This window comes from Salvelinus fontinalis, chromosome 21 (assembly GCF_029448725.1).
Source record: "Salvelinus fontinalis isolate EN_2023a chromosome 21, ASM2944872v1, whole genome shotgun sequence".
NCBI classification, from domain to species: Eukaryota; Metazoa; Chordata; class Actinopteri; order Salmoniformes; family Salmonidae; genus Salvelinus; species Salvelinus fontinalis.
In genome coordinates this window covers 1,519,254-1,663,432 of record NC_074685.1, presented here as the reverse complement: position 1 = coordinate 1,663,432, position 144,179 = coordinate 1,519,254, and the positions used below count along the sequence as shown (strand labels likewise).

The following is a 144,179-nucleotide window of genomic DNA, read 5'->3' as shown; positions in this document are numbered from 1 at the left end:
GTATCCATTCTAACAGTAACCATTCTAACCGTATCCATTCTAACAGTAACCATTCTAACAGCATCCATTCTAACAGTATCCATTCTAACAGTATCCATTCTAACCGTATCCATTCTAACAGTAACCATTCTAACAGTATCCATTCTAATAGTACCCATTCTAACAGTATCCATTCTAACAGTATCCATTACTACAGTATCCATTCTAACAGTATCCATTCTAACAGTATCCATTCTAACAGTATCCATTCTAACAGTATCCATTCTAACCGTATCCATTCTAACAGTATCCATTCTAACAGTAACCATTCTAACAGTATCCATTCTAACAGTATCCATTCTAACAGTAACCATTTTAACAGTATCCATTCTAACAGCAACCATTCTAACAGTATCTATTCTAACAGTAACCATTCTAACAGTATCCATTCTAACAGTATCCATTCTAACAGCAACCATTCTAACAGTATCCATTCTAACAGAAACCATTCTAACAGTATCCATTCTAACCGTATCCATTCTAACAGTATCCATTCTAACCGTATCCATTCTAACAGTATCCATTCTAACAGTAACCATTCTAACAGTATCCATTCTAACCGTATCCATTCTAACAGTATCCATTCTAACAGTAACCATTCTAACAGTATCCATTCTAACAGTATCCATTCTAACAGTATCCATTCTAACAGTATCCATACTAACAGTATCCATTCTAACAGTAACCATTCTAACAGTATCCATTCTAACAGTATCCATTCTAACAGTAACCATTCTAACAGTAACCATTCTAACAGTATCCATTCTAACAGTATCCATTCTAACAGTATCCGTTCTAACAGTATCCATTCTAACAGTATCCATTCTAACAGTATCCATTCTAACCCTGTCTGTTCTGTTGGTCTGTACTGCAGATACTGGAAGACCAAGCAGCTGTCACCGAAGCGTCTGAGCACGGGGATCCTCATGTACACTCTGGCCTCGTCCATGTGTGAGGAGATCCACCTGTACGGCTTCTGGCCCTTTGGCTGGGACCCCAACACGGGCAAGGAGCTGCCCTATCACTATTACGACAAGAAGGGTACCAAGTTCACCACCAAGTGGCAGGAGTCCCACCAGCTGCCAGCAGAGTTCAAACTGCTCTATAGGATGCACACAGAGGGACTTATCAAACTAACGCTCTCACATTGTGCCTAGACTTGACTGGACTGGACCGAACCAGACTGGACCTGGACTGGACTGGACCGGACCGTCCTGTACCAGACCGTCCTGGACCTGACTGGACTGGACCTGACTGGACTGGATCGAACCAGACTGGACCGGACCGACCTGACTGGACTGGACCGAACCAGACTTGACCGGACCGACCTGACTGGACTGGACCGAACCAGACCGGACCAAACCGACCTGGACTGGACCGAACCAGACCGGACCAGACTGGACCGAACCAGACCGGACCAGACCAACCTAGACTGGACCGAACCAGACCGGACCAGACCAGACTGGACCGAACCAGACCGGACCAGACTAGCATGGACTAGATCAGACTAAAGGTTTTCTGATTGTAAACTGGTTTTCTGGTTAGGAAGGTGCTATATAACCAGATTACAACCCACTGGTGTCTGTTACTGTACAACCAAGTGTAAAGGTAACGTCTGTTTCATGACAACATCAATACATATTTGGGGTTGTTGTCTGGTTAGATAGACTTATTTTCCCGTTGATTAGGGGAAAAAAGGGTTCCCAAAGGGTTCTTCGGCTGTCCCAGTAGGATAACCCTTTTTGGTTCCAGGTACCTGGGTTCTACCTGCAACCCCCAAAAAAAGGGTTTTTAAGTAAGTATTTCACGGTAAGGTCTACAACCTGTTGTATTTGGCGCATGTGACAAATAAAGTTTGATTTGAGTTTTCCTATGGCGGCTGCTGAAGAACCCTTTTGGTTCTAAATAACACCTTTTTTTCCCCCGAAGTGTACGACCTGACCATGACGTCATAAAATATGTCATTGTGATGTCATTGCAACCACTTTTGCCCGCTGCGATCAGTGCGTGAGAGCAATAGGCACTAGCCCCTGTGCTATCTGATCCAAGATGGCTGCCCAAGATGGCTGCCCATGCTGCCATGTTGCTGCCTGCTAGTGCTACGCTTTGATACAGATTAACTACAGCAGATTAACTACAGCAGATAAACTACAAGACAGTAATATCAGCCTATATCTTTATAACCTGAGCTCATCATTCTTTATCAGAGCTATGGTTAAATTATGGCACAATAGAAACAAAAGAAATAGAAACTACAGAAATTCCTGTATTTATGTTATACGTGTGCAGGGGCCAGCTGGTTATATTTATACAAAATGGTTATGGTGATTATTCAGTTTTTTTTATTATTCTGGATATCTATCCTGAAATAGAACTACACAGATATCTATCCTGAAATAGAACTTCCCAGATATATATCCTGACATAGAACTTCCCAGATATATATCCTGACATAGAACTTCCCAGATATCTATCCTGACATAGAACTTCCCAGATATCTATCCTGAAATAGAACTTCCCAGATATCTATCCTGACATAGAACTTCCCAGATATCTATCCTGACATAGAACTTCCCAGATATCTATCCTGACATAGAACTTCCCAGATATCTATCCTGACATAGAACTTCCCAGATATCTATCCTGACATAGAACTTCCCAGATATCTATCCTGACATAGAACTTCCCAGATATCTATCCTGACATAGAACTTCCCTGATATCTATCCTGAAATAGAACTTCTACAAAGGGGATTTCCATTCAAGTCAACGGGTCTGTGATGGGATTTCTATCTTTATCCATGCTCGTTCCAGGGCTCTGTGTATGTAGTGTCTTGGTGGGAAGGATTGGGAATGGGGTCTTCTGTTTTGAGATGGATTGTAGATGGGGTCTTCTGTTTTGAGATGGATTGTAGATGGGGTCTTCTGTTTTCAGATGGATTGTAGATGGGGTCTTCTGTTTTCAGATGGATTGTAGATGGGGTCTTCTGTTTTGAGATGGATTGTAGATGGGGTCTTCTGTTTTCAGATGGATTGTAGATGGGGTCTTCTGTTTTCAGATGGATTGTAGATGGGGTCTTCTGTTTTCAGATGGATTGTAGATGGGGTCTTCTGTTTTGAGATGGATTGGGCTGGTTAATGTGGCATAACCAGGCTGGGATGGTGTGGGGTGAGACTGGTTCTAAGAGGATACTGTGTACTGTTCATTCAAATTCTGAGTTATTATATTATACAAATGAGACAAACTAATTGTTGTTGAACAAACACAACTATTTTTGTAACCTAAACTAATTTCAAAGTGCTATTTTTCTTCTGGTCTTACAGAGTTGACATTTGTTTTGTCCTTGTTGAAAGTTACTTGTTCCTTATCTGTGGATGAATTACTTACATGAATAATCAGATATTGTATGTGTATTTATATACTGTACATATCTATGATACTTGTTTATTTCAATATATCGTTATGTCAACTTGAAATAATGACATAGAAATGAATGATGTAACGAATTTGCCAATTTTATTGGAGGATATTGGGCAGGTTGTTTTTTGTATGTTGTTTCCTCGATGCCAATGATGATTTTTTGTTTTTATCATGTTACCATTTTTTAATTATGACATAATTTACTCTTTGACTTGCTTACAGATCGATCAATTCTTACAGCCTTGGAATAATGCTATTAATATTGCCAGCATGGGAATGTTTTCTGTTAATACTCAAAGCTCCTGCAAAGCTACACAAAATAGCACAAAGCTACAAGACATTTGATATATCCTGAGACACAGAGAGCCATTAACATTTTTTTTAAAACTTTATTTAACTAGGGCAAGTCAGTTAACAACAAATTGTTATTTACAATGACGGCCTACCGGGGAACAGTGGGTTAACTGCTTTGTTCAAGGACAGAACAACAGATTTTTTTACCTTGTCAGCTCGGGGATTTGATCTAGCAAACCTTTCGGTTACTGACCCAACGCTCTAACCACTAGGCCAACTTAAGGCCGAATCGCTGAAGAATTGTAATTTTATAAGGAAAATTGTTAGCATCATCTATAAATTGGATGTATGTCAACAACATGGTTACTGTAATGTCATCTTATTGTGCACCAAAGAGTACATAGATTAGATTTATTGCAAAACAGCCTTAACAAGCTAATGGAAACTCCTCCATCATAGTAGCTTGGGAATTCTTATATAGCTGCAATGCTACAATACAGCTACAATGCTACAATACAGCTACAATGCTACAATACAGCTACAATGCTACAATTCAGCTACAATGCTACAATACAGCTACAATGTTACAATTTAGCTACAATGCTACAATACAGCTACAATGCTACAATTCAGCTACAATGCTACAATACAGCTACAATGCTACAATACAGCCACAATGCTACAATACAGCTACAAAGTCATTTTGTATTTGAACCAACAACAAGAGTTATAGCCTCTGAAATGAATGAAAAAGTAGTATTATGTAAAGTATTTCAAGTATAATAAAGTATAATAAAAGTAGTATTATCTATCTGTAGAACAAGACTACTACAGTACAGTAAAGGTATTGGTCCAGACTAGACAGGCTCAGACAAGGTCAGACAAGGTCAGACAGGCTCAGACAGGCTCAGACAAGGTCAGACAGGCTCAGACAAGGTCAGGCAGGCTCAGACAAGGTCAGACAGGCTCAGACAAGGTCAGACAAGGTCAGACAGGCTCAGACAAGGTCAGACAGGCTCAGACAAGGTCAGGCAGGCTCAGACAGGCTCAGACAGGCTCAGACAGGCTCAGACAAGGTCAGACAGGCTCAGACAAGGTCAGACAGGCTCAGACAAGGTCAGACAGGCTCAGACAAGGTCAGACAGGCTCAGACAGGCTAGACAGGCTCAGACAGGCTCAGACAAGGTCAGACAGGCTCAGACAGGCTCAGACAAGGTCAGACCGGCTCAGACAGGCTAGACAGGCTCAGACAAGGTCAGACAGGCTCAGACAAGGTCAGACAGGCTCAGACAGGCTCAGTATTGTTTTAAATTGACCTCACACATACAATACAGAGCATAACATAAGGCCCCCTCTCTCTCTCTCTCTCTCTCTCTCTCTCTCTCTCTCTCTCTCTCAAAATTCTAATTCAAATTCAAGCTGCTTTATTGGTGTGGAAAACATTGCGTCAATATTGCCAAAGCAACAACATATACAATATACATTGTAATAAATGTATGAATAATAATAATATAAAACTCTCTCTCTCTGTCTCTGTCTGTCTCTCTCCCTCTCTTTCTCTCTCCCTCTCTTTCTCTCTGTCTCTCTCTCTTTCTCTCCCTCTCTATGTCTCTCTCTCCTCTCTCTCTCTCTCTCTCTCTCTCTCTCTCTCTCTCTCTCTCTCTCTCTCTCTCTCCCCCTCTCTCTCCTCTCTCTGTCTCTCTCTGTCTCTCTCTCCTCTCTCCCTCTCTCCCTTTCTCTCTCTTTCTATCTCTCTCTCTGTCTCTCTCTTTCTATCTCTCTCTCCTCTCTCTCTCTCCCTCTCTCTCTCTATGTCTCTCTCTCTCTTTCTCTCTCTTTCTCTCTCCCTCTCTCTCTATGTCTCTCTCTCTCTTTCTCTCTCTCTCCTTTCGATCTCCTCTGTCTTTCTCTCTCTCTCTGTTTCTCTCTCTCTCTGTTTATTCACCCCCTCTGACTCTCACCACATGGCTCCTGTCCACAGTCCAATACACACAATCATTAAAGGCTGCTTCATTGACTTTCTTTTGGAATCAATTATTTTATATTCTGTCTGTCTTCCAGCCCTTGACTGAAGAGCTTTAAGGCTTTCCAAAGCTCACGGGTCATGAAGTCCTTCTTTTCTACTCTCTCATCTTCTTCTATGGTTGTCTGCAATGACCCTTTATTCTCCTCCCTGAAAGGAAATGGATCAGACCTATATCATATAGCAAAAGGCCTCTATGGAAATCCCATATGAGTGCCGTTGGTGTCATTATAACATGTTAGATCAATTAGCTGCTTTTTCTGGTTTATTCTCAAACCCACGTGGCCGGTTTATTTTACAAGAGGGTCATGAACTGTACAAGCCAATGTTTGTGTATTTCTCCCTGTTACTTGAGAATGATAGCACTTGATGACAGTCATAGATTGTAAAATCATGTGTACATTTTGTGTGTGTGTGTGTGTGTGTGTGTGTGTGTGTGTGTGTGTGTGTGTGTGTGTGTGTGTGTGTGCGTGCGTGCGTGCGTGCGTGCGTGCGTGCGTGCGTGTGTGTAAATCATTGAAATGTTTCTCAGTGTCTTACTAAGTACATCTCAGTCACAACATTTCCCCTTTTGTGATCAGTTTCCACGTCTGTTTCAATATTTGATTAAATAAGAGTTCCTTTATTTATTTTTTAACAAAACAATGTGTGCATATCATGTGTGTTTGGATGTTTGAATGAGCATATGACTTGGTGGCGGAGGTATACATGATTTACGTGTATGTTTATGACTCCTTTAACGCTATGGGATACAGAGGAATCACAACCTAGCCTATAGAAACAACTGAATGATCATATACTGAATGTGATTGGTCTGGATGATGTGTCCGTCAGGAGAAGGTATCCTCCTGTCCTCCAGTCTTGTGAATGTAAAAACACACCGTTGTGTCTCACACCAGGAATACTCTGACTATTGTGACAAATACACTTCAAGTTTATCAATAAAAGTGCCGTTTCTTTACATGTACGTGTCTATTAGACGTTTAATAGAAGTTTAATGATGATTTATGATGTTGGACCCCTCAAATAATCATAATATACTGTACATACAAGAGTTATTGTAAATATTATACTTAAAATTACACCAAAAATATACATACAGGAGGTACTGTAAATATTATACTTAAAATCACACCACAAATATACATACAGGAGGTACTGTAAATATTATACTTAAAATTACACCACAAATATACATACAGGAGGTACTGTAAATATTATACTTAAAATTACACCACAAATATACATGCAGGAGGTACTGTAAATATTATATTTAAAATTACACCACAAATATACATACAGGAGGTACTGTAAATATTATATTTAAAAATACACCACAAATATACATACAGGAGGTACTGTAAATATTATACTTAAAATTACACCACAAATATACATACAGGAGGAACTGTAAATATTATACTTAAAATTACACCACAAATATACATACAGGAGGAACTGTAAATATTATACTTAAAATTATACCACAAATATACATACAGGAGGTACTGTAAATATTATACTTAAAATTACACCACAAATATACATACAGGAGGTACTGTAAATATTATACTTAAAATTACACCACAAATATACATGCAGGAGGTACTGTAAATATTATATTTAAAAATACACCACAAATATACATACAGGAGGTACTGTAAATATTATACTTAAAATTACACCACAAATATACATACAGGAGGAACTGTAAATATTATACTTAAAATTACACCACAAATATACATACAGGAGGAACTGTAAATATTATACTTAAAATTATACCACAAATATACATACAGGAAGTACTGTAAATATTATACTTAAAATTATACCACAAATATACATACAGGAGGTACTGTAAATATTATACTTAAAATTACACCACAAATATACATACAGGAGATATTGTAAATACTAGACTTAATCTAATAATTTCACAAATATTAGGCAAATGTAGCAATTCAAATGTTAGTAGAAATTGACTCTCTAATGGAAAGACTTTTTATAATATTATTATAGAGTGTCCTTTTCACAGCTGATCAGTCGTATGTGTTGTGGTGAAACTGGAGCCCCCCTTTATATTGAACCTCTATTTAACTAGGCCTTAAACCCCCCAGCCTGCCATGACACACACACACACATACACACACACCACACATACACGCACACCACACACACACACACACTCCCACCACACATACACTCACTCACACACTCACACCACGCACGCACGCACGCACACACAAACACACACACACTCACACCACGCACACACACACACACGAAGCAAGGCACACTCCCGTTCACATGCTCTGACTCCTCACCTTTGACCCCCCAGAGAGGTGAGGGGTTACAGGGGGACCAGGCTATGACGTAACATGAAGGGTTATTCAGCATTAATAACCAGCTACATAGAAAACAGAGCACACGGCATCTGGACACGCCTTCTCCTGTCTTAACATGACATCTGTAATATAACGTTAGTTCATAACACTCCAAACGTTGTCACGATCATGGTGATCTAATGAAAAGTAATTAGAGAATAAGCATGATTCACTATGAGATAAATAAAAAATAAAAACATTTATTTGACTGCATTGAACCAATTGAGTGAGTATCTCTGCTTGAGTCATTCCCTCCCCAGCAGGAGTCTGCTTGAGTCATTCCCTCCCCGGCAGGAGTCTGCTTGAGTCATTCCCTCCCCAGCAGGAGTCTGCTTGAGTCATTCCCTCCCCGGCAGGAGTCTGCTTGAATCATTCCCTCCCCGGCAGGAGTCTGCTTGAGTCATTCCCTCCCCAGCAGGAGTCTGCTTGAGTCATTCCCTCCCCAGCAGGAGTCTGCTTGAGTCATTCCCTCCCCGGCAGGAGTCTGCTTGAATCATTCCCTCCCCGGCAGGAGTCTGCTTGAGTCATTCCCTCCCCAGCAGGAGTCTGCTTGAGTCATTCCCTCCCCGGCAGGAGTCTGCTTGAGTCATTCCCTCCCCGGCAGGAGTCTGCTTGAGTCATTCCTTCCCCAGCAGGAGTCTGCTTGAGTCATTCCCTCCCCAGCAGGAGTCTGCTTGAGTCATTCCCTCCCCGGCAGGAGTCTGCTTGAATCATTCCCTCCCCAGCAGGAGTCTGCTTGAGTCATTCCCTCCCCGGCAGGAGTCTGCTTGAGTCATTCCCTCCCCGGCAGGAGTCTGCTTGAGTCATTCCTTCCCCAGCAGGAGTCTGCTTGAGTCATTCCCTCCCCAGCAGGAGTCTGCTCGAGTCATTCCCTCCACAGCAGGAGTCTGCTTGAATCATTCCCTCCCCAGCAGGAGTCTGCTTGAGTCATTCCCTCCCCAGCAGGAGTCTGCTTGAGTCATTCCCTCCCCAGCAGGAGTCTGCTTGAGTCAGTCCCTCCCCAGTATGAGTCTGCTTGAGTCATTCCCTCCCCAGCAGGAGTCTGCTTGAGTCATTCCCTCCCCAGCAGGAGTCTGCTTGAGTCATTCCCTCCCCAGCAGGAGTCTGCTTGAGTCATTCCCTCCCCAGCAGGAGTCTACTTGAATCATTCCCTCCCCAGCAGGAGTCTGCTTGAGTCATTCCCTCCCCAGCAGGAGTCTGCTTGAGTCATTCCCTCCCCAGCAGGAGTCTGCTTGAGTCATTCCTACCCCGGCAGGAGTCTGCTTGAGTCATTCCCTCCCCAGCAGGAGTCTGCTTGAGTCATTCCCTCCCCAGCAGGAGTCTGCTTGAGTCATTCCCTCCCCAGCAGGAGTCTGCTTGAATCATTCCCTCCCCAGCATGAGTCTGCTTGAGTCAGTCCCTCCCCAGCAGGAGTCTGCTTGAGTCATTCCCTCCCCAGTAGGAGTCTGCTTGAGTCAGTCCCTCCACAGCAGGAGTCTGCTTGAGTCATTCCCTCCCCAGCAGGAGTCGATTAGGACTCAGTCTCATAACATAAGCTACAAACCCTATTGTAATATGAATGTAACCTCAGTTTATACCCAGAGGCAGGAGAAAACCTGGTGAGTATCTGTTGCTGTTTGATGGAAAACATTATCCATCATTGCATTGTATTATATATTGTGTATATATGACACATATTAAAAAATATTACATACTACAATATTCTACTTTTACACTGGACCAGAATTACATTTTATATTTATATTAAAGTTATTTGCCAGACGCTCTAATCCAGAGCAACTTCCGGGTAGGACATTCATCTTAAGACGGCTCAGACAACCACATTACAGTCAGACAGCCACATTACAGTCAGACAACCACATTACAGTCAGACAACCACATTACAGTCAGACAACCACATTACAGTCAGACGGCTCAGACAACCACATTACAGTCAGACAACCACATTACAGTCAGACAACCACATTACAGTCAGACAACCACATTACAGTCAGATGGCTCAGACAACCACATTACAGTCAGACAACCACATTACAGTCAGACAGCTCAGACAACCACATCACAGTCAGACAACCACATTACAGTCAGACAGCTCAGACAACCACATTACAGTCAGACAACCACATTACAGTCAGATGGCTCAGACAACCACATTACAGTCAGACAGCTAAGACAACCACATTACAGTCAGACAACCACATTACAGTCAGACAACCACATTACAGTCAGACAGCTCAGACAACCACATTACAGTCAGACAACCACATTACAGTCAGATGGCTCAGACAACCACATTACAGTCAGACAGCTAAGACAACCACATTACAGTCAGACAACCACATTACAGTCAGACAACCACATTACAGTCAGACAACCACATTACAGTCAGACAACCACATTACAGTCAGACGGCTCAGACAACCACATTACAGTCAGACAACCACATTACAGTCAGACAGCTCAGACAACCACATTACAGTCAGACGGCTCAGACAACCACATTACAGTCAGACAACCACATTACAGTCAGACAACCACATTACAGTCAGACAACCACATTACAGTCAGACAACCACATTACAGTCAGACGGCTCAGACAACCACTTTACAGTCAGACAACCACATTACAGTCAGACAGCTCAGACAACCACATCACAGTCAGACAACCACATTACAGTCAGACAACCACATTACAGTCAGACAACCACATTACAGTCAGATAACCACATTACAGTCAGACGGCTCAGACAACCACATTACAGTCAGACAACCACATTACAGTCAGACAACCACATTACAGTCAGACGGCTCAGACAACCACATTACAGTCAGACAACCACATTACAGTCAGACAGCTCAGACAACCACATTACAGTCAGACAACCACATTACAGTCAGACAACCACATCACAGTCAGACAACCACATTACAGTCAGACGGCTCAGACAACCACATTACAGTCAGACGGCTCAGACAACCACATTACAGTCAGACGGCTCAGACAACCACATTACAGTCAGACGGCTCAGACAACCACATTACAGTCAGACAGCTCAGACAACCACATTACAGTCAGACAGCTCAGACAACCACATTACAGTCAGACGGCTCAGACAACCACATTACAGTCAGACGGCTCAGACAACCACATTACAGTCAGACAGCTCAGACAACCACATTACAGTCAGACAGCTCAGACAACCACATTACAGTCAGACAACCACATTACAGTCAGACGGCTCAGACAACCACATTACAGTCAGACGGCTCAGACAACCACATTACAGTCAGACAACCACATTACATTTAGACAACCACATTACAGTCAGACAACCACATTACAGTCAGACGGCTCAGACAACCACATTACAGTCAGACAGCTCAGACAACCACATTACAGTCAGACAGCTCAGACAACCACATTACAGTCAGACAGCTCAGACAACCACATTACAGTCAGACAGCTCAGACAACCACATTACAGTCAGACAACCACATTACAGTCAGACGGCTCAGACAACCACATTACAGTCAGACAGCTCAGACAACCACATTACAGTCAGACAGCTCAGACAACCACATTACAGTCAGACAACCACATTACAGTCAGACAACCACATTACAGTCAGACGGCTCAGACAACCACATTACAGTCAGACAGCTCAGACAACCACATTACAGTCAGACAGCTCAGACAACCACATTACAGTCAGACAACCACATTACAGTCAGACAGCTCAGACAACCACATTACAGTCAGACAACCACATCACAGTCAGACAACCACATTACAGTCAGACAACCACATTACAGTCAGACAGCTCAGACAACCACATCACAGTCAGACGGCTCAGACAACCACATCAGAGTCAACACAATAGCAGCTGTCAGAACAATCAGTCTTAGTAAGACAAGTACCAGTCTAACTACAAGAACACCAAGCAAATTATGTCTGTCTTATTTTAAAGGTTATTTTACATTTACATAAGGGTTTGTCAGCACTCTGTTTATAATAAATGATATAAATTCACCCAAAAGACATTCTGGAACAACACAATATAAATCACAATATAAATCTTCCTCTTCAAATCATATTTTTGCAGGAATCTCCTTGCGAATGATTTTGCCGAAGATTGTATTTCCGCCGGGCTGGGCAACCTGAGCTTTTGCTATCTCGATGATCATTTTAACTGTTTTTGTTTCCATTGACTAAAATAGTCAATGTTGCTATTCTTTAGGTGTTAGTTTTCCTTACCGAATACATTCTGGAACAACACAGTATAGAGGATCGACAATACGATGACTGACTTTGATCATCAGTCGGGGAGGAAGTACCCTCTCTCTGTGTTATATCAGAAGGAGACACTGGGTGGGTGGGTGTGTGTGTGTGTGTGTGTGTGTGTGTGTGTGTGTGTGTGTGTGCGTGCGTGCGTGCGTGCGTGCGTGCGTGCGTGCGTGCGTGCGTGCGTGTGTGGTGTGTGTGTGTGTGTGTGTGTGTGTGTGTGCGCACCTCGGTCACTGTCTTTGATTATCAATTGTAAACATCAAACTCACTGTCGTAAAATAAAAGATGACAACGAGGCTGGATGTGTTAGGACCACACACAGAATGGACACAGTTTGTTTCTATTAGATAACAGTCACTGTTGGAGCAGGTCAGACCCTGATGATCCAGTCACTGTTGGAGCAGGTCGGACCCTGATGATCCAGTCACTGTTGGAGCAGGTCGGACCCTGGTGATCCAGTCACTGTTGGAGCAGGTCGGACCCTGATGATCCAGTCACTGTTGGAGCAGGTCGAACCCTGATGATCCAGTCACTGTTGGAGCAGGTCGGACCCTGATGATTCAGTCACTGTTGGAGCAGGTCGGACCCTGATGATCCAGTCACTGTTGGAGCAGGTCGGACCCTGATGATCCAGTCACTGTTGGAGCAGGTCAGACCCTGATGATCCAGTCACTGTTGGAGCAGGTCGGACCCTGATGATCCAGTCACTGTTGGAGCAGGTCGGACCCTGATGATCCAGTCACTGTTGGAGCAGGTCGGACCCTGATGATCCAGTCACAGCGGTTATGTTTCCCAGTCAACAGCGAGGGCTCGATTCAATCAGATCCCCTTCAGACGACATCTACAATAGCGGTTGTTTTACCCGGACATTGTTTTACCGGTTTTACCGGACATTGCCATTGGGTCGCGTTAAGAGAAATCCCATGCAACTTTGTTCCCAAGTTTGAACACTGTAATCGACACCTCAATGAGGCTGATAGAAATCCTCATTATTTTCTTTAATGATTTTCAATTTTGAGCGTCATTATTTCTATAGGCTAGTCCTATAGCCTATACTATCTCTTTCAGAACTTCTAACACAAGTGGTAAGGAAGGATGTGGCTCCTGACAATGATTACAAGAGTAACTGCTCACCGATGTGACAGGTCCCACGCAGATACACCTCAAGACACCAGCCCAAAAACATAAACTATGCATACGTGTGCTATCTCTGGTTCACGCTTAATCTGATTGAATCTAGGCCTAAAACCACGCCCGAAAGCTCTTAGGTTTCTATTCAATCTTCAACGCTGAAGTGTTACAGATTTCCACGATAGAAATGTAAAGGTGATTTCAGACGGAGGACGAAATACGCAACGCTTTCCTTTTTTTTTTACCGTGAATTCGTTAAAAACAGCAAATATTGCGGTTAAATTCCAATCACACTGTGTAAATCTAAACTTCCACTATGCAGATAGTGTTTTCTATAGGTAATATCTTAGTAAAAAATGTAATTGTTCAAATATTTGTAAAAAAAAAAATAAAAAAAATAAAGACATTTATGTTTTTGTGCAAAGCATTAACAAATGGTTGGCTACTAGCTACAATCTGGATTAATACAGAATTCCCTGTTACATGGTAACAGTAGGCAACCTCAAAGGAGCCTATACCATATGGGTATCGATGCTTCACAGGGACACTGTCTCTATTAGCCTATAACAACAACATATCAATTACAAAAATGGTGCATCACATGGAAATAATCTACTACATTCATAGTCTATTTTGTTTATTTATTTATTTAGTAATTCTTTATTTTGAATTAAAAACGGACAATACGGAGGAATCATACTGGTGGGAAGGACATTGAACCCATACTGAATAACATTGAACCCATACTGAAGGATATTGAATCCATAACATTGAACCCATACTGAAGGGCATTGAACCCATACTGAAGGACTTTGAACCCATACTGAAGGACTTTGAACCCATACTGAAGGGCATTGAACCCATACTGAAGGACTTTGAACCCATGCTGAAGGACTTTGAACCCATACTGAAGGACATTGAACCCATACTGGAGGACTTTGAACCCATACTGAAGGACATTGAACCCATACTGAAGGACATTGAACCCATACTGAAGGACATTGAACCCATACTGAAGGACTTTGAACCCATACTGAAGGGCATTGAACCCATACTGAAGGACTTTGAACCCATACTGAAGGACTTTGAACCCATACTGAAGGACATTGAACCCATACTGGAGGACTTTGAACCCACACTGAAGGACATTGAACCCATACTGAAGGACATTGAACCCATACTGAATCACTTTTAACCCATACTGAAGGGCTTTGAACCCATACTGAAGGGCATTGAACCCATACTGAAGGGCATTGAACCCATACTGAAGGGCTTTGAACCCATACTGAAGGGCATTGAACCCATACTGAAGGACTTTGAACCCATACTGAAGGACTTTGAACCCATACTAAAGAACAGTGAACCCATACTGAAGGACTTTGAACCCATACTGAAGGACATTGAACCCATACTGAAGGACATTGAACCCATACTGAAGGACATTGAACCCATACTGAAGGACATTGAACCCATACTGAAGGACATTGAACCCATACTGAAGGACTTTGAACCCATACTGAAGGACTTTGAACCCATACTGAAGGACATTGAACCCATACTGAAGGACATTGAACCCATACTGAAGGACATTGAACCCATACTGAAGGACTTTGAACCCATACTGAATGACATTGAACCCATACTGAATGACATTGAACCCATACTGAAGGGCATTGAACCCATACTGAAGGACTTTGAACCCATACTGAAGGACTTTGAACCCATACTGAATGACATTGAACCCATACTGAATGACATTGAACCCATACTGAAGAACATTGAACCCATACTGAAGGACATTGAACCCATACTGAAGGACATTAAACCCATACTGAAGGACATTGAACCCATACTGAAGTACATTGAACCCATACTGAAGGACATTGAACCCATACTGAAGGACATTGAACCCATACTGAAGTACATTGAACCCATACTGAAGGACATTGAACCCATACTGAAGGACATTGAACCCATACTGAAGGACATTGAACCCATACTGAAGGACATTGAACCCATACTGAAGTACATTGAACCCATACTGAAGGACATTGAACCCATACTGAAGGACATTGAACCCATACTGAAGTACATTGAACCCATACTGAAGGACATTGAACCCATACTGAAGGACATTGAACCCATACTGAAGGACATTGAACCCATACTGAAGTACATTGAACCCATACTGAAGTACATTGAACCCATACTGAAGGACATTGAACCCATACTGAAGTACATTGAACCCATACTGAAGGACATTGAACCCATACTGAAGTACATTGAACCCATACTGAAGGACATTGAACCCATACTGAAGAACATTGAACCCATACTGAAGGACATTGAACCCATACTGAAGGACATTGAACCCATACTGAAGGACATTGAACTCACACTGTATGATAAAATTAGCACACACACTTATTTTAATTTCAAGCCTGAAGATTTGACATTATTTCTGGTTCATACACCAATTCTAAGAGGATCTGGTTTCAAAATGAACATGATATCTGTAGGCTATTTGTAAAACATATGATATTGTCTATAATTCATTCTGTAATTGTCGTCAATGAGAAGTCCACTAAGAGTAAATTAGTAAAATACTGATAATGATATTTTACTGAATAATAATATGACTACAATAACAATCCCCATTTATATAGGTAGGTTTAATACATATAAATGGTATGTAGTTTAATAAACATAACTGTTGATGTGGATGTACTATGTCTTCTATGTTCTATGTCTTCTATGTTCTATGTTCTAATGTATTCTGTCTTCTGTGTTTCATGTTCTATGTCTTCTGTGTTCTATGTTCTATGAATTCTATGTCTTCTATGTGCTATGTATTATATATGTTCTATGTGTTCTATGTTCTATGTTTTCTATGTTCTATGTCTTCTATGTTCTTTGTATTCTATGTTCTATGTCTTCTATGTTCTATATTCTATGTTCTATGTCTTCTATGTTCTTTGTATTCTATGTTCTATGTCTTCTATGTTCTATATTCTATGTTCTATGTATTCTATGTTCTATATTCTATGTTCTATGTCTTCTATGTTCTATATTCTATGTTCTATGTATTCTATGTTCTATGTATTCTATATTCTATGTCTTCTATGTTCTATATTCTATGTTCTATGTCTCCTATGTTCTATGTATTCTATATTCTATGTCTTCTATGTTCTATATTCTATGTTCTATGTATTCTATGTTCTATGTCTTCTATGTTCTATGTCTTCATATGTCTTCTATGTTCTATATTCTATGTTCTATGTATTCTATGTTCTATGTCTTCTATGTTCTATGTCTTCTATGTCTTCTATGTTCTATATTCTATGTTCTATGTTATCTATGTTCTATGTCTCCTATGTTCTATGTATTCTATGTTCTATGTCTTCTATGTTCTATGTCTTCTATGTCTTCTATGTTCTATGTCTTCTATGTTCTATGTCTTCTATGTTCTATATTCTATGTTCTATGTATTCTATGTTCTAATTATTATATGTTCTATGTCTTCTATGTCTTCTATGTTCTATATTCTATGTTCTATGTCTTCTATGTTATATGTATTCTATGTTCTATGTCTTCTATGTTCTATGTGTTACATAAGAGGCCTGAGTGGTCGTCCTGTCCTGTCCTGTTGTGTGGCTATGCCAGGTCAGGAGGCAACTTGGTGGTCTGTGTGATAGACAGGGTTAAATATCAAAGGTCAGGAGTCACGAGGAGAGTGTTTATATTTGCCTGCTGAGACTAGGTGCAACAACCCTGGGAGAAGTTAGGTACAACACTGTGAACCTACAGAGTGAGAGGCCCTTTTGCACACAGCTAGTTTAAAACTTAAAATAAAAGGAAACATTGATGAATAGAGTAGTTGAATAAATAACAAAATGATAGATGTTTCTATACAAGGGAAGCTAAATCTATGTATAGCGTTGTAGAGGAAACACCACAGAATTAAACAGAACTTCAGTATTATACCGTATCGCAATGAAAACACGTCGATGGGGTGTTGAAAAGGCTAGATAACACAATTGTAACTATGTCTATGCAAGGCAAAACAATGTATACAAAATTGAGTGAGAGAGGATTGTCAGAATACACTGCATTCAGAAGAGACACATACATCCGGTGACAACTAGCAGTGGTAATAGTTTACCCAAACTTCTGGACAAAGGCTTCTCCACTCAAAATTGTTTGACTCAAAATTGTAGCTTTAAACTAATGTAGATAGATACACAGTTGTCTTTAAAGCTGTTGAATGGATAACATTTCTATCATATAATAATAATAATAATAATAATAATAATAATAATAATAATAATAATAATAATAATAATAATAATAAGGACTATATTTGTTTTACTTCCCAAAGTGTTTCTTGATTTCTGAAATAAAATAATAATTCATACATTAATGTAAATCATTTTTTAATTCCTAGTCTTTATAAAGTACCACAATAATTTGTTATTTGCTAGTTTATTTTTTATATTAAATCCAATAATGTATTACATTATTCTAGTAGAAATGTCGACTAGATCTAAATATTTACAATTAGAATATTAATTCACTTCGAATGTTTTGTTGCTATATCAAAAAATAAAAAAAATCTTCCTTCGAAAAAGCGAGTCATCTCAACAGGATATAATATGCAAATGAGAGGGGTCAGATGGCTCGAGCTGAGGTCCTGACCTCTGATCTCTGATGACCGCTCATTCTTGTCTCCTAATGTCCCGTGCTTGTAAAGAGGCCCTAAAGACAAAATGCCCTTCAAAAGCATCATGCTAAAAACAACCGGTCATTGAGGATGGAAATTCTAAATGTTGAGGAGAAGATTTTGTAAAGCCAGCATTTTATATATATATATATATAAGCTGTACTTTACTCGTGACCTGTTGGCGGTAAACTAGTATAACTAAGACGCATACATTTAGACGTTAACGTTATTAGTCAGACTTGTATGAAATAGAATAGTTGATCATTACTGAAGTTGACTACAAAGAAGGTGCTGATAGTAAAAAATAATAAAAAACGTATATATTTTTTCCTAAAGTTATTTTACTGGCGCACCTACTTATAGGCTATAGTGTTCTATTCGTTTTATATTAGTTATCATTATAACCTAATTGCATAGGCGTCATGTTGCACACGTTTAGGACAGTCACAGAACCTGAGTGTGAAGGTTAAATGTATAATGGATAATATTACATGCATAATAAGCTCCAACGGGAAGAAGTGTACATATATTGTTCTAATTGTTGCTGTCTTACTACACGTGAATCAATAATTCGATCAAATGTTGTGATTAAAAGACCGCGCGCGCGCCTGAGGACATTAAATAATCATGGCGTTGAGATAGAAGACTCCTTCTTTCATCTCATATAAAAACGACTCCTGTCCTACTGTGTGTATCTGTGTGTATCTGTGTGTATCTATGTCTATCTGTGTGTATCTGTGTGTATCTGTGTCTATCTGTGTCTATCTGTGTCTATCTGTGTCTATCTGTGTTTGTCTGTTGCGTTTCAAGTGCCGGACTTTCCTGTATTAAATTATTCACAATCACCATACCGGGATGTTAATTAAAATCATCGTTTATATTACACGAAAGGGTCAACAACAAAATACCACAATTATGGACATTTCTGAATCGTTAATGTTTTCAATCTGACTCACTGTAAATTGACCAAATGAAAGTATTTCGGCAACTAACAACTAATTACTCCGTGTCCCATGTATTGCCTTTCCTGCCTTAGCAGTCACGTTCTACTTTTAAATATTGGAGTAAATGAATTTGTAATGTGTGTATTGTCAATAAATAAATATATGCAACATGTAAAGTTATTACGACTACGCGTCATAGAAACAAGAGTGATAAACTATAATTCATTAACTATATACCATGTTCGAAAATAAAACGGTCAGAAAAATGTCCGAGTGTAAGATAGTCTGAAACTCTGCTATATAGTATCTCCTCCTTGACAACAGGGATGTGAATGGAGATGGCATGTGGCCGCGCTCTGCGGTCAAAAAAACCTTGAGTTGTGTTCATCTCTCCTTATTGACGAGTAAAACATCTTCTAATACGTCCTTATTAAAACAGCTTTCACGCATAACATAACACGAACAATGAGGCCGCGTGTCAAAGTTTGGACAGAGAGAAAGAGAAGAAGAATGGGGGTGCATTTCCTTTCAGTACCTAGAAACGAATAAAGTGTCGGAAAGTTGTTGTTAGTGTGTAACTATCTAAAATGGCAGATCTGTATGCCGACGTGTAGCCTACAATATATAAAAGATGGGTGAAGGACGAGGCCCATGTGTATCCTGTTGAAAATAGAGGTTATTTGCGTTTTTTAAATTTTTATATTAGCAGTAATAAAGACAATTCAAGAATTTCACTAACCGGATGTAGGCCTATCAGATGTTAGGTGTTATTGGTAGCCTATGCATACCCTAACATGTCTGGTTGATTAACGCAATGTAAATCGTAGGCCTAATAATAATAATAATAATAATAGCAATAAATGCATAATAACAGGCATCGTAATGATAATATTATTATAATGAATTACAATTATAATGGTAAGACTAACATTAAGACATAAATCAAATATTTATCATCTATTTTATGACTTCAAGTAGAATAAATCATAAAGTAGTATTAATGCATATTAATTCATAGTTCAAGCTATGAATGGACACACTTTAAGAGTAGCCTGTTTGTGATTGAATGGACATAACTGTGGATTACTAAAGTTCAACCAAGCCATTCTAATGATTCTCTCATTTTCTTTGGTGTACAATTTACCAAAGACTTTAAATTGAAACAAATATATTTTGAGTATCAACCTGGTTTCTTCACACACATTAGGATACGGCACATATTTCTGCATAGCCCATAGAGGGCTGAGTGTGTGTCTCCCGGCCAGTCAGTCAGCACCATCTGTAGAAAAGATCCCGGCCTACCTATCGCCCTCTCCCCTTCTCTCCCCCCACCCTCTCTCTCTACCCCCCCCCCCCCCCTCCTCTCTCTCTCTCCCGTCACTAGTCTAGTGAAGCTTTCCTTTTCTGAACCCTTTCTTTAAGAGCTGCTCATTAAATGTTTAGTCCACGAATCCAATGACAGCAACAATCATAAGCAACAACCCAGGCTGGTAACAAAGGAATGTGGGCCACTTACCTAACGCCTTCTGAAACAGGGAACAAGGCATGTTGGGCGCTGGGTTATGGACTCACATCGCGGCTAGCTATAGCAGCGTAGGGACAGATGAAAAGAGCCAACTGATTGCCAGTAACGGTATAGATTAGCATGTGCTCTGCAGCACAATGATTCTAATCAATACTAGCCTACTGCACTTGCTAAGCAGATGGCAGGAGAGACCAGGACGAACATAAAAGAAGAAAATAAATAAAAAATGTCGCAATCTCAACCCGGAATTATTTATACTTTCTCTTTGCGTTTTGGTTAAGAAAGTACCATACTTAGAGGGACTTGCACATGATGTTTTATTAGCTGTAGGCCACCGTATCTTCCTGATTTGAGATGTTAACGTTCATTTGTGAGGGGGATTGGATTTTAATTTGTGGCCGACGATATTTGCACATATCTTGTTTTCTGACAGATTTTAGTGTGTCTCTGCATAAGGCATCTAATGTTAGCCTACTTTATAGCCTACTCGTAATCATTATTCGTGTGTTTGGAAACTTGTGACTTTACTACAGATTGCTAAAAAATGTAATCTTTCGCTTCTTAAATTGATATAGACTCAGACTACAAATTAGAAGAAAAAAGTTTTCACAGACAATGTTACAAGACATGTCAGTTAGTTCACTATTGGGATTTGTATATTAGCTATAAATTACTGTACAGAGTAGTCAACACACAACCAATTTTTTTTGTCTCCATACATTGTATGGGGGAAACGTAGGCTACTCGGTCATATAAAATATATATATAGAATAGCTTAGAAATCATGTTGATTCGGTCTCATTTTAGAATAACCTACATTGATTTGTTGACTACTGTAAACAATTTCCAGCAGCAAGTATTTTGACGCATAGTCTAGGTTAGAGTGCCAACATGGAAAACTATACAAAACGCCTCTCAAAAGATGTGAAAGCAAAGCGAGCCTAAACGTTTGTTGATCATTCAATCATAATATCCGCGGAAGGTAATTGTGTCGCTGGAGTGCGCCACGCGCTGTCCAAACGACCAACAAAGGGGGAAAGGCCCCACAGGTACAATACTGTTGTTTCCCCCCAATTTGCGGTCTCGTCTGCTGCTAGCTGGAAGTTTTAGAATAGACCCGTGCTTGAAGGAACCCCCCGCGTCTCCTTTGACAGCTGATCAAAAGAAAAATAGGACACGCTTTTTCAGACTTCTGTCCTTCTTCCTTAATTACAGTGTCTTCAAACCAAAGCAACATCTGCGCGATTTCCAAACAAAATAGTCCACTTCCCAAACCAAAGCAACCGCGGCTTACGATAAATCTGTTACTTTTAAAGATGTTCTGTTCAAACCAAATGTGACCAATGCTGTTTCTCTGTGTCATCTCTCAGTGCTCTCAAAATACGTTTTTGTGTCACCCAATTATAATGGTGAATTTCGACATCATACTGAGTGTACAACTTGCCTGCCTGCCTTGAAAGACCAACGAGACAAAGATGTGGAGAATATATAAGGGTAATCTTGAATAGGGTAAGATGGAGAAGAGAGAACGTATAAAGGTGATATGGTAAACTATCACATGATAGGGTGTATGTGTTTCAAATTTCAAGTTGTATTTGTGTGTGAGTGTGTATGTGAGTGTGTGTGCGTGTGTTTGTGTGAGAGTGGGGAAAAACAGAGAGAGAGAGAGAGAAAGAGAGTAATGTTTACTGTAAAAAAAAAAAATCACATATGTTTATTATCTACTTCACTTGCTTTGGCAACGTTAACATATGTTTTCCATTACAATAAAGCCCTTCAATTGAGTTGAATTGAGAGAGTTTGTTCTAACTGACCTTGGAAATGTGATGAAAAGTAACCAGAAGGTTATCTGCACTTTGTTTTAGCCAGTGGTGTAAAGTACTTAAGTACAAATACATTTAAGTACTACTGAAGTAGTTTTTGAGGGTATCTGTACTTTACTTTACTATTTATATTTTTGACAACTTTTACTTTTACTCCACTACGTTCCGGAAGAAAATAATGTACTTTTTTACTACTTACATCTACCCTGACACCCAAAAGTACATTTAGAATGTAAAGACATTCTAAATACAAGACAGAATTATGGCACCTGTCAGTGTAATGCTGATCTAGCCGACTCACTAAACACAACTACTTTGTTAGTAAATTATGTCTAAGTGTTGGAGTGTGGCCCCTGTCTGTCTGTAATTAAAATTAAAATACCAAAAAGTGCCGTCTAGTTTGCTTAAATATAAGGAATTTGATTTCTTGCATTTACTTTTACTTTGTACTTTTACTTTGTATCACTATTTAGTACTTTTTCAACCACTGTACTTAAGTACACGTAAAACCAGATACTTTTAGACTTTAAAACTCAAGTAGTATTTTACAGGGTAACTTTAACTTGAGTTATTTTCTGTTAAGGTATCTTTACTTTTACTCAAGTATGACAATTTAGTACTTTTTCCCTCACTGGTCCTAGGATGCTACTCTTTATTACGTCATAACATGACCGTTCCCGTGACAGCTCATCATTCTACGTTGTATTTCTCTATATCTTTTGTCAAATTACCAAAGCAGTAGAAATGTGTACATTATGACCATAGCCCAATAAGGTTATGACTTTCTTAACATAACCTAAACTAAATCCCCGATGTAAGCTAGAACTGGTTTATTATTACAACATAAACCATAACATGAATAATGAAAGTGCTATTTATTAATCTAAATATGCACCTACTGGTCATCCTGAGTAGCCGATTCTAAATTATGTTTGTTATTGTAGGCCTATACGCAAAATTATTTCAAATAAACCAATGTTGACCGTATGCCTATTTAACCAATGTTATCAATAAAGTCTCTCACTGTTCATGAGTGACACTAAGAGGAGTTTTTTTATTTTATTTAACCTTTATTTAAATAGGCAAGTCAGTTTTTAATGACGGCCTAGGAACAGTGGGTTAACAGCCTTGTTCAGGGGCAGAACGACAGATTTTTACCTTGTCAGCTAAGGGATTCGATTTTGCAACCTTTCGGTTACTAGTCCAACGCTTTAACCACTAGGCTACCCTGCCGCCCCAGTTACAGAGTGGAGTTACAGAGAGGAGTTACAGAGAGGAGTTACAGAGAGGAGATACAGAGAGGAGTTACAGAGAGGAGTTACAGAGAGGAGGTACAGAGAGGAGTTACAGAGAGGAGGTACAGAGAGGAGTTACAGAGAGGAGATACAGAGAGGAGATACAGAGAGGAGGTACAGAGAGGAGTTACAGAGAGGAGTTACAGAGAGGAGTTACAGAGAGGAGTTACAGAGAGGAGATACAGAGAGGAGTTACAGAGAGGAGATACAGAGAGGAGTTACAGAGAGGAGATAAAGAGAGGAGTTATAGAGAGGAGATACAGAGAGGAGGTACAGAGAGGAGTTACAGAGAGGAGTTACAGAGAGGAGTTACAGAGAGGAGTTACAGAGAGGAGATACAGAGAGGAGTTACAGAGAGGAGTTACAGAGAGGAGTTACAGAGAGGAGTTACAGAGAGGAGATACAGAGAGGAGTTACAGAGAGGAGATACAGAGAGGAGTTACAGAGAGGAGATACAGAGAGGAGATACAGAGAGGAGATACAGAGAGGAGTTACAGAGAGGAGATACAGAGAGGAGGTACAGAGAGGAGGTACAGAGAGGAGTTACAGAGAGGAGTTACAGAGAGGAGTTATAGAGAGGAGATACAGAGAGGAGGTACAGAGAGGAGATACAGAGAGGAGATACAGAGAGGAGGTACAGAGAGGAGTTACAGAGAGGAGTTACAGAGAGGAGTTACAGAGAGGAGATACAGAGAGGAGGTACAGAGAGGAGGTACAGAGAGGAGATACAGAGAGGAGATACATAGAGGAGTTATAGAGAGGAGTTACAGAGAGGAGTTACAGAGAGGAGATACAGAGAGGAGATACAGAGAGGAGATACAGAGAGGAGGTACAGAGAGGAGTTACAGAGAGGAGATACAGAGAGGAGATACAGAGAGGAGTTATAGAGAGGAGTTACAGAGAGGAGATACAGAGAGGAGTTACAGAGAGGTTATACAGAGAGGAGATACAGAGAGGAGTTATAGAGAGGAGTTACAGAGAGGAGATACAGAGAGGAGATACAGAGAGGAGATACAGAGAGGAGATACAGAGAGGAGAGACAGAGAGGAGTTGAGAAGACATTCTGACATTGTGACATTACACTCCAAATGCAAGAGATGCGTCTAAATCTCTAACAACCCTTATTTCTGACGGGCACTCTACCCAGTAAACATGGATATGAGAGAGGCAGCCAATGAAAAGCCTTTGTTTAAACCAAAGAGCGACTGCGGGTGGTCAGATCAGCCGTCCTTAACAAAGAGCCCTCCCCCGCCAGCGTTTTAGGTTGTCCGTTCAGCAAGCCCATCCTGGACAGCTACAGTGTCCTAAACAGAATATGTAGGAGGAGGAGAGGGCTCGGACATGGATCTAGGAAGACTCAGCACTGGCCCGTCTGATAGAGATCGGTCATTTTTTTAAATTTATATTTAAAAAATAAAAAAAACCGAGAGGCCTTAGAGAAAAGAAACCGAAGGAATTAACAAAACCCATCCCGGCACAAAATATTAAATAGATCAATGGACTGAATGAGGGCTGAATGAAGACTGCCTATAACGCCTATCGATGCCTGTCCAAGGATCTGGATGCCTACGCCATGAACCCAGAGATGACAATGGACAGCATTGGCAATCTGCATGGCGGACTGAGCCATGACCAGGACTTGATGAACAGCCACAGCCCCCATCACACCCGGAACCCGGGGGCTTCTTTGCGGTTACATCAGGATCTGGCTGCTGCATCGTCGCGGTCCGCCATGGTGTCCAGCATGGCAACGATTCTGGACGGAGCCGGAGAGTACCGACCAGAATTGTCTCTCCCGCTCCATCACGCTATGAGCATGCCGTGTGATACATCCCCACCGGGGATGGGGATGAACGGCACATACACCACGTTAACTCCACTTCAACCTTTACCCCCAATTTCAACCGTTTCGGACAAATTCCACCATCCGCATCACCATCACCACCACCACCAGCGTCTCTCTGGGAACGTAAGCGGGAGTTTCACGCTGATGCGGGACGAGAGATGTTTACCAGCAGTGAACAACCTCTACAGTCCCTATCATAAGGACATGACCGGGATGGGTCAGAGTTTATCCCCCCTGGCCAGCAGCCCTCTTGGCAATGGCTTGGGTTCTCTTCATAACACACAGCAAAACCTCCATAACTATGGCACTCATGGGCACGACAAGATGCTAAGCTCAAACTTCGATGCCCACACTGCCATGCTGGCCAGGGGGGATCAACACCTCTCACGAGGCCTCGGTGGCCCCACGGCAGGTATGATGCCGCATTTGAACGGGATGCACCACACCGGGCACCCGGGCCACCCTCAATCCCACGGGCCTGTGTTGGCTTCCAACCGGGACAGACCGCCCTCCTCCTCGGGACAACAAGGTAACAACTCGGGGCAGCTTGAAGAGATCAACACGAAAGAAGTGGCACAAAGGATCACAGCCGAACTGAAGCGGTATAGCATCCCCCAGGCTATATTCGCTCAGAGGGTGCTGTGTCGCTCGCAAGGCACCCTTTCAGACCTTTTAAGGAACCCCAAACCTTGGAGTAAACTTAAATCTGGAAGGGAGACCTTTCGAAGGATGTGGAAGTGGCTGCAGGAACCCGAGTTTCAGAGGATGTCAGCCCTACGGCTTGCAGGTAAGACAAGGTATCCTCAAATAAAACCTAAAACCGTCTCTGCTGCTGTTTGTTGCCTGTCCGCCTGCCTGCCTTTCTGCTAGTAGTCAGGCTATAGCCCTGCACTAAAATACAGCTCAGTATCTATCTATCTATCTATCTACCTCACTGCTGACAAGCCTAGATGAATGAATTTCGTCCAAATTACAGTAGTAGTATTGTTATCATTGATTCATAATAACAATCGATATCAATGACAAGGTCAATTTATTTATCTGTCTATAATTATTTCTCTATTTAATAATGAGCTATTTATGGTATTAATATTCTGTGTTTAGTGTAGCCTAAACCTTTTTTTGGGGGGAATTCTATTTTTCGTGACGAGCAAGTTCTTCTGATGAAATATCACTTGTGGTAATAATTTAATGTTGATATTATTATAGATAGATACCAGCGCTTTTCAACATGTGCAACGCTGAGAACAGCACCAGTCCCTTCATTTGAAATACCCCCTGAAAATTGTATTTTGATGTTTGATTTTAATGGGGGAGGCATATTATTTATTTTTTTAAATGTTATTGTATTTTTTATTTGATTAAATAGACATATTTACACCTGAAGTACGCAGCTTAAGGAATATTGTGTAAATGTATTGCTTGGACTTTTTCTGTGGGTGTTCCGTCAAGGAGAGGGAGAGAAAGAGAGAGAAAAGAGACAGGGGACCGTTTCAGACAGAGAATGCCAAAATGCTGTTGAGTGTGATGAGCTTTTTTTTCTCCAATCAAAGCCAGAGATGCGTTGAAAACAGGCCAAATATATCTACGGCTGGTCTATAGTAAGGCTGGTGCTCCCTCTAGCGAGAACGCTTAGAACGACTTAGACCGGTTTTCTTTTGTTCGGGCAATGCGAAAAAAACGAACCGTTGGTTTCCTTTTAGAATTGATTGTGGATTGTATTTACTAAGGTTTCTCGTTTTATTTTAGTTCACTGTTCTCACGATCCTCAAAAAATATCGTTTAAATATGTAGTAGACTATATTGACGCAAACAAACATTTGCTATTATTTCAGTAAATGCTATATATTTATTCTTCACTGATTAATAACTCGATATAGCTACGTAATGCTAAATGTACACTATTACAGGCGTATAGGCTGTATATTGATGTTTACAAGTATAGTGTGGAAAGTTGACTGTTTTGACTAAAACCGAAGGTGATACCGTCTATTTGAGATGAGATTTAGAGAGGAAGACAGACCAGCGGCGAATAGTGGATCAATATTTCAAAAATTGTGTGCATTTTCTAACAAGGCATTATCAGCAACAAAAAATGCAGCCTGCTATACTGTAAGACCAAAACAACCACAACATTAGATGTAATTTATATATACATTCTTAATGTATTGGTGATAATGACATTTGACGAAGCTATAGTGCAATAACAGAGCACATTTGAGTCATTTAAGAGATGCTCTTATCCAGAGCGAATTACACTACTAAGTATATATATTTTCATTCGTGCTTGTCCCCGATGGGAATCGAACCCAAAAGCCTGGCGTCCTAAAAGCCATGCTCTACCATCTGAGCCACACGGGAAAACATACTGTTTAGATGGAAAGATATTAGGTTGCTCCATATGCTATCTGTCATATATATATATATATGTGTCCTTTCTATGAGCAGTAAAATGCCTGGACCGGAATCCGGTGAACATTGAATCAGGCCTTTTAAATATATATATGTATTAGTTATAGAACGATTGTAAAATAATTGGCACCATTAAATTATCACCAAATTATCACCAAATATAACCTATCTCACTGGTAGCCTATTTGACGGAGGAAATGCCTTCCCTTCTTCCCCGCAGCAGAATACTATAGTTTACAGATGGCCGTAACTCTGCGGCCATGCAGCTCAGGGCTTTGGGGGAAGGTATTATGTGATCGGCTCGCGAGGCAGCAGCCAGGGAATTGAATAGAAGAACAGAAGCTGCAGCGCGCGGGGCTCAATGAATTATTGATAGAAATCTCTGCGTGACCAACAGCTTGAGCACCAAAAAAAACCGTCAGCTTGTCGCGGGTTAACCAGCTAGGAAAAATGTGGAGACAGGGCGCACAGGCTTTTTTGTTCGTTGTTCGTTGTGCTGCAGGTGTAATGACGTAAATACATATCACGGATTGAAAATGCTGAATCATAGAATTATGTGAAAGATGTGTTTGTAAATGCAATTGGAAATGTGGCATGTTTTTACTGTCCAATGAATCACCTTATATAAAATAAATGTATATAGTATGCGTACAGGCGTATCAATAGGCATATAAGCATTAACAACCATTACAGTAGCTGTTGGTCGTATACTAATTATTTGATACCACAGTTTCTACTGACTAAATATAAAATCTCCAGGTGTCCTTTTCACTGCAGGGTCTCAGCCCAGGGAAAATGGACTCGTCGCGGCTTTATTAGTCTGGTCAAATCAAACGTGACACTCGACTCAAGCTTATTCCACTCGCACTCACATTGCCGCATGCAATCAGACTGTCCTGGTCCTGCCGGACACCTCGAGGTGCCTGCCACGGACCCGACAACATTCCCTGTTACAGCTAGCCTAGCCTACATCATTGACATGCAACTCACAAGTCCAGCTGAACTAACTTTACCAAATAAAGAATCACACGGGATAGGCGTCATGATATAATTATGGACGGTTGAGATCGACCAGGTGGACCTTATAGCCTACTTAAGAATTAAGGAACGATTGGATATATATAGGCACAATAAACAAATTAATATGCCTATAGAGACATAAGAAAACCAACGTTTTATAATAATTCACCTATAGACTATCGAACGTTTCATTGTTTACATTTATATGGCTAGGCTAAGGCTTTTATTTAGGTGTTTAAAGAAAATGTCAGATTTATGGAGATTTAGTGAACATTAGCTATGTTATAACACTAGAACAATTCTTACAATAGAAAGATGATCAGTAGGTTAATACCTTACCAAACGTCGTGAAATCAAAAGCGCCAGTAGGCTACGTTTCCTAATGTTTCACAATATTCCTCTGGCGTCATTGTGAAATTAGACACAAACTAAAAACAGTTTTTCAAAATCACATGTAACATTAAATTACATAGTTACAGCTTTACTGAAGGAAAATGATGTTAATGTTAAATAATATATATGGACGCAGAAAACAAAATGGAAACATGATTATTAACGAACAAAAACACAAGACCAAGCTCAGAATTAAGACAACACAAATTTCTGTTTATTGTCACTCCTGTCTTTCAGTGAAGTCATGCGGTTATGTCACCTTTTCAAACAAATCTGTTAGCCAGTGGATCAATGGCGATAATCCCCACAAGATTAAAAGGGCATTAATGCTGACAACAATAACATAAACGTGTGGACCCAGATCGCATTGATCTACAGAACCTGATCCGGAGCCGTTCCAGTAATGCTGACGAATCAGGCGGGGTGATACCCTCTCTTCCCATCACTGGAGCTATCTCTGCAGCGTCTCCTCTCATCACACCCACATCAACCTATTCTCAGACCAAAGACTCGTCTTGTTGGCTTGACAGTGCACTTTGAGAAAGACGGCATTTTAAACGTGTGTGTAAAGACTATTATTGCAGCCTAAAATGACATTTTTTAAATGTGTTTTTCCTTGTATTTGATGCATACATTCAGAGTGAGAGTGTGTGGGGGTTTCCAGCTCGGGCCTGTCCAGTTAGGCTTGATGTTTGCATATTTGTATATATTCGTATAAGGTGCTCTCATCCATAAATGGGGACATTATTAATCAATTCATATTCAACATGATCTCTTACTTTATAGATTTTTTAAAAATATTTTAACATCTACATTGAAGAGTGAAGTACAGTATATATGTGTCGTTTCTATCTCATGTACACGGAAGCGGGAAATCCGTAATAATGGCATTTCAAATGCAGTGTAATATTAAATCAATGTGTATTAATCCTAATGTTGTAGTAGGTTAAACATACAGCGGATAGAGAACAGATCACCACACCAAGCCTTTTCCCTGTGTGCCTCCTCCCTTACAGGTACCAGTAGAGAGCACGCCATGATTGGGTCAAATGGGATGCTCTGTCAGACACTGACAACATTGTGCACAGGGACTCAAAACTATGGTATGTCAAAAAAACAATAAAGTAAATATGTAGTAATGCTCAACAGATACACATACACCTACTATTATATACCTCGTATTATATACCTCGTATTATGTGTAGATGGTAGATTGTGTATTTAGAATGAAATCCCACTTGAATTGATTGAATAGGATTATTGGATTCATATTAAAAAAGAATATATCCGGTATTGGAATAAATGTAATGCTGGATTGGAAAGATCCAATTGTGGATAATAGTCTTTAATCTGTGGTTTAAGGCCCTTTTAAGGTAAAGTAGGCCTACTTAGGGTCTTAGTTAGTTACATTGTGATGAAAACACAACCATTAACCCAGACATTTATCAGTTTAAAAATGATGAGGGGGTTGTTTAGAAAAGTAAAGAAATAATTTCGTTTTTTTTGTCAGTAGGTAATGTGTGCATGGGTTCTTTGACAGTGCTACATTATCCAGTGAGTTGATGACTTCACAGCTACTTTGAGATGAGCCAGTTTTATAAACTACAATATAAAGATCTGTTTCCCTGAGCAACATGTGTCCCACTATCACAGATCAGTTTCCCTGAGCAACATGTGTACCACTATCACAGATCAGTTTCCCTGAGCAACATGTGTCCCACTATCACAGATCAGTTTCCCTGAGCAACATGTGTCCCACTATCACAGATCAGTTTCCCTGAGCAACATGTGTCCCACTATCACAGATCAGTTTCACTGAGCAACATGTGTCCCACTATCACAGATCAGTTTCCCTGAGCAACATAAGTCCCACTATCACAGTGTGTTTCACTGAGCAACATGTGTCCCACTATCACAGATCAGTTTCCCTGAGCAACATATGTCCCACTATCACAGTGTGTTTTACTGAGCAATATGTGTCCCACTATCACAGATCCGTTTCCCGGAGCAACATGTGTCCAACTATCACAGATCAGTTTCCCTGAGCAACATGTGTCCCACTATCACAGATCAGTTTCCCTGAGCAACATGTGTCCCACTATCACAGATCAGTTTCCCTGAGCAACATGTGTCCCACTATCACAGATCAGTTTCCCTGAGCAACATGTGTCCCATTATCACAGTGTGCTTCACTGAGCAACATGTGTCCCACTATCACAGATCAGTTTCCCTGAGCAACATGTGTCCCACTATCACAGATCAGTTTCCCTGAGCAACATGTGTCCCACTATCACAGATCAGTTTCACTGAGCAACATGTGTCCCACTATCACAGATCAGTTTCCCTGAGCAACATGTGTCCCACTATCACAGATCAGTTTTACTGAGCAACATGTGTCCCACTATCACAGATCAGTTTCCCTGAGCAACATGTGTCCCACTATCACAGATCAGTTTCCCTGAGCAACATGTGTCCCACTATCACAGATCAGTTTCCCTGAGCAACATGTGTCCCACTATCACAGATCAGTTTCCCTGAGCAACATGTGTCCCACTATCACAGATCAGTTTCCCTGAGCAACATGTGTCCCACTATCACAGTGTGTTTCACTGAGCAACATGTGTCCCACTATCACAATGTGTTTTCCAACCCCAGTCTAGATAACAGCAGGCTGAGTGGCAGTATTTCTCCTCTCCAGTTAAAGCATTAGCTATTAGATAATCTGCTAGCCTGGTCTGACTGACCACACAGTCCAACAGTGACTCTCTGTATCACCTTGTCATCTTCCTGCTGTCAACACACAGCTTGTGCAAAAGGGCAAAGTTGACCCCCCCCCCCCTCCCTGCTCTCTTCTAAAACCAAAAGTACACTGACTCACTCACTCCTGGTCACATGCAACCCCTGTCTGCCTATAGACAAAAGCACTGAACCAAAACCCTGCTTGGATGTGTGAATTATGTAGTAATCAAACAAATTATACTTTTCAGAATCTTACTGGTTTTGTGATTTTTATTAGGATATATTTGTCGGTCGTGTATATAATATAATACACTAATATATGGTTGATACAGGGCTATAATGTGTCTGAAATTGTATTATAATTAGTATTATAAGGAGTATCATGAGATGTATTATAAGGAGTATCACAATGAGTAATGTACAGAGTATTTTAGGCAATATTATAAGGAGTATTACGAGTAGTATTATACGGAGTGGTATAAGGAGTAGTATAATTAGCGCTACACGGAGTATTATAATTAGCATTGTACGTAGTATTGTACGGAGTATTATAAGGGGTATTATACGGAGTATCATGGTAAGTGTTATAAGGAGTATTATGAGGAATAGTATAATGCGCAAAATACAGAGTATTATAATGAGGAATATACAGAGTATTATAATGAGTATTACGAGCAGTATTTTAAGGAGTGTTATAAGGAGTGTTATAAGGAGTGTTGAAAGGAGTATTATAATTAGTGTTATAAGGAGTGTTATGAGGAGTGTTATAAGGAGTGTTATAAGGAGTAGTATAGTTAGTGTTATGAGGAGTGTTATAATTAGTGTTATGAGGAGTGTTATAAGGAGTGTTATAAGGAATGTTATAATTAGTGTTATGAGGAGTGTTATAAGGAGTGTTATAAGGAATGTTATAATTAGTGTTATAAGGAGTGTTATAAGGAGTGTTATGAGGAGTGTTATAATTAGTGTTATAAGGAGTGTTATAAGGAGTGTTATGAGGAGTGTTATAAGGAGTGTTATAAGGAGTGTTATAATGAGTGTTATAATGAGTGTTATAAGGAGTGTTATAAGGAGTGTTATAATTAGTGTTATAAGGAGTGTTATAAGGAGTGTTATGAGGAGTGCTATAAGGAGTGTTATAAGGAGTATTATAATTAGTATTATAATTAGTGTTATAAGGAGTGTTATAAGGAGTATTATAATTAGTGTTATAAGGAGTAGTATAATTAGTATTGTGAGGATTATTTGTCATAGAAAAGCACAAAACACTGTTGCATCTTCTGGGTCTGAGTTTATCCTGATGTGTGTGTGTGTGTGTGTGTGTGTGTGTGTGTGTGTGTGTGTGTGTGTGTGTGTGTGTGCGTGCGTGCGTGCGTGCGTGCGTGCGTGCGTGCGTGTATAAACCCTGACGGTAGATAAGGGGAACAAGATTTTATTCCCCCAAATCCCTCTGAGACTATTTCCTTATCAGTACAGTGACATCACTAAAAGTCAATGAGAGGGAGCTGTGATTGGTTGTTTCACAGAGCTAATAAATAAGTCTGGTTACGAACCTTTGGACTGCTGGCTGTGTGGACACTGTGATTCCTAGATAGGCTGCCGGGCTCCAACCATCATCCTGTTGATTAGAGAAAGAGGAGACACTGTGTGTGTGTGTGTGTGTGTGTGTGTGTGTGTGTGTGTGTGTGTGTGTGTGTGTGTGTGTGTGTGTGTGTGTGTGTGTGTGTGTGTGTGTGTGTGTGTGTGTGTGTGCGAGAGAGAGGTAAGCAACCTCACTATCCATCCTTTGTGCAGTCTTTGATATGGTTGAATGCAGTGAAATGATGTCAGTTAGACTCGCTGCCTGTCTGTTGTTGGCAGGAAGTGTCTGCCTATCTGTTGTTAGCAGGAAGTGTCTGCCTGTCTGTTGTTAGCAGGAAGTGTCTGCCTGTCTGTTGTTAGCAGGAAGTGTCTGCCTGTCTGTTGTTAGCAGGAAGTGTCTGCCTGTCTGTTGTTAGCAGGAAGTGTCTGCCTATCTGTTGTTAGCAGGAAGTGTCTGCCTGTCTGTCGTTAGCAGGAAGTGTCTGCCTGTCTGTTGTTAGCAGGAAGTGTCTGCCTATCTGTTGTTAGCAGGAAGTGTCTGCCTGTCTGTTGTTAGCAGGAAGTGTCTGCCTATCTGTTGTTAGCAGGAAGTGTCTGCCTGTCTGTTGTTAGCAGGAAGTGTCTGCCTGTCTGTTGTTAGCAGGAAGTGTCTGCCTATCTGTTGTTAGCAGGAAGTGTCTGCCTGTCTGTCGTTAGCAGGAAGTGTCTGCCTGTCTGTTGTTAGCAGGAAGTGTCTGCCTGTCTGTTGTTAGCAGGAAGTGTCTGCCTGTCTGTTGTTCGCAGGAAGTGGCTGCCTATCTGTTGTTAGCAGGAAGTCTCTGCCTATCTGTTGTTAGCAGGAAGTGTCTGCCTATCTGTTGTTAGCAGGAAGTGCCTGCCTGTCTGTTATTAGCAGGAAGTGTCTGCCTGTCTGTTGTTAGCAGGAAGTGTCTGCCTGTCTGTTGTTCGCAGGAAGTGTCTGCCTATCTGTTGTTAGCAGGAAGTGTCTGCCTGTCTGTCATTAGCAGGAAGTGTCTGCCTGTCTGTTGTTAGCAGGAAGTGTCTGCCTGTCTGTTGTTAGCAGGAAGTGTCTGCCTGTCTGTTGTTAGCAGGAAGTGTCTGCCTGTCTGTTGTTCGCAGGAAGTGTCTGTCTGTCTGTTGTTAGCAGGAAGTGTCTGCCTGTCTGTTGTTAGCAGGAAGTGTCTGCCTGTCTGTTGTTAGCAGGAAGTGTCTGTCTGTCTGTTGTTAGCAGGAAGTGTCTGCCTATCTGTTGTTAGCAGGAAGTGTCTGTCTGTCTGTCTGTTGTTAGCAGGAAGTGTCTGCCTGTCTGTTGTTAGCAGGAAGTGTCTGCCTGTCTGTTGTTAGCAGGAAGTGTCTGCCTGTCTGTTGTTAGCAGGAAGTGTCTGCCTGTCTGTTGTTAGCAGGAAGTGTCTGCCTGTCTGTTGTTAGCAGGAAGTGTCTGCCTGTCTGTCTGTTGTTAGCAGGAAGTGTCTGCCTGTCTGTTGTTAGCAGGAAGTGTCTGCCTGTCTGTTGTTAGCAGGAAGTGTCTGCCTGTCTGTTGTTAGCAGGAAGTGTCTGCCTGTTCCATAAGGTGTTTTTTTTATCTGTTTTTTTAAATCAAATTTTACTGCTTGTGTCAGTTACTTGATGTGGAATAGAGTTCCATGTAGTCATGGCTCTATGTAGTACTGTGCGCCTCCCATAGTCTGTTCTGGACTTGGGGACTGTGAAGAGACCTCTTGTGGCCTGTCTTGTGGGGTAGTCATGGGTGTCTGAGCTGTGTGTCAGTAGTTTAGACAGACCTCTGGTGGCATGTCTTGTGGGGTAGTCATGGGTCTGAGCTGTGTGCCAGTAGTTTAGACAGACCTCTGGTGGCATGTCTTGTGGGGTTGTCATGGATGTCTGAGCTGTGTGCCAGTAGTTTAGACAGACCTCTGGTGGCATGTCTTGTGGGGTAGTCATGGGTGTCTGAGCTGTGTGCCAGTAGTTTAGACAGACCTCTGGTGGCATGTCTTGTGGGGTAGTCATGGGTGTCTGAGCTGTGTGCCAGTAGTTTAGACAGACCTCTGGTGGCATGTCTTGTGGGGTAGTCATGGGTGTCTGAGCTGTGTGCCAGTAGTTTAGACAGACCTCTGGTGGCATGTCTTGTGGGGTAGTCATGGGTGTCTGAGTTGTGTGCCAGTAGTTTAGACAGACCTCTGGTGGCATGTCTTGTGGGGTAGTCATGGGTGTCTGAGCTGTGTGCTAGTAGTTTAGACAGACCTCTGGTGGCATGTCTTGTGGGGTAGTCATGGGTGTCTGAGCTGTGTGCCAGTAGTTTAGACAGACCTCTGGTGGCATGTCTTGTGGGGTAGTCATGGGTGTCTGAGCTGTGTGCCAGTAGTTTAGACAGACCTCTGGTGGCATGTCTTGTGGGGTAGTCATGGGTGTCTGAGTTGTGTGCCACTAGTTTAGACAGACCTCTGGTGGCATGTCTTGTGGGGTAGTCATGGGTGTCTGAGCTGTGTGCCAGTAGTTTAGACAGACCTCTGGTGGCATGTCTTGTGGGGTATGAAAGGTAGTCTGAGTTGTGTGCCAGTAGTTTAGACAGACCTCTAGTGGCATGTCTTGTGGGGTAGTCATGGGTGTCTGAGCTGTGTGCCAGTAGTTTAGACAGACCTCTGGTGGTATGTCTTGTGGGGTATGAAAGGGTGTCTGAGCTGTGTGCCAGTAGTTTAGACAGACCTCTGGTGGCATGTCTTGTGGGGTAGTCATGGGTGTCTGAGCTGTGTGCCAGTAGTTTAGACAGACCTCTGGTGGCATGTCTTGTGGGGTAGTCATGGGTGTCTGAGCTGTGTGCCAGTAGTTTAGACAGACCTCTGGTGGCATGTCTTGTGGGGTAGTCATGGGTGTCTGAGCCGTGTGCCAGTAGTTTAGACAGACCTCTGGTGGCATGTCTTGTGGGGTATGAAAGGGTGTCTGAGCTGTGTGCCAGTAGTTTAGACAGACCTCTGGTGGCATGTCTTGTGGGGTAGTCATGGGTGTCTGAGCTGTGTGCTAGTAGTTTAGACAGACCTCTGGTGGTATGTCTTGTGGGGTATGAAAGGGTGTCTGAGCTGTGTGCCAGTAGTTTAGACAGACCTCTGGTGGCATGTCTTGTGGGGTAGTCATGGGTGTCTGAGCTGTGTGCTAGTAGTTTAGACAGACCTCTAGTGGCATGTCTTGTGGGGTAGTCATGGGTGTCTGAGCTGTGTGCCAGTAGTTTAGACAGACCTCTGGTGGTATGTCTTGTGGGGTATGAAAGGGTGTCTGAGCTGTGTGCCAGTAGTTTAGACAGACCTCTGGTGGCATGTCTTGTGGGGTAGTCATGGGTGTCTGAGCTGTGTGCTAGTAGTTTAGACAGACCTCTGGTGGCATGTCTTGTGGGGTAGTCATGGGTGTCTGAGCCGTGTGCCAGTAGTTTAGACAGACCTCTGGTGGCATGTCTTGTGGGGTATGAAAGGGTGTCTGAGCTGTGTGCTAGTAGTTTAGACAGACCTCTGGTGGCATGTCTTGTGGGGTAGTCATGGGTGTCTGAGCTGTGTGCCAGTAGTTTAGACAGACCTCTGGTGGTATGTCTTGTGGGGTATGAAAGGGTGTCTGAGCTGTGTGCCAGTAGTTTAGACAGACCTCTGGTGGCATGTCTTGTGGGGTAGTCATGGGTGTCTGAGCTGTGTGCTAGTAGTTTAGACAGACCTCTGGTGGCATGTCTTGTGGGGTAGTCATGGGTGTCTGAGCTGTGTGCCAGTAGTTTAGACAGACCTCTGGTGGCATGTCTTGTGGGGTAGTCATGGGTGTCTGAGCTGTGTGCCAGTAGTTTAGACAGACCTCTGGTGGCATGTCTTGTGGGGTATGTATGGGTGTCTGTGCTGTGTGCCAGTAGTTTAGACAGACCTCTGGTGGCATGTCTTGTGGGGTAGTCATGGGTGTCTGAGCCGTGTGCCAGTAGTTTAGACAGACCTCTGGTGGCATGTCTTGTGGGGTAGTCATGGGTGTCTGAGCCGTGTGCCAGTAGTTTAGACAGACCTCTGGTGGCATGTCTTGTGGGGTAGTCATGGGTGTCTGAGCTGTGTGCCAGTAGTTTAGACAGACCTCTGGTGGCATGTCTTGTGGGGTAGTCATGGGTGTCTGAGCTGTGTGCCAGTAGTTTAGACAGACCTCTGGTGGCATGTCTTGTTGGGTAGTCATGGGTGTCTGAGCTGTGTGCCAGTAGTTTAGACAGACCTCTGGTGGCATGTCTTGTGGGGTAGTCATGGGTGTCTGAGTTGTGTGCTAGTAGTTTAGACAGACCTCTGGTGGCATGTCTTGTGGGGTAGTCATGGGTGTCTGAGCTGTGTGCTAGTAGTTTAGACAGACCTCTGGTGGCATGTCTTGTGGGGTAGTCATGGGTGTCTGAGCTGTGCGCCAGTAGTTTAGACAGACCTCTGGTGGCATGTCTTGTGGGGTAGTCATGGGTGTCTGAGCTGTGTGCCAGTAGTTTAGACAGACAGCTCAGTGCATTCAACTTGTCAATACCTCTCATAAATAAAAATAGTGATGAAGTCAATCTCTCTTCCACTTTCAGCCAGGAGAGATTGACATGCACATTATTAATATTAGCTCTCTATGTACATCCAAGGGCCAGCCGTGCTGCCCTGTTCTGAGCCAATTGCAATTTTCCATTTGTTTTGCAAAAAAAATTGCATAAAGTCCTTTTTTGTGGCACCTGACCACACGACTGAACAGTAGTCAAGGTGCGACAAAACTAGGGCCTGTAGGACCTGCCTTGTTGATAGTGTTGTTAAGAAGGCAGAGCAGCGTTTTATTATGGACAGACTTCTCCCCATCCTAGCTACTGTATCAACATGTTTTGACCATGACAGTTTACAATCTAGTGTTACTCCAAGCAGTTTAGTCATCTCAACTTGCTCAATTTACACATAATTTATTGCAAGATTTAGTTGAGGTTTAGGGTTTAGTGAATGTTTTGTTCCAAATACAATGCTTTTAGTTTTAGAAATATTTAGGGCTAACTTATTCCTTGCCATCAACTCTGAAACTAAGTGCAGCTCTTTGTTGAGTGTTGCAGTCATTTCAGTCGCTGTAGTAGCTGACGTGTATAGTGTTGAGTCATCCGCATACATAGAAACTCTGGCTTTACTCAAAGCCTGTGGCATGTCGTTAGTAAAACATTTAAAAAGTAAGGGGCCTAAACAGCTACCCTGGGGAATACCTGATTCTAACTGGATTATATTTGATAGGCTTCCATTAAAGAACACCCTCTGTGTTCTGTTAGACAAGTAACTCTTTATCCACATTATAGCAGCGGTGTAAAGCCATAAGGGGGTGTAAAGGGGTGTAAAGCCATAAGGGGGTGTAAAGGGGTGTAAAGCCATAAGGGGGTGTAAAGGGGTGTAAAGCCATAACACATTATAGCAGGGGGTGTAAAGCCATAACACATACGTTTCTCCAGCAGCAGACTATGATCGATAATGTCAAAAGCGGCCCTGAAGTCTAACAAGACAGCCCCCCACAATCATTTGATCATCACTTTCTCCTCAGCCAATCATCAGTCATTTTTATAAGTGCTATGATTGTTGAGTATTCTTTCACCCAAATGTATTTCTGGTATTTACACTACAGTAAACAGCCTTTATACAGTATACAGACGTTTTTTTATTTTTAGATAGGCTATGTATTGTATTCTTAAAGCTTTCCTGATGCTTGTATAAACGCTGGTAAACGTGACCCTGCTGTGTTGTGTAACTACGCCTGGTCGGTTTGTGTCTCTGTGTGTCTGTGAACAAGAGCAGACATCATTACTGCTTACGTTTCGTGGTAGAATATTGATCCATCTCCAGGACACCCTCCATCCTCTATGTCACTACTCTAGCTATACTCTCCTTATGAACTTATTGATTGTGTCCTCTAATGGCACCCTATTCCCTATTTTAGTACACTTATTTTGACCAGGGCCAATAGGGCTTAGGGGCTTTGGTCAAAATTAGTGCACCGTATAGACCTAGGTAATAAGATGCCACTTGGGAAATGACCCATACAGCTGATATCAGACCTATTAGCTGACTTTACATTGCTGGATCTTAATTGGAATGTAGTGTGAAGTAAACTCTGACACACTGGTAAAGTAGGCCTACTATAGTTTTATTGTTCTCTTCATCTTACTGAATATGGTTTTAAGGGTCAATGTTGGATTATGTTAATTTTGGGGAGTAATTCTGAAAATACAGGTGTCGTGTTGATGGTCTGAAAACAATAGAGGGATTCTCTCTCTTTTTTTGTGGCTCGGTAGTAAGATAGCCCTTATGATAGGATAGCATATAATCACTTTGCTGACCAGGGCAATGTTAATGCTGGGGGAAAATTCAACCATTTAATGTGGTGAGCCCAACAAACAGTCCTTTCTGTTCTCGTTTGTACATAAACACTCTTACTTAACATATAATAATATGTAAAGTCAGGCTCTAAAACACTTGGTTTACACTACAGTATGTAATGTCAAGCTCTAAAACACTTGGTTTACACTACAGTATGTAATATCAGGCTGTAAAACACTTGGTTTACACTACAGTATGTAATGTCTGGCTCTAAAACACTTGGTTTACACTACAGTATGTAAAGGTAGGCACTAAGACACTTGGTTTACACTACAGTATGTAAAGGTAGGCACAAAGACACGTGGTTTACACTACAGTATGTAAAGGTAGGCACTAAGACACTTGGTTTACACTACAGTATGTAAAGGTAGGCACTAAGACACGTGGTTTACACTACAGTATGTAAAGGTAGGCACTAAGACACGTGGTTTACACTACAGTATGTAAAGGTAGGCACTAAGACACGTGGTTTACACTACAGTATGTAAAGGTAGGCACTAAGACACGTGGTTTACACTACAGTATGTAAAGGTAGGCACTAAGACACGTGGTTTACACTACAGTATGTAAAGGTAGGCACTAAGACACGTGATTTACACTACAGTATGTAAAGGTAGGCACTAAGACACGTGGTTTACACTACAGTAAAGTATGTAATGTCAGGCTCTAAAACATGTCTGGATCAGACCAAAAACCAATGTCCGTGGACATGGAAACCAAGGATGGTTCGGACAAGACCAAAAACCAATGTCCGTGGACATGGAAACCAAGGATGGTTCGGACAAGACCAAAAAAAGACGTCCAAAAGGTGTAGGCGTCGGTCCGTGCTTACTGAGGTGTAGCCTACAGTGTTGCCTAACATTTAACTGTATGAATGCCAGTCTACGTGGAAGGCCTAGCGTTTGTTAAACAGCTACACCTACAGTGTTGCCTAACATTTAACTGTATGAATGCCCGTCTACGTGCTAGGCCTAGTGTTTGTAAAACAGGCCGTTGTATTGACTTTATTAGTCCCGATTCCTGTGACTAATCATTTTGTCTATTTAAGCTCTGAATAGCAGCTAACCGAACTTTATCAGGAGGTATCGTGAGCCTTTTTGCAATGTGTTTACACAGCGGGAAAGGTAGAAGTTGTGGTGGCATATTTCTGCTTTACCGAATGAGGAGAGTTACAAACGACACACCAGTCAGAGTTATACTTAAACTACATCTTTAATAATAAGCAATAACATTTGACTTTCAACAATTCACTATTTCTAATGAACCGTTGAGAAGTGACTACAGAAAAATACAAAAGCTCTTTTATAGCCATGATACACCCCTCTCCACTTATACTGACGAAGCACAGATCTTAGGAACTGTTCACAAAGAAATACTTTTTCTTGAGAGAGAGGAGTATCCCTTAGCCAGATAACATTCGCTATAAATTATCGTTCAGTTTGGTCCCTCAGACGAGGTTCTAATCTCGTTCCTGGTACTTCATAGTACAAAAACACCAACTCATCCAATGGCATATATCAATTGTCAACTCTAGATACTCCCATCTCAAGTAAACCCCCTCTTGACCCCACTCCTGGACAAGCTCACTGAGGGGAGTGAGCCTCTAGGTCATACACTGTCCCAGGATAAGTGTAAGATCAGAGACGACATACAATGTTTCCAGACACTGCCATACACCTCCCCCCAATGGGAAAAGGAGGGAGTGACTGGCGCACAGACATTGTGGAGACAAGTAATTGGTTCCCCATTAATCACGCCATCCCTTCACATGGTTTTAAGAATAGGTAAAGACACATTCACATATGAAGACAATGTTCCATTCTGTTCTCTTCCATTTCTGATATTCTGCATAGCACCAGAGGCATGTAAAAGACAAGTCTGACCTCTCCCCTCTCTGGGCCCCAAGTGACTGAGCCCCAGCTGAGGGAAGAAGTACAACTGCCAACACCAGAGTCCAAAGGGATAAATTCTAATGACAAGTATCTCACATAAGCATATTATGCAGATAAGGCATCTTAATTATCTATGTTACCCAAACTAATTCTGATTCATCCACCACAAAGTATTTTATTTTTTTGCTATGATCAGCTTGTCAAAAAAAGATTTATGGATATAAACTTGAAACCATTGATCATAACAATTTAGAGCACGGGATGAGTTTCCTGGACAGCAGTTGTGAGTAGACTGATTGTCCATTCCATATCGTCCATTTTACTTTTACCTGTCCTGTTTTTAAGATATGTTGTTTGTTAACATAACAGCACATCTTTCTTGCAGGCTTGACTATATTTGATTGGAGAAACCTGCATGATGTAAAAAAACAAAAAAACATTGTCATCCATTTTATCTCCAGCCTGAAGGCTACAGAAAAGGCCACATTCTCTTTCTACCATATCCTGTATCTGCTACATGATTTATGTCAGATGATATTATTTTGAGGGAATGTTAGTGGAGCGCAGCAGCGATGCGTCCCTCCAACAGCACCCTGGAGAGGCATGCTGGGATTGGACAGGATACGTATTTTGTGTCCCTTTGCCTTTGACAAAGTGGGCACTGCTTACCACAGGGCGCCATTAGTGCTCACCTAAAAAGCCCATATGGTTGAGATAAATGATTGTTTTGGGCAGAATTATGTGAGGTTGTGTGTGTTTTTGGAGGTGTGTCTTGGTCAGTTAAGCTCAGAAAATGTCGCCCTCGTCAATCTGCCTAATCCTGACTAATAATGCGTTCCAATTTCAACCGGTGGATCTCCCTTTGTGCTTGGCAGTGCGCCAGTAGAAATGCATCACATCACATCCTGATATACACTGGGTGTACAAAACCTTAGGAACACCTGCTCTGTCCATGACACAGACAGACCAGGTGAATCCAGGTTAAAGCTATGATCCCTTAAGTGATGTCACATGTTAAATCCACTTCAATCCATGTAGGTGAAAGAGAGGAGACAGGTTAAAGAAGGATTTTTAAGCCTTGAGACAATTGAGACATAGATTTTGTGTGTGTGCCATTCAGAGGGTGAATGGGAAAGACAATATATTTAAGTGCCGAGTTTGAGGGTGTCAAGAACTGCAACGCTGCTGGGTTTTTCAACCTCAACAGTTTCCCGTGTGTATCAAGAAAGGGGCCACTACCCAAAGGAAAGGGGTGTTCGGCGACTGTAGCCTAAGCATAATAGAATATTATGAGAGATAATTTCATCATCACACAAAGGGGTTGTGGTTATATCAGGAAGCCTTGTGGATGTTGTTTTGCTCAGTAATCTGAAGGAAACCTAGACGATAGTAGCCTATTGTGACGTCATTTACGGCCATGAAATGTAAATTGTGATTTGTTTGATGCGATAGTTAGAATAGCAATAACCAATGGGCTACGCTCCCATTTCTAGTATTTAAGATGAATTACAAAGGTGAAAGGTTGCATCCACAGTGTGAATAGCCTTTATAAAAAGGAATTGAAAGCCTTGACACTCGTGAGGCAGTTGCGTTTAAAAAAAAAAAATTGCCCCAAGAAAAAAATGTAAATACATAAAATAATTTATCTTTCGAACTGTCTGTGTTTGATAATATTCCTTAAATTCGCAAGAGGCGGAATATATTTCACCGGAGAAAGCATCCGAGCGAGCGCAACAGCGCCCCCCTCTGTCTCAGTATGTGTAGGCCATCTATCTGATGCTGTCTGGTCATAAAGAGTATGACATTGTTGCCAACAGTAGCATTGAAGGCAAGGAAAGCCAGCGAGCATCTGGACTCCCTTGACAAAAAAGTATAGAACATTTGCCAATCAGCGTTGAGCTAAGACTGTCCCTTTCTTGAATTAGCCATGGATGGAGATAGGGGTTTTTGGACTTGGGCTGTACTTAATTCTTCGTACTGGCCAATGATTATAACGGCAACTCTGATCCAACCATTAGTTCATACATTGTTCTGCCCCTGGCCTGAGAGGATTGAAATTCAATATGTAACTAGATGTAAAAGGCTAATGTTAACTAGCTAATGTTGCCCATGAATGGAAGTTAGGCTAACGATAAAGTATTTCAGCCCGGTAGCCTAGGACAACAACAAATAAAAGCATGTACTGTATGACAGAGGGATAAGACTGTTTTCTCAACATGAAAGAAAGGAGGATTGGCGTTTGTCTACATTTAGGGTGAATCAACATGTTTTTTACTTGCCCTAACTTGCACGCGCACGCACACACACACACACACACACACACACACACACACACACACACACACACACACACACACACACACACACACACACACACACACACACACACACACACACACACACACACACACACACACACACACACACACACACACACACAGAAATCAGAACCATGGATAGCCACATCATATTTAGCTTACCTTGATTGGACTAAACCATTTTTGGTGTATTTTAATTGTCACTGTATTAGACTAAGCAGAGGTGAATTGATGATGTTGAAGTTGAAATGGTGCTGGAATAGTGGAGGCAGCTCCTGTATTCTTTGTGACTTGCGGTAACTCTCTGTGGTTCGAAATCAATAGTTGTTTAGTGGATCCGAAAAATGTCAGGAAACAGTAACTTGTTTGACCATGCTGTAGGTCATGTTACTGACTGTTACTGTACATGCAATATGCTTTGTGGACTTCACTGGACAGAGGTTGCTGTGCGGTTGTGTGATAAAACAAAGGTGTGGTTGAATTTATTCTGCCACTGTTTTCCTATTGTCTCGGCTTTTAGGCCTATATATATCACTGTCGAAAGGCATATGAATTAGTAGGTTAAAGAGCAAACCACGCAATTATCACAACACATACAGAATGCTAAGAGTGTGCAAAGCTGTCATCAAGGCAAAGGGTGGATACTTTGAAGAATCTCAAATATAAAATATATTTCGATTTATTTAACACTTTTTTGGTTACTACATGATTCCATATGTGTTATTTCATAGTTTTGATGTTTTCACTATTATTCTACAATGTAGAAAATAGTAAAAATAAAGAAAAACCCTGGAATGAGAAGGTGTTCTGGTACTGTAGACTGTAATATGTCTTGTGTTTTTATTTTGGGGGGGAGGGGGGGGGGGTACCCACGCACCACTACTGTTGTCATGTTATGTGCCGCTTTATACAAATATATATAAACTAAACTGCAAGTCTGCACAAAAAGATATAGGTTGAACACAACAATTAAAGACAACAATCACTGTAACAGGCTTTACACTGTAACAAGCTTAACACTGTAACAAGCTTAACACTGTAACAAGCTTAACACTGTAACAAGCTTAACACTGTAACAAGCTTAACACTGCCACAAGCTTAACACTGCCACAAGCTTAATACTGTAACAAGCTTAACACTGTAACAAGATTAACACTGCAACAAGCTTAACACTGCCACAAGCTTAATACTGTAACAAGCTTAACACTGTAACAAGATTAACACTGCAACAAGCTTAACACTGCAACAAGCTTAACACTGCAACAAGCTTAACACTGTAACAAGCTTAACACTGCAACAAGCTTAACACTGTAACAAGCTTAACACTGTAACAAGCTTAACACTGCAACAAGCTTAACACTGTAACAAGCTTAACACTGTAACAAGCTTAACACTGCAACAAGCTTAACACTGTAACAAGCTTAAAACTTCTTGTCAATATGGGGGTGCTGTTTTCACTTTGTAAAAATTCGTTCCCAAATTAAACTGCCTCATACTCAATTCTTGCTCGTACAATATGCATATTATTATTACTATTGATAGAAAACACTCTCTAGTTTCTAAAACCGTTTGAATTATATCTGTGAGTAAAACAGAACTCAAGTTGGAGCAAACTTCCTGTTAGGAAGTGAGAAATCTGAAATCGGGCACTCTGTTCTAGGATCAGTTTATTAATTTGCATGTATTCTATTGGTCGACATGCACTGCATACGCCTTCCCCTAGATGTCAGCAAGCAGTGAGAATTGGAATGGAGTTGCTAGGCAGATCTGAGGCCATATAAAGGGTCTTGGTACGTGGGGTGCACTCTTTTCAACGTTCGCCATGACGCGAGACAGACCTCAGGATGGCATTCTGGAAAGCTCTCGTTATAGGCCTTAGATATACCCGGCTCTGATTTTATTCGATATAGGTGTTAACTTCTTATGGCTGCAAGGGGCAGTATTGAGTAGCCAGATAAAAGATGCCCATTTCAAACGGCCTCGTACTCAATTCTTGCTCGTACAATATGCATATTATTATTACTATTGGATAGAAAACACTCTCTAGTTTCTAAAACCGTTTGAATTATTTATCTGAGTGAAACAGAACTCATTCTGCAGCACATCTCCTGACCAGGAAGTGGAATGTCAGAAATCGATGCTCTGTTCAACTTCATGCCTATACATGGGCATAAAACGTAAGAGTCTGCGTACACTTCATAGACCTTCCCCTGGTTGTCAAGAGGCTGTGAGAGAAGAAATTTTGTGTTCATCTTGGTCTGAGGTGGAATTAAAGCTCTTTGTATGACGTGACCGTCCCTTTCCTGTTTCTGGAGCGCGCGAAAGGGGACATGGATTTGCCTTCTGTTTAGCTGTCGTTATGGACAACTAACATCTCCGGTTTAGATTTTATTTGATACATGTGACCATATCATCGTAAAGTATGTTTTTTAATGATAGTTTAATCAGATTATTGAATTTTTTTCTGGAGTTTTGCCGTGTTCCGTTCTCTGACTTTGTTGACGTTGGAGTGATCCGTGCCACTTGGCAAGTGCCCATGCTAAATCAAGAGGGAAATTTGCCGTTCCAGATCCAAACAACGACGGTTCTGGACAAAGGACACCTTGTCCAACATTCTGACGGAAGATCACCAAAAGTAAGAAACATTTTATGATGCTATTTCTAATATCTGTCGCGCATGTGAACTGGTCGTCGGCTCCCAAGTGTTTCTGGCTATTGTGGCTACGCTAATATAACGCTACATTTTGTTTTCGCTGTAAAACATTTAATAAATCGGAAATATTGTCTGGAATCACAAGATGCCTGTCTTTCAATTGCTGTACACTATGTATTTTTCAGAAATGTTTTATGATGAGTAATTGGGTATTTGACGTTGGTGTCTGTAAATATTATGGCTGCTTTCGGTGCAATTTCTGATTGTAGCTGAAATGTAAACTATGATTTATACCTGAAATATGCAAATTTTTCGAACAAAACATATGCTATACAATAAATATGTTATCAGACTGTCATCTGATGAAGTTGTTTCTTGGTTAGTGGCTATTTATATCTTTATTTGGTCGAATTTGTGATAGCTACTGATGGAGTAATAAACTGTTATAGTAAAAAAAGTGGTATCTTTTGCTAACGTGGTTAGCTAATAGATTTACATATTTTGTCTTCCCTGTAAAACATTTTAAAAATCGGACATGTTGGCTGGATTCACAAGATCTGTACCTTTCATATGCTGTATTGGACTTGTTAATGTGTGAAAGTTAAATATTTAAAAATATATATATTTTGAATTTCGCGCCCTGCACTTTGAGCTGGCTGTTGTCATAAATGTACCGACGTCGGGCTTGCACGCCAAACAGGTTAAAAACGTCATAATGTAGTTATTTTACACCGAGTTATATCAGTTTATATCAGTATATTGCGATTTTCGGAATTTTCTTAGTGCTGCGTTATAGTGAGTTGGACACGTCTTCGCCACATGGCTAATGTTTACTGCTAATTCCAAAGTTGAAGGCGACAATCTACAACCGAGCAACGATTCTTCTGGACAAAGGACAACTTGCCCAAGATTCTGATGGAAGCTCATCAAAAAGTAAGAACTATTTATGATGTTAATTCGTTGTTCTGTTGAAAAATGTAAAACTACTATTCCGTGACAGGAATACAGTGACAGGGACACAGTGACAGGGACACAGTGCCAGGGATACAGTACCAGCGATACAGTGACAGGGATACAGTGACAGGGATACAGTGCCAGGTATACAGTGCCAGGGATACAGTGCCAGGGATACAGTGACAACGAAACAGTGACAGTACCAGGGATACAGTAACAGGGATACAGTGACAGGGATACAGTGACAGGGATACAGTGACAGGGATACAGTACCAGGGATACAGTGCCAGGGATACAGTCGTAGCGATAGTGCCATGGATACAGTTACAGGGATACAGTAACAGGGATACAGTGCCAGGGATACAGTGCCAGGGATACTTACGTTTTATGCCCATGTATAACCAATATATAACCATTATTATGCATATTGTTTTCTATATAACCATTATTCTGTGTATAACCATTATTCTGTGTATAACCATTATTCTGCTTATTATTCCTGTCATACAGTGCCAGAGATACAGTAACAGGATTACAGTGACAGGGATACAGTACCAGGGATACAGTGCCAGGGATACAGTGCCAGGGATACAGTGACAGGAACACAGTGCCAGGGATACAGTACCAGGGATACAGTGACAGGGATACAGTGCCAGGGATACAGTGACAGGAACACAGTGCCAGGGATACAGTACCAGGGATACAGTGCCAGGGATACAGTGCCAGGGATACAGTGCCAGGGATACAGTGCCAGGGATACAGTGCCAGGGATACAGTGACAGCGATACAGTGACAGTACCAGGGATACAGTAACAGGGTTACAGTGACAGGGATACAGTGACAGGGATACAGTAGCAGGGATACAGTGACAGGGACACAGTGACAGGGATACAGTGACAGGGATACAGTGCCAGGGATACAGTGACAGGGATACAGTACGAGGGATACAGTGACAGGGATACAGTGACAGGGATACAGTGACAGGGATACAGTGCCGGGGATACAGTGCCAGCGATACAGTGACAGGGATACAGTACCAGGGATACAGTGACAGGGATACAGTGACAGGGATACAGTGACAGGAACACAGTGACAGGGATACAGTGACAGCGATACAGTGACAGCGATACAGTGCCAGGGATACAGTACCAGGGATACAGTGACAGGGATACAGTACCAGGAACACGGTACCAGGGATACAGTGACAGGGATACAGTGACAGCGATACAGTGACAGTGATACAGTGACAGCGATACAGTGACAGTGATACAGTGACAGCGATACAGTGACAGCGATACAGTGCCAGAGATACAGTGACAGCGATACAGTGCCAGGGATACAGTGCCAGGGATACAGTGACAGGGATACAGTGACAGGAATACAGTGATAGGGACACAGTGCCAGGGATACAGTACCAGCGATACAGTGACAGGGATACAATGTCATAAGGTGAATGCACCAATTTGTAAGTCGCTCTGGATAAGAGCGTCTGCTAAATGACTTAAATGTAAATGTAAATGTAATACAGTAACAAGAATACAGTGACAGCGATACAGTGCCAGAGACACAGTAACAAGAATACAGTGCCAGGGATACAGTGACATCGATACAGTGCCAGAGATACAGTGACAGGGTTACAGTGACAGGGATACAGTACCAGGGATACAGTGCCAGGGATACAGTGACAGGGATACAGTGACAGGGACACAGTGCCAGGGACACAGTGCCAGGGATACAGTGCCAGGGATACAGTGCCAGGGATACAGTGCCAGGGATACAGTTTCAGACACGTACAGGGTCTCAATACGTTTCTGTCTCCTCTGGGAGATTATATTATATATACAGAATAATAAGCAGAATAATGGTTATATACAGAATAATGGTTATATACAGAATAATAAGCAGAATAATGGTTAAATACAGAATAATAAGCAGAATAATGGTTATATACAGAATAATAAGCAGAATAATGGTTATATACAGAATAATAAGCAGAATAATGGTTATATACAGAATAATAAACAGAATAATGGTTATATACAGAATAAGCAGAATAATGGTTATATACAGAATAATAAGCAGAATAATGGTTATATACAGAATAATAAGCAGAATAATGGTTATATACAGAATAATAAGCAGAATAATGGTTATACACAGAATAATGGTTATACACAGAATAATGGTTATATACAGAATAATGGTTATATACAAAATAATGGTTATATACAGAATAATTAGCAGAATAATGGTTATATACAGAATAATAAGCAGAATAATGGTTATACACAGAATAATGGTTATATACAGAATAATGGTTATATACAAAATAATGGTTATATACAGAATAATAAGCAGAATAATGGTTATACACAGAATAATGGTTATATACAGAATAATGGTTATATACAGAATAATAAGCAGAATAATTGTCATATACAGAATAATGGTTATATACAGAATAATGGTTATATACAGACTAATAAGCAGAATAATGGTTATACACAGAATAATGGTTATATACAGAATAATGGTTATATACAGAATAATGGTTATATACAGAATAATAAGCAGAATAATGGTTATACACCGAATAATGGTTATATACAGACTAATAAGCAGAATAATGGTTATATACAGACTAATAAGCAGAATAATGGTTATATACAGAATAATAAGCAGAATAATGGTTATATACAGAATAATGGTTATATACAGACTAATAAGCAGAATAATGGTTATATACAGACTAATAAGCAGAATAATGGTTATATACAGAAAAATAAGCAGAATAATGGTTATATACAGAATAATGGTTATATACAGACTAATAAGCAGAATAATGGTTAAATACAGAATAATAAGCAGAATAATGGTTAAATACAGAATAATGGTTATACACAGAATAATAAGCAGAATAATGGTTATATACAGAATAATGGTTATATACAAAATAATGGTTATATACAGAATAATAAGCAGAATAATGGTTACACACAGAATAATGGTTATATACAGAATAATGGTTATATACAAAATAATGGTTATATACAGAATAATAAGCAGAATAATGGTTATATACAGAATAATGGTTATATACAGACTAATAAGCAGAATAATGGTTATATACAGACTAATAAGCAGAATAATGGTTATATACAGACTAATAAGCAGAATAATGGTTATATACAGAATAATGGTTATACACAGAATAATGGTTATATAGAAAACAATATGCATAATAATGGTTATATACAGAATAATAAGCAGAATAATGGTTAAATACAGAATAATGGTTATATACAGAATAATAAGCAGAATAATGATTATATACAGAAAAATGGTTATATACAGAATAATATGCATAATAATGATTATATACAGAATAATGGTTATATACAGAATAATGATTATATACAGAATAATGATTATATACAGAATAATGGTTATATACGGAATAATGGTTATACAGGAAAATAATATGCATAATAATGGTTATATACAGAATAATGGTTATATACAGAATAATGATTATATACAGAATAATGATTATATACAGAATAATGGTTATATACAGAATAATGGTTATATACAGAATAATGGTTATATACAGAATAATGGTTATATACAGAATAATGGTTATATACAGAATAATGGTTATACAGAAAAAAAAATGCATAATAATGGTTATATACAGAATAATGGTTAAATACAGAATAATGGTTAAATACAGAATAATGGTTATATACAGAATAAGAAGCATAACAAGATGGTGCCAGAGGGGAGGGCTGCCGTCTTATCGACTCTTATCCAACCATGCTATTTTGGTTGTTTTTTCGCGGTGTTCGTAACTTGTTTTGTACATAATGTTGTTGCTACCGTCTCTTATGACCGAAAAGAGCTTCTGGACATCAGAACTGCGATTACTCAAATTGGACGAGGAGTTCTTCTTCAATGAGTCGGACGCGAGGGATATACTACAGACACCCGACCAGGCCCAGATCCCTGTGATTCGCTGGAAAAGGAAATGTAGGTTTCGCGGAAAGAGATCAGGATACCTTGTGAGGATCAGGCGACGAGTGGCTAATCTGCCCTTGCCTTCCGTTCTGCTAGCTAACGTTCATACCACCACAGACCGATGCTGGCACTAAAACCGCACTCAATGAGCTGTATTCCACCGTAAGCAAACAGGAAAATGCTCATCCAGAGGCGGCGCTCCTAGTGGCCGGGGACTTTGATGCAGGGAAACTTAAATCAGTTTTACCTCATTTCTGTCAGCATGTTATATGTGCAACCAGAGGGAAAACAATTCTAGACCACCTTTACTCCACACACAGAGATGCGTACAAAGCTCTCCCTTGCCCTCCATTTGGCAAATCTGACCATAATTCTATCCTCCTGATTCCTGGTTACAAGCAACAACAAAAAAGTGGTCAGATGAAGTAGAAGCTAAACTACAGGGCTGTTTTGCTATCACAGACTGGAACATGTTCCGGGATTATTCCCATGGCATTGAGGAGTACACCACATCAGTCACTGGCTTTATCAATAAGTGCATCGAGGACGTCGTCCACACAGTGACTGTACATACATACTCCAACCAGAAGCCATGGATTACAGGCAACATTCACACTGAGCTAAAGGGTAGAGCTGCTGCTTTCAAGGAGCGGGACTCTAACCAGGGAGTTTATAAGAAATCCCGCTATGCCCTCCGACGAACCATCAAACAGGCAAAGTGTCAATACAGGACTAAGATCGAATCGTACTACACCGGCTCCGATGCTCATCGGATGTGGCAGGGCAAGCAAACTATTACACACTACAAGGGGAAGCACAGCTGAGAGCTGCCAAGTGACATGAGCCTACCAGACGAGCTAAATAACTTCTATGCTCGCTTCGAGGCAAGTAAAACTGAAACATGCATGATAGCATCAGCTGTTCCGGACGACTGTGTGATCACGCTCTCCACAGCCGATGTGAGTAAGACCTTTAAACAGGTCAACATTGTCAAGGCCACAGGGCCAGACGGGTTACCAGGATGTGTGCTCCTGGCATGAGCTGAACAACTAGAAAGTGTCTTGACTGACATTTTCAACCGCTCCCTTTCTGAGTCTGTAATACCAATGTTTCAAGCAGACCACCATAGTCCCTGTGCCCAAGAACACTAAGGTAACCTGCATAAATAACTACCGACCTGGAGCACTCACATCTGTAGCCATGAAATGCTTTGAAAGGCTGGTCATGGCTCACATCAACACCATTATCCCAGAAACCCTAGGCCCACTCCAGTCTGCATACCGCACCAACAGATCCACAGATGATGCAATCTCTATTGCACTCCACACTGCCCTTTCCCACCTGGACAAAAGGAACACCTATGTGAGAATGCTGTTCATTGACTACAGCTCAGCATTCAACACCATAGTGCCCTCAAAGCTCATCACTAAGCTAAGGACCCTGGAACTAAACACCTCCCTCTGCAACTGGATCCTGGACTTCCTGACAGGCCGCCCCCAGGTGGTAAGGGTAGGTAACAACACATCCGCCAAGCTGATCCTCAACACAGGGGCCCCTCAGGGGTGCGTGCCCAGTCCCCTCCTGTATTCCCTGTTCACTCATGACTGCATGGCCAGACATGACTCCCACACCATCATTAAGTTTGCTGATGACACAACAGTGGTAGGCCTGATCACCGACAACGATGAGACAGCCTATAGGGAGGGGTCAGAGACCTGGCCGTGTGGTGCCAGGTCAACAACCTTTCCCTCAACGTGATCAAGACAAGGGAAATGATTGTGGACTACAGGAAAAGGAGGACCGAGCACGCCCCCATTCTCATCGACAGGGCTGCAGTGGAGCAGGTTGAGAGCTTCACGTTCCTTGGTGTCCACGTCACCAACAAACTAACATGGTCCAAGCGCACCAAGACATTCGTGAAGAGGGCATGCTGACAAAACCTCTTCCCCCTCAGAACACTGAAAAGATTTGGCATGGATCCTCAGATCCTCAAAAGGTTTTACAGCTGCGCCATCGAGAGCATCCTGACGGGTTGCATCACTGCCTGGTATGGCAACTACTCAGCCTCCGACCGCAAGGCAAACAGAGTGTAGTGCGTACAGCCCAGTACATCACCGAGGCCAAGCTTCCGGCCATCCAGGACCTCTATACCAGCCGGTGTCAGAGGAAGGCCCTAAAAACTGTCAAAGACTCCAGCCACCCTAGTCATAGACTGTTCTCTCTGCTACCGCACGGCAAGCGGTACCGGAGCACCAAGTCTAGGTCCAAGAGGCTTCTAAACAGCTTCTACCCACAAGCCATAAGACTCCTGAACAGCTAATCAAATGGCTACCCAGACTATTTGCTACTTTCTGTTATTATCTATGCATAGTCACTGTAATAACTCTACCTACATGTACAATTACCTCGACACCGGTGCCCCCGCACATTGACACATTGACTCTGTACCGGTACCCCCTGTAAATCATTGTAAGGGGATTGCACCAATTTGTAAGTCGCTCTGGATAAGAGCGTCTGCTAAATGACTTAAATGTAAATGTAAATGTAAATAGCCTCCACATTGACTCTGTACCGGTACCCCCTGTATATAGCCTCCACATTGACTCTGTAGCGGTACCCCCTGTATATAGCCTCCACATTGACTCTGTAGCGGTACCCCCTGTATATAGCCTCCACATTGACTCTGTACCAGTACCCCCCGTATATAGCCTCCACATTGACTCTGTACCGTAACACCCTGTATATAGCCTCCACTTTGACTCTGTACCGTAACACCCTGTATATAGCCTCCACATTGACTCTGTACCGGTACCCCCTGTAAATAGCCTCCACATTGACTCTGTACCAGTACCCCCTGTAAATAGCCTCCACATTGACTCTGTACCGTAACACCCTGTATATAGCCTCCACATTGACTCTGTACCGGTACCCCCTGTATATAGCCTCCACATTGACTCTGTACCGTAACACCCTGTATATAGCCTCCACATTGTCTCTGTACCGGTACCCCCTGTATATAGCCTCCACATTGACTCTGTACCGGTACCCCCTGTATATAGCCTCCACATTGACTCTGTACCGTAACACCCTGTATATAGCCTCCACATTGACTCTGTACCGGTACCCCCTGTATATAGCCTCCACATTGACTCTGTACCGTAACACCCTGTATATAGCCTCCACATTGACTCTGTACCGGTACCCCCTGTATATAGCCTCCACATTGACTCTGTACCGTAACACCCTGTATATAGCCTCCACATTGACTCTTTACCAGTACACCCTGTACATAGCCCCGTTATTGTTATTTACTGCTGCTATTTAATTATTTGTTATTCTTATCTTACATTTTTAAGGTATTTTCTTAAAACTGCATTGTTGGTTAAGGGCTTGTAAGTAAGCATTTCACTGTAAGGTCTACACCTGTTGTATTCAGCGCATGTGACAAATAAAATAGGATTTTGAACAATGGTTATACACAGAATAATAATTTGGAAAACCAAGGATTGATTGAAGGGCTATAGGACGGATAAAGGATATGACTCATTCATGTCAGCAGGTATATTAATAAAAAATAGAAAATGCTACATTTAAATGATTTATTCCATAGGAAGGGTTGTGATTTCAGGCATCATATTTCATTGTATTTTGTTAACGGCACATTATGAGTAATGCCATGTGTGTTTTGTCTTGTGTCAGTCCATCGGCTTGTTCGCTAGTCTGTGTGTGTTCTTCTGAGTGGGAGGCATGGCAACCATCTTGCAACGGAATGTTGACATTTGATGACTTACTTCTTCTGTCAACAAAGAGAAGCTATTTCTTTATCCTTTATCCTCCATCTCATTCCTAGCCCACAGACTGAAGACTATTATATGGGTAATGTTGGGTTGTAAACCCACAGACTGAAGACTACTGTATGGGTAATGTTGGGTTGTAAACCCACAGACTGAAGACTACTGTATGGGTAATGTTGGGTTGTAAACCCACAGACTGAAGACTACTGTATGGGTAATGTTGGGTTGTAAGCCCACAGACTGAAGACTACTGTATGGGTAATGTTGGGTTGTAAGCCCACAGACTGAAGACTACTGTATGGGTAATGTTGGGTTGTAAGCCCACAGACTGAAGACTACTGTATAGGTAATGTTGGGTTGTAAGCCCACAGACTGAAGACTACTGTATGGGTAATGTTGGGTTGTAAGCCCACAGACTGAAGACTACTGTATGGGTACTGTGAGTGCAGAGTGGGTTTTCCACAATACATCTTGTAACCCAAACCAATGGTTGCTCTGAAAGTGTCTGGACACATGGTAGAATGAGGTAAAATATGTTGTTGTTGGTGTGTACTACATTTAAAGGGGATTTTGACTTCAGATTTAATAATGATAGAAATTATTTATTTTTTGACTCTGCAGGTTTTACGTCAATAATAATGTTGCTATTTATAGCACATACAGTTAATTCAGAAAGTATTCAGACCCCTTGACTTTTTCCACATTTTATTACGTTACAGTCTTATTCTAAAATGGATTAAATTGTTTTTTTCCCGTCATTAATCTTCACACAACACCCCATAATGACAAAGCAAAAACAGGTTTTTAGAAATGTTTGCAAATGTATTACAAATAAAAAAACATTTACATAAGTATTCAGATCCTTTACTCAGTACTTTGTTGAAGCACCTTTGGCAGCGATTTCAGCCTTGAGTCTTCTTGGGTATGACGCTACAAGCTTGGCACACCTGTATTTGGGGAGTTTCTCCCATTCTTCTCTGCCGATCCTCTCAAGCTCTGTCAGGTTGGATGGGGAGCGTCGCTGCACAGCTATTTTCAGGTCCCTCCAGAGATGTTCGATCAGATTCAAGTCCGGGCTCTGGCTGGGCCACTCAAGGACATTCAGAGACTTGTCCCGAAGCCACTCCTGCGCTGTCTTGGCTGTGTGCTTAGGGTTGTTGTCCTGTTGGAAGGTGAACATTCGCCCCCAGTCTAAGGTCCTGAGAGCTTTAGAGCAGGTTTTTATCAAGGATCTCTCTGTACTTTGCTCCGTAGATCTTTCCCTTGATCCTGACTAGTCTCCCAGTCCCTACCGCTGAAAAACATCCCCACAGCATGATGCTGCCACCACCATGCTTCACCGTAGGGATGATGCCAGGTTTTCTCCAGGCGTGACGCTTGGCATTCAGGACAAAGAGTTCTTGTTTCTCATGATCTGAGAGTCCTTTAGGTGCCTTTTGGCAAATTCCAAGCGGGCTGTCATGTGCCTTTTACTGAGGAATGGCTTCCGTCTGGTCACTCTACCATAAAGACCTGATTGGTGGAGTGCTGCAGAGATGGTTATCCTTCTGGAAGGTTCTCCCATCTCCACAGAGGAACTCTGGAGCTCTATCAGAGTGACCATCGGGTTCTTGGTCACCTCCCTGACCAAGGCCCTTCTCCCCAGATTGCTCAGTTTGACCGTGCGGCCAGCTCTAGAAAGTCTTGGTGGTTCCAAACTTCTTCCATTGAAGAATGATGGAGTCCACTGTGTCCTTGGGGACCTTCAATGCTGCAGAAATGTTTTGGTACCCTTCCTCAGATCTGTGCCTCGACACAATCCTGTCTCGGAGCTCTACGGACAATTCCTTCGACCTCATGGCTTTGTTTTTGCTCTGACATGCACTGTCAACTGTAGGACCTTACATAGACAGGCGTGTGCCTTTCCAAATCATGTCCAATCAATTGAATTTAGCACAGGTGGACTCCAATCAAGTTGTAAAAACATCTCAAGGATGATCAATGGAAACAGGAAGCACCTGAGCTCAATTTGGAGTCTCATAGCAAAGGGTCTGAATACTTATGTCAATAAGGTGTTTCTATTTTTTAAATAAATTAGCAAAAATTCTAAAAACCTGTTTTCACTCTGTCATTATGGGGTATTGTGATGTCATTATGGGGTATTGTGATGTCATTATGGGGTATTGTGTGTAGATTTATATGAAAAAAATGAATAAGGCCGTAACGTAACAAAATGTGGAAAAAGTCAAAGGGTCTGAATACTTTCCGAATGCATTGTAGAAATGCTTGACTTGCATGAAACAAATGATATAAACATGCAGAAAACCTTAACAAGACACAGGCACGCACGCACGCACACACTCACACTAGTCATATAGGGTCTGTTATAAGTTTATAAGTTGAGACTTACCTAAGACAAGTGCACTTGTCTGTTCTACCTCACCCAAGATCACCTGCATCGCATCTTCATCTCTCTCTCTCTGTAGGATCATTCCTACGTATGACTACTAACATATTCTCTCTCTTCTTCTTCTCATCCTACCCTGTCTCTCTGTGTTTTCCCTCCCTCCCTCCCTCCCTCCCTCCCTCCCTCCCTCCCTCCCTCCCTCCCTCCCTCCCTCCCTCCCTCCTCCCTCTCTCTATCCCTCCCTCCCTCCCTCTCTCTCCCTTTCTCCCTCCCTCCCTCCCTCCTTCCTTCCCTCCCTCCCCTCCCTCCCTCCCCCCCTCCCTCCCTCCCTCCCTCCCTCCCCTCTCTCCTAAAGCGTGCAAAAGAAAAGAACAAGACCCAAGCAAGGAAAGGAACAATACACCAAAGAAATCGCGCCTGGTTTTTACTGACCTGCAGCGTCGCACCCTGCTGGCCATCTTCAAGGAGAACAAGCGTCCGTCCAAAGAGATGCAGATGACCATCTCTCAGCAGCTGGGACTGGAACTCACCACCGTTAGTAACTTCTTCATGAACGCCCGCAGGCGCAGCCTGGACAAATGGATGGACGAGGGGAGTCCGGGAGGAGCCTCTACAGCATCCAGCTCTTGTACCAAAGTGTGATCGATGGGGGGGTGGGGGTGGGGGGGGGGGTTATGGTTGGGGTGAGGGGCTGAGAGGGGAGGGGGCGCTTCGCAGCACCACTGGAAAACCAAAACGTTTTACATTTTGCTTTTTGAGGATGAGTTAAAAAGGAAAGGGGCTGTTTACTGGCTGATTTAGCAAAAATAAATCAGATTCATTTATAAAACATTGATGAAGCACTATAGGGTAATCCCACCCCTCTTTGCACACTGCCTGAATGACACCACCAGTCCAAGGCTATTCATGACTAATGTCTATCTATAGCTTTATTAGAATGAAACACAATTAATCTGCTCTATTCTAGTTTTTTATAATGTCACTAAAAACATTAGCCCAAAAACCAAAGACCAAGTATAATATGCTAACATATATATTATGTAAATGATCTATATGTAATATTGGATTGAAACCACAGGGTTAGCTAACCCACCAAAGACACAGAATGTCCTAGCAATCTCCCGGTAAAGGACTTCTTTGAGATCGTCATATAGAATATTTATATTAAGAAATAAAACGTTTAGCTCCAAATACCTAGTATTATCTCCAATGACGGAGACAAGTTCTGATATGTTTCGGATGAATGTTGTTGACACAAGTCCAGGTCAAAGAAAATGCCAAAAGCAGAAAATACTGACTATATACAGGTAATGATCTTACCCCTTGTCAATGGAATAATAATTAGTTTTATATCCATGTTTAGCCAGCTTTACAATTTAGTTGTGCAATCCTTTCCCCGGGAACTGAGAACAGAGGGCAGAGAAATCCTGTATAGACGTGGTCTACCTCTAGTTAGCCCGCTATTTCCCTGGTCCCCCCCCCCCCCCAGAAAACCCGGTTGGAAGTTCCCGGAATCAGGAGGGAATTAGCAGGAATTCCGGAACCCTCCACCCAGGATTTCTGGGAAAACCTGAGAATTTTGAGAAATGAACCCTGGTGTGATTTCATAACTTGAGAACAGACCAATAGACGACAGGTAGAGAGAGGAATGACATTAGAGAGGATGGTTGAAACGTCATCAACATCATCTGAGAATTTTCTGAGGGGAGAGGGAGGTTTAGCACTTAGAGACCTTTCCACAGCCAGCTACTGGCAAGGATGCAAGCACAACACATGACCAACACACACACGACCGACACACACACACACACACACACACACACACACACACACACACACACACACACACACACACACACACAGACACACACACACACACCATTGACTCTTTACAGTGTAAAGAAAATACTACACGTAGCTCTCTCTCAACATATGTAGTGGTCTGTGAAGTATGTGAGCACAATCTTGAAGCACATTTTATTTTAAATAGAACTGGAGCTGCAGCTCAATGTAGAATGTTCTTCACATATTAGAAAACTCAGGATGCCATTTCTAAACAGAGGCTGAAGAACACTGACAACTACTACTACTATACTACTACTACTAATACTACAACTACTACAACTACTACTAATACTACAACTACTACAGCTACTACTACTAATACTACGACTATACTACTGCCACTACTATACTACTACCACTAATACTACACCTACTACTAATACTACAACTACTACTAATACTACTACAAATACTACAACTACTACAACTAATACTAATACTACAACTACTACTATACTACCCACTCTTGCACACACACAGTATAGTACTATCCTCTATATAGTATAATCACTACAAACCACACATGTCCAAATAAACACCAAGTAGGACAGTAGGCCACAACCCCGAGGAGCCATTTCCCCTGTTTCCTAACTTTGTATTATAGAAGCTTTCTGGTAAGACTAAAGTTATTATTCTACCCTGGCATAACATGGTTTATTATAACACAGTAACCATCAATTCTATTTTAATGACAATATCAATCAACTCCTCTAACCCCCACTAGTCTCCACTACCTCCACTAACCTCCACTAGTCTCCACTAGTCTCCACTAACCCCCACTAGTCTCCACTAGTCTCCACTAGTCTCCACTAGTCTCCACTAACCCCCACTAGTCTCCACTAGTCTCCACTAACCCCCACTAGTCTCCACTAGTCTCCACTAACCCCCACTAGTCTCCACTAACCTCCACTAGACTCCACTAGTCTCCACTAACCTCCACTAGACTCCACTCGTCTCCTCTAAACTCCACTAGACTCCACTAGTCTCCTCTAACCTCCACTAACCTCCACTAGTCTCCACTAACCTCCACTAGTCTCCACTAACCTCCACCAGTTTCCACTAACATCCAATAACCTCCACTAGCCTCCACTAGTCTCCACTATTCTCCACAAGACTCCACTAGTCTCCACTAGCCTATACTAACCTCCACTAGTCTCCACTAGTATCCACTAGCTTATTCTAACCTCCACTAGTCCCAACTAGTCTCAACTTGTCTCCACTAGTCTCCACTAGCCTATATTAACCTCCACTAGTCTCCAATAGCCTATATTAACCTCCACTAGTCTCCACTAACCTCTACTAACCTCCACTATTCTCCACTAGAATCCACTAACCTCCACTAGCCTCTACTAGCCTCCACTAACCTCCACTAGTCTCCACTAACCTCCACTAGCCTCTACTAATCTCCACTAGTCTCCACTAACCTCCACTAAGCTCTACTAGTCTCCACTAACCGCCACTAAGCTCTACTAGTCTCCACTGGACTCTACTAGTCTTGTAGAGGCAACACCCTGGGCGCCAGGCTAAGAAAGAAACAAACCAGGAAGAGTGTGTCTGTGCCCCAAATGGCACCCCCAAATGGCACCCTATTCCCTATATAGTGTATTACTTTTAGTGCACTATGTAGGGAATAGGGTGCGATTTGGGACGCAGTCCCCCGGACGTCTGCTTCTTAACTGCTGTGCTGATACTCCACCTGTCTGGTACACCAATGATTATTATATACACCTGCGTGTGTTGAGGACTCCACTCAACACAGTAGCAATGATTCATTATATTACACATTCTGTAAATATATACAAACCTCCTACTTTTCAAGTCAACCCCATACATAAAGATCTTTAGAGTTCAATCATGTCAAACTCGTCTATCCTTCTATCAGCCGTCGATCAAACAACCAAAGCAAAAAAGTCCGGTAAGCAGCCCCTTGTCCAGTAGAACACAGGCTTCTCGTGATACAGAAGTGAGCCAAAGGCTTGACGGACCACAAATGGACACTTGAGACTTTTTTTCTATTTATTGACAAATCAAAACCAAAGAAACTTTTTTCTGCACCTGTTCTACAACAAAACTGTTCTAAAGAGGAAGATAATTATAAATGTGAGCAGCGATGATGACGATGATGAAGAGGAAGAGGAGGAGGACAGACATCAGGGGGAACGGAGAAGTAGCTTTGTTCTGTTCTGATTGGTCAGGACATTTTAAGGGGGAAGCAGGATGTGACTGAAAGGGTTTAAAACACGTGTGTGGGGGGGGGGAAACTACGTCGCTGAGACAGCTGTCTCCTACGGCAGAACGACGTGTCTCTGAAAGTTGGAAGGTTGTCTTTAACGTGTGCCTATGCAGTTTTTCAAGAAAAATGGAAAAGAACAACGAAAACCTCATCAGCTACAAAACCAAAGATTCATAATTATTCCTACAGAAGTTTTCCTCCAAAAACGTTTATTTTCCTGACAATGTCGACCATACATAAAGCCACATACGTATACATGCATGCATACTGTATAGCTAGCACTACCCAGTACATGGGTAGTATGTATATTAGTATGTAGTATGTATATTAGTATGTAGTATGTATATTAGGACATGTACGTATGATTTTAAGGGTACGCTCCTTCTTCAACATGACACTGTGTGATTCAGTAGGTATGATACATCCTCTCCATCACTCCCTTTCACTGGACACTGACTACCTCGGGTTCTCCGTCTGTCCACTCCACTAGGGAACATCATGCCCGGAGGATTCAGGTGTATCTGTCACTGCAGTCTGTAGAGAAACATGATTCTGTGAAACTATGTGAAACTACAGTACACACCAAAGATAACTGGTGTACAGCACAACCCCATTCCTTCCGGTTCCACTAACTGCCGTGCTGTTGTACTCAGACTCACATGGTGGTAGACTACACACATCTCTGTCTGTCGAGCTGTCTCTATCTTTCATCTATTCACCTCACGCTCCAGTCCACTGCTGAATCACAGCGTCCGTGTTAGTGAAGGAGGGTACAGTAGGGGACAGAGGGGTTGGGTGCTCATAGGCACATCCTGTATGACTTCAGTTCTTTTTGGGGAAAACAAAACTCTACTACTCCACACGTTCACAATAAGCAAAACCAAAAATACAAAACAGACTAGTAGTTCAACCTTTTGAGAGAAACTGCTCAAATATCGGTCAAATAGCTTTATCCTTTTCTAGTTGTCTCTCTGTGAGGCTTCTAGTACAAAGATGCTCCGCCACGGCCCTAGCCCTCTTGGTCCTGGTCCTAGCCCTGGTCCTAGCCCTCTTGGTCCTGGTCCTAGCCCTGGTCTTGAGGCTCGGAGCCTGGTGGAGTCCACTTTCATACTCAGTCTGGTCTTGAGGAACATGTACCAACCATGGGTATGAAACTAAAATCCAAAGAGGTTTTCATTGCTTGTCTTTAGTGCTTACGTTTGTTTGCCAATGCCTAATGTACAATTATGTTGTCTTTCCTAGGTTTATGTAATATATGATTTTATTTATGTAATTTATAAATGTTTTAATTAATTGAGAATTCATTTAAATTGCCAAATCTCACTTGGAACCCTTTTACCCTGATACGTTTGCCAAAGTTTACATTGTTTGTCTTGTTTTTTGTTGTTGATGATACTGTCGAACTATTTATGAGGTGTGTTAGTACACATGATAGTTTTTTAACTTAATTATTTAATGTTATTTAATTAGATGTAATTTTTTGGGGGGATGAATATTTATGGGTATTTAAGAGAGTTAGAGAATCAAAGATGCAGTGCTTATGTCCTACCCACGTTAATTTATTATATTAGTAAGTTTACTTTAAAAAGCAACAGAGGGTGTTCAATTGTTTTGTGAATAATGACAGAACAATGTTTTTTTTAATTTAGTAATGTCAGGGTAGTTGTAATAATGAATGTCGCCATTATATTATTATAAACACATTTAGTTAAATCTTTTTCCCGAATATAGATTTTTTTCCATTAACTTCATTCTTCCTGATGAAAACAATCGGTTGTTTTAAAAGATAATGAATGAGCACTGCATTGTATTTTTCCTTCTGTGATTTATTATTAATTCATTTATTTTGTTTTTCATTTGCGAGACCTTTGCATTCTTTTGTTTACCAGTGATGGACGAGCAATGAATTTCAGACTGATGTTTGTGCCACTGATAGGGGAGGGTCACACGTTGATTGAGACAAGTCAGACTCACCAAAGATAACTGGAACACTTGAGAGGTTGGTCGTTGTTTCACTTGATAGAGAAGGAAAACAGAGGATTCCCTTAAACTAGCTGCTTCCAAGACTGACTTGTGTAAAAAAAAAAAAACGATTTCTATTTCTATAGTGAGAACCAAAGAGGCTACCTCACTGACCTTTCCATTTGTCATTTTAATCGTGTTGATGAAACCAAAGATACCAAAGATTTGTTTTCTGTAGTACGGTCTGCGCTTGGCCCATGCTTTCATTTTGATATTATCTCTCTCTCTCTTTCTCCTTCCCTCTCCATTCTCCTTCCCTCTCCATTCTCCTTCCATCTCCTTTCTCCTTCCCTCTCTCTTTCTCCTTCCCTCTCCTTTCTCCTTCCCTCTCCATTCTCATTCCCTCTCCTTTCTCCTTCCCTCTCCATTCTCCTTCCCTCTCCTTTCTCCTTCCCTCTCCATTCTCCTTCCCTCTCCTTCCCCCTTCCCTCTCCTTTCTCCTTCCCTCTCCTTTCTCCTTCCCTCTCCTTTCTCCTTCCCTCTCCTTTCCCCTTCCCTCTCCTTTCTCCCTCTCTCCTTTCTCTTCCCTCTCCTTTCTCCTTCCCTCTCCTTTCTCTTGCTCTCTCCAACACATGCCTTCTCCTCTCCTTTCCCCTTCCCTCTCCTTTCTCCTTCCCTCTCCATTCTCCTTCCCTCTCCTTTCCCCTTCCCTCTCCTTTCCCCTTCCCTCTCCTTTCTCCTTCCCTCCCCTTTCCTCTCCATTCTCCTTCCCTCTCCTTTCCCCTTCCCTCTCCTTTCTCCTTCCCTCTCCATTCTCCTTCCCTCTCCTTTCCCCTTCCCTCTCCTTTCTCCTTCCCTCTCCATTCTCCTTCCCTCTCCTTTCCCCTTCCCTCTCCTTTCTCATTCCCTCTCCTTTCTCCTTCCCTCTCCTTTCTCCTTCCCTCTCCTTTCCCCTTCCCTCTCCTTTCTCCCTCTCTCTCCTTTCTCTTCCCTCTCCTTTCTCCTTCCCTCTCCTTTCTCTTGCTCTCTCCAACACATGCCTTCTCCTCCCCTTTCCCCTTCCCTCTCCTTTCTCCTTCCCTCTCCATTCTCCTTCCCTCTCCTTTCCCCTTCCCTCTCCTTTCTCCTTCCCTCTCCTTTCTCCTTCCCTCTCCTTTCGCCTTCCCTCTCCTTTCCCCTTCCCTCTCCTTTCTCCCTCTCTCTCCTTTCTCTTCCCTCTCCTTTCTCCTTCCCTCTCCTTTCTCCTTCCCTCTCCTTTCTCCTTCCCTCTCCTTTCGCCTTCCCTCTCCTTTCCCCTTCCCTCTCCTTTCTCCCTCTCTCTCCTTTCTCTTCCCTCTCCTTTCTCCTTCCCTCTCCTTTCTCTTGCTCTCTCCAACACATGCCTTCTCCTCCCCTAAAATAATAGGGACGAAGGGGGAAGTGTTAGGGTTAGGGAAGGTGAGGGTGTGTGTTAGGGTTGGGTAAGGTGAGGGTGTGTGTTAGGGTTAGGGTTGGGGAAGGTGAGGGTGTGTGTTAGGCTTAGGGTTGGGGAAGGTGAGGGTGTGTGTTAGGGGTTTCAGAAAGCCCTTCACCAGATTACAGTACACATTGTGTCCAAACCACACATTGAGTTGTTGAGACAAACCCCCAAGTCAACGCCATCTTTACACTGAAGCATTGAGACAACCTAGAGGCTGGATAAAATACATCCACATACTTTATATAAAGAACATATATATATACTAATATAATTCCCAGATATCTAGGGATTAACTTTTCTCCTTGATTTCTTTTTTTATATATTTTTTTATATGTAACGATCAAACAAGCAGTGCCGGGAAAAACAAACGTTTTTAGAAATCTACAAACACAGGAGAGTCAGAATGATTGGCCCCCCCCCAAAAAACACAGTGTCCATCTCATCAAACTGACATTATAGAATCTGTATTTTTACTAGTGCCTGTGCAAAGTAGGCTACAGTCCATACATTTGAAAATGCTTCCCTCAATCCGCCCCAAGTATCACTCCTTAACAATCAGACTTAATGGAAATAAAGCAATGGACAATATACTGTAAATGGACTTCAAAAACCACAATCCTCCTCCCTGCCTATTGGTCCAGTGCAACGTTGTGATTTAAACCAAACCAAACCAAAGAAACCTCAACACAAAGAAACCAAAAGGCACTGGTGAAAAGCCTCTCTGAAAGACACATAACCCTGATACATTCTGGTTCAAACAAAACAGAACAGCTGTAATCGTTATAATAGCAGTAGTGTACTCCTTGGGACTAATGCTGTGTTCGTAACCAAGCGGGAGGTGGGAATATGCCAGTTGTGAAGTCGTAAATACCAGTTGGATGTATTCACGTGCTTTGAACTCGTTGAGAAACGCAGATTGGTCAACAAGCTACTTAACCCATGAACTAAAAGTACAGCTATCATGCTCGTTAACAAATTATAGTGTTCACAAACCATATGAATAGATAGCTTTTTATAAATAATATTTTGTTGTTGCATTTAACTGCTGGAAATGCTGTTATAGAGGCCAGTCTCTTAGTAGGGAGCCACTGGGGCTCCCGAGTGGCGCAGTGGTCTAAGGCACTGCATCTCAGTGCTAGAGGCATCACTACAGACACCCTGGTTCAAATCCAGGCTGTATCACAACCGACTGTGATTGAGGGTCCCATAGGGGCGGCGCACAATTGTCCCAGCGTCGTCCGGGTTTGCACGGTGTAGGCCGTCATTGTAAATAAGAATTTGTTCTTAACTGACTTGCCTGGTTAAATAAAGGATAAATACATTTATATATACATTAAAATACATTAAAGGATAAATACATTTATACATTTATCCTAGGTGATGTCAAAGGTCAGCATGTGGGAGAAGTGGGAGGGATGAGTTTCCCACTAGTAATTACCAGTTGGAGGGGTCTTCAATGGGATTTTTCCCAGTTACATGTGAGAAATTCCTACTTCCCACTTGGTTATGGAACACATCATTATACTCATCTAGCTCCTGTTTGGAAAGGTAATATGGAGTTGAAATGAGAGAGAGAGAGAAATAATGTTGGATCTAGTGGGAACTTGGGACCATTGTCATTTATGAAAGTACGGGAGTTCATCACATGTTGCCACGTTCATCTATGTGTAGCCTATACGAATTAGCATATAATACATTATACAAATACACTTAAGATATGGGAGTGGCAACAGTTGATGTGAGACTCCTGGAACCATAGGACAGTACTGACCAATGAATTCTCTCTCTAGAGCTGATATGATAGGCTTTTAGGCCTATATTACTAATAGGGATAGAGGCCTATATTACTAATAGGGTTAAAGGCCTATATTACTAATAGGGTTAAAGGCCTATATTACTAATAGGGTTAAAGGCCTATATTCAGCCAGCTATATTACTTTTCCACTGGGGCTGCTTTAACAAAGACGTAAACAGCGCTTTTGTTGCAAAGTATGAGATAACCATGGGACGAGTGCCTTGCTTGAACCAAAGAAAAGTGTAGACCTCTCTGTACTTACCTCAGCTTCTAGCCGGCCGTCACGTTGTTGACTAGTGGACAATGTATTAGTCCGGCTCTGTGGTGCTTTGCAATGCAATCACTAAGCAAAGAACTAAGAGAAATGATACCAAAGGCTTTCCAAATATATCTGTTTCCTCTCCTCTTCTTATTCTACCAAATGGTTGCAAAGCTTTACATTTCTTTTTTTTTTAATGAAAAATGAAAAAGTTGTGGCATGTTAACAGCGCAGACCGTGCTCTCCTCAATGTTCTCAGATATACCTCAGAGATACTAGTGGTTAGGGTAATGTTATTCTAGCGTATGTAATAAATTATTATTTTGGTAACTGTGACTTTACGAGACAAACCAAAAAAAAAAAAATTTATACATTTTAAGTTGTGATTTCTGTAATAGTTGAAGAGGTGCGCTTACCAAAAACAAATGCTTGTCTTTTTGTGGTTTGAGTTTTTAATTGTTTCTGGTTTTATTTTTTGTTGTTGGAGTGGCTCCGGTTACTCACTCAGCTTTCTGGAATGAGGATAGTTGCAGATTAAGCCTACAGTTTACATGTTACAATGTAAAAAAAAAAAGACAAAAAAAAAAGACAAAAAACTCCCCCTTGTTCTTCTGTTCTAGTTTCTGACCACCATTTTGTAAATGTTTCCTTCTTTGTCTTATGGCATAGTTTCTGACCACCATTTTGTAAATGTTTCCTTCTTTGTCTTATGGCATAGTTTCTGACCACCATTTTGTAAATGTTTCCTTCTTTGTCTTATGACCTAGTTTCTGACCACCATTTTGTAAATGTTTCCTTCTTTGTCTTATGACCTATTCTTCTGTGTTGAAGTGTAGCATTATGTTTAGCAACTGCCAAACAACAGTGCTATAGCCCAGATTTTATGCATGAGTATATTTACAATTAGCTAGCAGTGTAATGCATTGTGACTTCATTACTTTTTAAGTTCAGAATCCGTACCACTCTATGGGCTGCATGTGGTTGCTGAGAGTGTGGCTCAGTTGTGTATATATTGGCCCTCCACTGTCATAGTGCACCCTCTGGGTAATAAGTGAATTAGCTGAAGGGTCCGTATTCCCGAGTAGAAGGTTATGAACACAAGGCTAACTGTTAACATACTGCACAAGGCTAGCACAAGGCTAGCACAAGGCTAACTGTTAACATACTGCACAAGAGTGACAGATGAGATAGAAATAGAATGAGTAAAAATAAAATAAAACTGTTCTGAGGCCTATTTGAGACAGTAGTCCACAACTTTGACATAGCCTTCGTATAGTAACTTACACAGCGCAGAATTTGACATCGATGGACAAACCATGTAGTATTTAATCAACCACAATAGACCTGAAAACACAGTACAATAAATAACCTTTCAAAGAATATTAGTGAAAAGGCCTCAACTTAATGATGTCACAGAAGGTACTGTGCCTGACAATCTATGCCTCTCTTATACCTTCCACTTAGCTAACAAATTAAACCCTATTATGAGACAGCAGCACTCAATCAGTGTCTGATGAAAATACAACAAATGAGTTTAGGATGAAGTGATTGTACAGTACTCTGGTCCTCACTGGGTTAATCATTTATAATAAATTTAAAAAAAACACACATAAAGAGAACTATGGCAACGCCACTAGCCTGTGAAGGGTCAGACGGTCTGACGACCACAGGGGGTTAGAGGTTAGAGGTCAGAGGTCAGTGTGACGATAACCAAATTAAACTCGATGAATCAAATCACTCATTCATTTAGTAGAAGATGAGAATATTGAAAAATAACTTTTCACTTTGATTCATCAATTTTACTCTCCACAGTTGGATTCTCTTTATGTATCTATGCTTGACGGAACATAACATACTGTACATTGGCTCAGTAAGGGTCTTATATAAGCCCTTTCACACAACTGAGCCGAGCCGAACCGAACTGAACCGAGCTGTACTGACCTGGTTTGTTCAGGTCGGCATGATAGTGTGAAAAGGCTACTTAGAGAGGAGTGTGTTTAAACCAAAATGCAAGGGGTGGTGTTACAATCTGATGATATCAGTAAATTACACCTGGAAAGGATGACCTCACAGGAAGTGGTTGAGAAGCCTGGTTCCAGATCTGTTTGTGACACCCACCATAGGCGTTAGATATACAGCACAAACAGATCTGGGATCAGGCTAGACTGTGTGGTAGTGGTTGAATATTCTAAGCAAAAGCTTCATTCCAAAGATGAAAACGAAGCCAATATTGCTGTCTATCCCAAAGAAATACATTTACCATTTTCTGTAGATTTTTTACTGATTTGTTTCTGTTGATGTTTTTGTTTTTTGTAAAAGAAAAACATGATTTTTTTTTCTTTTGTTTCTTTTCATTAGTTGGAACACAAATGGGAGCTGGTATTAAAAGTATGGTGTTGTAATGGAATCGTATGGATAACCTATTGATAAGCAATTCAATTATGATCAAAATGAAGGAAATATTCAGAGTTAATGTTGTTTCGCTTACCCTGTCTATGTAAAGACAAAATAAATCCTGTCTGTGTAAAGACAAAATAAACCCTGTCTGTGTAAAGACAAATACATTTGTCCTCATGACTTGAAAACCAAAAAAAAATGTATTTTTCAGATGAAAATGATTGTATACATGTTTTTGTTCCATGTCTCAAATAGACTGAAATGTTGTAGTTCTGCAATGTATTTCTTAAAACAAGGAGGGAAAATAAGACCATTTAAAATAATTAATTAGTTTTCTTTCTTTCCTTTAAATTGAATCCTTTTGAACAAAGGGATAGTAACAGCGTATCGGGCCTGAACCGCTGGGCCACCGTAGAACCAGGAAACTGCTTTCAAACACACATCATTCACTTCACCTGTGTCAATGAGACCACAGCATTTATAATAATTTGGTGCCGTGACACTGACAGATTGCTGGGTAGTGAGCGTCCTACTACTGCCTAATATTGCTAGAAGTGATGTCTGTGGTGAGAACTAAAGACTAGAGTCAGTGATCTCAAATCCACACCTCCTTTGAAACAGTGTGTTCTAATGTAAAAGCAACAACTAATGTGTAGCATAAATGTGCATTGACAGGGTAATATTTTGTTATATACATAAATCTTTATTTTACCAGGTAAGACTGAGATGAGTCGATGTGATGAATACCAATACCAACAACAACAAAAAAGATAACACTTACATACATTATGGCTAAATCCCCGAGCTGACAAGGTACAGATCTGTCGTTCTGCCCCCTGAACAAGGCAGTTAACCCACTGTTCCCCGGTAGACCGTCATTGAAAATAAGAATTTGTTCTTAACTGACTTGCCTAGTTAAATAAAGGTAAAACATTTAAATAAATAAAAATCATATGGAACCAGTCTGGAAGGTAAGAGTACAGCTATTGTCACATTAACCTACAGATACTCATTATTAACCTACAGATACACATTATTACAGATACACATTATTAACCTACAGATACACATTATTACAGATACACATTATTAACCTACAGATACACATTATTACAGATACACATTATTAACCTACAGATACACATTATTACAGATATACATTATTAACCTACAGATACACATCATTACAGATACACATTATTAACCTACAGATACACATCATTAACCTACAGATACTCATTATTAACCTACAGATACACATTATTAACCTACAGATACACATTATTACAGATACACATCATTAACCTACAGATACTCATTATTAACCTACAGATACACATTATTAACCTACAGATACACATTATTACAGATACACATCATTAACCTACAGATACACATCATTAACCTACAGATACTCATTATTAACCTACAGATACACATTATTACAGATACACATCATTAACCTACAGATACACATCATTAACCTACAGATACTCATTATTAACCTACAGATACACATTATTAACCTACAGATACACATTATTACAGATACACATCATTAACCTACAGATACTCATTATTAACCTACAGATACACATTATTACAGATATACATTATTAACCTACAGATACTCATTATTAACCTACAGATACACATTATAAACCTACAGATACACATTATTACAGATACACATCATTAACCTACAGATACACATCATTAACCTACAGATACTCATTATTAACCTACAGATACTCATTATTAACCTACAGATACTCATTATTAACCTACAGATACACATCATTAACCTACAGATACACATCATTAACCTACAGATACTCATTATTAACCTACAGATACACATCATTAACCTACAGATACACATCATTAACCTACAGATACACATCATTAACCTACAGATACTCATTATTAACCTACAGATACACATTATTACAGATACACAATATTAACCTACAGATACACATCATTACAGATACACATCATTAACCTACAGATACTCATTATTAACCTACAGATACACATTATTACAGATACACATTATTACAGATACACATTATTACAGATACACATCATTACAGATACACAATATTAACCTACAGATACACATCATTACAGATACACATTATTACAGATACACAATATTACAGATACACATTATTAACCTACAGATACACATCATTACAGATACACATTATTACAGATACACAATATTACAGATACACATTATTACAGATACACATTATTACAGATACACATCATTACAGATACACATTATTACAGATACACATTATTACAGATACACATTATTACAGATACTCATTATTACAGATACTCATTATTAACCTACAGATACACATTATTACAGATACACATTATTACAGATACACATCATTACAGATACACAATATTAACCTACAGATACACATCATTACAGATACACATTATTACAGATACACAATATTACAGATACACATTATTAACCTACAGATACACATCATTACAGATACACATTATTACAGATACACATTATTACAGATACACATTATTACAGATACACATCATTACAGATACACATTATTACAGATACACATTATTAACCTACAGATACACATCATTACAGATACACATTATTAACCTACAGATACTCATTATTAACCTACAGATACTCATTATTAACCTACAGATACACATTATTACAGATACACATCATTAACCTACAGATACACATCATTACAGATACACATCATTACAGATACACATTATTACAGATACTCATTATTACAGATACACATTATTACAGATACTCATTATTACAGATACTCATTATTAACCTACAGATACACATTATTACAGATACACATTATTAACCTACAGATACACATTATTACAGATACACATCATTAACCTACAGATACTCATTATTAACCTACAGATACACATTATTACAGATACACATTATTACAGATACACATTATTAACCTACAGATACACATTATTACAGATACACATCATTACAGATACACATTATTACAGATACTCATTATTACAGATACTCATTATTAACCTACAGATACACATTATTACAGATACACATTATTAACCTACAGATACACATTATTAACCTACAGATACACATTATTACAGATACACATTATTACAGATACACATTATTACAGATACACATTATTACAGATACACATTATTACAGATACACATTATTACAGATACACATTATTAACCTACAGATACACATTATTAACCTACAGATACACATTATTAACCTACAGATACACATTATTACAGATACACATTATTAACCTACAGATACTCATTATTAACCTACAGATACTCATTATTAACCTACAGATACACATTATTACAGATACACATCATTAACCTACAGATACACATTATTACAGATACACATTATTACAGATACACATTATTACAGATACACATTATTACAGATACACATTATTACAGATACACATTATTAACCTACAGATACACATTATTAACCTACAGATACACATTATTAACCTACAGATACACATTATTACAGATACACATTATTAACCTACAGATACTCATTATTAACCTACAGATACTCATTATTAACCTACAGATACACATTATTACAGATACACATCATTAACCTACAGATACACATTATTACAGATACACATTATTACAGATACACATTATTAACCTACAGATACACATTATTACAGATACACATCATTAACCTACAGATACACATTATTACAGATACACATTATTAACCTACAGATACACATTATTACAGATACACATCATTAACCTACAGATACTCATTATTAACCTACAGATACACATTATTACAGATACACATCATTACAGATACACATCATTACAGATACACATTATTACAGATACACATTATTACAGATACACATCATTAACCTACAGATACACATTATTACAGATACTCATTATTACAGATACACATCATTAACCTACAGATACACATTATTACAGATACACATTATTACAGATACTCATTATTAACCTACAGATACACATTATTACAGATACACATTATTAACCTACAGATACACATTATTACAGATACACATTATTAAACTACAGATACTCATTACATTAACCTAGGTTTTAACTCCAACCCTGTTCCTGGAGAGAAACCTTCCTGTAGGTTTAAACACCAACCCTGTTCCTGGAGAGCTACCATCCTGTAGGTTTTCACTCCAACCCTAATATAGTGCACCTGATTCTAATAATTAGCTGGTTGGTAAACTGAACCAGGTTAGTTACAACTGGGGTTGAAGTTAAAACCTACAGGAGGGTTTCTCTCCAGGAACAGGGTTGGAGTTAAAACCTACAGGAGGGAATCTCTCCAGGAACAGGGTTGGTGTTTAAACCTACAGGAGGGTATCTCTCCTGGAACAGGGTTGGAGTTAATACCTACAGGAGGGTCTCTCTCCAGGAACAGGGTTGGAGTTAATACCTACAGGAGGGTTTCTCTCCAGGAACAGGGTTGGAGTTAAAACCTACAGGAGGGTTTCTCTCCAGGAACAGGGTTGGAGTTAAAACCTACAGGAGGGTTTCTCTCCAGGAACAGGGTTGGAGTTAATACCTACAGGAGGGTTTCTCTCCAGGAACAGGGTTGGAGTTAAAACCTACAGGAGGGTTTCTCTCCAGGAACAGGGTTGGAGTTAAAACCTACAGGAGGGTATCTCTCCAGGAACAGGGTTGGAGTTAAAACCTACAGGAGGGTATCACTCCAGCAACATTGTTGGAGTTAAAACCTACAGGAGGGTATCTCTCCAGGAACAGCATCTCTCCAGGAATGGGGTTGGCGTTAAAAGTGACTTACAGTCGTGTGCATAGATTTTATATATGGGTAGTCCTGGGAATCAAACCTTCTCCCTATATCTCTCTCTCTCGCTCTCACCCCTCTCCCTACCGCACCTGCTGTCTCGACCTCTGAATACTCAACTATGAAAAGCCAACTGACATGTCCTCCTGAGGTACTGGACCCGTTGCACCGTCTACAACCACTGATTATTATTTGACCCTGTTGGTCATCTACGAACATTTGAACATCTTGAAGAACGATCTGGCCTTAAATGGCCATGTAATTCTTATAATCTCCACCCGGCACAGCCAGAAAAGGACTGGCCACCCCCCAGAGCCTGGTTCCTCTTTAGGTTTCTTCCTAGGTTCCTGCTTTTCAAGGGAGTTTTTCCTAGCCACCGTGCTTCTACACCTGCATTGCTTGCAGTTACAGGCTGGGTTTCTGTGTAAGCACTTTGTGTCATCTGTTGATGTAATATAATAATATATTCTATTTTGCAGACGCTTTTATGAGCAAAGATTGTATATATGGGTAGTCCTGGGAATCAAACCCACTGTCATGGTGCTGTAAACACCATGCTCGACCAACAGACGACTACATAAAAAGGGATTTATAAATACATTTGACTGATTGATCTGCATTGAACCATGCTATTTTATTTGTCTCTACGCACACACACACACACACACACACACAACATGCAAACACCCACACATTCATACTGACTCTATACCCACTTCTATACAAGCATCATATACGCTGCTGCTACTCTGTTGTCCTGATGTCTAGTCACCTTCCCCCTATACATATCTACCTCCATCACTCCAGTATCCCTGTCCCCTTCCCCCTATACATATCTACCTCCATCACTCCAGTATCCCTGTCCCCTTCCCCCTATACATATCTACTTCCATCACTCCAGTATCCCTGTCCCCTTCCCCCTATACATATCTACCTCCATCACTCCAGTATCCCTGTCCCCTATACATATCTACCTCCATCACTCCAGTATCCCTGTCCCCTATACATATCTACCTCCATTACTCCAGTATCCCTGTCCCCTATACATATCTACCTCCATCACTCCAGTATCCCTGTCCCCTTCCCCCTATACATATCTACCTCCATCACTCCAGTATCCCTGTCCCCTATACATATCTACCTCCATCACTCCAGTATCCCTGTCCCCTTCCCCCTATACATATCTACCTCCCTCACCCCAGTATCCCTGTCCCCTTCCCCCTATACATATCTACCTCTATCACTCCAGTATCCCTGCACATTGTTAATATGGTACTGACCCTGTATATAGTATACTGACCCTGTATATAGCTTACCTACTTTCTCGTGTTCTTCTGAATTCAATGTATTGTGTTGTTCTACTTGACTTTGTTATTGATTACTGCATTGTTGGGAAAGAGCAATCAAGAAAAGGCATTACACTATACTAGCGCACGTGACAAAAACTTGAGAAAACATTTAACAAATGCATCCAACATTTATTTTCAAATAACATATTAAATGAAATGTCTACATATGTACCGATACATCCATCACAGTAACTGAGCAAAATGTTAGCCCTGCCTACTTCCTCCACGTTGGCGCAGTCAAAGAAGGATCCAACAGTCTCCGATCAAGAGGCTCCGAACTAGTGTAACAGTATAACTTTAAACCGTCCCCTCGCCCCGACCCGGGCGCGAACCAGGGACCCTCTGCACACATCAATAACAGGTGACGTAACTGATTGAAATGCTACTAGCGCGCACCCGCTAACTAGCTAGCCATTTCACATCCGTTACTACACTAGCAACATCCCTCCTCCGCTATTCACCGTCACAAAAACAAAATCCCAAAAAAACGTTGTAACAATTAGAGAAGCCAGTTCTCTGTTCACAGTTTGGGAGGCAGTTCCATTGTTAACTCTTTATATGGACCAATCCCCTTACGGTTTCCAAGGCTACACACGCTCCTAAATCTGGACGATCAACAGAGATACTAGCATCTGTTGAAGACTATGGAAGTCCTATTGAATACTGGTACAATATACATACACCAATTGGACGCTTGTGTCTCTGCGTCAAGAGTGATGGTGAGTCCAGTGATGATGAACCCACTTCAAATAGTACAGAGGATAGGTTCTTAACTCTGGTACAGGTGGTTTATGTGCAGCTCTGCATCAGAAAGCCAAAACTAAAAAGGGTGTTGAAATGTGCAGCTCTGCATCAGAAAGCTCTGGACCAGAGCTAGACCCTTGTTGCATAAAAAGGTGTCGGATGTTATTACATACATTCAATCTGTCACGAAGAATCCAAAAATGAAACATGCACGAAATGCATGTCTGGCAGGTCTTCTCCCTGTTATAACTCCTTAAAATCTCATCTCTCCCTCTCCTCCCCTACTCGGCCGGGCCCACCAACCCGTTTCCTCCAATCCCACCTTCAGTCAATTCACTCTGGCCTGGACACTCATTCTCTCATTTCATTCCTCCTCACCTCTCAGTACCCCGCTGCTGAACACACTTCCTCCTCATCCACCTGTCGTCCCCCGCCCCCCCCGCCAGCCAAACTGTACACCCTCCTCTCTTCACCCCCTCCCCTCAAGAAATCAATGGGAGGGGTCTCAATTAGAGGTCACACGGTGGAGAGCGCCAGCCGAGTTCCAGCCAAGCGCCAGCTTTTCAATTACCAGGAGGCTCCTGCTGCTGCTGTGCCAACCCCCCCCCCCCCTCCTCTAATAGCCCCGCCCTCTCCTCTAATAGCCCCGCCCTCTCCTCTAATAGCCCCGCCCTCTCCTCTAATAGCCCCGCCCTCTCCTCTAATAGCCCCGCCCTCTCCTCTAATAGCCCCGCCCTCTCCTCTAATAGCCCCGCCCTCTCCTCTAATAGCCCCAACCCCCCAGATGTAGGACTGGGTTGTTGAAGATCTGATGAAATGATGCAAAATGTTTTTAATGTTGTCCATTTTATTAGATGTAGTGGAAGACTTGGTGTTAAATGTTGTATTCCAGTAAAAATTAGATAACACATTTTGAACAGCAGAGCAGGTGGTGTTTTATGACAGACAGAAATAAATAAACCTTTAAAAAAAAAAATCACAACGATGTAACATGAAGCGGCATCTCTTCACTATATATATACACACACAAATCATATATGTAAGAGATAATCAATGAGGGCTGTGTGTTCTATGGAAAATAATTAACGACGTGTTCCCACGACGCGCTAGCAGAGTGGACTTCATGCAACTGCGTGGGAGGTTATTTTCCAGAAAACGCATATAGCCCCGAGTTGATTATCCCTTTGATAACATGGCTGTAATTGAACACATTTGCCGGCTGTAATTGAACACATTTGCCGGCTGTAATTGTGTTCAACGTCCACTGAAGAAGCTAGCAGGTTGACGAGATAGCTACAGTAGTTGCCGTGGTAACCAAACAGACAGACGTTGCTAGTTTAGCTAACCAAACTATCAGTCCTAGTTTGCGATGATGAAAATTGAGTTCAACACGGCCAATACTGTTCTCAATTTGACCTTTGATTTCAAAAGCATCTTAAACAAAAACATGTAAGAGTAAACGAAAGTCATTGAATTCAACCGTGCTGATATACCATGCGTTATAGGGAAGTAATGTACGCTCTAAAATGCTCTTCAAACCCAATCAGAAACGACTATTCAACAATAAGATGGTATAATGTCTTATTAAACTATGGTATCCAAACACATCTATAAACAAACCTCAATTTCTATACATCAAAGTTTCTTCAACATGATTTACAGATGACTTCTTAAATACATTAGAAAATCGGGATTGTGTTCAGCAGGCACGTAACAGAAGAAAACGGCTGAAAACAGAGAGGTTCTCCTCCAACTTGCCCAATAAGAAACGCTCCTGTACTTTTTTGGGGGGGGGGGGTTGCAAAATGATTTAAAAACGTTTAGTTACGGTGTGCCCTGATGAACACGACCCTGGTAAATTATCACATTGGAGTAAATTACATATAAAAAGCACAGAGTTGAATCAATGTTCAAAGAGCAAGTGTAAAAAGGCACGTTACCGACAACGGAGAGCATGTCAACGCTGCTAGTCGCTAAGAATATGTCTGTCTGTCTAAACAGCAGCAGCTATAACACAGCTCAGGTTAGATGGATGAGGCCACGGAGCCCATAGTTAGACCGGCAGCAGGTTCGGAGCTGAGGGAGGTGAGAGGCCAGCCGGGGAGAGACAGGGATGGGGGACACTGCAGCAGGGAGGTGACAGGCCAGCCGGGGAGAGACAGGGATGGGGGACACTGCAGCAGGGAGATGAGGGGTTGACCGGGGAGAGACAGGGATGGGGGACACTGCAGCAGGGAGATGAGGGGTTGACCGGGGAGAGACAGGGATGGGGGACACTGCAGCAGGGAGATGAGGGGTTGACCGGGGAGAGACAGGGATGGGGGACACTGCAGCAGGGAGATGAGGGGTTGACCGGGGAGAGACAGGGATGGGGGACACTGCAGCAGGGAGATGAGGGGTTGACCGGGGAGAGACAGGGATGGGGGACACTGCAGCAGGGAGATGAGGGGTTGACCGGGGAGAGACAGGGATGGGGGACACTGCAGCAGGGAGATGACAGGCCAGCCGGGGAGAGACAGGGATGGGGGACACTGCAGCAGGGAGGTGACAGGCCAGCCGGGGAGAGACAGGGATGGGGGACACTGCAGCAGGGAGGTGACAGGCCAGCCGGGGAGAGACAGGGATGGGGGACACTGCAGCACTGAAGCAGGGAGAGGAGAGGTTGAACCGGGGAGAGACAGGGACTCATGCAGGGGCAAGATGTGCAGCAGCACTTTGTGGAAGTGGAACCAGGGATTATGGTTCCGTATAAGAGATTAGAGGTCAGAGGAGATTACTGGGTGGGAAAGGTAAGAGCGTCGACTCTGGATGAGTCGTGCCTCTACAAGGATGGAAGCAGGGATCCTCTGGAGGCCGGGAGGAGATAGAGGTCTCAAAGCAGGGGACAGTCCACCAGACTTCAGAGAGGGTCTCAAAGAGACACTGTGGATGACATACCAGAATGGGGTGGGGGACACGCTTCGCTACTGTCCCTGAGCATGGCGTACAAACCAACTGGACCAGGTGAGAAAGGATTACAGTCCAGTTTATCTTCCTCTTTGGAAAAAGATAGGAGGGATGAAATGGACATCGTTGAATCCCTGGAAAACTGATGGAATGTGAGCGAGCGGCAAGGGGGACAAAATAAGTGCAACTCTACTTGTCTTATAGCTTTAATGAGAGGCGGACTGACAGCTTCTACCCTAGTTTGTCTGCTTCTTCTTCTGGTAGTTACTAAGAAACGTGTGCTCTGTCCCGTAGTAACAGATGGGTAGAGGGCAGGTGACTCAGAATTCCCAGCTTTTCTAGAAATCCCGGTTGGAAGAATCCAGGAATCAGGAAGAAATAAGTAGGAAATCCAGAATCCTTCAAATAGGATTTCAGGGAAACCAGGACATTTTTGGGGGGGGATAGTTACCTGCAGTTTGCAACACTAGAAAATGGTTGAGGAGGAGGGTCATTTCTGATTAGCGAAGAAGGCCTTGGTTTTTCCGCAGGTGGGGTTGGTACACAGTGGGCAGCGCAGGGTGAGCTGACGGGAACAGGACTCGTTTGACTTCAGGTGGGTTTGGACCAGGTCTGCCAGAGCCTGAGAGTGGAGGGTCAAGGGTCAAAGTTCAGTTGATTTGTCATATATATACACTGCTCACAAAAATAAAGGGAACACTTAAACAACACAATGTAACTCCAAGTCAATCACACTTCTGTGAAATCAACCTGTCCACTTAGGAAGCAACACTGATTGACAATAAATTTCACATGCTGTTGTGCAAATGGAATAGACAAAAGGTGGAAATTATAGGCAATTAGCAAGACACCCCCCAAAACAGGAGTGATTCTGCAGGTGGTGACCACAGACCACTTCTCAGTTCCTATGCTTCCTGGCTGATGTTTTGGTCACTTTTGAATGCTGGCGGTGCTCTCACTCTAGTGGTAGCATGAGACGGAGTCTACAACCCACACAAGTGGCTCAGGTAGTGCAGTTCATCCAGGATGGCACATCAATGCGAACTGTGGCAAAAAGGTTTGCTGTGTCTGTCAGCGTAGTGTCCAGAGCATGCAGGCGCTACCAGGAGACAGCGTATATATATATATATATTTACCTATAAGCGACCTCGCCATAAACAAAATGAACACCTCCAAAAATAAACACATAGTACGCAGAATAACCGAGTGAGAGGGGGAGTGAGACAAAGAGAGAGAGACGGCCTTGCAGGAGGGCTGAGCGTGGCCGGAGGGAGGGAGGGATAGGCCAATCCCTTTGCTGGCCAGCCGTTCCCCAGGGCTTTCTTCCCAGCTAGTTAGCTGGGGTCTGCTCGGTCTGAGTAGCACTACCCACTGCCTCTCTCCCTCCCTCTCTTAAATTAACCCCTCACACAGTTAGAAGTAAGAGGTCATGGAGGGGCTGCCGCTTCAAAACGTCTCTCTGAACATCTTTGATTCCTCCAGCACTACTGATGAAGTCTCACCATCTCTCGGAGTCAGAGCGAGAAGCAGTATGTGCCCAGTATTTGCTTGGAACTTACACTAGGGATATTGAATGATCAACAGTGACGGAGTGTTTTATCCAACGCTCGGGCTGTCTACACATACATGTAACACACATTGCTACAGTCATTTTGATGTCAGAAAGAAAATGTATGGACATTTTGGCTGATTTATGAGACACATAGAAATCTATTAAACATGATTATTATTGTAGAGGAATGCATGAAAACTTTATTTTGTTAAATATGTAAATTAGAAGCCTTTAATTGATGCTACTGTGACACCTGGTGTTTTCTTTAAGGAATGGTCTGCCTAGCCATGTGAGAGACTCAAACCTCCATCTTTATGGAATGGTCTGCCTAGCCATGTGAGAGACTCAAACCTCCATTTTTATGGAATGGTCTGACTAGCCATGTGAGAGACACAAACCTCCATCTTTATGGAATGGTCTGGCTAGCCATGTGAGAGACTCAAACCTCCATCTTTATGGAATGGTCTGACTAGCCATGTGAGAGACTCAAACCTCCATCTTTATGGAATGGTCTGACTAGCCATGTGAGAGACTCAAACCTCCATCTTTATGGAATGGTCTGGCTAGCCATGTGAGAGATGCAAACCTCCATCTTTATGGAATGGTCTGGCTAGCCATGTGAGAGACACAAACCTCCATCTTTATGGAATGGTCTGACTAGCCATGTGAGAGACTCAAACCTCCATCTTTATGGAATGGTCTGGCTAGCCATGTGAGAGATGCAAACCTCCATCTTTATGGAATGGTCTGACTAGCCATGTGAGAGACTCAAACCTCCATCTTTATGGAATGGTCTGCCTAGCCATGTGAGAGACTCAAACCTCCATCTTTATGGAATGGTCTGACTAGCCATGTGAGAGACACAGACCTCCATCTTTATGGAATGGTCTGCCTAGCCATGTGAGAGACTCAAACCTCCATCTTTATGGAATGGTCTGGCTAGCCATGTGAGAGACTCAAACCTCCATCTTTATGGAATGGTCTGGCTAGCCATGTGAGAGACTCAAACCTCCATCTTTATGGAATGGTCTGACTAGCCATGTGAGAGACTCAAACCTCCATCTTTATGGAATGGTCTGACTAGCCATGTGAGAGACTCAAACCTCCATCTTTATGGAATGGTCTGGCTAGCCAATGGTCCATGCCGGCACCTAGGCTGGGTGCGTCACTTGAGTGAGTCACAGACGTGATCTTTTTGTCCGGTTTTAAGCCCCTTCGGGCTCGTGTGGTTTGGGGAGATCTTCGTGGGCTATACTCAGCCTTGTCTCAGGGTAGTAACTTGGTGGTTGAAGACATCCCTCTAGTGGTGTGGGGGATGTGCTTTGGCAAAGTGGGTGTGGTTATATCCTGCCTGGTTGGCCCTGTCCGGGGATATCGTCGGACGAGGCCAGTGTTCCCATCCACCCCTGCCTCAGTCTCCAGCATCTATGCTGCAATAGTTTGTGTCGGGGGGCTAGGGTCAGTCTGTTATATCTGATGTAATTATCCTGTCTTATCCAGTGTCCTGTGTTAATTTAAGTGTGTTCCCTCTAATTGTCTTACTCTCCCTCCCCTCCCAGAGGACCATGCCTCAAGACTACCTAGCCTGATGACTCCTGGCTGTCACCAGAAGTGCTACCTTGTCCCAGACCTGCTGTTTTCCTCTCTCTCTCTACCGCACCTGCTGTCTCGACGTCTGAATAGGCTATGAAAAGCCAACTGACATTTACTCCTGTTACACCCTCTACAACCACTGTGATTATTATTATCTCACCCTGCTGGTCATGTTTGAACATCTTGGCCATGTCCTCTTATAATCTCCACCTAGCACAGCCAGAAGAGGTCACCCCTCATAGCCTGGTTCCTCTCTAGGTTTCTTCCTAGGTTTTGGCCTTTCTAGGGAGTTTTTCCTAGCCACCGTGCTTCTACACCTGCATTGCTCACTGTTTGGGGTTTTAGGCTGGGTTTCTGTACAGCACTTTGTGACATTAGCTGATGTACGAAGGGATATATAAATACATTTGATTTGATTAAACACTTGGAATAGTCTCCACAGAACAAGATTTACGTGTGTAAAACAAGGCAAGTTCACAAAATATGTCAAGGTGGCGCATTTGCTAAGGACGACATAGGACCCCGTATGTACTGTGAAGAAAGCAGTGAAAACATGTCCGTTGCCTCTCCTACCTGGAAAAATATTGGGTTTCCATTCAGAGATTCAGCCCTTCTGATGTTCTCTACGCCACACTGTAAGAGAACATAGGACTTGGTTAACTCAGCACCACAACAAGCAGGAAGGTAAAACATTTAATTCTCCTGTACGGTCCATAATATTCTCGAGACGTTAGACTGGTGGACGGGACAGTGTACTTTTAGTCTACCACTATTGAAGATTTTAAAGGGTCCACAGACAAACAACATCAACCTACAGAAACCATGTCCTCCTTTAATAACTCGGGAGAGTACACAGTCTCCCGTAATATCAGTGACAGGTCAGGGATCAGTCTACAGGGAGCGAGAGACGGGGAGCAAGAGAGAGAGACAGAGAGAGAGAGAGAGAGAGAGAGAGACAGAGACAGAGACAGAGACAGAGAGAGAGAGAGAAAGAGAGAGAAAGAGAGAGAAAGAGAGAGAAAGAGAGAGAAAGAGAGAGAAAGAGAGAGAAAGAGAGAGAGAAAGAGAGAGAGAAAGAGAGAGAGAAAGAGAGAGAGAGAAAGAGAGAGAGACAGAGAGAGAGACAGAGAGAGAGACAGAGAGAGAGACAGAGAGAGAGACAGAGAGAGAGACAGAGAGAGAGAGAGAGAAAGAGAGAGAGAAAGAGACAGAGAGAGAGAGAGAGAAAGAGAGAGAGAAAGAGAGAGAGAAAGAGAGAGAGAAAGAGAGAGAGAAAGAGAGAGAGAAAGAGAGAGACAGAGAGAGAGACAGAGAGAGAGACAGAGAGAGAGACAGAGAGAGAGACAGAGAGAGAGACAGAGAGAGAGAGAGAGAAAGAGAGAGAGAAAGAGAGAGAGAAAGAGAGAGAGAAAGAGAGAGAGAAAGAGAGAGAGACAGAGAGAGAGACAGAGAGAGAGACAGAGAGAGAGACAGAGAGAGAGAGAGAGAAAGAGAGAGAGAAAGAGAGAGAGACAGAGAGAGAGACAGAGAGAGAGACAGAGAGAGAGACCCCATAACTGATCTGTGATTAGTATGGTGGCTATAGTCCTCCTGTCTCTACTATTCTACTTCTCCGACAGAATCTCTTGATGGAAGGACACTCTTTTCTATACAACATCTGTCATGTATAATCTTCACTCCACAGTTTTCCACATCATAGTAAGTTATGACATTGTCTTGTTAGGTAAGTAGTTACATAAGAAACACTCACTGACCTCTCCCATCAAGAGTACTCGATGTCTAGCTCACACAGACACGTCCCTCCTCTCCCATCAAGAGTACTCGATGTCTAGCTCACACAGACACGTCCCTCCTCTCCCATCAAGAGTACTCGATGTCTAGCTCACACAGACACGTACCTCCTCTCCCATCAAGAGTACTCGATGTCTAGCTCACACAGACACGTACCTCCTCTCCCATCAAGAGTACTCGATGTCTAGCTCACACAGACACGTACCTCCTCTCCCATCAAGAGTACTCGATGTCTAGCTCACACAGACACGTACCTCCTCTCCCATCAAGAGTACTCGATGTCTAGCTCACACAGACACGTACCTCCTCTCCCATCAAGAGTACTCGATGTCTAGCTCACACAGACACGTACCTCCTCTCCCATCAAGAGTACTCGATGTCTAGCTCACACAGACACGTACCTCCTCTCCCATCAAGAGTACTCGATGTCTAGCTCACACAGACACGTACCTCCTCTCCCATCAAGAGTACTCGATGTCTAGCTCACACAGACACGTACCTCCTCTCCCATCAAGAGTACTCGATGTCTAGCTCACACAGACACGTACCTCCTCTCCCATCAAGAGTACTCGATGTCTAGCTCACACAGACACGTACCTCCTCTCCCAGCACCTGGGAGTACTCAATGTCAAGTTCATGCAGCGTTTCGATGTGGTCGCTGGTGAAGGCGATGGGGACCAGCAGCAGGTTCTTCTTGCCCCGTTCACACAGACCCTTGATGACATCATCTGTCTGAGGGCCCAGCCACGGCATAGGACCAACCTAGAGAGGACAGACACACAATTATCTGTCTGAGGGCCCAGCCACGGCCCCCATAGGACCGACCTAGAGAGGACAGACACACAATTATTTGTCTGAGGGCCCAGCCACGGCCCCCATAGGACCGACCTAGAGAGGACAATCAAGTCTGATTTATTTTTGAAAAGCTGCTGCACCAAGAATGTCTCTGAATTTCATATGTGGAAGTTAGGTGAATTGCAACAGCACTAGGCTGCATTCAAAACAAAATCTCCCCTTCATCCCATTTCTCCGCCACTCGGGCTCCGGGGCAGCGGTCTAAGGGCACTGCATCTCAGTGCTAAGAGGCGTCACTACAGACACCTTGTTTCAAATCCAGGTCCGTATCACAACCGGTCGTGATTGGGAGTCCCATAAGGGCGGCGTACAATTGGCCCAGCGCCGTCCGGGTTTGGCCGGTGTAGGCCGTCATTGTAAATAAGAATTTGTTCTTAACTGACTTGCCTAGTTTAAATAAAAGGTTAAATAAAATAGATTGAATTTTTTTTTTTTTATAAATATGGGAGACTGATGCTTTAGCCTTTGACTTATGGTTTCCGCCCACCAGCTGGAAAAAATATATTTTTTGTTATCAAAAAGATATTTCACAGCGATTTAGATGGTACAATGATTCCATATACTATTCACTATTCAAATTGAGAGACGTAAAACCAATTTTGCAACCAGGAAATGACAGAGTGATTTCTACATTGGCCACTTGACTCGATTTCCACTAGATAAAAAACACAGCCACAAAGTTGAACCAGCTTTCCCAATTTCGAGAAACAGATGCCGCTCCGGCAGGAGAAATCAATAGACGAATATCACAGCCAATCACAACACTGGCAGGTTAGTAATACTGTGAAACACTATCATTCCACTATTAATGCAGATATATTATGGACATTTTCTGAAATGGAAAAGGCAAAAAATACAACTTTAAGTTAATTTCACATGAGTCATAATAGACTCGACATCATTAAAAAGCAATTCAGGCTTTTCAAATTAAGACAGAGCATTAGATATGTGAATACATTAAGAGTTCCAACCAAATTGATAATATAGTATTGTATTTAGAAGATCCACGGGTGTTAAACTGCAGTCCCTGGTTCGAATCCAGGCTGCATCACATCCGGGCCGTGATTGGGAGTCCCATAGGGCGACGCAGCGTCGTCCGGGTTTGGCCGGTGTAGGCCGTCATTGTAAATGAACTGACTTGCCTAGTTAAATAAAGGTTACATTTAATATATATATATATATATATATATATATATATATATATATATATATATATATAATTAAATGCTGTGGCTGAACTAATAATTATGTGATGTGTCAGTTACGAAACCTGGTGAGGCCAGGGGGTCAAGGGTCTGGGCCACCACATATAGACTGGCATTACATACTGATCACCACAGGGTTGCTCAACATGTATCATCATATCAGATGCTTTCTGTCTGCTCTCAGTCTCAGCCCTGTGTTTCTACCTCAATAAGACCAATGATCTCAGCCCTGTTTCTACCTCAATAAGACCAATGGTCTCAGCCCTATGTTTCTACCTCAATAAGACCAATGGTCTCAGCCCTGTGTTTCTACCTCAATAAGACCAATGGTCTCAGCCATGTGACCACAGTGTCCAATTAAAAATGCATATTTTGACCAATGGGTAAAATATGTTAGTTGTGCAGATAATCCTATAAGAAAACCAATTGTCCAAACCGCATGTCTCTATCATGAGCCGTTCAGAGGTTATTTAACATTTACTCCCTTGTAGAGTGGCCCAGTTTACACCCTTGTAGAGTGGCCAGAATAATTCAAATGGAGGCCAGAGGATTAATGTGGTCAATCTATATTTAAATTTTTGTTGTGTCAGCTAGGCTGGATGCAGTCTTACGGCTACTGAATACCTGACAGGCTCACTTTCCCGTTGAACTAGTCATCTTCTCAAATCTGCAGGACATAAAACAATATAGGAGGTCAGATGGATATGTAGTCATTCATTTTGTTTTCGCCCCTTTTTCGTGAAATCCAATTGGTAGTTACAGAATTGTCCCATCGCTGCAACTCGCGTACGGACTCGGGAGAGGCGAAGGTCGAGAGCCATACGTCCTCTGAAACACGACCCTGCCAAGCCGCACTGCTTCTTGATACACCGCTCGCTTAACCCGGAAGCCGCACCAATGTGTCGGAGGAAACACCGTACAGCTGGCGACCGAAGTCAGCTTGCAGCCGCCCGGCCTGCCACAAGGAGTCGCTAGAGCGCAATGGGACAAAGAAATCCCGGCCGGCTAAACCCTCCCCTAACCTGGACGACGCTGGGCCAATTGTGCGCCGCCTCATGGATCTCCCGATTACGGCCGGCTGTAACACAGCCTGGGATCGAATCCGGGGCTGTAGTGACGCCTCACGCACTGCAGCATCTTATGGATACTGATTTTGAGACGACATGTAGCATCTTTTATATTTGATTTTCATACAAATTCAAAACTCCTGATCTTTCTTTACGATGATTTCACACATAAAAAACAAGCGTATCTATGTCAACGGAACACTGAGGGTATTTTAAGCTTTCATTTTCAAAGCCTTTTGCATTTAATTCAGCTCGTGGCATGCTAATTTAGCCTTTTTGCGACTTTATAGACTACGACCACAAAATGTAACATTTTTCTTGGTAAAATGTATTTTATAACAAAAGGAAGTGCGATTTCATCACCGAAGCGCTTTCACACTCATTCTGGGTAGAGTGGACAGCCTTCACTGTATTGCATTAGCCCCGATGGAGAAACCCTTTCACCACAAGACCCCTACAGAACAACAACACAGTCCTGAAAAAGACTATCTAGCCAGTGGCTCTGTGCGTTTAGCCTGAACTAGAAACGTCGAGGAGGTAACCACGAGTGTAGAAGTCATCCAAGTGTTGAGGCTGTAATTCTCTCTGCACCACAGATGAAAGACAGTGTGTGTGTGTGTGTGTGGTCGTTACCCTGGACTGCCAGACCAGGCGGTAAGGATTACAGTGCTGTAGTCTCTCCATGACTCTCTGCACAGTGGCTCCAACCTCCTGAGGGTACGGATCTCCCCTGTTCACCACCTAGAGAGAGACAAGACTGACACTGAAAACTTGCCTGGTTACCCATCTTGACAGACAACACTTAACCCCCTTCTTTCTCATTGAACTTTTCAAAGCAAAATGTATCAATCAAATATATTTATATATAGCCCTTCTTACGTCAACATAAAGTGCTTTAGTTATCAATGTTTATTTTTTGGGGTAAAACTTGTATCACGAGTCTTCAATGAAATCCTCAATTAGTAACGTCCCGATAACGTCTTAGAGGAATGTGTATTCTATGAATGGTCAGCACTGTACTCACAGAGCCATAGTACAACAACAACACTGAACCGTCACACATCCCTACTAGAAAAAAGTAGCCATGTTTAATTTCCACTGATAATGTCTGATAATGTCTGGCATGCCGACGTCATGACGATTAACATGCGTGTCGTTAGCAACAGTGCTGTACTCACAGACAAGGGTAGTGAGTGAGCTGAGAACAGGATAACCACATCATCCCTCTTCTCTGGGGGAAACTTCTGCAGCTCGTTGAGGACATGCTGGGAGAAACACTACAGAGACAATACAGATATATTATTAGGACACATGTCATATTATTAGGACACATGTCATATTATTAGGACACATGTCATAATCAATAATATAATCAGAGTAAAAATTCCCTGTTTTAGGGTCTGTCAGGAACACCACTTTATTTTAAGAACGTGAAATGTCAGAATAATAGTAGAGAGAAGGATTTATTTCAGCTTTTATTTATTTCATCACACTCCCAGTGGGACAGAAGTGTACATACACTCAATAAGTATTAGGTAGCATTGCCTTTAAATTGTTGAACTTGGGTCAAACGTTTCGGGGAGCCTTCCACAAGCTTCCCAGGCCAGTGACAAGAAATCTCAATTGAATCGGTTTTAAATTCAGGCTGTAACACAATAGAAAAGCCCTGTAGCTAGCTTCATCAGACATGACCCTTTTGGAAAGAGCTTGACATGGCCAAGTCCTCGTCCTGATAAAGTTGTCAGTCGGACTACTGTCACCACCGCTATAGATGGAAAGCAAATCAAACACTATTTGGATATAGCCGGGTAGTTTGTCCCCTGAAAGTTAGCTTGTTAACTAGCCATATTGACGTGATCTGTTACCTAGCTAGCCAATTTGATGTGATCCATCAATCAATGTAGCCTATCATGTCTCTCAGCAGCAATCAGGATTAAAAATTTAAAACAAATGTTGAAAAAGGGATAATGTTAGCTAACTTCGCTAGGTAGTCTTACATTGGTTGGAGAAAAAAGTACATTAGGTCTACCTATCACTATACGTTTAGCCAACTGTACAACGTTTCTACCAGTAGCTAGCAAAGTTAACATTACCAGCTAACTGCACAAAGTTTCTACCAGTAGCTAGCAAAGTTAACATTACTAGCTAACTGTACAACGTTTCTAACAGGTGCTAGCAAAGTTAACATTACTAGCTAACTGTACCAAGTTTCTACCAGTAAGTTAGCAAAGTTAACATTACCAGCTAACTGTACAAAGTTTCTACCAGTAAGTTAGCAAAGTTAACATTACCAGCTAACTGTACAACGTTTCTACAAGTAGCTAGCAAAGTTAACATTACCAGCTAACTGTACAAAGTTTCTACCAGTAGCTAGCAAAGTAAACATTACTAGCTAACGTTAACTGTACATTGGCAAATGCGCCCTTCTGCTGCTTGACAGACAGAGCCCACAAAGGATGGGGAATTAACCTAAACCACTCATACTTGTCAGGTATAGCTCACTTTTATTTTATAATCACTCAAATATCCAATTAATGGTGGCATATTGAGAGATATTGTGAGGCTACTGTCACATTATCTGAAATGACAAGGTCAACTGAGGTTTCCTGATCATGCAGGTCCTTGCTGTAGTGTAGCCTATAACTCTGTTGATGATAGAACCGTCACTCCAAACCTAGCGGACCAATGGAGACTCGTTGTCTACGCTTCCCTCTAAATCCCGCCCTTCACGGAAAAATAACTATAACTCTGTTGATGATAGAACCGTCACTCAAAACCAGCTAACTGAAGTTTCTACCAGTAGCTAGCAAAGTTAACATTACCAGCTAACTGTACAAAGTTTCTACCAGTAGCTAGCAAAGTTAACATTACCAGCTAACTGTACAAAGTTTCTACCAGTAGCTAGCAAAGTTAACATTACCAGCTAACTGTACAAAGTTTCTACAAGTAGCTAGCAAAGTTAACATTACCAGCTAACTGTACAACGTTTCTACCAGTAGCTAGCAAAGTTAACATTACTAGCTAACTGAAGTTTCTACCAGTAGCTAGCAAGGTTAACATTACCAGCTAACTGTACAAAGTTTCTACCAGTAGCTAGCAAAGTTAACATTACTAGCTAACTGTACAAAGTTTCTACCAGTAAGTTAACAAAGTAAACATTACTAGCTAACGTTAACTGTACATTGGCAAATGCGCCCTTCTGCTGCTTGACAGACAGAGCCCACAAAGGATGGGGAATTAACCTAAACCACTCATACTTGTCAGGTATAGCTCACTTTTATTTTATAAATCACTCAAATATCAAATTAATGGTGGCATATTGAGAGATATTGTGAGGCTACTGTCACATTATCTGAAATGACAAGGTCAACTGAGGTTTCCTGATCATGCAGGTCCTTGCTGTAGTGTAGCCTATAACTCTGTTGATGATAGAACCGTCACTCCAAACCTAGCGGACCAATGGAGACTCGTTGTCCACGCTTCCCTCTTAATCCCGCCCTTCACGGAAAAATAACTATAACTCTGTTGATGATAGATGTGGGCAATTCCATTGCATGGATTTAATCAGGAAATGTGTAGTTGTGACTCTGCTCTTCAATAGGTGATGTTATAACAACCAAATAGTTATAACCTTTATTTAACAATCCCTTGAAAACGGCACGTAGTTTTCAATGGTTTTAGCAGAGCTGCGGGTCTCCTTGCCCACCCCCCTCCCAGCAGCCAAATCGAACACTGCACCGTACTGTGATGTTTTATTGACAGTGACCTATACCATGACTCACTGCAGAGACAATACCGATATTATTGGACAGACATTTACATCATGACTCAACGATCAATCTGCTCTTCGCGCGGTTGTCTGTGTCGGTTTTTATTAGTGCACACCGTACCAAAACGTTATGCAAAGGGAGAACCCCAAAAATAAATTTCGTTTCTGGACGTCCCCTCCTTGTTTCAGTCTATTTTCTTCCATTTGGTGCCCAAATGAACACAACATTGCTGACGTTAGGACGACATGTCCTAGAGATGTTCTCTTTAACTTTGCTTGTTAATTTGTACTCAGTTTTCACTTTAAATTTCCACTGGAACAGAAATGGAGTCATTCAAAAAGGAGTGCACTACTTGGTCAAAAAGGAGTGGGGCTTCTTTTCAGACACAGCTAATTACAAAGGCAGGAAGGGAATCCCATTACAGCCCATGACATTATGTTCTGTTCTGGCCTTAAAATGCTTCTTTAACCTAGTTCTACAGTTCTATTTAACCTAGTTCTACAGTTCTATTTAACCTAGTTCTACAGTTCTATTTAACCTAGTTCTACAGTTCTATTTAACCTAGTTCTACAGTTCTATTTAACCTAGTTCTACAGTTCTATTTAACCTAGTTCTACAGTTCTATTTAACCTAGTTCTACAGTTCTATTTAACCTAGTTCTACAGTTCTATTTAACCTAGTTCTACAGTTCTATTTAACCTAGAGTAACATCCCTGACTTCAGTGCTGCCTCTTTAAAAATGAGGACCATGGGTGACACCAGAAATAGCAATGGGTCTTCCCTTTAGGGGTTAACCCTGACTAAAGATAGTTATTGTCCTTTCTTAACCTCAACAGACTATAACAATCTGATACTGTGAGTGGATTTGCCATCCAGGTAAAATGTCATAAAACATTGAGGTTATCAGAGGGAATTGAGACCCCTGTAACTTATGTGTGGAATCATTTTGATTGTAGACAGTTAGGGAGTCTCACCTCGACCAACAGGGGGTGTGTGGGCCAGCGGTCGATGACACTCCACCTCATCTTAGGCCTGTCTGCTCTGCTGCTGTAGTATCGATAGATAGCGTTCAGACTGCTGCCTGTTTTCAACAACAAAACAAACCATTACAACACACACCAAGTTATTTGTTTCTGGCCATTTTGAGTCTGTAATCGAACACACAAAAATGCTGATGCTCCAGATACTCAACTAGTCTAAAGAAAGCCAGTTTTATTGCTTCTTTAAATCAGGACAACAGTTTTAAGCTGTGCTAACATAATTGCAAAAGGGTTTTCTAATGATCAATTAGCCTTTTAAAATGATAAACTTGGATTAGCTAACACAACGCGCCACTGGAACACAGGAGTGATGGTTGCTGATAATGAGCTTCAGATATTCCATTTAAAAAATAATAAAAATTCAATCAGCATTAACAATGTCTACACTGTATTTCTGATCAATTTGATGTTATTTTAGAAATGGACAAACTTTTTTTTGTGCTTTTCCCCCAAAAATAAGGACATTTCTAAGTGACCCCCAAACTTTTGAACGGTAATGTGTTTATATAGCCCTTCAAAACAGTTTTCCACAGTGCTTTACAAAAGTACTACTAAGTGGATGGGATGTAGGGTGTGGCGTATTCAGTCTTCCTGTGTCTTCTTGTGTTGATAAGAACAAGATCAAGTCCACTTATCAGTAACTCCCAGGCCAAGACTAACTTTTTGAAAAAGTTAGTGTGATGTGTGAGTGGGTGACAGGTCCAGAACAGGGACAGTAGTGGATGAGGTGAGTTACAATGTAAAGCACTATGAGGACATTGGAAAATGTAAATCAAACTTTTATTAGGGAAGGTGGGAAAGGAAAGGGGGATACCTAAGATTTTTTACCTTTGTCAGCTCGGCCCCAGTTCTACCTGTTGTAGAACAGCTGTATTGTGGGTACTGGGTCTACCTGTTGTAGAACAGCTGTATTGTGGGTACTGGGCCTACCTGTTGTCGAACAGCTGTATTGTGGGTAATGGGCCTACCTGTTGTCGAACAGCTGTATTGTGGGTAATGGGCCTACCTGTTGTAGAACAGCTGTATTGTGGGTACTGGGTGAAAGCCACTGCTCTCTCTACTCCATCCTTCTCCATCTCCTCAATAGCCTCCTCCGTCAGAGGATGTACGTAGCGAAACCCTATGTAGAATTTATGAGGAGCTGTAGACATAAAAACAAAACATGAATGTGAGAACTGTAAAGCTGATTATAAAAATGGCATTTCTCATTTCACATCTAAGTTAGCATTAGTAAAATGGATTAAAAAAAAAGTATACTTAGGGAATATAATTGAATTACAAGCTCTCCAAATTAGGCCAAAACACAGAGTGGTCTTACGTAAGACGTGCCCACGTAAAGCTAAAACATTTCCCCGTTATCAGTAAAGTGTGGTGTAAAGGGGTGTGGAATAACACTCCTCAACTATCTCCCCCGCCACACCCAGCCAGTGTCAACGACAGTTAAAACACTACAGCGATGAAACAGTGAGACGGTGTGTTTTGGGGACTGTGTGGCCCAGTGTTAGTGCTAGTGCCTGAAAGCATATAGAGGCTAGGAAGCAGTGTGTGAGTGTGACACACTCTCCTTCCACTCACAACTATCTCCAGGCACATTATGGAACAGGTCATGTCATCATCAATTATGAAAATATATACATTTGTTTAATTATACAAACATATATTTTTTTTAAAGGGTGTGACCAATCAGCCTTGGTATGCTCTGCCAAGCATTTTTTATTTATTTATTTCCATCAATGTTCTTTTTAAATTAGGCATATTCTGTTGTATTTATTTAGCCTAGCAAACCACTAAAGAGCTGAGATGTTGATATGAGTCAACCAAGAAATAAGGTCTTAGGTCTCTCTTTATGTAGTATTGTCTCTTGTCGTGATGTGTGTTTTGTCCTATATTATTAATCCCAGCCCCCCCATCCTGGCAGGAGGCCTGTTCCTAGGCCCGTCACTGTAAATAAGAATTTGTTCTTAACTGACTTGCCTAGTAAAATAAAGGTTAAATAAAATATTAAAAAAATAGGTGATAGCTTGTTTGATTCATAGCAAGACAACCAATAAACTCATGCAGCAGCAACAGAGACATTTTGTTTTTTTTATAAAGGCTATTGTTAAAACAAAGAGGAGTCCAAGTATTGTAACAGTGCTAATGTTGTCGATCAACTGTAAAATGTGATTGCAACAGAGCCAGTTACAACCGAAGTATCTGGTCATCAATAGATTAGAGAGAAGGGGGGAAAAATGCTTTTAGCAGCATATTATCAGGCAGGTCCTTGTTCCCCCAACTGCCGTCCCACAGGGGGTTTAATTCGGCCAAGTTCTGAGCAATTTTTATTTTATTTTAATTAAATTATATTTTATATTTCTTTATTTTCTTTTATTGTTGGATATAAGAGTGTAAAAACACCAGGAAATCAGCTCCAGGTGATTTTAATTTTGTAAATCTGTTCCAAAGTATTCTCACACGCAATAGAGCAATATGTGATCATATACAAAATGTAAACAAAGTATGAAAACTAAAACGTAATCTTAGTCAAATGTTATATCTATTTGTGCTTCTTGCGGTCAATTTGCAGTCTACAAATTATATGTAAATATGTTCCGGCCCTACGACCATCCCCTCAAGAAAAGGAAATTGGCCCGTGACTGAATCTAGTTGCTGATCCCTGACCTTTGACATTGGTTGGTTTAATGTTAAAGCCTCGTACGATAGCCCACTTAAAAAAAAAAACGGTACATAGTCACTAAAGTAAAATGGGGTGTTTATTAAATTATAAGTAAGGTATTATAAGTACTAGCACCATCAGTGGAAAAAGTTAGTGCAGAACCCTGGTAATGTTTGGGCTATTAAGTGGTATGTCAAATCAAACTTTATTTGTTACCAAATAAAACAGGTGTAGACCTCACCGTTAAATGCTTACTTTACAAGCCCTTAACCAACAATGCAGCTAAGAAAATATTTACTAAATAAACTAAAACAAAATGTTTAAGTAACAATAAAATAACGAGGTAATTTGTACATGTAGGTTAGGGTTAAGTGACTTTGCATAGATAATAAACAGTGAGTAGCTGCAGTGTAAAAACAAATGGGGGAGGGGGGGGGGGGGCGTAGAAGCTATTAAGGAGCCTTTTGGTCCTAGACTTGGCGCGCCGGTACCACTTGCCATGCGGTCGCAGAGAGAGAACAGTCTATGACTTGGGTGACTGGAGTCTGACAATTTCTTGGGCCTTCCTCTGACACCGCCTGGTATAGAGGTCCTGGATGGCAGGAAGCTTGGCCCCAATGATGTACTAGGCTGTACGTACTACCCTCTGTAACGCCTTACGGCCGGATGCCAACCAGTTGTCATACCAGGCGGTGATGCAACCGGTCAGGATACTCTCGATGGTGCAGCTGTAGAACTTTGAGGATCTGGGGACCCATGCCAATTGTTTTCAGTCTCCTGAGTGGGAATAGGCGTTGTCGTGCCCTCTTCACTACTGTCTTGGTGTGTTTGAACCATGATAGTTTGTTGGTGATGTGGACACCAAGGAACTTGAAACTCTCGACCCGCTCCACTACAGCCCCGTCAATGTGAATGGGGGGCATGTAGTCCACGATCAGCTTCTTTGTCTTGCTCAGATTGAGGGAAGAGGTTGTTGTCCTGGCACCACCCAGGCCAGGTCTCTGACCTCCTCCCCCTATAGGCTGTCTCATCGTTGTCAGTGATCAGGCCTACCACTGTTGTGTCGTCAGGAAAACTAAATGATGGTGTTGGAGTTGTGCTTGGCCACACAGTTGTGGGTGAACAGGGAGTACAGGAGGGGACTGAGTACGCACCCCTGAGGAGCCCCCTTACCCTTACCACATGTGGGCGGCCTGTCAGGAAGTCCAGGATCCAGTTGCAGAGGGAGGTGTTTAGTCCCAGAGTCCTTAGCGGTGAGCTTTGTGGGCACTATGGTGTTGAACGCTGAGCTATGTATGGGCTATGAAGTGTTATGTATGGGCTATGAAGTGTTACGGTCTGACCTGTTTCCGGACACATCTCATCCAGCAGTTTGACCATGCCCTCTCCCTGCATGGTGGTCCAGGCCTTGATAGGGGAGCCTCCTCCGATCCGGCTGTACTGCTCCTGGATCTTAGGGGTGCGCCGCTTCGCTATGAACGGCCCAAGTCGACTGAGGAGGAAGAGAGATTCACATCGTCATAAATCATGTCAACTTCTGGAGTAATAAATGTAACTTGGTCCCAAGATCATTCGGAAAGTATTCAGACGCCATGACTTTTTCCACATTTCCTTACGTTGCAGCCTTATTCTAAAAAGGGATTAAATTATTTTCCCTCTTCATCAATCTACACATAATACCAAAGCAAAAACAGTCCCTCAATAATCAAGTAATGAATTTAAGGGCACCTATTCATAGATGTTTTTATTTTAAACACAACAGATCCTGAATATCCCTTTGAGCGTGGTAAAGTTATTTAAATCAGGCTTTGGATGGTGTATCAATTCGCCCAGTCACTGCAAAGATACAGGCGTCCTTCCTAACTCAGTTGCCGGAGAGGAAGGAAACTGTTCCGGGATTTCACCACGACTGGTGACTTTAAAACAGAGTTTAATGTCCGGGAAATAAAAAAAAAGACAGGGCTGTACACGAATTTGTCCACTTAATTTGAGAGAAATAAGCTTTTTTTGTGTGTATGGAACATTTCTGGGATCTTTTAGTTCAGTTCATGAAACATGGGACCACAACTTTACATGTTGTGTTTATATTGCTGATCAGTGTAATCTATCTATGGCAAGATGGCACAAATAGATCTTGGGCCTGGCAAACATAAATTTACCTTGTCCTTGTGTGTGTGTTGTAACGGTTTTGACTTGAGGTTATTGTTTGTAAGGGGTGCCAGGTAGGTTGAAAATATTGATGTGTTCTTTTATTGTTTGGGAGGGAATGAGTCCCATCTGGTCAGTCATACAAAGGACTCATGTAAAAGTCAGTATGGAAATACTCTTTTTATAAACCCTTAAAACATTGGAAATAACTTCAGGTCCATCACAGTGTGTATGTACGAGTACACTTACTTCTGAACAGGAAGCTTCATCAGATCGGTGTCGGAGAAAAGGCGCAGCAGGAAATCGTGAACATCGTCCAGTTTCTCAGGTCCTCCCATGTTCATCATTAGGATCCCCGTTTTGGGCTTTCTGCAAAGGATATGTACAGTTCTACATTAATGCTGTATCATTATTTACAATTGTAACTCAAGACGTCTAAGCAAGTATCCATGTATTTATGTTTCTGTGTGGACATGTACAGCAGTACTGTGCTATTCAGAACTGAAAGAGCCAAGCAGATATCCCTAGTATAAATCTGATATCTAGGCATGTATCCAGAAAGAGGTGCCATTGAAACACATGGAGCAAGGCCGTACGAGGTCTCTACCACCTACATAACTAACTGGCACGCATACGTCTCCCCCCCCCCCCCCCAAATTACGCCTACACTACTGTACTATACTGTGGAAAGTAAGTATTTATCCAGGCCCTGTATTGAAGGAAGTGATAGCACACACAAAACTATAGTTTGTTCTTGCTCAGTCTTACATTTACTGAACCCATTGAAGCTCAGCGTGGTCCTACATTTTGGCTGCTGCCTTTTTAGAGATCCCCATCTCTGCATTGAACTTCAGTCTGCAATTTTTTTGGTGTAAGCAACACAGCTCACACAGCTTTATGTATTTGCATTTGTTTAACTTGGTGTAGGACTCCTGACGTCAATTTAGTGCTTTCATCAACATAGAAGAATAGGGTAGTGTCTAGGCTAGTGTCTACATGCAGGTTCTCACTCAACACGTTTCAGTATGAATGACGACAGGGTAAAAGAGTACTTTAATCAAAGGGATATTTATTCCCTCTCTCTAGTCTATTGTACTGGACCTGTTTTCTACAGCTTCTGGGGTGGCTGTGGAGGCTGGCTGGACGAAGGCTGCAGCGGTTGCACTACTAGACTGTCTTCTGAGAGATGTCGTAACACACAGGTTTATGGCGTTACTGCACTTGGCAACTGAAGGGGAGAGAGGTGACAAGAATGAAAGTCAAAATCAGACATTTAAATTGATTTACTTCCTTCTAAGCCTATGCCTAAAACAGATAAGAAAAACATTACATTTTGTAATCATACTGAAAGCAAAACTTCTATAATTATTTTAAGGCATTACCAACATGTATTATCTGTCAAGCTTGGGAGCAGCAACTTTAGTATTTGTTATTTAAGAATAGCTCAGTAGACTAGTAGTGTCTAACTGGCTGCAGCAACAATCAGTGAACGCTAAGCGGCGCAGGGTTATGCAAGTTGAAAAAAAATGTCAGTTGTGTAACTTTGAATTGCATTAGCTAAATAAACGTTACATTGCCTCAATTTTAGCCGATGTAGCTATTTTTCACAGTTAATTTAACTCCTGGAAGAGCTCAATAATATGACAAAGCAGTTTGTCCAAGGTTTAGTAAACATTAGTTAGTGTGTGGTTAGTCCTCAAACAAACCAGCTAGAAGCAATACTTGCTAGCTAGCTTTTGACTTGGCATATTATTGCGATTTAATTAAAAATGAAATATTTACGAAAAAATTTGTGCTAGTATAATGCTGTCTTGAGGCATCAGTGAAGTTCGGTCTCTCACGAAATACCTTACTCATTCACAACCTGAAGGTTAAAAAGCAATGCTAGTTAGCTGACTAGCTAGCGACTGTGGTAAAGGGCATGGTAGTGGGCAATATAAGCTAGCATTTCGCTGTTAGCTAGCTAGCCAACCAGCAAATGCATGTCAAAGACACTGGTAACTTTTGTCTGTGTTCATGTTCTCGTGCTGCTGCTAACTTGCTAGCTAACCAACTTCAGCATTACCAGCTATCTGTATAGCTAGCTCGCTAACATTAGCAAAAAGTAGCTAGCTACCATCAACTTACATTGAATGAGCCGACTCGCTCTTCCCAATACAGACATCATGTTTCCTTAGCGTCCCTTTCACACGATTAAATGGTGGATTCCTGTACTTCTATGAGTGATTTGATCCAGTCAGCGGGTCCTTTTTGTCCATATAACAAATTGCGTGTTCGCTAGCTAAATTCCTTCCAGCCTCTACACCCGAGGACTGACACTGACAGAAAGCACACTAACAGCACTTGTCATGTGTGTTTACAAGCCATGCCTGTGCTCTGACGTAGGAGGCTGTGCACTCCCCTAGCCTTGTCGTCCAGTAAGTAGCCCATGGTGTTCTCCTAACTTTTGGTGCTGTTCTGTTCTATAAACCACCAAACACAGTGAGTTTTGGATACATATTCCATTTTCTTTGGTGTACAAGGAAATGTATCTGTACAAAAACACAAGGAAGTCTGGAGAAGGAAGTTACTCAAGAAAATATCTGCCAAATTCTAACCCTTGTATTTCACTTTGTTTAACAGGTTTATTGCAACGGTAGTGGAGCAGTAACTTGTCGCAATATACAAGAGATGTAACAGAATGCGTGTCCCCACAGAACATTCCAGATAGACATTGTAGCTTATGCAGTATACATTTATTGGCAGACAAATAACATTAGCTGGACAGCATGAATTTCATGTTTGAAAACACTTTTCAAATCTTACATTTGCAGGGATTTGTTACTGTAATTAAGTGATCTTGTCTTAGTTCTCCAGCCTTGTATGTTGGCTTTTGCAGTGCAGTAGGATGATGGGGCTTCTTCCCAAATGACACTCTTTTCTATATAGTGCACTACTATTGGTCCTGGTCAAAATTAGCACTACAAACAAGAATAGGTTGCCATTTGGGATGCTCTGATAAAAAAGAAATAGCACTATATAGGGCTGTTTAACAACCGTCCGTGATTGGGAGTCCCATAAGGGCGACGCACAATTGGCCCACCGTCGTCCGGGTTTGGCCGGAGTAGCCCGTCATTGTAAATAAGAATGTTATTTTTACTGACTTGCCTAGTTAAAAGGATCTGACCCTTTTCTTCCCCCTAAAATTACATACCCAAATCTAACTGCCTGTAGCTCAGGACCTGAAGCAAAGATATGCATATTCTTGATACCATTTCAAAGGAAACACTTTGAAGTTTGTGGAAATGTGAAATTAATGTAGGAGAATATTACACATTAGATCTGGATACTTCCATCTTTGAAATGCAAGAGAAAGGCCATAATGTATTATTGCAGTTCAGGTGCAATTTAGAGTTTGGCCACTAGAAGGCAGCAGTGTGTAAAAAGTTTAAGATTGTTCCAGTGAACCATTTTCAATACTGGACAATATTATGTATCTGCCCAAATGTGCCAAATTGGTCAATTGATACATTTTCAAGTACATAACTATAGAGAACATACAAAAATTATATGGTTAAACAAAATGTTTAAGTTTACACACTCCCAAGAATGTCATACATGATGGATCATTAGCTTGTACACATCTAGATGGCCGGGCGGGGTGGGTGGGTGGGTGTGGAGCCAGAGACAGCAGGAGTTGAAACTGTAGAACCAAGTTCCTACATTTGAATGTAAAAATAGATTTTTATCAAACAAAAATATGCTACATTGTATCTCTGGGACCTTCAGGATGACAAATCAGAGCAAGATTACTGAATTTAAGTACATAATTTACCTTCAGAGGTGAATGTATCAAACCAGTTGCCTGGATAAGTGTTTTGTTGTTGTGCACTATCCTCAAAAAAATATCATGGTATCCTCAAAAAAATAGCATTGTCTTTTTTCACTGTAATAGCTACTGTAAACTGGACAGTGCAGTTAGATTGACAAGAATTGAAGCTTTCTGCCCATATAAGAGATATCTATGACTGGGGAAATGTTCTTGTTACTTACAATGTCATGATAATCACGTTAGCGCACATTAGCTCTCTTTATTTTTTCTTTAAAAATAAAATAAGGGAAAAGGTTGCTATTGGGATGCTCTGGTAAAAAAATAGCACTATATAAGGGAATAGGTTGCCATTTAGAATTCATTCAAATTACCTCGATTGTAACCCCACACATTGACTCAGTACCGTAACACCCTGTATATAGCCTCCACATTGACTCTGTACCGTAACACCCTGTATATAGCCTCCACATTGACTCTGTACCGGTACCCCCTGTATATAGCCTCGTTATTGTTATGTACATTTCTTCTGTTACCTTGCGATTGATTTGATTTTTTAAACTTTAGTTTATTTAGTAAATATTTTCTTAAATCTATTTATTGAACTGCATTGTTGGTTAAGCGCTTGAAAAGCATTTCACGCTAATTCGGTGCATGTGACAAAATACAATTAGATTTGATTCTTGGTCTCTTGAAGCGCAGTAGAAAAAAATAAAGGGCTCTACACAGGGATAGTGCTCTGGTAAAAAATATCACTATATAGGGAATAGGTTGCCATTTGGGATGTACATCTTGGTCTCTTGAAGCGCAGTGTGATCCATCTCCAGCAGGGGGCAGGGTAGTTGGTAGTTCAGGGTCGGCAGCGTAGGATGAAGCGGGGGTAGAGACACACGTCTCTAATGTGGTGTCTGTTCAGCAGCCAGGTTAGGAACCTCTCCAGGCCCAGCCCGTAGCCACCATGGGGACAGGTACCATACTTCCTCTAGAAGACACAATGTGGACATTATTAAGGAAACACAACATCCAAAATGTCTAACAGATTCTCTATTTCTTTTCATAAAACAGTTAGTTCCGGAAACACTGGGGTGTCTAACCTATGACCCCAGCAGCCATACTAAAATCGCAATGAAGCACACCCCCTTGTGTATTATTGCTGAAATTAATAAGATTTACAGGTCTGATTTTCTCTTCCTGGATGAGTTCATACCTGGTCAGTGTACCAGTATTAGAGGGGTGGGTAGATGTACATACCTGGTCAGTGTACCAGTATTAGAGGGTAGATGTACATACCTGGTCAGTGTACCAGTAGTAAGGGTTTGGGTCAATGCCTTCCCTCTTGTATCCCTCCAGCAGTTCCTCAACATCCCAGATCCTCATAGACCCTCCAACTACCTCTCCAACGTTAGGCATCAGCACATCCACCTGGAGAGAGGAGCAGCAGGAACAACAATGAGGATGTCTTTCAGGGCCCATATTCTCCTCTCAGAGAAGGAGTCCTGATCTAGAGTCAGCTCCCCCCTGTCCATATTCTTATTCATTATTATCTAACAGGACAAAACTGATCTTAGATCAGAACCCAGAGACATTTTGGAATCAGGCCCTTGGTAAGGTTCATGATGGCTTCTCTGAGGTGTGGTTTTTCAGGTCCTGGTTTCCGTGATGTAAGCTCTCTGCTGGTCAGGGACTCACCGTCTCAGTGAGGCGTCGGTCCTCAGGACAGTGCTTCATGTAGAAGGACTTGATCTCAGCCGGGTAGCGGCACAACAGGATGATCTCACCGATGGCATCAGTCATCAGCCTCTCTGGGACCACTGGGATGTCCTGAAACCAAGGAGGGAGAGGGTTTTATAACATCACAGTAACAGGAGCTGGACGAAGAGTAGCTAAACACTGAGCGTACATTCCATTTTTCTCTTTACATCAGTTTCCTGGACACAGACTAAGTTATGGACTCAAACAGGTTCAACAGAGATTCTCCATTGAAAGTAATATGTAGTCCAGGACTAGATCTGTCCTGGAAACCGGTCCTAAAAATGTCATAAATGTCTTCAAACAACCACAGATCGACACTGTCCAAATATTATTTCTGAGGGAGATAGTGAATAGATGGAGTGATTATAATTGACTGTGGTATATGCTGACCATAAACCATTTATCAAATGTCATTTATTCATAGTCAAATGTACCTCTCCAAACTCATAGTAGGTCCCATCATCCTTTTTGATGTCATGCTCCTTCAGCCAGATGATGGCATCAGAGTAGTTCATCCTCTTGAAGGGCCTCTTAGGGGGCTTGAAGTCCTGGGGAGAATGGAGAGGAAAAAGACAGGCCACATTAGTACTGTGCTATCCTCATGTTTAGCCTTTCACCACCACACAAGGATTCTAAAAAGGTCAAGGAAACTTGAATCTAAAAAAGGAAACATTCTTTCAAGATAAACCTTTATAACCTGTTATGGACATGGGGCAGTGTTTCCACTTTGAACGAATTGCGTACCCGAACGGAATTTCCTACTCTGCCCCAGAAGGTAATACATGCATATTATTATTACTATTGTATAGAAAACACTCTGAAATTTCTAAAACTGTTTGAATTATGTCTGTAAGTAGAACAGAACTCATTTGGCAGACAAAAACCTGAGAAAACTTCGTAACGAGCCAATGTAAACTGAGATTTTTTAAATATATATATATATATGCACATTATCGAACAAAACATAAATGTATTGTGTAACATGATGTCATATGACTCATCTGATGAAGATGTTCAAAGATTAGTGATTCATTTTATCTCTATTTGTGGGTTTTGTGAAAGCTATATTTGCTGTGAAAAAATGTCTGTGCTTTTTTGGATTTGGTGGTGAGCTAACATAAATATACGTGGTGTTTTCGCTGTAAAACATTGTTAAAAATCGGACATGTTGGCTGGATTCACAAGATGTTTATCTTTCATTTGCTGTATTGGACTTGTTAATGTGTGAAAGTTAAATATTTCAAAAAAATATTTTTGAATTTCGCGCGCTGCCTTTTCAGCGGAATGTTGTGGGTGTTCCGCTAGCGGAACCCCTGGGCTAGAAAGGTTAAGAATATATCCACCTCAGTGAACAAGACTACGAGAAAGAGATAAAAACATACAGCTAGAGACAGACAGACATACAGAGAGAAAAAGGGGAGAGAGAGAGAACTAATAGCTGCCAATGAAACATCAGACGTACAGGGTTGACTTGGTAGAGTAGAGAAGCAGCAGGAGACTTCAGGACTCTGTCCACCACATCACACACCAGATCTTCCAGCCTGCTCAGTAGGTCCTCATAGGTGATGAAGGGGCACTCTGCCTCTATGTGAGTGTACCTACAGAGGGAGGGTACACAGGGGATGAGAAGCAGAGGCAGAGTACCCTATAGTATGTGGTTATACTTTGTTAAACACTAGAACGTGTCTGTTGAAGAATAGGTTGTCAGTGAAACTAACCTGTATAAATAAAAGGTAAATACAAATAGAGGGTGTCCTAAGGTCATGTTTTGCTGTCAGAATGACTCCAATTTGAAACAGCAAAGGAAAACAACAATTCCAGTACTCACTCAGACAGGTGCCTGCGGGTGATGTACTGCACTGCACGGTAGGACTGTGCGATACAGAAGGTGTCTCCCAGAGCAGGGATACAGGTCTCCAGGCTGAGCTGAGAGGACTGGGTCAGGAATGCCTCCTCCCCAAAGTAGTTCAGGTTGAACAGGGTGGAACCTCCCTCCACCTGGGTCTGCACCAGAGTGGGTGGGGTGATCTTTGGGGGAACAAATACAACATCACAGATTGAAGCTGAAAATATACAATTCAAGATTCATAGCTTCCCACTAACCACGTTTCCATTCACTTTGTGAATAAAGTCACATCACATTAAACAACAAATCACAACAGCTGTGATGGAAGCAGGTTGTTTCAGTATAATTTCATAAATCCAACAGATCATTTGTTAGTTCGACACGGTTTTTGTGTCTGTAAAATGAATTATGTGAGAAATTGAAATGGAAACACAATTATTTTTCAACTTATTTTAGAAGAAACTGAATTATTCAAAAGGTGAGAATATATTTGACTGCATCTGTATATTACTATGTTCTATTTATGTGTTCAATTTATTTTGGTGGTTTTATGCTTCAAAGAGCTCAAACAGAAGGACGTTTGTACAGTGTACCCACTCTTACCTACTGACTCTATTGTCCCCATGGGGAAGTTTTAATGCAGTGTCATGTTCACATTTAAAGTGCCATTTAAATACAAAACAAAATTGACTATACAACTTTCATAACAGTTACATACCAATAAAAAGAGACTAGAAAAAATATTATAATAATAAATAAAATATATATATATATTAAAAAAAAGACTAGCTTGCTGGCCTTACGGAGCCAATAGGAACATTAGCCCGAGCCATTTAGGAGGGATATCACACCTGGCACAAATGTTTGTCTAGTTGTGTTTTTCCTGCGGAGGGGGGCCCTATACCTGCGCCCAGAGGAGAGTAGTTCAAAGTCCAGGTAAAGGAGGTGGCTTGGGTCTAAAATGATTTTATGAGCCTTACGGAGGGCCCTGACCTTAAAGATCTTATCTGTTTGACTCCAAGTACCTTGCGTGCTGTGGTAATAATCCTTCAACATATTTTTACCTCATTGTATCCGCGGGTAAAGAAGTGATCCCTGAAGCACTGTGTGACAGTGGAGCGGATCCGGAGTATCTTGGACACGTTCTCCCCACGGATCATCATGTGTCTGTTGTTGAGCTGAACGTCAACATCAGACTCCTCATTCAGCAGGTTGTCAGCTCCTCCAGCCGGCGCCAGACCCACCAGCTCCCAGAAGTCACAGTGCAGCTCATGACCACCAGGAGCCTGGAGAAGGAGGAAGAGAGGACATCCTAGTCAGTCATAGCTCTAATAATAAAATAACAAACCATCTAATACATGAATTACAGTTAGAGTTAAAAGGGACAGTTAACCCAGAACCAGATTGGGCCTAGTCCTGGTCAAAAAAAAAAAAGGTTGAGTTTAATCTGGGTAATTAAAGTAAGTGAAGAATCTGTACCTGCTTCCCCTCAGGTACTTGCTTCACTGTCCCATACAGAGCCACTGTGCTTTCAGTGGACAGCACCAGGGCATTATAGCACTGACACTATAATGGAGACAAAAACAAAACTAGTTTTACAAATAAGAGGGGAAAAAAGGAGGGACCATAAATAAAGCATATTATTCAATTTTGTAATAAAGAAAAATATCTATAAATGAGCTTTAAAAGTTGTAAAAAATAAAGTACCAATTTATCATTGAGAACACACTGCAGGAAACCAGTTCCATCTCTCAGCACAATGAACAGCAGGTCCTTTCCTAGCAAGAGAATGAAAATGTGTTCTCAGTCAAATGGGTGTAGTTAATCCGACACCTCTCTGCGTAGTCATCGCCATTTTACCTGCTGTTAGCTGATTAGCTGCTGTTGTCTCACCTGTTGTCTTAGCTAGCTCTCCCAATCAATACCTGCGATTACCTTATGCCTCGCTGTATGTCTGATAGCCTTTAGCCGCACCCTAAACCCAGGCCCTGCATGTCCCCAGGCACCCTCATTTGTTGACTTCTGTGATCGAAAAAGCCTTGGTTTCATGCATGTCAACATCAGAAGCCTCCTCCCTAAGTTTGTTTTACTCACTGCTTTAGCACACTCCGCCAACCCTGATGTCCTTGCCGTGTCTGAATCCTGGCTTAGGAAGGCCACCAAAAATTCTGAGATTTCCATAACCAACTATAACATTTTCCGTCAAGATAGAACTGCCAAAGGGGGCGGAGTTGCAATCTACTGCAGAGATAGCCTGCAAAGTAATGTCATACTTTCCAGGTCCATTCCCAAACAGTTCAAACTTCTAATTAAAAAAATTAATCTCTCCAGAAATAAGTCTCTCACTGTTGCCACCTGCTACCGACCCCCCTCAGCTCCCAGCTGTGCCCTGGACACCATTTGTGAATTGATCGCCCCCCATCTAGCTTCAGAGTTTGTTCTGCTAGGTGACCTAAACTGGGATATGCTCAATACCCCGGCAGTCCTACAATCTAAGCTAGATGCCCTCAATCTCACACAAATCATCAAGGAACCTACCAGGTACAACCCTAAATCCGTAAACATGGGCACCCTCATAGACATTATCCTGACCAACTTGCCCTCCAAATACACCTCTGCTGTCTTCAATCAAGATCTCAGCGATCACTGCCTCATTGCCTGTATCCGCTACGGGTCCGCGGTCAAACGACCACCCCTCATCACTGTCAAACGCTCCCTAAAACACTTCTGCGAGCAGGCCTTTCTAATTGACCTGGCCTGGGTACCCTGGAAGGATATTGACCTCATTCCGTCAGTTGAGGATGCCTGGTCATTCTTTAAAAGTAACTTCCTCACCATCTTAGATAAGCATGCCCTGTTCAAAAAACGCAGAACTAAGAACAGATATAGCCCTTGGTTCACTCCAGACCTGACTGCCCTCGACCAGCACAAAAACATCCTGTGGCGGACTGCAATAGCATCGAATAGTCCCCGCGATATGCAACTGTTCAGGGAAGTCAGGAACCAATACACGCAGTCAGTCAGGAAAGCAAAGGCTAGCTTTTTCAAGCAGAAATTTGCATCCTGTAGCTCTAACTCCAAAAAGTTCTGGGACACTGTAAAGTCCATGGAGAACAATAGCACCTCCTCCCAGCTGCCCACTGCACTGAGGCTAGGTAACACGGTCACCACCGATAAATCCATGATAATCGAAAACTTCAACAAGCATTTCTCAACGGCTGGCCATGCCTTCCACCTGGCTACTCCAACCTCGGCCAACAGCTCCGGTCCGCCCCCCCCCCCCCGAATCTACTCGCCCAAGCGTCCCCAGCATCTCCTTTACCCAAATCCAGATAGCAGATGTCCTGAAAGAGCTGCAAAACCTGGACACATACAAATCAGCCGGGCTTGACAATCTAGACCTTCTGTTTCTGAAACTATGCGCCGCCATTGTCGCAACCCCTATTACCAGCCTGTTCAACCTGTCTTTCATATCGTCTGAGATCCCCAAGGATTGGAAAGCTGCCGCGGTCATCCCCCTCTTCAAAGGGGGAGACACCCTGGATCCAAACTGTTACAGACCTATATCCATCCTGCCCTGCCTATCTAAGGTCTTCGAAAGCCAAGTCAACAAACAGATCCCTGACCATCTCGAATCCCATCGTACCTTCTCCGCTGTGCAATCCGGTTTCCGAGCCGGTCACGGGTGCACCTCAGCCACGCTCAAGGTACTAAAAGATATCATAACCGCCATCGATAAAAGACAGTACTGTGCAGCCGTCTTCATCGACCTGGCCAAGGCTTTCGACTCTGTCAATCACCATATTCTTATCGGCAGACTCAGTAGCCTCGGTTTTTCTGATGACTGCCTTGCCTGGTTCACCAACTACTTTGCAGACAGAGTTCAGTGTGTCAAATCGGAGGGCATGTTGTCCGGTCCTCTGGCAGTCTCTATGGGGGTACCACAGGGTTCAATTCTCGGGCCGACTCTTTTCTCTGTATATATCAATGATGTTGCTCTTGCTGCGGGCGATTCCCTGATCCACCTCTACGCAGACGACACCATTCTGTATACTTCTGGCTCTTCCTTGGACACTGTGCTATCTAACCTCCAAACGAGCTTCAATGCCATTGAAGCCATTGCAGGCAGTGCCATTGCCTCCTTCTGTGGCCTCCAACTGCTCTTAAAAACGCTAGTAAAACCAAATGCATGCTTTTCAACCGTTCGCTGCCTGCACCCGCCCGCCCGACTAGCATCACCACCCTGGACGGTTCCGACCTAGAATATGTGGACATCTATAAATACCTAGGTGTCTGGCTAGACTGTAAACTCTCCTTCCAGACTCATATTAAACATCTCCAATCCAAAATCAAATCAAGAATCGGCTTTCTATTTCGCAACAAAGCCTCCTTCACTCACGCCGCCAAACTCACCCTAGTAAAACTGACTATCCTACCGATCCTCGACTTCGGCGATGTCATCTACAAAATAGCTTCCAATACTCTACTCAGCAAACTAGATGCAGTTTATCATAGTGCCATCCGTTTTGTTACTAAAACACCTTATACCACCCACCACTGCAACCTGTATGCTCTAGTCGGCTGGCCCTCGCTACATATTCGTCGCCACACCCACTGGCTCCAGGTCATCTATAAGTCCATGCTAGGTAAAGCTCCGCCTTATCTCAGTTCACTGGTCACGATAACAACACCCACTCATAGCACGCGCTCCAGCAGGTATATATCACTGATCATCCCAAAAGCCAACACCTCATTTGGCCGCCTTTCCTTCCAGTTCTCTGCTGCCAATGACTGGAACAAATTGCAAAAATCGCTGAAGTTGGAGACTTTTATTTCCCTCACCAACTTTAAACATCTGAGCAGCTAACCGATCGCTGCAGCTGTACATAGTCCATCTGTAAACAGCCCACCCAATTTACCTACCTCATCCCCTTACTGTTTTTATTTATTTACTTTTCTGCTCTTTTGCACACCAGTATCTCTACTTGCTCATGATCATCTGATGATTTATCACTCCAGTGTTAATCTGCTAAATTGTAATTATTCGCTCCTATGGCCTATTTATTGCCTACCTTATGCCTTTTGCACACACTGTATATAGACTCATTTTGTTTTTTTCCTACTGTGTTATTGACTTGTTTATTGTTTACTCCATGTGTAACTCTGTGTTATTGTCTGTTCACACTGCTATGCTTTATCTTGGCCAGGTCGCAGTTGTAAATGAGAACTTGTTCTCAACTAGCCTACCTGGTTAAATAAAGGTGAAATACAAAATAAAAAATAAAACATTTTGGGGAGAATTTTCATTGTTGGACATAAGACTGTACAAAACACCAGCAAAATCAGCTCCAAGTGATTAATTGTGTAAATCTGTTCAAGTATTTGCACGCATAAGAGAGACACGTGATTGTTTACAAATTTAAGCAAGGTTTGAAATATTTAGTCAAATATTATATCTGTTTTGGGATTCTTGCGTTCAATTTGCAGTCTACAAATGATTTTTAATAATGTTCCGGCCCCCTGGTGGCTGAGTCTAGTTGATGATCCCTGCAGTGGTAAATAGGAAACCCAGAGAGTGTTGTTGACTGTATCCTGAGCGTATACTGTTAATAAACAACCTGCACATGATGGGCTAGTTACAGTGCTGTGGCATGCTGACAACTGCTGGGTTAGACACACATTAACCAACGTTCTACAATCCTCACCTTGTTTTCTCATTCGGTGCACCCAGCCAAACACCTTCACTCTCTCCCCTCGGAGAGGCTCCAGCTGAAAGATTTTCACCTGTTGGGAAAAGCTTGATTACATTTCTATATTTCAACACAATGGAAGATAAAGATGTGATTCTTATTTCCAAACCTGTATTTGTATTTCATTTAAAAACATTTTTTTTAAACAATACAAAACATACAAAGATGAGTTTGACAGGATGCTGACGAAAGAGAATATAGTAGATCTGACCGTTTTGGGCTCTGGAAGGCTCGAGTCATTCTCAATGGTGATTTTCTTCGCTTCTTCCAGGTTCTTCTCTCGTCTCTCAGAATCCTCTGCCTTTAAATCAAAGTTGAAAATAACTTACATAAATATAATTATAATGGTAATTATATATATATTTTAAATCTGTTTAACTCAGCAAGTCAGGCCTCCCGAGTGGCGCAGCGGTCTAAGGCACTGCAGTGCCACGAGAGATTCTGGGTTCGAGTCCAGGCTCTGTCGCACCCGGCCGCGACCGGGAGACCCATGGGGCGGCGCACAATTGGCCCAGCGTCGTCCGGGTTAGGAAGAGGGTTTGGCCGGCAGGGATGTCCTTGTCCCATCGCGCACTAGCGACTCCTGTGGCGGGCCGGGCACAGTGCAAGCTGACACGGTCACCAGGTGTACGGTGTTTCCTCCGATACATTGGTGTGGCTGGTTTCCAGGTTAAGTGGGCATTGTGTCAAGAAGCAGTGCGGCTTGGTTGGGTTTCGGAGGATTCACGGCTCTTGACCTTCGCCTCTCCCGATTCTGTACAGGAGTTGCAGCGATGAGACAAGACTATAACTACAAATTGGATTCCACGAAATTGGGGAGAAAAAGTGGTAAAAAAATAAAAACACTTTGCAAGTCAATTTAGAACAAATTCTTATTTACAACGATGGAAACCAAAAGGCCTCCTGCAGGACGGGGTCTGGGATAAAAAAAAAAACATGATATAAATATTGGACAAAACACACATCATGACAAGAGAGACAACACTACATAAGGAGAGACCTAAGACAACAACATAGCATGGCAGCAACACAACATGACAACAACATGGTAGCAGCACAAAACATGGTGTACACAACACTGATTCCTCTTACCCTCAATGAGGTCTTGAAAGGCTTCGGCTCTGTTCCATCACCGTCCTGGTCATTTCCTTCTTTGTCAGACACATACATCTCACCTGGAAGAAGTGGAAACACTCAACACTTGATGCTGAATGTGTTATTTCAGCTAACTAAACCTAGTTTGACATGTTCATTCATGATGAAAACTCCCGTATTCGACACCCCACTATGCTGCCTGTTTCACCCACCCAAAGGTTGGAGATCTGATGAAGCATGACAGTGATTAAACTAGCTAGGCAAGATGCTCGTTGGCTAGATAACAGGAGCGTGACACGGACATGTTACCACATGCTTGGGTTCAGGGACGACAGAATTGGAGAAAAAAAAAGCTCAAATAAAAGCAGAGCTCACACCGATGCGTAGTAATTTAACTAGCTGGTTTTAGCTAACTAGACAGTCAAGATAAGCTTGAGCTATGCAATTATGTATTATTTAAATCATGACATAGATGCTATGAAAGCTAGCTAGCTAGCAACACCGGTCTGATGCAACACATCGCATTCTTTCAACATTGCTACAATGGCTGTGGTGTAAAGTACTTAAGTAAAAATCATTTTAAGTACTACTAAAATAGTTTTGGGGTATTTTACTTTTACTTCACTACATTACTAAAGAAAATAATGTACTTTTTACTCCTTACATTTTCCCTGACAACCAAAGTACTCGTTACATTTTGAATGTTTAGCAGGACAGGAAAATGGTCCAAATCACTCACAATTCACTCAGAACATCCCTGGTCATCTCTACTGCCTCTGATCTGGAGGACTCACTAAACAGAGAACATCCCTGGTCATCCCTACTGCCTCTGATCTGGAGGACTCACTAAACAGAGAACATCCCTGGTCATCCCTACTGCCTCTGATCTGGAGGACTCACTAAACAGAGAACATCCCTGGTCATCCCTACTGCCTCTGATCTGGAGGACTCACTAAACAGAGAACATCCCTGGTCCATCCCTACTGCCTCTGATCTGGAGGACTCACTAAACAGAGAACATCCCTGGTCCATCCCTACTGCCTCTGATCTGGAGGACTCACTAAACAGAGAACATCCCTGGTCATCCCTACTGCCTCTGATCTGGAGGACTCACTAAACAGAGAACATCTCTGGTCGTCCCTACTGCCTCTGATCTGGAGGACTCACTAAACAGAGAACATCCCTGGTCATCTCTACTGCCTCTGATCTGGAGGACTCACTAAACAGAGAACATCCCTGGTCATCCCTACTGCCTCTGATCTGGAGGACTCACTAAACAGAGAACATCCCTGGTCATCCCTACTGCCTCTGATCTGGAGGACTCACTAAACAGAGAACATCCCTGGTTATCCCTACTACCTCTGATCTGGAGGACTCACCAAACAGAGAACATCCCTGGTCATCCTTACTGCCTCTAATCTGGCAGTCTCATGTCGTGGAAATATTTGGACAATCATATTTCACAAATACCGGAGCATGTGAGTTCAAATAGACTTCTTATTACTTCATAATAAAAGCCGAGCTGCATCATGAATACAACTGCCTTCCAGTCTTGACACACATTTTATAAACTTGTCCTCCTAACTTCATACTCATAGTGACTCCTCTTAATGGCTCATCACCTCTGGCATTTAGCCACCGTTATAATATTGCCTTCATATTAGGATATGCAACCTGTAGTGTCTCACATATGTAGTTTCATGCATGTAGGACCATATCAACAGACCTTGGCACTCTACAGGAATAACCAATAGATGTTATCCTGCTGACTCCACTGAAAGGAGAACAAAAACATAGTTGACCATAACAGTTGACCATAACAGTTACAGGAATAACTGCGTGCATGTCTAATGGTGTCCAATGACCCAGAGCACATACACGTACACTAGTTTTGCTGGCTCCTTCTGAAATAAATAATTGCCACATATGTATTGAAAAATTCACAATACTCACTAAACACAAATGCTTCGTTTGTCAATTATGTCTGAGTGTTGAACTGAGCCACAAGCTACAGTATCCGTAAATACATAAAAAAAAACAAGAATATCGTGTCGTCTGGTTACTTTGATACTTAAGTACATTTAAAACCAGATACTTTTAGACTTTTACTCAAGTAGTATTTTACTGGGTGACTTTTACCCGAGTCATTTTCTTTTAAGGTATCTTTACTTTTACTCAAGTTTGAACATTGGGTAAATTAGCTAAACTAATAACCACAGCTATCTACTTACCCACTGAGAGTTCGCCTGTGGTTTTCGTTACCTCCTCTTCCATACCCACGTAGAAATTGTATCAAATGTGTATATTTAATAGATTACTAGCAAGCTAATAATAATACTAAAATGAATCTGCCCTCCTGTCCGTCAGTCGCTGGTGTTTGTACTCATGTGTAGGATTATCTGTGAATACAACTTCTGCATAGTTCGTGAATGGTGATTGGTTGCAGTAACTTCCTGCCATTCATTGTAGTTCCACCCTGGAATGACGAAAGGACCATTATGGTGTGGTTTATCGAGAGACCCGGCTAGATATGATTCATGCTTATTTCATTATTAATTCAACCCATTGCATCATGTAAAGAAGCTCGCAAGTTAAGCATTTCACTGTACTGTTTTACACCTACTGTACCCTGTGCATGTGACAATTACAAAAGAAAAGACAAAAACATTGCTTCCATTTTTTATCAATATTATATATATTTTTTAATAATGCTTGAAATATTATAGAACCAATCTTCCAATGGAAAAATGCCTCTGTGGCTGTGAATAATGAATGAATCTCATAATTCATCCGGACTGGATGAATACAACAGCACTGGATCACTCGTTCACATTTTTAGATTGGGTCTCGTTCATTTCCAAGTCTTCAGTCGTGTGATCAGTGGGTTGTGGTTCAACTTTACCCCTGTGCAGCTTCAAAAAATATTTTAATTTATTTAATTTAAATATTATTAAACAAATGTCTTTTAAATATTATTAAACAAATATCAACAAACAAAAGAGAAATAGTCACATGCAAACAAGCTTACATACAAACTATTTACATTACCAGGAATCCTAAACAAACAAATCATATTCATTATTAATACAACTGTAACACCCTGATCTGTCTCGCCTGTCCTTGTGATTGTCTCCACCCCCTCCAGATGTCGCTTATTTTCCCCAGTGTATTTATCCCTGTGTTTCCTGTCTCTCTGTGACAGTTCATCTTATTTTCCCCAGTGTATTTATCCCTGTGTTTCCTGTCTCTCTGTGACAGTTCATCTTGTTTTCCCCAGTGTATTTATCCCTGTGTTTCCTGTCTCTCTGTGACAGTTCATCTTATTTTCCCCTGTGTATTTATCCCTGTGTTTCCTGTCTCTCTGTGACAGTTCATCTTGTTTCCCCCAGTGTATTTATCACTGTGTTTCCTGTCTCTCTGTACTAGTTCGTCTTGTTTTCCCCAGTGTATTTATCACTGTGTTTCCTGTCTCTCTGTACTAGTTCATCTTGTTTTCCCCAGTGTATTTATCCCTGTGTTTCCTGTCTCTCTGTGACAGTTCATCTTGTTTTCCCCAGTGTATTTATCACTGTGTTTCCTGTCTCTCTGTACTAGTTCGTCTTGTATGTCGAAGCCTACCAGTGTTTTTTCCCGTTTTCCTGCTTGGCCTTTTCTGGTCCTCCCGGTTTTGCCCCTTGCCCGTTCTGGACTCTGTGCCTGCCTGCCTGCCACTCTGTACCGGTTTTGCCCCTTGCCCGTTCTGGACTCTGTGCCTGCCTGCCTGCCACTCTGTACCGGTTATGACCTCTTGCCTGTTCCCTTTGTATTTATTAAACATCTTAAACTCCAACCGTCTGCCTCCTGTGTCTGCATTTGGGTCTTGCCTAGGGTCATGATAACAATTTATTAGCATTTTTGTTTTTAATTTTAGTTAAATTAGTGCCATATTGTTTCAATTCATTAATAAAGTGAAAAAAAGTTAGATTTTGTATAAGACCATTTGCACTTGTGAATATGAAATGTAGCTAATATTATATTATAATTATTAATATTATATTATTATTAAATATATTTTATCAATGTCATAATTTCTGAAATAAATCATATCAGAACCATTAAATTGTACAACCTGTCCTGTTTTATTTAAACAAAATGCTGTATATCAATCCCACAAAATTATACTACAAATACAGATAAAAAAACTAATTCAAAATGGTCTCCTCCATGCCACAGAAATCACAATTATAGTCAATCAGCTTGAATCTTTCCAAAACATGTTTCACAGGATAAATTCGATGTAACATTTTTTAAATGAAACTTCCTTTACCTTGTTAGTGATGCAATATTTGTTTCCCCCATTGTATATTTCAACCAAAAACATCTTGCTGAGAAAAGTGTAGTATCACAAACAATATTCCTAATCTGTTTATTACTACCTTTATCTTTGAGGATGTTAATATTGCCAGTGAATATATTGTCATGTAAATCTGTGTTACTTACATCAACCACGGAGGAATAAGAACAATTAAGAAAAAACAGTTGCATTTTCTTTCGAGGTTATTGGAATTATAAACTTATTAAAAAATTCCCCATATGAGGGTAGATATCCATCCTCATTCAGTAACTGACCAACCAAAATAATTGTATTCTCAAACCAGTTACGAAAGAAAAATAGATTTTTTTTTTTTTTTTAATCGAATATCTTTGTTGTTCCATAGAAAGAATCGGTGAGGGGGGAAAATTATGTTTATACGCTAACATCCAAGCTAAAAGTGCCTGTTTAGGGAATTTGGCAACCTTGTAGAGTAGCTTCTCTGAATTTATTAGCATTGTCCACTGTCACACAAAATCAACATGTCAAAAGTGGTTACTTCTCTTTATTTAGTTTCAGTCTGACACAAACCTAGCCTGCAAGCACACTCTCACAACAGCTAGGGCTTAACCACAAAGACTAATATAGATAGCTTGTGCAACGTATAGTGGCAGTTTTTAGACACATAGCAACAGTATCTTATTATAAGGCCTGCAGCAAAACATATGAATCTTATAGTCCCCTTATGTCACGCCCTGGCCTTAGTATTCTTTGTTTTCTTTATTATTTTAGTTAGGTCAGGGTGTGACATGGGGAATGTTTATGTTTTGTTGGTTTTGGGTGTTTCTATGGTAAAGGGGTTATGGGGTGTAGTATATGGGTTTGTGTTGAGTTCAGATGTCTAGCGTTGTCTATGTATGTTTAGTTATCTAGGAGAGTCTATGGTTACCTGAATGAGTTCCCAATTAGAGACAGCTGATTTCGGTTGTCTCTGATTGGGAGCCTTATTTAGGGTAGCCATAGGCTCTCATTGGTTGTGAGTAATTGTCTATGTCAGAACGTTTGTAGCCTGTTGTATGTGCACGACGTTTATTAGCTTCACGATCGTTTGTTAGTTTGTATTAAGTGTTTATTTTTCGTCATCTTTAAAAATAAAAGAAGATGGCTTATTTTCCTAAAGCTGCGTTTTGGTCCATCAATCCTCCACACGATCGTGACACCTTAATCAATAATAGGGAGGGTCTTTGGGACCCACCCCCCCCCTCCCCCCTGAGACTAATAAGTCTCACATGTTCAATCATAATATTCTCCTCTGAAATCAAACAGAGTTGGCAAAACCCCCGGATCCATTTGAACCCAGGGATGTCCTGCTAAAGGGAGAAACAACTCCTGAGGTTCCTGCTGCTGGGGGTGAGTGTGTCTATACTCCCACTCCTCCTGAGTGTTGGGAAGAACCACACGAGTTGGATAGACAATGGGATTAAGAGAAACCAGAAATGCACCAGTCTCACCTTCAGCACAATTTTCATCAGCTTCCACCAACACCATCACTCCAGCATGTTTCAAGAGCAGTTACAGTCATTTTTCTTACAAATATAAACAGTAGCCAAAATCACCAAACCTCCTACAAGTATAGGTGTCACGTTCCTGACCTGTTTTCCGTTGTTTTTGTATGTGTTTAGTATGGTTAGGGCATGAGCTGGGTGGGTAGTCTATGTTATGTGTTTCTATGTTGGGTTCAATGTGTTGCCTGATATGGTTCTCAATTAGGGGCAGGTGTTTGACGTTTCCTCTGATTGAGAACCATATTAAAGTAGGCTGTTCACACTGTTTGTTTGTGGGTGATTGTCTTCCGTGTCAGTGTTTGTACCACACGGGACTGTTTCGTTTGTCTAGTCTGTTCCTGTTCGTGCGTTCTTCGTTTTGTGTAGTTCTCATGTTCAGGTCGGTCTACGTCGTTTTTGTTATTTTGTAATTTATTCAAGTGTACTTCGTGTTTCGTCTTGCTTTAATAAATCTTCATGTATTCATCAACCGCTGCATTTTGGTCCGATCCCTACACCTCCTCTTCAGATGAAGAGGGGGAAATCAACTGGTTGCAGTGGAGTTCTCTGGTTGCAGTGGAGTTCCCTGGTTGCAGTGGAGTTCCCTGGTTACAGTGGAGTTCCCTGGTTGCAGTGGAGTTCCCTGGTTGCAGTGGAGTTCCCTGGTTGCAGTGGAGTTCCCTGGTTGCAGTGGAGTTCCCTGGTTGCAGTGGGGAACTTCCCTGGTTGCAGTGGGGAACTTCCCTGGTTGCAGTGGGGAACTTCCCTGGTTGCAGTGGGGAACTTCCCTGGTTGCAGTGGGGAACTTCCCTGGTTGCAGTGGGGAACTTCCCTGGTTGCAGTGGGGAACTTCCCTGGTTGCAGTGGGGAACTTCCCTGGTTGCAGTGGGGAACTTCCCTGGTTACAGTGGGGAACTTCCCTGGTTGCAGTGGGGAACTTCCCTGGTTACAGTGGGGAACTTCCCTGGTTACAGTGGGGAACTTCCCTGGTTACAGTGGGGAACTTCCCTGGTTACAGTGGGGAACTTCCCTGGTTACAGTGGGGAACTTCCCTGGTTACAGTGGGGAACTTCCCTGGTTACAGTGGGGAACTTCCCTGGTTACAGTGGGGAACTTCCCTGGTTACAGTGGGGAACTTCCCTGGTTACAGTGGGGAACTTCCCTGGTTACAGTGGGGAACTTCCCTGGTTACAGTGGGGAACTTCCCTGGTTACAGTGGGGAACTTCCCTGGTTACAGTGGGGAACTTCCCTGGTTACAGTGGGGAACTTCCCTGGTTGCAGTGGGGAACTTCCCTGGTTGCAGTGGGGAACTTCCCTGGTTGCAGTGGGGAACTTCCCTGGTTGCAGTGGGGAACTTCCCTGGTTGCAGTGGGGAACGTCCCTGGTTGCAGTGGGGAACGTCCCTGGTTGCAGTGGGGAACGTCCCTGGTTGCAGTGGGGAACGTCCCTGGTTGCAGTGGGGAACGTCCCTGGTTGCAGTGGGGAACGTCCCTGGTTGCAGTGGGGAACGTCCCTGGTTGCAGTGGGGAACGTCCCTGGTTGCAGTGGGGAACGTCCCTGGTTGCAGTGGGGAACGTCCCTGGTTGCAGTGGAGTTCCCTGGTTGCAGTGGAGTTCCCTGGTTACAGTGGAGTTCCCTGGTTACAGTGGAGTTCCCTGGTTACAGTGGAGTTCCCTGGTTACAGTGGAGTTCCCTGGTTACAGTGGAGTTCCCTGGTTACAGTGGAGTTCCCTGGTTACAGTGGAGTTCCCTGGTCTATGTTATAAAACAAACATGTCGTGCAACGATAAATGAACTGTTTTACGTGCTGATTCAAATTTGGGCAAAACCATTGGGCCGAAATCTTCTCCACCATATCCCCCTTTGACGAATGGCTCACACCATGAGCCAATAGGTAAACAGTAGTGATCATGGTTGATGGTAAACAGGGCATGCCAGACAAAAGATGTAGCCATAAGCCAGACCTAAGACAGAGAGCACACCCTCTCTCCCTCCACACCTGGTGATTGAGAATATCAGCCTGCAGCTGTTCCTCAAGATCACTAGTTTCAGACGACACAAACAACTAAAAATAGAATGAATGTCTGTGACAACGGGAAACCGCCATCTTGGCCGCCTCATCAGCTATGCTGTTACCAATACTTAGCATAATTACTCCTACCCGTGTGTGCCTCAACCTTAACACTAGCCAATGTGTTAGGTTTTCACATAGCTTCAATCAACTGTTCAACATGTATGTCCTATTCTTAATAGGTGTTCCTGTGGTGTCAGTAAACCTTCTTGCTCTCCAAACCCCCACACCATGACAAACCCCAATAGCATATGCAGAGTCTGGATAAACAGTAAGTGTCTTCCCCTTCCCCCAATTCACAAGCTGTGGTCAGAGCTAATAAATCTGCCTGTTGCGCTGATAAATGTTCTGGTAGGGGCCGTATAACCTCAATATCACCTTCCACATCGACTACAGCTAATCCTACATGTTTTTATTTGTATTTATTTTTTTACCTGTACTTTGATCTATATAAGCAGAACCGTCAATGAACAGCACCGTGTCAGAGTCAAGCAGAGGTTCATCAACAAGTCTTTTGTCCGGTTCACATTCCTGGGCTGTCTCAACGTCCCTGTTACTGATGATTTACATTTAACATTTAAGTCATTTAGCAGACGCTCTTATCCAGAGCGACTTACAAATTGGAAAGTTCATACATATTCATCCTGGTCCCCCCGTGGGAATTGAACCCACAACCCTGGCGTTGCAAGCGCCATGCTCTACCAACTGAGCCACACGGGACCATATTTTCTCAGGGAAGCCCGAACAACTTGTCCAATTTCACCTAAAACAGGAACAGTGAGCTCCAGTGTCTATTAGAAACGGTAGGTCATGTCCATTAACATTAAGAGTAACCATTGGCTCGTTTCTCTTCCATCATTGTATATAGACTTTTATTTTTCTACTGTATTATTGACTGTATGTTTGTTTTATTCCATGTGTAACTCTGTGTTGTTGTATGTGTCGAACTGCTTTGCTTTATCTTGGTCAGGTCGCAATTGTAAATGAGAACTTGTTCTCAACTTGCCTACCTGGTTAAATAAAGGTGAAAAAAAATTGGGGAAAAAATTGAATTCATACTGGAGCAGGGCAGTCGGGCACCTTCATTGTTGATTCTGAGGGAATTGAGAACTGTTGGGTGTTCTGATTTGCCGTTAGCCATGGCTGTCCTCTGTCATTAACTTGTCCTCCATGTCCATAGGTTATAGGTGACCCCTGGAGAGCATTTCCGACCCCGAGCGAGTGGTACTGTGGCTGAAGAGCATACTGTTGTCTTAGTGGGTAGTACACTCCATGATGTGCAATAGCAAATTTCCTCTGCCCCCTGTTGTAACCTCTTCCTCTTCCATTTCCCTCGCACAGTGAACTCACATGCCCCAACTTGCCCACAGGTCCAGCATTGAGTGCTGTTCCAGTCACGATGTGCTCTGGCGGGCCCACCCCCTCTTCCATGCCATTTCTTAAAAGTTGATGTCAATTCCACAGCGGGAAACTTCTTTTGCATATATTCAACAGGCGTGACAGGCTTCGTTGCTCCTATCTCCTCATTCTGGGTTGACTGTGCCATGGTGCTCCGGGGTTTTATTTAGATAGTCTGTGTGTAATGTGTTTTCTAATTTCTATAGGGTTATTCTAAAGTGGGTGTAATATGTATGAATAGGCCTATATACATTCTTCTCTATCTCCTTTCAGTGTGTGTTAAACAACCGTGGGTGATACTGTAATTCTACTCTCACTTAATCCAGGCTACAGTAAATGGTTCTACTAAACTCAACTATATTTCACACACGGGCCTCACAGAGACAACCACATGATAGACTTCCATTCTTAATATTATATCTTAAGGGTGTAGAATAACAGTAATGTTATATTCACCAGTGCCCCTGGTAATAACGTCACAAAGTCATTTTCTATGAAATTCTCTACAGAACGCAACTTCCTAGTAATAATTTACTGGTATACTAAGGGTTGTACATTTCCTATACTGTCCTTTGTTTATTTAACCAGGTAGGCAAGTTGAGAACAAGTTCTCATTTACAACTGCGACCTGACCAAGATAAAGCAAAGCAGTTCGACACATACAACAACACAGAGTTACACATGGAGTAAAACAAAACATACAGTCAATAATACAGTAGAAAAACAAGTCTATATACAATGTGTGGAAATGAGGTGAGATAAGGGTGGTAATAAATAGGCCATGGTGTCGAAGTAAATATAATATAGCAATTAAACACTGGAATGGTAGATGTGCAGTAGATGAATGTGCAAAGGAGCAAGATAAATAAATAAATACAGTAGGGGATGAGGTAGTTGTTTGGGCTATTTACAGATGGGCTATGTACAGGTCCTATGGTAGGAAAGTGTCATTAACAAATATGTTTAACCTTTTATTCAAAAAACTTCTGTCCTACTCCTAACTTTTTATTCCACCATTGGGCCATTACCCAATAGAACCCGCCATAATCCACAGACAAATAAACAAATTAAACATACAATGCACTATTCATAAACAACTCAACTCATTCACTGATTAATTTTCACAGAATTACCTCTACAAAAATCCAAAATAAACCACCCTCCGCATAGGTCAAGGTGGCCTGGGTAATTGTCGCTGAATTACCTGTACAAAATAAAAACAAAAACTAGTATTTGGGTCATTGTCGCTGAATTACATCTACAAATAAAATAAAAATCATCCATCATTAATTTCATTCATCATATATTGACATCATGCATTTCACCAATAGCCAGTTATGTAATTTTTCCAATCTAGAATTCGACTATGTCATAGTTAAAGTGTATGTGGCCCCGTTAGTTAAAGTGTATGTGGCCCCGTGTGGCTCAGTTGGTAGAGCATGGTGCTTGCAACGCCAGGGTTGTGGGTTCGATTCCCACGGGGGACCAGTACAAAAAAAAGTATGAATGTATGTACTTGTAAGTCGCTCTGGATAAGAGCGTCTGCTAAATGACTTAAATGTAATGTTAAATGTATGTATTTATTTTAGAGTGAGTGAGGTGCCACTTACTTGTTAGAGGGAAACCACACCAGTGAATGCCAATTAATTACAGACTTAGATTAAACAGGTGTCTGCTTACCTTGTTTAATTTGGAGCTCTGGCACCATGGTGTAGAATCTCCTCCAACCGGGAGGGACACTCACTCCCGGCAAGCTGGCCCAATGTCGGAGTAGGTTCCTTGTTCCTTGTCAATCATTGGCTTATTGGTGAAATCAGCAATTCAGACAATATCTTTAAGTACATCAATCATTCATTTATTAATGCAGTTGCAGACAGAAGTTGACAACGGAAACACAGCACGCATGTTTCAGAGTAAGTTCTGCACCCCACCTCAGGGCACAGCTGATTTTATACACACTCCCTAGTGGTATGATCACCTACGTCAATGTGCCAGAGCTCCAAATTAAACAAGGTAAGCAGACACCTGTTTAATCTAGAGTCACAATTCAACGGCTCAGTCACGAGGGGTATGTGGCAGGGTCTACAGTCAATCACGGACTACAAAAGGAAAACCAGCCCCGTCGCGGACCACGATGTCATGCTCGCAAACAAACTAAACAACTTCTTTGCTTGCTTTGAGGACAATACAGTGCCACTGACACGGCCCGCTACCAAAACCTGCGGGCTCTCCTTCACTGCAGCCGACGTGAGTAAAACATTTAAACGTGTTAACCCTCGCAAAGGCTGCCGGCCCAGACGGCATCCCCAGCCGCGTCCTCAGAGCATGCGCAGACCAGCTGGCTGGTGTGTTTACGGACATATTCAATCAATCCTTATCCCAGTCTGCTGTTCCCACATGCTTCAAGAGGGACACCATTGTTCCTGTTCCCAAGAAAGCTAAGGTAACTGAGCTAAATCATTTCTTATCATGAAGTGCTTTGAGAGACTAGTCAAGGACCATATCACCTCCACCCTACCTGACACCCTAGACCCACTACAATTTGCTTACCGCCCAAATAGGTCCACAGACGACGCAATCACAATCACACTGCACACTGCCCTAACCCATCTGGACAAGAGGAATACCTATGTGAGAATGCTGTTCATCGACTACAGTTCAGCATTTAACACCATAGTACCCTCCAAACTTGTCATTAAGCTCGAGACCCTGGGTCTCGACCCCTCCCTGTGCAACTGGGTCCTGGACTTCCTGACGGGTCGCCCCCAGGTGGTGAGGGTAGGAAACAACATCTCCACCCCGCTGATCCTCAACACTGGGGCCCCACAAGGGTGCGTTCTCAGCCCTCTCCTGTACTCCCTGTTCACCCGTGACTGCGTGGCCATGCACGCCTCCAACTCAATCATCAAGTTTGCAGACGACACTACAGTGGTAGGCTTGATTACCAACAACGACGAGACGGCCTACAGGGAGGAGGTGAGGGCCCTCGGAGTGTGGTGTCAGGAAAATAACCTCACCTTCAATGTCAACAAAACAAAGGAGATGATCGTGGACTTCAGGAAACAGCAGAGGGAGCACCCCCCTATCCACATCGACAGGACAGTAGTGGAGAAGGTGGAAAGTTTTAAGCTCCTCGGCGTACACATCACGGACAAACTGAAATGGTCCACCCACACAGACAGTGTGGTGAAGAAGGCGCAGCAGCGCCTCTTCAACCTCAGGAGGCTGAAGAAATTCATCTTTTCACCAAAAACACTCACAAACGTTTACAGATGCACAATCAAAAGCATCCTGTTGGGCTGTATCACCGCCTGGTAAGGCAACTGCTTCGTCCACAACCGTAAGGCTCTCCAGAGGGTAGTGAGGTCTGCACAACGCATCACCGGGGGCAAACTACCTGCCCTCCAGGACACCTACACCACCCGATGTCACAGGAAGGACAAAAAGATCATCAAGGACAACAACCACCCAAGCCACTGCCTGTTCACCCCGCTATCATCCAGAAGGCGAGGTCAGTACAGGTGCATCAAAGCGGGGACCGAGAGACTGAAAAACAGCTTCTATCTCAGGCCATCAGACTGTTAAACAGCCATCACTAACTTTGAGTGGCTGCTGCCAACATATTGACTCATCTCTAGCCACTTTAATAATGAAAAATTGATGTAATAAATGTATCACTAGTCACTTTAAACAATGCCACTTTATATAATGTTTTCATACCCTACATTACTCATCTCATATGTATATACTGTACTCTATACCATCTACTGCATCTTGCCTATGCCGTTCGGCCATCGCTCATTCATTAATCTATATGTACATATTCTTATTCATTCCTTTACACTTGTGTGTATAAGGTAGTTGTTGTGAAATTGTTAAAGATTACTTGTTAGATATTACTACATGGTCGGAACTAGAAGCACAAGCAATTCGCTACAGTCGCATTAACATCTGCTAAACATGTGAATGTGACAAATAAAATTTGATTTGAATGTATGTGTAATGCCCGGGGTGTCGTGGATGCAAAGAGTCAAACGCAGGAGACAGAGAGTTCAGAGTAGCGTTCCAAATTTAATTCCCCACACGGGTGAACACACGACACTCCTCTAAACCAAATGCTTCACCACAAGCAAAGTGAGAAACATGAACATAAACATCAACCAACGAACACGTATCCTGACACACAAGAATGTACAGACTGTACACACAACATAGAATTCCCACCCAGCTCACGTCCTGACCAACACTAAACAAGCAAAACACATAAGAACTCTGGTCAAGACGTTACAGTATGTGTGTATCAATAAGCTGAGGTTACCTTATATGGCAACCTAGTACAGTAGCTTCTCTGAATTTATTAGCATTGTCCACTGTCACACAAAATCAACATGTCAAAACCAGACAGTGGTTACTACTCTTTATCTAGTTTCGGTCTGACTCAGATCTAGCCTCCAAGCACACTCTCGCAACAGCAGATCTTAGGGACACACCCCCTACAGTAACCAGAGGTTCAATTTCTTCTTTGTTTTCTCAATAATGGGGTTTAAAGTTTAATTCACTCCTTTGTTTTTAATCCTTGCATATAACACTTCCAAGATAAGTTACCTTATCTTTAATTGGGATACCATATACTTCCTGTAAAACACTGTCCTTCAGGGGAAATAAGTGCCTTTTTTTATATTCATTTTCAAACCTGAAACCAAGGAAAATTCTTCAATACAGGCAACTGCTTCAGAAACCTCATTCCGGTCTCTCAAAAATATGGTGGTATCATCAGCCAGTTGACATAGTTTAAAGTCCTTGCCAAGTGCTGAAATACCTTCAATTCCCTTTCTTGATATGGAGAGCCATACTTTAAAGATATGAAAGTCCCTGAAATCATTATCAATCTGCTTAGCAATGTTTGCTACATTGTCTAAGGAAGGATCCATATTGGAAGTTGACTGGGCTGATGTATACAGATTCTGATAAAACTGGGCAACATTCTGAGAGATTTCTTTTGGATTTTCATTGGGAGTATTATTGATCAATTAATTTACATACGGAAGTCATTTAACCTGCCCTTTATTGTAAATTTATGTTTGTTTTACTCCATGTGTAACTATGTGTTGTTGTATGTGTCGAACTGCTTTGCTTTATCTTGGCCAGGTCGCAATTGTAAATGAGAACGTGTTCTCAACTGGCCTACCTGGTTAAATAAAGGTGAAATAAATAAAATAAAATTAAATTAAAGAAATATTTGCTATTTTTCTCTCCTTCTTCCATCCAAATCTGTCGTTCTGCCCCTGAGCAAGGCAGTTAACTCACTGTTCCCCTGAGCAAGGCAGTTAACTGTTCCCCTGAACAAGGCAGTTAACTCACTGTTCCCCTGAGCAAGGCAGTTAACTGTTCCCCTGAGCAAGGCAGTTAACCCACTGTTCCCCTGAACAAGGCAGTTAACCCACTGTTCCCCTGAACAAGGCAGTTAACCCACTGTTCCCCTGAGCAAGGCAGTTAACTCACTGTTCCCCTGAGCAAGGCAGTTAACTGTTCCCCTGAGCAAGGCAGTTAACCCACTGTTCCCCTGAACAAGGCAGTTAACCCACTGTTCCCCTGAACAAGGCAGTTAACCCACTGTTCCCCTGAACAAGGCAGTTAACCCACTGTTCCCCTGAGCAAGGCAGTTAACCCACTGTTCCCCTGAACAAGGCAGTTAACCCACTGTTCCCCTGAACAAGGCAGTTAACTCACTGTTCCCCTGAACAAGGCAGTTAACTCACTGTTCCCCTGAGCAAGGCAGTTAACCCACTGTTCCCCTGAACAAGGCAGTTAACCCACTGTTCCCCTGAACAAGGCAGTTAACCCACTGTTCCCCTGAGCAAGGCAGTTAACCCACTGTTCCCCTGAGCAAGGCAGTTAACCCACTGTTCCCCTGAGCAAGGCAGTTAACCCACTGTTCCCCTGAGCAAGGCAGTTAACCCACTGTTCCCCTGAGCAAGGCAGTTAACCCACTGTTCCCCTGAGCAAGGCAGTTAACCCACTGTTCCCCTGAGCAAGGCAGTTAACCCACTGTTCCCCTGAGCAAGGCAGTTAACCCACTGTTCCCCTGAGCAAGGCAGTTAACCCACTGTTCCCCTGAGCAAGGCAGTTAACCCACTGTTCCCCTGAGCAAGGCAGTTAACCCACTGTTCCCCTGAGCAAGGCAGTTAACCCACTGTTCCCCTGAGCAAGGCAGTTAACCCACTGTTCCCCTGAGCAAGGCAGTTAACCCACTGTTCCCCTGAGCAAGGCAGTTAACCCACTGTTCCCCTGAGCAAGGCAGTTAACCCACTGTTCCCCTGAGCAAGGCAGTTAACCCACTGTTCCCCTGAGCAAGGCAGTTAACCCACTGTTCCCCTGAGCAAGGCAGTTAACCCACTGTTCCCCTGAGCAAGGCAGTTAACCCACTGTTCCCCTGAGCAAGGCAGTTAACCCACTGTTCCCCTGAGCAAGGCAGTTAACCCACTGTTCCCCTGAGCAAGGCAGTTAACCCACTGTTCCCCTGAGCAAGGCAGTTAACCCACTGTTCCCCTGAGCAAGGCAGTTAACCCACTGTTCCCCTGAGCAAGGCAGTTAACCCACTGTTCCCCTGAGCAAGGCAGTTAACCCACTGTTCCCCTGAGCAAGGCAGTTAACCCACTGTTCCCCTGAGCAAGGCAGTTAACCCACTGTTCCCCTGAGCAAGGCAGTTAACCCACTGTTCCCCTGAGCAAGGCAGTTAACCCACTGTTCCCCTGAGCAAGGCAGTTAACCCACTGTTCCCCTGAGCAAGGCAGTTAACCCACTGTTCCCCTGAGCAAGGCAGTTAACCCACTGTTCCCCTGAGCAAGGCAGTTAACCCACTGTTCCCCTGAGCAAGGCAGTTAACCCACTGTTCCCCTGAGCAAGGCAGTTAACCCACTGTTCCCCTGAGCAAGGCAGTTAACCCACTGTTCCCCTGAGCAAGGCAGTTAACCCACTGTTCCCCTGAGCAAGGCAGTTAACCCACTGTTCCCCTGAGCAAGGCAGTTAACCCACTGTTCCCCTGAGCAAGGCAGTTAACCCACTGTTCCCCTGAGCAAGGCAGTTAACCCACTGTTCCCCTGAGCAAGGCAGTTAACCCACTGTTCCCCTGAGCAAGGCAGTTAACCCACTGTTCCCCTGAGCAAGGCAGTTAACCCACTGTTCCCCTGAGCAAGGCAGTTAACCCACTGTTCCCCTGAGCAAGGCAGTTAACCCACTGTTCCCCTGAGCAAGGTAGTTAACCCACTGTTCCCCTGAGCAAGGCAGTTAACCAACTGTTCCCCTGAGCAAGGCAGTTAACCCACTGTTCCCCTGAACAAGGCAGTTAACCCACTGTTCCCCTGAGCAAGGCAGTTAACCCACTGTTCCCCCGAGCAAGGCAGTTAACTGTTCCCCTGAGCAAGGCAGTTAACCCACTGTTCCCCTGAACAGGGCAGTTAACCCACTGTTCCCCTGAGCAAGGCAGTTAACCCACTGTTCCCCTGAGCAAGGCAGTTAACCCACTGTTCCCCTGAACAAGGCAGTTAACCCACTGTTCCCCTGAGCAAGGCAGTTAACCCACTGTTCCCCTGAACAAGGCAGTTAACCCACTGTTCCCCTGAGCAAGACAGTTAACCCACTGTTCCCCTGAACAAGGCAGTTAACCCACTGTTCCCCTGAGCAAGGCAGTTAACCCACTGTTCCCCTGAGCAAGGCAGTTAACCCACTGTTCCCCTGAGCAAGGCAGTTAACCCACTGTTCCCCTGAGCAAGGCAGTTAACCCACTGTTCCCCTGAACAAGGCAGTTAACCCACTGTTCCCCTGAACAAGGCAGTTAACCCACTGTTCCCCGGGCGCCAAAGACGTGGATGTCGATTAACGCAGCCCCCCGCACCTCTCTGATTCAGAGGGGTTGGGTTAAATGCGGGAAGACACATTTCAATTGAAGGCATTCAGTTGTACAACTGACTAGGTATCCCCCTTTCCCTTTCCAACTGACTAGGTATCCCCCTTTCCAACTGACTAGGTATCCCCCCTTTCCCTTTCCATCTGACTAGGTATCCCCCTTTCCAACTGACTAGATATCCCCCTTTCCCTTTACAACTGACTAGATATCCCCCTTTCCCTTTCCAACTGACTAGGTATCCCCCTTTCCAACTGACTAGGTATCCCCCTTTCCAACTGACTAGATATCCCCCTTTCCCTTTCCAACTGACTAGGTATCCCCCTTTCCCTTTCCAACTGACTAGGTATCCCCCTTTCCCTTTCCAACTGACTAGGTATCCCCCTTTCCCTTTACAACTGACTAGGTATCCCCCTTTCCCTTTCCAACTGACTAGGTATCCCCCTTTCCCTTTACAACTGACTAGATATCCCCCTTTCCCTTTCCAACTGACTAGATATCCCCCTTTCCCTTTACAACTGACTAGGTATCCCCCTTTCCAACTGACTAGGTATCCCCCTTTCCCTTTCCAACTGACTAGGTATCTCCCTTTCCCTTTACAACTGACTAGATATCCCCCTTTCCCTTTCCAACTGACTAGGTATCCCCCTTTCCAACTGACTAGATATCCCCCTTTCCCTTTACAACTGACTAGGTATCCCCCTTTCCCTTTACAACTGACTAGGTATCCCCCTTTCCCTTTCCAACTGACTAGGTATCCCCCTTTCCCTTTCCAACTGACTAGGTATCCCCCTTTCCCTTTACAACTGACTAGATATCCCCCTTTCCCTTTACAACTGACTAGATATCCCCCTTTCCCTTTCCAACTGACTAGGTATCCCCCTTTCCCTTTACAACTGACTAGGTATCCCCCTTTCCCTTTACAACTGACTAGATATCCCCCTTTCCCTTTACAACTGACTAGGTATCCCCCTTTCCCTTTACAACTGACTAGGTATCCCCCTTTCCCTTTACAACTGACTAGGTATCCCCCTTTCCCTTTCCAACTGACTAGGTATCCCCCCTTTCCCTTTCCAACTGACTAGGTATCCCCCTTTCCCTTTCCAACTGACTAGATATCCCCCTTTCCCTTTACAACTGACTAGGTATCCCCCTTTCCCCTTTACAACTGACTAGGTACCCCCCCTTTACAACTGACTAGGTATCCCCCCTTCCCTTTCCAACTGACTAGGTATCCCCCTTTCCCTTTACAACTGACTAGGTACCCCCCCTTTACAACTGACTAGGTATCCCCCCTTCCCTTTCCAACTGACTAGGTATCCCCCTTTCCCTTTACAACTGACTAGGTATCCCCCTTTCCCTTTCCAACTGACTAGGTATCCCCCCTTTCCCTTTCCAACTGACTAGGTATCCCCCTTTCCCTTTACAACTGACTAGGTATCCCCCTTTCCCTTTCCAACTGACTAGGTATCCCCCCTTTCCCTTTCCAACTGACTAGGTATCCCCCTTTCCCTTTACAACTGACTAGGTATCCCCCTTTCCCTTTCCAACTGACTAGGTATCCCCCTTTCCCTTTCCAACTGACTAGGTATCCCCCTTTCCCTTTCCAACTGACTAGATATCCCCCTTTCCCTTTCCAACTGACTAGGTATCCCCCTTTCCCTTTACAACTGACTAGGTATCCCCCTTTCCCTTTCCAACTGACTAGGTATCCCCCTTTCCAACTGACTAGGTATCCCCCTTTCCCTTTACAACTGACTAGGTATCCCCCTTTCCAACTGACTAGGTATCCCCCTTTCCCTTTCCAACTGACTAGGTATCCCCCTTTCCCTTTACAACTGACTAGGTATCCCCCTTTCCCTTTACAACTGACTAGGTATCCCCCTTTCCCTTTCCAACTGACTAGGTATCCCCCTTTCCCTTTACAACTGACTAGGTATCCCCCTTTCCAACTGACTAGATATCCCCCTTTCCCTTTCCAACTGACTAGGTATCCCTCCTTTCCCTTTCCTTTCTATTGTACAACTGACTAGGTATCCCCCTTTCCAACTGACTAGGTATCCTCCTTTCCCTTTCCAACTGACTAGGTATCCCCCTTTCCCTTTACAACTGACTAGGTATCCCCCCTTTCCCTTTCCAACTGACTAGGTATCCCCCTTTCCAACTGACTAGGTATCCCCCCTTTCCCTTTACAACTGACTAGGTATCCCCCTTTCCCTTTACAACTGACTAGGTATCCCTCCTTTCCTTTCTCTTTTTCGTCTTGATCTTACAAACGCTCCCCGGGCCTTTTCCTCGTAGATACAGTCTAACTGCATTTGCAGTGATAACAGTAATCCCTGATTAGTTACAAGAGTTTTTTTAGTTGTATAATTCATATTCCCTTTATGATGTCATATTCTTTCTCTCTTTGCACAAGCAATTTCTTTCCCCATTGAAATAGCCAAAAGCCTATTATAAAATGTAATTAGTTCCCAGTAACTTCCAAACATATTCATAACACACGCACGCACGGTTCCAATATTTATCAATAATTCCTGCTACTTCCTTCTTAAATACTTCATTCTTTAGTAAAGTATTTTTTCAATTTCCAGTAACCTTTATACATTTTTGTTGTTGTTGACAAACCATGCATATTTATCTTTATTGAAATCCCTTTGCGGTCTGTTAAAAATCGACAGTTCAATTGAGACTGTATCAACCCTGTCAGCCATATCTTCAGATATCAACACGGGAATCAATACGGGATTGTATAGTGTGGTGGTTATTTCTGTATTATCAAATGAGGTGAGACAAAATCTTATCACACAAGTCAGAGTTATACTTAAACTAAATCTTTATTCGCTTATTAATAAAAGGGAGCAAGGTCACGACCTACACACAGAGCGAATAGAGTGAGCTGGAATAATACAGAGGCAGTGTTGACATGGAAACCCAGGAACTGCTTAGTCATGACATCATCAGATCAAGATATCACAAGCTTGTTTTCTTCTCGTGTATCCGGTCATAGCGCACAAACAAGTGATAACGGCAGTTCCGTTTTACTCCCCTTCTCTACCAAGCTAGCCTCCGTTCTCTTCTATCTCCACACAGCTGTTGCCCTTGGAAGATAGTGAAAGAACAGGACGGGCTGAAGAACTGTGGTCTCTATACTCATAGGCTCTTTGTCTTATGCCGTGTGACCAGGTTACACAGAAGCAACGAGACATTGAAACAATACAGGTCTATCTGTTCCTCAAGCTTATCTATCCCATGACCCTGACTACACGTCTAGACCAGCTGATCTCTATCCCATGACCTTGACTACACGTCCAGACCAGCTGATCTCTATCCCATGACCCTGACTACACGTCTAAACCAGCTGATCTCTATCCCATGACCCTGACTACACGTCTAGACCAGCTGATCTCTATCCCATGACCTTGACTACACGTCTAGACCAGCGGATCTCTATCCCATGACCTTGACCACACGCCTAGACCAGCTGATCTCTATCCCATGACCTTGACTACACACCTAGACCAGCTGATATCTATCCCATGACCTTGACCACACGCCTAGACCAGCTGATCTCTATCCCATGACCTTGACTACACGTCTAGACCAGCTGATCTCTATCCCATGACCTTGACTACACGTCTAGACCAGCTGATCTCTATCCCATGTCCCTGACTACACGCCTAGACCAGCTGATCTCTATCCCATGCCCCTGACTACACGCCTAGACCAGCTGATCTCTATCCCATGTCCCTGACTACACGCCTAGACCAGCTGATCTCTATCCCATGTCCCTGACTACACGTCTAGACCAGCTGATCTCTATCCCATGACCTTGACTACACGTCTAGACCAGCTGATCTCTATCCCATGACCTTGACTACACGTCTAGACCAGCTGATCTCTATCCCATGTCCCTGACTACACGCCTAGACCAGCTGATATCTATCCCATGACCTTGACCACACGCCTAGACGAACTGATCTCTATCCCATGACCTTGACTACACGCCTAGACCAGCTGATCTCTATCCCATGTCCCTGACTACACGTCCAGACCAGCTGATCTCTATCCCATGACCCTGACTACACGTCTAGACCAGCTGATCTCTATCCCATGTCCTTGACCACACGCCTAGACCAGCTGATCTCTATCCCATGACCTTGACTACACGTCCAGACCAGCTGATCTCTATCCCATGACCCTGACTACACGTCTAGACCAGCTGATCTCTATCCCATGTCCCTGACTACACGCCTAGACCAGCTGATATCTATCCCATGTCCTTGACCACACGCCTAGACCAGCGGATCTCTATCCCATGTCCCTGACTACACGCCTAGACCAGCTTATCTATCCCATGACCTTGACTACACGTCTAGACCAGCTGATCTCTATCCCATGACCTTGACCACACGTCTAGACCAGCTGATCTCTATCCCATGACCTTGACTACACGTCCAGACCAGCTGATCTCTATCCCATGACCCTGACTACACGTCTAGACCAGCTGATCTCTATCCCATGTCCCTGACTACACGCCTAGACCAGCTGATATCTATCCCATGTCCTTGACCACACGCCTAGACCAGCGGATCTCTATCCCATGTCCCTGACTACACGCCTAGACCAGCTTATCTATCCCATGACCTTGACTACACGTCTAGACCAGCTGATCTCTATCCCATGACCTTGACTACACGTCTAGACCAGTGAGTGTGGAAGAGATGAACCATCCTTTCCTCAGAAGCACATCATTGGCACAAAACATTTTTTTTCTGTAATATTGTTAAGCATATTCATTGTAAACTATTGATATTAAACAAATCACGGAAAATTACATTGTTATTTTTTCTCTCTCACATTCCCCTCTTAGAAGATTGAATCTTCTATAAAATAATGAGACAAATTCACACCGTATGTAAAGACAAAAATAGAAAGGTTTCCAGATGGACATCTTCCATAGTAAATAACCTTCCTCTGGGTTATTGAATTCTTCATCTCCACACAGTGCCTACATTGTTCATGAAGCAAGAAGCATATAAAAGGCAATTAAATAATTCACTGGATGAGTTCCTGCATTGTGATTGGTCGTTATCGCGCGTGCTTCGCCTCCCAAGAAACTGAGCACTGTCTCCTCTAAAAACAACATATTCTGGGCGTTCTGCCAATTGGTCTGAGAAGGAGGAGGTCATGATACCGAGTCGCCTGCACAAACCCCAAGGATACATACAGTTTATACGATTCGATGCCGTCTCTTCATAGACGTCAACGAGCAAACAATGAATGCCTAACGCAGTGCATGTCAGAGTTCATCACGTAAGTTAATTATGTCATAATCTAAGCAGAACTTCACCAACGCAAAATATTAAACTGTAGGACAGGACGTTCTCACACCAGTACATTGCCTTTGTAAAATGGCCTCTTGTGCCACTGAGCTTAAAACCTTTATTTAACCAGACAGGCCAGTTGAGAACAAGAGCCACTGAGCTTAAAACCTTTATTTAACCAGACAGGCCAGTTGAGAACAAGAGCCACTGAGCTTAAAACCTTTATTTAACCAGACAGGCCAGTTGAGAACAAGTTCTCATTTACAACAGTGACCTCTGGCCAAGATAAAGCAAAGCAGTTCGACACAAACATCAACACAGAGTTACACATGGAATTAAACAAAACATACAGTCAATAATACAGTAGAACAAAAGAAAACAATAAGTCTATATACAGTGAGTGCAAATGAGGTAAGATAAGGGAGTTAAGGCAATAAATAGGCCATGGTGGCGAAGTAATTACAATATAGCAATTAAACACTGGAATGGTAGATGTGCAGAAGATGAATGTGCAAGTAGAGATACTGGAGTGCAAAGCTCTCAGTTTAGGAGAGAACACCTGGCAATCACAGAGTCTGAGCGTTCAGTTCCACTCCCACTGACCCGACCTGGTGAGAGCAAAACCTCTTGTCTACAACAGACGCATTTGCAACAGGTCAAACATCACTGTCATCAGCAGTAACAGGTAGCTCATCCTTCACTTCCTGCATTATGGCCCTGGTCATGGCAACAGTTAACATCACATGTGACCTTGAATTTGTTACCAGTTATAAAACACTGGTACATGAGGATGAGCAGCAAAATCAATGGCTAAAACAATGGGCAGACACAGTTGCATGATTGTTAGGACAATTTTGTTCTCATGTTCATTAACCAATTCAATTAAAATACTCTTGTCTGTTACTAAGAATTTGTAAGGTTCTTATTAAAACGAAACAGACAGAGGCCAGTCTACTTAGTCAGCAGGTTTATTTACGAGAGCTCTGCTTATCATTTCCTGTACATTGGTCTATATACCTCACATTTCGTCATAAATGTCCCTCCTCTCAGAAACAATGACAATATAGTTCACAAGTCTTCTCCTACTCATACATTTGCCTGTCACCTGTTATACAATCTACTACAAGCCCAAGGTCTCTCCCCTCCCTCTGAGGGGACAGAATGTCGTGTAAGGAACACAGTAGTACAGCTTGTCTGTCGATAGCTCCTCTCTCCCCTCCCTGGGTGGGGACAGAATGTCGTGTAAGGAACACAGTAGTAGAGCTTGTCTGTCGATAGCTCCTCTCTCCCCTCCCTGGGTGGGGACAGAATGTCCTGAAAGGAACACAGTAGTAGAGCTTGTCTGTCGATAGCTCCTCTGTCCCCTCCCTGGGTGGGGACAGAATGTCCTGAAAGGAACACAGTAGTACAGCTTGTCTGTCGATAGCTCCTCTTATCTCATACGTTGTCTCACACTTGCACCCTGCTTACATACTAAACAGGAACAAAAAGTCCTTGTACTAGTTCTGACTAAAACTACAAACATCAGATTTAGATTTCTGATTCTAATACATTTCATACAATCATACAGTGACAGGGTAGAATTCTGTTAGTTATAGTTCTACGTTAAATGTATACATCATTTAGTCATTATTCATAAAAACCCCATAAAAATCCACCCTATGACTAAATATTATACACACATCTATTTTTATAAGAAATATCAATTATATCCAATATATGTATTTACAAAGACTGTTCTAGGCCTACATCAGAATCCTAACTCTTCTTATCAGGATTCTCGTTATAATCTTCATCAAAGAACAGTCTAAACATAAAAACAAGAATAAACCTAAACATTAAAAATCTGTTGCGTCATCGATTTCTCCAGAGTCCTGGAAATGAGACCACTCACGCAACATCCGCACAAAACTAACACAGTCACACAGGTGAAGGTTGCCCACAAACACAGGGATCATGACATTTTTCCATTTCCCAAACACACCGTCAAACCAACTCGTCCGAGAAGTATCTACCCCAGAGATTTCTGCTAGTTAAACCAGCCAGGGCCTTGGTCACTGATCCGTCTGGAGCCGTGTTATTTGGGATGAAGGTACAACATTCTACTCCGAATATCACACACACCTCCCTTTTCAGCCAGTAACATATCCAATACTATCCAATGTAAATTCTATTGTCAAAAGATCCAGACGGATCACTCCTTCTCTCTCTTCTACCTGGCTCTAGGTCCTCGTGTTTGATAAGGGTGAAGGGCATGCCTAACTGCACTAGTGCACAACTACCGGTCCAATTGGTAGGAAGGTCAGGCCACAGCCTCACCCCTCCACAACCCACCAGACATCCGCTCTAGGCCTTTTCATCTGCCAGTCAGGTCCCTCATTGTCTTGTCGGTTGTAACATTCTCTGTCCTATTGCATGTTCTTACTTCCCCTACGTCCCATCCGTGTGTGATGTAGTGACCCATACAATAATAGTGTCCTCCTGTAACTGTGAAATGAGGGAAGTCCGGATGTAATGGGCACATGGGGATACAGATAATGCAGATCAATGCAACTGTCATTGTCTGGCTTCCCTGCCTTCATGAACAGCTTTCCCTTTCCATTTGATGGAATACAGGCCATTCCCCTGGGTGTATCCATTCCATCAAATGGAAAGGGAATGGTAGTCAACTGAGGTTTTGCTGTGGCGCAGGCATAACCTTCTTCTTTAGCTACTGATCTGGCTGTATACTGAATCCATTCTAACCATAGGTTAGAATCCCCATAACCAGTTTCCACCTCAATCACTTCCTTAAGATCTTGTTGTGTATATCCGCACCGGTCCTTGACTCTGGACTACTCTGCTGTCAGTATCTGTTTTGTCAGGGGCTCTGCTTGTATTCTGGCTGACTATAGAGCTATCACCTGCCCTAACCTCCTCTACCCGGAATGGCACTAGGGTATCAACCAAAACCTGGTCAAATCCAACATACCATAACTCTAGATCCTCTTTCATTACCTTTATGCAATACTTCTCTCGCTTCGGATTGCAGTCAAAAACCCTCACCTTCACTATACTCCACCTCCGTCCATACTGGGTATGTGGATTTATATAGCTCTCTCTCTCTGTGTGAGCTATGCCCTGTGTCCATGAACTACACGGGGACCTGCACAGATATATTCCATAATGGCTCATAGTCCTAGACTGCCAAGGAGTCAGAGACCCCATTTGGTCTACATAAAGCTCCATTGAGACATCCTTCCCAATCTCCACTCTAACTTCCTGTTAATCCAGAACAAGTGATCTCTTATGCTTGGTTAATACAAAATCCTCATCGTCTAAACTATGGGTCAAGTTACCACCTTCTGCATTCTCGGATGGGTCATGGTGTATTTAGGAATATTGTTCCCATAATAAGACAGCTCAGACCAATCAGCACTCCTGTAAAGCCCCACCCTTTCCCGGAGAACATATCATCATCTAGAGGCCAGCCCATACGTTCACTTCTATGAACGCACACAGGGAGGACAGGGCGGGGTCAGGGAATCTTCGTTAGAGAGGTGACCCCCGAACCTTATTGGTTTCGGTTCTTCTCCTAACACTGTGATTGTTCGGCAGTGTCAGTGTGTCTTACCCTCCTGCAATGTGTGATATGCCCCAGGTAGCTCTTTCAGCTTTTCTCACTGCGAAGGCTGTCACCAGGAGTAGTTGGTATGGCCCCTCCCAACGGGGCTGCTTCCCGTCTATTCTCCTCAGGGACTGAATTGAGAGAATCACCTTCTCCTGTAATTCACCTGTACAGCATATGTTCATATTCTTTATCCCTTTACACTTGTGTGTATAAGGTAGTAGTTGTGGAATTGTTAGGTTAGATTACTTGTTGGTTATTACTGCATTGTCGGAACTAGAAGCACAAGCATTTCGCTACACTCGCACTAACATCTGCTAACCATGTGTATGTGACAAATACATTTTGATTTATTTGATATAAAAGACACCTGTCCACAACCTCAAACAGTCACACTCCAAACTCCACTATACCCAAGACCAAAGAGCTGTCAAAGGACACCAGAAACAAATTTGTAGACCTGCACCAGGCTGGGAAGACTGAATCTACAATAGGTAAGCAGCTTGGTTTGAAGAAATCAACTGTGGGAGCAATTATTAGGAAATGGAAGACATACAAGACCACTGATAATCTCCCTCGATCTGGGGCTCCACGCAAGATCTCACCCCGTGGGGTCAAAATGATCACAATAACGGTGAGCAAAAATCCAAGAACCACACGGGGGGACCTAGTGAATGACCTGCAGAGAGCTGGGACCAAAGTAACAAAGCCTACCATCAGTAACACACTACGCCGCCAGGGACTCAAATCCTGCAGTGCCAGATGTGTCCCCCTGCTTAAGCCAGTACATGTCCAGGCCCGTCTGAAGTTTGCTAGAGAGCATTTGGATGATCCAGAAGAAGAATGGGAGAATGTCATATGGTCAGATGAAACCAAAATACAACTTTTTGGTAAAAACTCAACTCGTCGTGTTTGGAGAACAAAGAATGCTGAGTTGCATCCAAAGAACACCATACCTACTGTGAAGCATGGGGGTGGAAACATCATGCTTTGGGGCTGTTTTTCTGCAAAGGGACCAGGACGACTGATCCGTGTAAAGGACAGAATGAATGGGGCCATGTATCGTGAGATTTTGAGTGAAAACCTCCTTCCATCAGCAAGGGCATTGAAGAAGAAACGTGGCTGGGTCTTTCAGCATGACAATGATCCCAAACACACCGCCCGGGCAACGAAGGAGTGGCTTCGTAAGAAGCATTTCAAGGTCCTGGAGTGGCCTAGCCAGTCTCCAGATCTCAACCCCATAGAAAATCTTTGGAGGGAGTTGAAAGTCCGTGTTGCCCAGCAACAGCCCCAAAACATCACTGCTCTAGAGGACATCTGCATGGAGGAATGGGCCAAAATAACAGCAACAGTGTGTGAAAACCTTGTGAAGACTTACAGAAAACGTTTGACCTCTGTCATTGCCAACAAAGGGTATATAACAAAGTATTGAGATAAACTTTTGTTATTGACCAAATACTTATTTTCCACCATAATTTGCAAATAAATTCATAAAAAATCCTACAATGTGATTTTTTTTCTCATTTTGTCTGTCATGGTTGAAGTGTACCTATGATGAAAATTACAGGCCTCTCATCTTTTTAAGTGGGAGAACTTGCACAATTGGTGGCTGACTAAATACTTTTTTGTCCCACTGTATATAATATATAAAGGACCCCAAAAATTGGTCCTCCCTTTTGAAGGACCAAAAAATGAAAATAAAATTACAAAAAATTAAATAATAATTTTTTTTTTTTTTTTTTTTTAAATCACTAAAAAAATCGAAACAAAAAAAATTATTCGGTCGATTAATAGGTATTGGCTTTTTATGGTCCTCCAATAATCAGTATCGAAAAATCATAAATCGGTCGACCTCTACTTTCAGAACATTGTTAAGTGCAGTACAGTAGCTTACCATTTGGTCTTCACAGCCCATCAGGGTCAATCTGTTCTGTGGAAAAGGTGTTTACACATTTTTGCACAAAATTATTCTGCAAATACAGAAAAACCGGGAGCCAAGAACCTTTCTTTCGTCAATCTCACTTCCCCGGACCCTGCACCTGATTGTAGATAAGAAACATCCTGTAGGGATTTTTTTTTTAACACAGACAGGAAATGCAACAAAAATAACCTCCCAGTTTTCAGCCAATTTAGAATGTCTTAGCAGATGAGGAACCCACACTGCTTCCAGAATGTACCGAAGTCATCCACAACTACAAATGCATACCTGGGGATTTGTCAGTACAAATCGTAACAGTTTTCATCCTTAGGCAAAATAAATGCTCTATTAGGTTGAAGTGATTTTTGTAGCGGCAGATAGTGGTTAGAGCGTTGGGCCAGTAACCGAAAGGTTGCTGGATCGAATCCTCGAGCAGACAAGGTCAAAATCTGTCGTTCTTCCCCTGAATAAGGCAGTTAACCCACTGTTCCCCGGTAGGCTGTCATTGTAAATAAGAATTTGTTCTTAACTGACTTCCCTAGTTTAAATAAAGGTTAACATTTTTTTTTTTTTAAACAACTAGTTCTAATCAGATAAATCGGGGCATGGCTTACAGACCTGGTCAACTAGGATGGCACAATCATAGGGCTCACCATCATCGTCAGTTGGTAGGGATGTGGTACATTGACATTATTACAGCTCTGAGGCAACACACCAACACACCACACTGTCAAGTCTCTTAGAACTGCTGCTTCCCACTGTGATCCTGTAGAAGGACAGATGACATAAAACCATTATTATTATTATTATTTCAAACACCAATAGATTAAATGGTTTAGAATGATCCGGCAAAACATAAACAAGGAGAAGTGGTCAGAACTAAGACAATTTGTCAACTTCCTGCAAACCCTCAGGAGTCCACTGTATCTTGTCCTTCATCGCCATCTTGTGGCCACGGGTGAGATCAGTGTTAAACATTAATTCACTATGCACTCATTTCATCACAATCGTTCTGTTATTGTGTGCGTCCACACATTAATTACTGGTGTACCCCTCTTTGTTGAGTTCTTCAACGGTATCCACATTTATTTAACAGCAGTCAACTCTTAGATCAAATCAGTTAACTCAATTCTCACTACTTAAATTCAGTTCCCGAGAGTTCAGTTATTATTACAACATATCAACTCACTTAAAAACCAGGAATCAGTTTACTGCTAGTGCTGTGAAAGCAAAGGTTAGTGGTTACAACACTGCTACAACAAACAGGCAGACAGAAAATGGTATTGTTGGAAATCACTCAGAACTCCTTCAGTCAGTAGCCAAGTTATAATTTCAGCAGTTTGTAGATCTTTTAAAATGTAGGGAAGTCTAAACGAGTCTACTAAATTACAACAGTAATCTTATTCATTCAAATATCAAATGAATTCCCCTTAAACAAATGTCATATACGTCAAAGCTAATTTTCGAAGTCTTCAAACTTGTGATTTCAAGACAATTCTAAAAAAAATAAACTTTCCATCAACCTTAAATAAAACAGCAGTAAATACTTTTCAGGCAGTACATCTCAAGCGACATTAAAAACTATAAAGACGTTAATTTAACCCAGAACTGAATTTGTTAACGTTTTTTTCTACCTACCTTTGCCTTTTATGTTCCGGTCAGGGACTTGGGTTAGAATGGTCAAAACTCTTTTTGCGTTTCCTAAACTTAACTTAATCAATCCAATTCAGTCTGTCATCTTGTAATTGTAAATGGAGGTCCACACGCAAGCCCAGTTAATAAGATATCGGTCTTCAGCTTTCAGCCTCAAATTTGAAAAACCTTTCCTTTAGACCACCATCGGTAGTGTAACGCAACACAAGACATTTGGCCTACATTGTTGATGTCTGTCGTCTCATCAACCATGATGGTCACAAAGGGGTTTTTCTTCAATTCTTCCTCCATGACATCTGTCATTACATTCGCGACCGCGTATATCAGGTCATTTAGGATTTTGCTGGAAGTGCCTGTGAACACGGTAGCCGTAGCTAAATGGCCGTTTAACGTACTGTCATACTCAGCCAAGAAATCCAATATTTCCAAGTAGTTACCCTTATTAGTTGATTCTTTACCCTCATCATGTCCTCTGAAAACTAATTCTTACTTGCCTAAAAACACAACCGTATGAATAAGGCGCTATAGAATCTTCCTGTTTTGTCTGACTTTATCATTGGGAACAAGTGTCTCATTGCGCCACTGCTCGTCAAGAAGGTCTACTCTTGTTTCCCCAAATGTTTTTAAACTCACAGTAGCTCGCAGGTATGAAGATGAGTTTTGGTTGTCGAAGTGCTGACTTTGTCAAACAGGCTAAATCTTTAAACCCAGTCGTCCAGGTTGAGCTATTATCGGTACTAAAGAGTAGGCAATTCTAACAGTAAAGCTTTTTAATCAGCTCACAGCCCGTTATCCACGGATAGCACTCATAATTAATAACTTGAAAATGCTTTCAAAACTCTTTCCTCGTTGCACCAAATCAGGCAGTGCGGGAGTTGGTCGCCCGGTCTGTACAATATTTAACTTTTCATTAAAAGTTAGTCTTGAAAAGGGCGATGCTAACAACTTAGCCACCACATCGTCCTCGATTACTCTGCCGTTGCCATCGTTACATACACTAGCCAGCTAGCGAGGCTCAAGCGCGAGAAGACAAGATAAGGCTCGCTATTGGCTCTGAATTAGTGACGTATACTTAGGCGCCTTGAGGCAAAACACCAGTCTCAACGTCAACAGTGAAGAGGCGACTCCGGGATGCTGGCCTTCTAGGCAGAGTTGCAAAGAAAAAGACATATCTCAGACTGGCCAATAAAAAGAAAAGATTAGGATGGGCAAAATAACAAGTTAGCTGACTAGCTAGCGAGTGTGGTAAAGGGCATGGTAGTGTGCAACAGAAGCTAGCATTTGGCTGTTAGCTAAATAGCCAGCAAATGCATGTCAAAGATACAGTTAACTTCTGTGTTCATGTTCTCGTGATGCTAATTGGCCAGCTAACCAACTTCAGCATTACCAGCTAACGTTATCTGTATAGCTCGCTCGCTAAAATTAGCAAAAAAGTAGCTAGCTACCATCCACTTACATTGAATGAGCCGACTCGCCCATCCAAAAAAACGTTTAAAAATGGGGGATTTCTAGACTTCTATGAGTGCTTTGATCTAGTCAGCGGATCCTATTTGTCTTTATAACAAATTAAGTACTCACAAGTAAAAAATCCTTCCAGCCTCTACACCCGAGGACTGACACTGACAGAAAGCACACTAACAGCACTTGTCATGTGTGTTTACAAGCCATGCCTGTGCTCTGACGTAAGGAGGCTGTGCACTCCCCTAGCCTTGTCGTCCAGTAAGTAGCCCATGGTGTTCTCCTAACTTTTGGTGCTGTTCTGTTCCATAAACCACCAAACACAGTGAGTTTTGGATACATATTCCATTTTCTTTGGTGTACAAGGAAATGTATCTGTACAAAAACACAAGTCTAGAGAAGGAAGTTACTCAAGAAAATGTGCCGAATTCTAACCGCTGTCTTTGACTTCATGTTTAACAGGATTATTGCAACAGTAGTGGAGCAGTAACTTGTCGCAATATACAAGAGATGTAACAGAATGTGTGTCCCCACAGAACATTCCAGATAGATATTGCAGTTTATGCAGTATACATTTATTGGCAGACAAATAATATTAGCTGGACAGCATTAATTTTATGTTTGAAAACACATTTCAAATCTTACATTTGCAGGGATTTGTTAGTGTAATTAATTGTTCTTGTCTTAGTTCTCGAGCCTTGTATGTTGGCCTTTTGCAGTGCAGTAGGATAGGCTTTGTCCCAAACGGTGCTCTATTCTCTATATAGTGCACCACCTTTGGTCCTGGTAAAAATAAGGGCCCTATACAGGGATAGTGCTCTGGTAAAAAATATCACTATATAGGGAATAGGTTGCCATTTGGGATGTACATCTTGGTCTCTTGAAGCGCAGTGTGATCCATCTCCAGCAGGGGGCAGGGTAGTTGGTAGTTCAGG

General features: G+C 42.2%; 5 protein-coding genes across 10 annotated transcripts in view; 2 read left to right on the top strand and 3 right to left on the bottom strand.

The window, feature by feature from the left end:
- LOC129818043 (sia-alpha-2,3-Gal-beta-1,4-GlcNAc-R:alpha 2,8-sialyltransferase-like) overlaps positions 1 to 6,737 on the top strand; it is a 16,784-nt gene extending 10,047 nt beyond the window's left edge. For both annotated transcript variants that reach the window (XM_055873571.1, XM_055873572.1), the window contains one exon: positions 914 to 6,737. In XM_055873571.1, the coding sequence (XP_055729546.1) occupies positions 914 to 1,196 (283 nt within the window). In that variant the 3' untranslated portion in view covers positions 1,197 to 6,737. The remainder of the gene's footprint in view (positions 1 to 913) is intronic.
- Positions 6,738 to 25,174: 18,437 nt separating this feature from the next.
- LOC129818041 (one cut domain family member 2-like) lies at positions 25,175 to 83,851 on the top strand. 5 transcript variants are annotated; one of them, XM_055873567.1, is made up of 3 exons: positions 25,175 to 26,519; positions 30,574 to 30,660; positions 83,257 to 83,851. In XM_055873567.1, the coding sequence occupies exons 1-3, from the start codon at positions 25,403 to 25,405 to the stop codon at positions 83,385 to 83,387; spliced, it is 1,335 nt and encodes a 444-aa protein (XP_055729542.1). In that variant the 5' UTR covers positions 25,175 to 25,402; the 3' UTR covers positions 83,388 to 83,851. The 5 variants fall into 5 exon arrangements, 4 of the variants coding, with proteins under 4 accessions (XP_055729542.1, XP_055729543.1, XP_055729540.1 ...); XR_008753888.1 differs by lacking the exon at positions 83,257 to 83,851 and adding an exon at positions 58,618 to 58,629 and having other exon boundaries at positions 25,178 to 26,529; XM_055873565.1 differs by lacking the exon at positions 83,257 to 83,851 and adding an exon at positions 58,618 to 58,908 and having other exon boundaries at positions 25,180 to 26,519.
- Positions 78,027 to 100,203, bottom strand: fech (ferrochelatase). The gene is made up of 11 exons (XM_055873570.1): positions 99,950 to 100,203; positions 98,924 to 99,050; positions 98,072 to 98,191; positions 97,018 to 97,166; positions 94,025 to 94,159; positions 92,953 to 93,059; positions 89,387 to 89,485; positions 88,842 to 88,949; positions 85,679 to 85,843; positions 83,864 to 83,923; positions 78,027 to 80,767 (listed from the first exon to the last, which is right to left on the bottom strand). Exons 1-11 carry the CDS (start codon positions 99,987 to 99,989, stop codon positions 80,636 to 80,638), a joined length of 1,242 nt encoding a protein of 413 aa, XP_055729545.1. The 5' UTR covers positions 99,990 to 100,203; the 3' UTR covers positions 78,027 to 80,635.
- A 332-nt stretch (positions 100,204 to 100,535) lies between these two features.
- On the bottom strand, positions 100,536 to 114,565 carry LOC129818039 (asparagine--tRNA ligase, cytoplasmic-like). Its single transcript, XM_055873564.1, has 13 exons — positions 114,305 to 114,565; positions 112,071 to 112,153; positions 111,190 to 111,279; positions 110,934 to 111,012; positions 106,936 to 107,006; positions 106,708 to 106,794; positions 106,293 to 106,514; positions 105,211 to 105,410; positions 104,845 to 104,980; positions 103,817 to 103,930; positions 103,320 to 103,451; positions 102,921 to 103,052; positions 100,536 to 102,612 (listed from the first exon to the last, which is right to left on the bottom strand). Exons 1-13 carry the CDS (start codon positions 114,345 to 114,347, stop codon positions 102,481 to 102,483), a joined length of 1,521 nt encoding a protein of 506 aa, XP_055729539.1. The 5' UTR covers positions 114,348 to 114,565; the 3' UTR covers positions 100,536 to 102,480.
- Positions 114,566 to 143,797: 29,232 nt separating this feature from the next.
- The window catches only part of LOC129818037 (asparagine--tRNA ligase, cytoplasmic-like), an 8,900-nt gene continuing 8,518 nt past the window's right edge, over positions 143,798 to 144,179 (bottom strand). Inside the window, exon 15 of the mRNA XM_055873562.1 lies at positions 143,798 to 144,179. This exon is cut by the window's right edge and continues 127 nt beyond it. Within this exon, the coding sequence (XP_055729537.1) occupies positions 144,175 to 144,179 (5 nt within the window). The 3' untranslated portion in view covers positions 143,798 to 144,174.

What these genes read in the sequence shown, in the direction of transcription:
- LOC129818039 (XM_055873564.1), bottom strand. Translation starts at nt 114,347, where the DNA reads ATGGAAGAGGAGGTAACGAAAACCACAGGCGAACTCTCAGTGG. An exon ending in GCCTTCCAGAGCCCAAAACG is followed by an intron (nt 111,013 to 111,189) that starts GTCAGATCTACT and finishes TTTTCCCAACAG; the next exon opens with GTGAAAATCTTTCAGCTGGA. An exon ending in GCACCGAATGAGAAAACAAG is followed by an intron (nt 107,007 to 110,933) that starts GTGAGGATTGTA and finishes TTCTCTTGCTAG; the next exon opens with GAAAGGACCTGCTGTTCATT.
- LOC129818041 (XM_055873565.1), top strand. Translation starts at nt 25,403, where the DNA reads ATGAAGACTGCCTATAACGCCTATCGATGCCTGTCCAAGGATCTGGAT. An exon ending in GTCAGCCCTACGGCTTGCAG is followed by an intron (nt 26,520 to 30,573) that starts GTAAGACAAGGT and finishes CCTCCCTTACAG; the next exon opens with GTACCAGTAGAGAGCACGCC. An exon ending in CACAGGGACTCAAAACTATG is followed by an intron (nt 30,661 to 58,617) that starts GTATGTCAAAAA and finishes TCTCTCCTAAAG; the next exon opens with CGTGCAAAAGAAAAGAACAA.
- fech (XM_055873570.1), bottom strand. Translation starts at nt 99,989, where the DNA reads ATGATGTCTGTATTGGGAAGAGCGAGTCGGCTCATTCAAT. An exon ending in ATACAGCTGTTCTACAACAG is followed by an intron (nt 93,060 to 94,024) that starts GTAGGCCCATTA and finishes TGTTGAAAACAG; the next exon opens with GCAGCAGTCTGAACGCTATC. An exon ending in CACACCCCCTGTTGGTCGAG is followed by an intron (nt 89,486 to 92,952) that starts GTGAGACTCCCT and finishes TTGTCTCTGTAG; the next exon opens with TGTTTCTCCCAGCATGTCCT.